The sequence below is a fragment of the Schistocerca piceifrons genome, chromosome 8 (assembly GCF_021461385.2).
Source record: "Schistocerca piceifrons isolate TAMUIC-IGC-003096 chromosome 8, iqSchPice1.1, whole genome shotgun sequence".
Classification (NCBI taxonomy): Eukaryota; Metazoa; Arthropoda; class Insecta; order Orthoptera; family Acrididae; genus Schistocerca; species Schistocerca piceifrons.
The window spans coordinates 57,946,051-58,090,229 of record NC_060145.1 but is presented as its reverse complement, the minus strand read 5'-3'; the positions used below and the strand labels follow the sequence as shown (position 1 = coordinate 58,090,229).

The 144,179-nt window shown below is 39.2% G+C and overlaps 3 protein-coding genes, 1 long non-coding RNA gene and 1 other non-coding gene across 5 annotated transcripts in view; 4 read left to right on the top strand and 1 right to left on the bottom strand.

The window, feature by feature from the left end:
• Positions 1–5,611: 5,611 nt before the first annotated feature.
• LOC124711392 (protein lethal(2)essential for life-like) lies at positions 5,612–7,958 on the top strand. Its single transcript, XM_047241442.1, has 4 exons — positions 5,612–5,757; positions 6,201–6,419; positions 6,579–6,800; positions 7,613–7,958. The coding sequence occupies exons 2-4, from the start codon at positions 6,201–6,203 to the stop codon at positions 7,718–7,720; spliced, it is 549 nt and encodes a 182-aa protein (XP_047097398.1). The 5' UTR covers positions 5,612–5,757; the 3' UTR covers positions 7,721–7,958.
• A 40,616-nt stretch (positions 7,959–48,574) lies between these two features.
• On the bottom strand, positions 48,575–54,963 carry LOC124711393. Its single transcript, XR_007005473.1, has 3 exons — positions 54,842–54,963; positions 53,785–54,021; positions 48,575–49,423 (listed from the first exon to the last, which is right to left on the bottom strand). It is a non-coding gene; the product is annotated as an uncharacterized LOC124711393 (long non-coding RNA).
• Positions 54,964–55,229: 266 nt separating this feature from the next.
• Positions 55,230–55,336, top strand: LOC124712797. Its single transcript, XR_007005614.1, has one exon. It is a non-coding gene; the product is annotated as a U6 spliceosomal RNA (small nuclear RNA).
• A 13,839-nt stretch (positions 55,337–69,175) lies between these two features.
• Positions 69,176–114,609, top strand: LOC124711391 (protein lethal(2)essential for life-like). The gene is made up of 4 exons (XM_047241441.1): positions 69,176–69,262; positions 113,074–113,292; positions 113,450–113,671; positions 114,487–114,609. Exons 1-4 carry the CDS (start codon positions 69,191–69,193, stop codon positions 114,589–114,591), a joined length of 618 nt encoding a protein of 205 aa, XP_047097397.1. The 5' UTR covers positions 69,176–69,190; the 3' UTR covers positions 114,592–114,609.
• Positions 114,610–142,017: 27,408 nt separating this feature from the next.
• LOC124711668 (protein lethal(2)essential for life-like) overlaps positions 142,018–144,179 on the top strand; it is a 2,181-nt gene continuing 19 nt past the window's right edge. Inside the window, exons 1-4 of the mRNA XM_047241861.1 lie at positions 142,018–142,114; positions 142,558–142,776; positions 142,917–143,138; positions 143,958–144,179. The exon at positions 143,958–144,179 is cut by the window's right edge and continues 19 nt beyond it. Coding sequence (XP_047097817.1) covers positions 142,558–142,776; positions 142,917–143,138; positions 143,958–144,065 — 549 coding nt within the window. The 5' untranslated portion in view covers positions 142,018–142,114 and the 3' untranslated portion in view covers positions 144,066–144,179. The remainder of the gene's footprint in view (positions 142,115–142,557; positions 142,777–142,916; positions 143,139–143,957) is intronic.

Genomic DNA, 144,179 nt, shown 5'->3' with positions numbered 1-144,179 from the left:
CTAGTGTTCTCTGTGGGACTTCATCCTACCGTCCTGGTAATGTAAAGACTCTGATCGCTACCTGGAATACAGGGTGTCCCACATAACACTGGTATGTCTCATGCCTGAGGTTCAAGTAACAATGAACTAACTAAAAAAGAATAGATAGGCAATGTTAAAAAACATGTAGTTACCTGTTTATAAGAGAAGTCGTAAGTGGAAGCCGTGGCCATCCAGGCATCGCTGACTTCATTTGATGACATTACCAGCAACATGCTGTAATTCCACAGGCAGGGTGATGTGATCGTGTTAATTTCTCTAGTATTGTTCTGTTTGGGGGCGGGGGGAAGCGTCTACTGCCAAGTCTGTCTTCAGGGAACACAGTGATGTGGGCCATTCTTTGGTTAGATGTTAGAGCAGTTGCTCCATCTTGTTGGACTACTGCATACAGCTTCCTTGCATTTGTTAACTGTGTATAGAGTGAGTCAGAGTCCTCTAGATATCTGGCACTGTTTAAGGCATAACTGAAAAATATGGATACAATAATGCACATGCCAAACAATGCACAACAAACACTTATCTTCTCTGAGTAAAGAAATTCTTCATGCAGAGTACACGTCCTGCAACCAGTATCTGCAATTCTCTGAGTTTACATAAACTGACAAAAGAAATCAGATGTCGTCTGACAACAAATAAAGCAAGGGCCCCAAATAACAGTTAGCAGTTGACATTAACAGCCAGTTACAATAATGAACTCTTTTTTTCTGAGCCTCAGATATCAACTCTTGCATGCGCGCGCACACGCGCCGCCCCCCCCCCCCCCCCCCCACACACACAAATACACTTTTAGCTTCATATCGTTTAGTTCAGGATGAAATGATGTATGAGATACACCAAACTGCTGTGATCAACTCCTTACCGACCTGCAGGGACTTCTCGTAATGTCCGTAAGAATTCTGTCAATAGTTTCAGGAGTCCTCACTACAAGTCTACGACTCTTCTACACATTCTGAATGGGTTGATACTTCACTTGATTCATTTCTTTACATTCCTTGCTGAAGCCTGTCTATGTAACACTCCACAATATCAATTCGCTATTCTAATGCCAATTTCCCCATTTTTGTAACAACTCAACAGTATAAGCTTCTCACAACAACTGATGACAAATAAACAGCTGCACTCAACTTTCTGAGAAAATGCAGTGGAACCAACTTTTGAGACAGTGTTGCTACTTCACAAGCAATTTGACTAGAGATGATTAACCGATATGTGAGGCATACCAGTTTTATGGGGGACATCCTGTACTAGTAAAAATTCAGTGAAAATCAAAATTGGACTAACAAAATGTTCATGTTTTTATCACAACATAACATTATACGACTTCACAGTGCAAAGTATGAATATAGTGCCCAAAATAAAGCATACTACTCTGCAATGGGGTGGTCAATAGTAAAATGCACTTGCTTTAGTTTATGACACGAAGCCCAATGCCCCAAGATCCCTGTGCAAGTGACTTCTCTCTGGCACTTGAAGTCTGAAAGCAATGTTTACATATGGGAAATAAATAAAAACGTGTTGCTCCAGGCTAAGAGCTGCAACTACTGATTCCGTCACATCGACCAAGTCCTAGAAAGTTAGTCAAATTACATATTGATTGCAAACTTTTTTATTATTCATATGACCGGTTTCGGTTCATTCAGAACCATCTTCAGATCTGTAAAAATAATTATACTAATTTATAAACCGAAACCGGTCATATGAATAATAAAAAAGTTTGCAATCAAGACGGATTTAAAGTAACATTATAAAATCACTGATTGCTGTTATCCCATAAGACATTATGTCTGTTTTTGCATTCAATTTTCTTGTGAAGCAGAAAAGCAACACAAATGACACACCAGAGGTGACCAAGGACTGTTAAATCTACTGTAGCAACAGTAGTAATAGTAGTAGTAGTAGTAGTAGTAGTAGTAGTAGTACAAACATCCAGTCCATGTAGGTGTCTGAGACCTAGGACAACTGCTATGTGAACTGAGAATTTCTTATGGCATTCTGGGAGTAGAGGATGACACTGGAATAATATGCAAGTGGAAATATTCATCTCATTTACCAATACAAAAATACTGTCAAGAATTCAATCACAATGCATAGAACTGGTTCAGTTTTAGTGCCACAACCATCAAAAAATTAGTGCAGTGTAACAGAAGTGTGGGGAGCTAGTAACATGCTTAGTGTATCACAGGAAGAGCAAACATTAAAGTTAAGAACAAAAGCTACAATATTTCACCACAATGTTCAGTACGTAAAGAATAAAGCAGATGAATTATAGGTGATCCTGCAGTAATAAAAGCTAGATGTTCTAGTAGCAACACAACATGAGCTAAAAGAAAATCAGATATAATTCAACCTTAGTACTTTTTATAACTTTAGCCATGTGACAATCAGTAGTTTTGTAGAAAATTACATGAAGATGGTGGGGAGGGGTGCTACTTTCTTTAGCTATGTGTCAGCTTAACCCGTCAAAACCACCACAAAATATGCAACAGAAGTGAGCTTTGAAGCTACAGCAGTAGAAATAAAAATTACAGGGAAGATGTGCTGTGTGTAAAGGCCTGCACCAATCGCCAAGCAGTGAAATAACAACATTTTTTGAACAGCTACAAGGAACAATCCAAGAGCTTTCATAAAAATATGTTTATTTAATAATTATTGGGGATTTGAACAATAATTATTGGGGATTTGAACACAGATGTGCAGAATAATACAGACAACACAATGACACTACTGGACTCCATACTTACAACCTAAAAACCAAAATAGATAAGCCGACCAGAGTAACTCAACGTAGTGAAACAACTATTGATCACATAACAGCAAATATTCATTCATGCTGCTGTGACACACAGGTAACAAATTACACACTAGCAGACAATTTTGCAATAATTATAGACATAAAGACTGATGGAGATGAGCAGAGGATATAGGAGCAAAAAAGGCAGATTAACTCAAAAAACATAATTCAACTAAAAACGATGTTATTGGTAGAAAATGGGGAAGTAGTATATGCAAACAATATGCAATTACCAAATGGTACCAGGTTTTTTACTTTCTTTTATGTAAGACTGTGGCATAAAATATTCTGTACAAAATAAAAAAAAGAGTATTACTGTTGCACTTGAGGAAACAAGGGCATTATACATTATGACAGCTGTAGATAATGGGGAGAATTACTCAAAACACAATATGATTTCAATTTATTTTTGAAGCTATTACTGCTGTCATGTCAGACATTTTATTTCATCAAGTAATTTGTCGAAAATTTTTATAGCAGCCTATTTTGCCCCTTTCTGCACCAAAGATAGGTTAACTAAAGGACAGTGTAAGTCTTTCTTATTTCTGGTATTATAATCATGAATGTTACTTTTGTTTTTAAACTGGTCCATGTTGTGGAGAACAAATTTCATTAGCGAGTAAATGCACTGTGGTGTAGGTCCTCTAAGAATAGCAAACACCTTTAACAGATATTTAACTGCAGCAGATAAAGTAAATACAATGCAAAAAATTCCACATATCAGTTATCTCATTGCATTCATCCCAGCAACTGATACAAAAGTTTCCAATTTAGTAAACCAACTAGAAGTCAACCATTGATCTGGCTTAGGTTGTGTAACATCACATCTCATAAAGGACTGTAGGGGAAGTATACTAAAACCCTTAACATTTCCAGATTTGCTAAAAGCAAGGAAAGTAAAACCAGTATTTAAGAAAAGAAGCAGAGGTGAATTGTGAAACTATAGGCCAATATCTTGGATCTCAATTTTTGCAAAAATCTATGAAATGATGATAAAGAATACAACTGTAAGTCATTAAACACAACACAGTTTCAGAGAAGATCTAACTGAATACATTCAAAGTTCAATTCACAGGCAACAAAAGACCCACAGTAGCTTCATGGACCTATCTAAGGCAACTGGCTATGTGAATCATTCTAAGCTAATGAAGAAAAGGTATCAGTATGGAGTCCAAGAGAAATACTGTGACAAAATTACATCTTGCATTATGAATAGGCAACAGCATACAGAAATCATATGCGCTATTGTGTGAAATATAAATCAATAAATTACAGAACCGAGTTACAAACAATAATGATTGAAGCAGAAGAACTGATAGACATGGCATGCCACAATGTCCTGTCCTTGAACAAATACTATTTATTCTCTGCATAAATGATTTCCTACACTATATAAATCAGAAGCTAACAATGCATGCCGATGACACAACCAGTATACATGCAACTGAGACACAGGAGGAGCTTGAAAAGGAAGCACTCCCGAATATTGAAAATGCATATAAGTATCTAAAACAATAGTCTTTTTATAGAGCAGTATAAAACAGTGTGTCTAGTGTTTCAAACAAGTATGAGTGAAACACACTGGAGAGACAAAGACATTATGAGCACAATTTTTTTTTGGGAACGTTTAGAGAAGTATTTGACATTGTGTGGAACACATCCATGTAATGAGAAAAAATATAAATACACAGATTTTTCTCATGTGCAAAACAGAAAAAGTCATGAGTGATAAAGTTGTCAGAACAAAGTGTTCCCATATCTGGCCTACTCAATTTGCATATGCCTACAGGAATTGCACAAACAGGTTACTCGAAGAGAATATTTGAAGTTCAGATAACAGCAGTGAGGTGCATAATAAAGATACCACCCAGACAGTCGTGTAGACAAGCATTTATACACAACATTATGACATTGTACTCACTGTACAGACTAAGTATCTGAATAATAGGTCAGTGAGAGCAAATTACAAACGTGTACGAAAAGACTGCATAACCACGAAACAAGAGGAAAGGAACAATGAGGACTTCAGGAGCAGCAGGGAAAAGTTTATTTTTAAATTTTCAAAACTCGCTTAAAAAGAGTACCTCACATAGAAACTTATATTCAGTACGACTGAGTATTAAAAATGAAACTAAATATTGATATATTGTAACAGAAAGTATGGAATAACCATTTATGTGCCTATAAAATGGAATACTGTATTCTTTATTGTACTTATGTATGATTTAATGTTAACATGATAAATGCAGTTAGAGCGCAAATGTTACATCTGACGTAGTCTGCCCTCATACAAATTGTATGACGCACCCATCACTCCCAGCTACAAATTATCGGGTAGGTCCGATGCCAAAGCTAAATAAATAAACTGCTGATATCGGCCATAAAACAAATGTACAAATCTCGATCGCTGTCTTTAAATTACGATAGTGTCGTTTATTTCTGCCACAAAATTCATATAGGCAGCGTTTATGCTCCCACAAACGATTTTTAAGAGGATAATTTTTCAAAATTATACCACAACTTCTTGTGCAACGTGCAGCAATACAACACGCACCACATTACTTTGATAGGAAACACACACGAAATTGAGACACCGTAATACGTGTGCAAGTAACGACACGAAACTGCAGCTATGCGTTTGTGCCGTAAAGTGAAAGGCATGGGATTTGGCCTTAACAGTGTCTGCTTGATACTCGAAATATCTAGAACGCACGCGACAGTTATAGAAGTCGCTACCGTCCACTCCAGCGATCTCTGGTCGATTCCAAACGTGATAGTCACGTTCATTCTTACGATGTTGGTAGCACTGGCACCAGCCTATATAATCGTTGGCGCGGGCTCGAAGCGCACGATTTCCCGCCGTGTACGGAAAGTGTGCAAACCGAGCGAATCTTTCGAAGTTACAGCAGCACTTTCTTTCGTAAACGGTAAGTGCGCACATAGGATGTTGTGTTTGCTGCTTCCATGTAGTGACCTGCAGTTAATTAATGAAGTGATGTTGAACTCTTGCTGAGATCAAGTAGATTTTATTTGAGGTTGCGTGGATTATTTGACTACCGGGAGTGCTGGTAATTGTTATGCGCTGCCGTGATACTGTATTGGTTCTTTTTGTCACGTTTTGAAGTATTTTTATTTCTCCTACATAAGATACAGTAATATACCACTGGATTGTTCAAGAGGTGAATCACTAATTTTTGAGGCTGCACGTAATGTGCGGTTGGAGGAGATAAACATAGTTTACTGACGCGACATTTCCTTCGTAATTTCTTAAGCACACACTGAATGGTTATAAGCCTTCCGTGAATAGTTAAAGTAAGCTGGTACAGTTTAACTGTAAAACATAGTGATAGTGAATCATGTATTGTTGCAGATGGCTTTGACACCGCTGATCAGCCACTTGCTTGACGATGTCGACAGGCAGATGTCATTATTCGACCAAAATTTTGGCTTGGGTCTGACACATGACGATTTGCTTCTCCCTCGTCTGTCTATCGTCCCTAGTCTTTCTGGATACTACAGACCATGGCGTCACTTGGCAGCTCGTAACTCCGGCGTATCTACCATTCAGAATAACAAAGATGGGTTTAAGGTAAGTGAAGGTCGCATACTAAATTTTAATCTAACACTGCTTATTAGCTGTTAATAACGTCAAAGAAAAAAGCAATTTTGCTAGTTCTGGAGTTTATGGGGAGATCACCACTGAAAATAGCTTATGTTAGCCGAACTTATGGTACCGTTTTCGTTGCAGGTCAATTTAGACGTCCAGCAGTTCAAACCGGAGGAGCTGACGGTAAAAGTGGTGGGAGACAGTGTGGTGGTAGAGGCAAAACATGAAGAGCGTAAAGATGAGCACGGATACATCTCGCGCCAGATGCAGCGTCGCTATTTGCTGCCGAAGGACGTCGAGACTGACCAGGTGCAGACGCAACTATCATCAGACGGCGTCCTCACCATCTCGGCACCAAAGAAGGTACGTGTCAGAAAATGTTACTGACCTTCCAGTAGTTCTAGAACCTATATTAAGTTACAAAACTTGGTAGGATGTCCTTCACACAATATAGGTGTGGGATGATAACCAGCAATGATTTGTGCATCATTATTGAAGGCCCAGTCAATAAGATTATGCCCAGAAGAAACAGCAAAATTTGGTTACTGTGCAGCAATTCTTTTTGAGAGTCGGCTGATCTTGATTACAAATCTGTAACGTGAAAAATTGTTTGTAAGCTGCATTGGGATTTGCAAGTAATTTGCAAACAATATTCTTCTCAAAGTAATAAGCTTTGTAAAAGGCTGCTCAAAAGAAGTTAGGCTAGGCACAGTGCACTTTCAGCACTTTCATCTACAGTGTTGTGGTCCTTATTGGGACCCATGCTAATCATACCGAATTTCAGACTTTAAATGAGCACAATGAGAAGTAAGATTTGTCAAAGGTAACTGTGTCTTACTGTCCCTGGCACAGTAACTATAGGAAGTGTCACGGATTCAGCAAACCTCTGTAGGACTGAAACTGCTACATATAGTTGGGCATTTGTATTGTAGGTAAAAGGAAGATGGAATGGAACTGTTTGCCCCTGAGCTAAGAAACATAAATTCTTCACAAGGAGGGTCATGACTGGGTGCAGCTAGTGATAAGTTAAAAACTTGTGTTGCAAAGCATTTCAGTAGGTGTAGAATCAGTGTATTGCATACAGCATTGCTGTGTAACTTTGCAAGCTAATCACAATAAAGAAAATATCCTATGGTAGTGATATCTGGGAACTTATTTGACTCTTTGTTTTTCAGGCTCTCCCTCCAGCAGAGGGCAGTGAGCGTGTAGTACAAATTGTGCAAACAGGTGTTCCAGCTGTTACCAACCAGCAACAGCAGGGAGGAGAGAAGATGGAGCAGTGAAATCTTCATCATTGATGTGCAAACTAAATTTTGTGTTGTTGTATTGATTGGTTATTTCTTTGTCATTATGTTTTTCCTCCAAGAAATTTAACATTTCCCTTTTCTGTCTGATAAGCTTTACATATGTCAAAGATAGCATTTAATGACTTAAAAATTAAAGTGTAAAACTGTTTCATACAAGTTACCATGAATGTCTTGTGATAATTATTCATCACTAGAAACAAAACACAATATAAGACTGATCATATTTGTGTTGTGAAATGGTAAATAAACATTGTATATAGTAACTGTTTTGTCATTATTGCCTTTCATCCTATGACAGTCAAACAATTCTTATGCGATACTCGGTGTGATTTGATGTGTCACTGATTGAGTGCATTGCTGTGGTGTTTACAAAAATCATTGGCTATGGCACAGGCTTTTTGGTAAACCTATTTACAATTTTACAGTTGAAATGGCACTGTTTTTTTTGTGGAGGTTGACTAGCAAAACTATTGAAAGAAGTAGCAACTCCTGTGAACTAAAGGGTTAACCTGAAATTGCAAAGGAGAATATAAATATTCAAAAATACTGAAATTTGGGTAGGTACTGCACATGGGCATACAATGGAACTATAAAGCTAGACTGATCAGAATAATTGAGCATTAATAAAGATGTGTTAAGACAAAATACATTCAATTTTGCAGTGAGATAAACATGATCTTGTTTGATCACATTTACCACTGGAATGACAGAAATGGAAGTTGTGGATATTTTACAGTAAATTATAACTGATTAAAAAAAGTCTCAAATATATTTTCACTAGGTCTACAAATAATTTGAAACAGTGAACACAACACTACTGTGTGAATCTTGCAACAAATGTAAGGTGTTTCTTTAAGCTTACAAAGGATATCAGTTTCAAAATTATGCTTCTTACTGGAGCCACAGGAATCGGTTAGCTTATATTTCAAGGCTTGAATTGCTTAGTATAATAATGGGATTACACAATTTTACACCATTTGTGAAACTTTGTTGGTAGTTGTCATAAGTTTCATTAGACTGTGGATAGTTGCAGGCCCATTTCACTTAAGTTGGCCAAATATAACATTACATATTGGTATTATTCAAATTGTGAACTAAGTTTGTCAGGATTCCCAGCTTAATGTTATTTTCACTTTTAATGACAGAAAGAGTGTATAGAAGGAAATGATACACCACAGACATGTCCATTCTTTTGCTCCAGTAATTGGAACCCCCTTGTTCTCTATGTAAAATACAGCATTTTCTTTTATTATTTTAACTTTTGGTAGTTACAAAATCTTTTGGTTGGTTTGATTTTGGGGGAGGGGACCAAACAGTGAGGTCATCGGTCCTAGGAAAGTCTTTAATTTCTGTTGTACAATGAGACCTTATGTTTTTTCTTTCTCTTTGTTTTCTACTTAGTAAAATTATTTATTTCTTCCTTGGGAGACTACAGACTCAGATTTTTGTGAAAAAGTTATGCAATATGCAAACACCCAAGGTGAAGTATTACCCGACCACAATATAATTGCACTTGGCCTCCCATGGTCATTATCAGAAATGCACAATGATGTTAAATGTAAACTAGAACTATGGTGACTAATGAAAACACATCACACTGTGAATGATTTCAAGACAGCTGTGCAAGTGCCTCATCGCATCCTCGCGAAACATCACGATACAAACTCACAATTAGCCAACCAAAATGCACCCATTTTGAGGTGCAATAATATTGTGGTCAACTAATATAGCCAATTAATTTTCGAGTACAACATCTGGACTTAGAATTTCATGCCTGGTTTTATTAGACAAGTCTATGCTACATACATACTCCACAGAAAAGAATACAGAGATGCAAAATAGTTTTAGGTAGTTTAAAAATGCAACACACATGGACATAAACAGATTGGGGAAAGGATTCCACAATACACACTGATTTTTTCCTACACAGACTAAGAGAAAAATGCTGTTATAACAGAAATTTTAGTACCAGTAAATAACATCTGAAGTATGTAGTATGATGCCACAGAGGTCATACCTTGCATGGAAAGGAATTTGCATTATATGGATAATTAACTGTGAAATCTGATGTCAGTGAAGCTATGAAACTCCAAGCCAGACATGAGATTTTGTCAGAGCAAGGAAAGACCTCAAATGTAACCAGTCCACAGAGAAGAATCCGTAGAACATGGATAATGTACCTGATACAACACACAATTTCCCAGCCTTCAGAAACATCTGACAGCAGCACCATGATAATCAACAACAGAAATGGAAACAGCAGCAAAAAAGTCACAGCAGTCCTGTGAATGGCCCGTAAGATCCAGAGAACCTATGCTTCTCATATATTTTTGGAACCTGACAAGGACACAAGACAGAACATGTCACCATATAACATACATATAGCTAATTGGTTCTCATCCTAGTTACCAGCATATTTTTAAGCTTAAACATTCAGTTGAGATAGCAATGGCTGGTGAAAATTTGTAATACATTTACATTATGGAGCACTAGTGGAGAAATTTTGAACTAAGTGGCATTAACATCCATCCCTGTGAGTTGGCAATTTAATATTGTAGAAAGAATGCCAAAAATAGAGGTATATGTATTTTTACCAGATCAGTTACAAAAGGTGTGAAGCCAAATCATTGAGTGTGGAGAAACATTTTGAAGCAGCTGCTGTGCAGTTGTATTAACTACAAGGAAAAGTCATTGCAATAGACAGACCCCCTACAGGAGATACAGAATATTTATTAAGTACTTAAAACATTGCTTAACATTTTATTTACAGAAGGAGCCAGTATAATCATACATGAGGACTCGAGTGTAAATCTTAGGAACAAAAGTGGTCTGAAAGATTAGTTCTTAAGTCTCTCTGGTTGAAAGCTTACTTGTTAACAGTCATTTTGTTGTGCCCCTATGCAAATCACCATCTCAGCTATATGGTGAGTAGCAATCTATCCTATTCATAATATTTTCATTATTCCATTCTGGATTTTCCACTGTGCGAAAAGTGCACTTTATGCATACAGAAGAGACATTTCTACAGAAAACTGTGTTGACTTTGTGTAAATATCCTACGGAGTGAGTCCTGGATGGGTGCTGTGCCTCAAAAAACTATCAATGATGTGTATAATTCCTTCTCTTCACTTTCCATGGGATATTTTGAAATGAACTTTCTAAAGAAGATGTCAAGAGTCGGATCCCATACTAGCACAAATGCAAATTCCTGGATTTTATTTGGCATTAAAAATTCTTGTATAACATTAAAAAGAATAATTTCTAAAATCAAAACATCCATAGATCCACAGCTTAGAGAGATGGTAAGAACTAAAAGGCAGTATATTGAAAAGTAATCACTAAGGCAAAATTTATGGCTGATGACAGCTTAATAAAGTAGTCTGATAAGTCAAAAGCTATTTGGGGGATTGTGAGGGCTGAAACTTAATATTAAAAAAGAAAATTTACCAAATTATACAAACAGTTATTTCAATGAAAGCTACAACTTCATTATGCTCGAAATCCACAAATCAAGAAAAACAAGAATGTTGAAAAGCTGCTTGCAGCATGAGTGTAAATCCAACAAATGAACACAATGTGTTAAAAGTGATAACAATCTTGAAACCTAAAATGTCAACAGAGTAGATGAGGTGCTGATGTCTGTCACGATCAAGATTGCACCACAAACTGCAAGACCCTTGGCATATATTGCCAACTTTTTGTTGGGGAAGGAAAGTTTCCTGAAAGGTTGAAAACATCAAGAGTGAAGCCAGTGTTTAAAAGCTGTGACAATAATAAAGTAGAAAACTATTGGTCAATATTGCTCCTTCTGGCATTCTTCAAAACATTAGAAAAAATTCCTGAAGCACCAAATCAACAAATATCTAAATGATGCTAAGTTACTTAACAGTAATCAATAAGATTTACAGACAGATAAAACACAGAAATGGCAGTAATGTGCTACATTAAACAAATAATTAAAAATTTAGAAAAAAACCAGTAGTCTAATAGAAGTTAATTTAGGCCTCTCCAAGTATTTAATTCTGACAGTCGTGGCAACCTCTTAGAAAAACTGGAAGCTTTAGGTGTTCAACTGTATGGTAAAAAGTGGTTTGAAGCATAGCATCAAAGCAAAATAGGCAAAAAACAAATTATAGGACTGATGTCAACTTAATGCAATCACAAAACCAGTTTTTTTCCTATTTTTGTGGGGGTGGAGTGAGGGGCAGCTTGGAAATAGGAATACCAAAGGTAGTATTCTAGATCCCATATTATTTCTCAACTATATAAATGTGACACAAAGCCCAAATAGTGCAGCCAATACCATTCTATTTGTGGTTGATCCTAGTGTGATGATGAATGCACCACAGTAATTATTACATACAACTATCAATGAAGTCCTCAAGTATGTCAACTCTTGATTTAATAAAAACAGGTTGCATTAAATGTAAACAAAACAGTTTGGGGGAATAAGTTGCAGTGTAAAGGTGGATACGGTGTTGGGTGACAAAGCCATAGACAGAACCATCTACAAGATTGCTGGAGATTCATGTTAATGAAAACTTAAATATTTATGACCACATGATAAAACTTGCATAGAAACTCAATTCATTCTCTTCTCCTCTTAGAATTATCACAAACGTTTGTGCTTCAGAAGGTAGAAAGATAATGTACTGTTTCTTTTTTTACAAAAGAGAGAATTATCCAAATAATAACTCACAACAAATGGTGTTCTGCAGAAATGTTACATCCCATATTCAGAGAGATAAAAGGGCTAACAATATCTTCTCTCTCTCTACACACACAAAAAACATTTTACATATGACAGCCCACCTTAAAGTGTGAACAAAAATAATTAACACAGAAAGGTATGTGTGCCATAGTCATGTTAAACTGTACAACAGCCAACCATTCTACAATAGAAAACTGCACGACAAAAATAAATTTAATTCAGAATTTTAAAAAATCTCCTGAAACAATGCTTTTAATTGTTAAGTGTTTATGCTGACCAATAACATTTTCCAGGCAATGTTTATAAAAGAAAGTAAACACCAATATTAGGTTTAGGCCATAGGACTCCTCTGACTGACTGCTGTATGCAGGCCAGTATAAGGAGCAGTCCATGACTGTGGGACGTGTGATCAGCATTTCACTAATCCCTCCAGCTTTTATTGCCAGTAAATGAATCCTGATGATGACGCTGATTCATTATTCAAGCAGTTCATGATTTGGCCTCAGAAGGGCTGAGTGGAACACCCCCCCCCTCCCCCCCTCTTCTATGCCTTTCAACCTCAGAAAAAATCTGAGTATGTACTATAAATCAACCCCAGGTCTTTCTGCACCGAAGGCGGCGATGGTAACCATTCGGCTGTGGAGGCAGTTGCAGAATGGTTACAGGCAATGTTTATATTAAGCAACAACAGAACACAATATTTCCATGGTCCAACCGGCCTCCATCTTCAGGTGAGAATACTGTTTGCCAATTTTGCCTGGACTGATATATACTGCAAACAGCAGTCCTTTTATACTTTTATATGCAGTGGAGGGCATATTCTCTTTCTTTGTAATTATGTCGCATAAAATTTACATGAACATTTGGAGATCATTCATACAATATTTGTTGTCGGTAGATGGATAAAGAAATTACAGGACATCAGTGAGCAGATCTAATTGAACAATTCAACAGTCAGGCAGATTACATTGAATGCATTGAATGGTTAGTTGTATAACTACCTGTACGATTTAATTACTGCTATCACACAGTGGTACTATAAACTCTGATGCCCTGTACATCCCAGGTGGTTTTCTCTCTTCTAAAATCTCTTGAACAAATTGTGTGAAGTAATAAATAAAATCATGGATTTACAAGAAATGGATTGAAAATATTCACAGCAAAATTATTTGGAGTAATGTTTTGGAAACATTCTGCCTGAGGTAGGCCTATACCATTTTCTCTGAGTGTGCTTATGACCTCGCAGTTTAGTGCCCTAAAAGACTAATAATAATAGTAATAATTTCTTTCTGAAACAGGTATCAAATATCTGGGATTTGTTGTCAACCCAGTATCAAATTGGAATGTGTGCACAAAACATAGTGCTCAGAAATATGTGGCAACTATTGACGTGATGCTGTGACACCTTTATGGTGATGGTTGAATGTACATACAACTATAAAACTTCACCAGGTAATGGTATCCTCATCATGAAAGAGAACATTAAGGGGTATGGAATGAGTTGACACATACATTAACAAAGAGAAACGGCTGCTAGAAACTGAATTATATTTGCTATCATTAAACTGTGATACTGGTCTGCTGTTTTTAATCTGATACTACTTCCTTATTTTTCTTGTAAGATTACGTTGTTATTTATCAAGAATGGCAATTACCTACAAGAATAACAGATAGCTATTTACTGTGAACATTGCTGCGTATTACACAGCTGACAGGAAAATTCATTCCTTGACTCTATATGAGCAGATGGCTTGAATAAAGAGTAGATAATAAGATATGTTGGTGATTTACTTTGAAATTTGTAAGGATTTACAATTTCTTCTTTATATCTGCTGCTAGCTCCAAATCCCCAAAAAGAAGCCAAAGTCTACATGGAAAGCATTATTCTGCCATGTCTTGTAGGTGCAGAAATCACAGTTAATTTAAAATTAATGTAGTTTTCATTAATAACAAATGACATTAATGAATCTATGAACTGAACTGCTAAATTTGAAGATATCTAAAGAGATTTGTACTAGATGCATAGTTATTTACTCAATGTAATATTTTTATGGCCCACATTTGCTAAATGAATATTCACCTCACCTGCAGTGCCATGGAAGTTAAGTCTATAAGGCCCACCTGCCGTGAGGATGAGAGTTGTGTGGGCTGCCTTAGCCTGGCGTGTGAGTGACCTACCCTTCATTTCTAAGCTTCCCTAATATCCTTCTCTCCTTCCCCATTAAAGAAACTATTAGTAATAAAAGCTAGGTAGTGTCTCTCTTTTACTTGACATGTTTCTATTGGCAGTGTTCCACATTTTGGCTCCTGAATCTAAATATATGCGAGAAAGTCTATCTCACAACTTATAATAATATCTGATAAAAAAACTTTAAACATCTAAAATATAAATGATAAAATTATTTTCAAAACTTATGCCTTTCACAATTCAGCCTATAAAAAAACCTTAGACTAAATAAAAATATTGAAGCTCCACCTGGACATCAGGAATGGGATTACCTTGGCAAGGAATCCTCAGAACCTTAGGCCCCCTGCAAAACCTTTCACCTGACTCCATCAGCCTCCTGACCCCACCGACACCCCGCACCCCTACCTTCTACCTTCTTCCTAAAATTCACAAACCTAGTCATCCCGGCCGCCCCATTGTAGCTGGTTACCAAACCCCCACAGAACGTATCTCTGCCTATGTAGATCAACATCTTCAACCCATTACATGCAGTCTCCCATCCTTCATCAAAGACACCAACAACTTTCTCAAATGCCTGGAATCCTTACCCAATCTGTTGCCCCCGGAAACCATCCTTGTAACAATTGATGCCACTTCCTTATACACAAATATTCCGCACGTCCAGGGCCTCACTGCGATGGAGCACTTCCTTTCACGCCGATCACCTGCCACCCTACCTAAAACCTCTTTCCTCATTACCTTAGCCAGCTTCATCCTGACCCACAACTTCTTCACTTTTGAAGGCCAGGCATACCAACAATTAAAGGGAACAGCCATGGGTACCAGGATAGCCCCTTCATATGCCAACCTATTCATGGGTCGCTAAGAGGAAGCCTTCTTGGTTACCCAGGCCTGCCAACCCAAAGTTTGGTACAGATTTATTGATGACATCTTCATGATCTGGACTCACAGTGAAGAAGAACTCCAGAATTTCCTCTCCAACCTCAACTCCTTTGGTTCCATCAGATTCACCTGGTCCCACTCCAAATCCCACGCCACTTTCCTTGACGTTGACCTCCATCTGTCCAATGGCCAGCTTCACACGTCCGTCCACATCAAACCCACCAACAAGCAACAGTACCTCCATTATGACAGCTGCCACCCATTCCACATCAAACGTTCCCTTCCCTACAGCCTAGGTCTTCGTGGCAAATGAATCTGCTCCAGTCCGGAATCCCTGAACCATTACACCAACAACCTGACATCAGCTTTCGCATCCCGCAGCTACCCTCCTGACCTGGTACAGAAGCAAATAACCAGAGCCACTTCCTCATCCCCTCAAACCCAGAACCTCCCACAGAAGAACCACAAAAGTGCCCCACTTGTGACAGGATACTTTCCGGGACTGGACCAGACTCTGAATGTGGCTCTCCAGCAGGGATACAACTTCCTCAAATCCTGCCCTGAAATGAGATCCATCCTTCATGAAATCCTCCCCACTCCACCAAGAGTGTCTTTCCGCCGTCCACCTAACTTTCGTAACCTGTTAGTTCATCCCTATGAAATCCCCAAACCACCTTCCCTACCCTCTGGCTCCTACCCTTGTAACCGCCCCCGGTGTAAAACCTGTCCCATGCACCCTCCCACCACCACCTACTCCAGTCCTGTAACCCGGAAGGTGTGAAAGCACCCACGTGTGAAAGCACCCACGTGATTCACCAACTGACCTGCCTACACTGTGACGCATTCTATGTGGGAATGACCAGCAACAAACTGTCCATTCACATGAATGGACACAGGCAGACAGTGTTTGTTGGTAATGAAGATCACCCTGTGGCTAAACATGCCTTGGTGCACGGCCAGCACATCTTGGCACAGTGTTACACTGTCCGGGTTATCTGGATACTTCCCACTAACACCAACCTATCCGAACTCGGGAGATGGGAACTTGCTCTTCAATATATCCTCTCTTCCCATTACCCACCAGGCCTCAATCTCCGATAATTTCAAGTTGCCGCCACTCATACCTCACCTGTCATTCAACAACATCTTTGCCTCTGCACTTCCGCCTCGACTGACATCTCTGCCCAAACTCTGTGTCTTTGAATATGTCTGCTTGTGTCTGTATATGTGTGGATGGATATGTGTGTGTGTGCGAGTGTATACCCGTCCTTTTTTCCCCCTAAGGTAAGTCTTTTCGCTCCTGGGATTGGGATGACTCCCTTAAAACCCACATCCTTTCGTCTTTCCCTCTCCTTCCCTCTTTCCTGACGAAGCAACTGTTGGTTGCGAAAGCTAGAATTTTGTGTGTATGTTTGTGTTTGTTTGTGTGTCTATCGACCTGCCAGTGCTTTCATTTGGTAACTCACATCATCTTTGTTTTTAGATATATTTTGTCCACATGGAATGTTTCCCTCTATTACGAGGGCGGTTCAGAAAGTAACCTCCGATAGTGCGGGTTGTGGGGGGAGTAGCGACGCCATCTGTGCGTTCACGCACTCAACAGGTCAGTCGGCATCAAGCCGTGGTCGAGTGAACGTCGTACCTGCGCTAGTTTAGTTTTTGTGGCAGTTTGAAATGTGTGCTGCAATAGAAAACCCCGCCAAATGTGAAGTGCGTGCTGTCATAAGGTTTTTTACAGCCAAAGGATATTCTGCAGCAGCTATTCATCGTGAGCTTTGTGCCGTGTACGGACCAAGAGTTATGAGTGAAGGATTTGTCCGTGAATGGGTACGTTTATTTAAAAGTGGAAGAGAAAACGTTCATGATGAAGAGAGGAGTGGTAGACCATCATTGGTGACTGACGAACTCGTTCAGACAGTTGATGCAAAAGTTCGTGAAAATCGACGTTTCTCAATGTCGGAGTTGTCTACTGGTTTTCCACAGATTTCTAAGACTCTCTTGTACGAGATAGTGACAGCAAGATTGGGTTACCGTAAGTTCTGTGCACGATGGGTGCCCAAAATTCTTACCGACCACCACAAAACTCAAAGAATGGCCTCTGCATTAGACTTTCTGTCACGTTATGAGGACGAAGGAGAACCATTGTTAAACAGAATCGTGACCGGTGACGAAACCTGGATTAAGTACGTGAACCCTGAGACAAAAGAACAATCAAAGATGTGGGCACATTCAAATTCGCCTACCAAACCAAGAAAAGCCTCGCAAGATTTTTCTGCCAGAAAACTGATGGCAACGGTGTTTTGGGATGCCAAAGGGGTGTTGTTGGTTGAATTCATGGAATGTGGTACGACCATTAATCAAGACGTGTACTGTGAAACAATAAAAAAGTTACGACGGGCTATACAGAACAAACGCCGTGGTATGCTGACTTCCGGTATCATTTTTTTGCACGATAACGCCCGTCCTCACTCTGCTCGCAGAACAACGGCCCTTCTTGAGTCCTTCAAGTGGGAAGTTATCAACCATCCACCTTACAGCCCAGACCTGGCGGCAAGTGATTATCACCTCTTCATGCATTTGAAGAAATGGCTCAGGTCACAGCGGTTTGATGACGACGAAGAGCTCAAAGATGCGGTCACAGGCTGGTTCCAGGCACAAGCGGGTGATTTTTATGCAGAAGGAATTTCAAAGCTTGTGAAGAGATATGATAAGTGCCTCAATCGCTATGGAGACTATGTAGAAAAATAGTGCAAAGATGTAGTTGTAAGATGTATATATTAAAATATTTTTATTTAACTTGGAGTATTTTTTTAAATCAACCGGAGGTTACTTTCTGAACGGCCCTCGTATATTCAAACGATTTTTTAATGTATTTAAAAGTAAGACATGTAAAACACCTAGACCAATGTCTCTGGTAAATATAGACCACCACATAAAATATTAAAAGAAACAAAAAGGGAGGACGAGGGAGAAAGGAAGGAGGTGGAAGAGAGGAGGGGGTGTGGGGTGGAGGAGAAAATGGGAAAGGCCAAGGGTGAAAAAGAAGAACCGAGCACTATGTTAACTAACTTTTATTGAAACAGTCAAAATTTGCCACGATGCTGTGGTGCCTTAATTCCATTTATCCATTTAGGATATGATGAGGAAGCTGCTTGATGGATCACATAATTCTGACTTCTTCAGTATATTTAATGAGTGGCCCTCATTTTTACAACATATAATTTATAAGTTAGTGGCAAGATCGCTGACGGAATGCCTCTGCACATGAAAATGGGTACTCAACGCAGATTTAGAGCAGGAAATCCTGAGGCACAAACTTCCAGCATGCTGGAAGTGCTGCAACTGTTCATTTCCACATTTTTGACATTGTTTTTGCATTTTCAGAAATATGATTCCGACTATCTGTTACAGTGATTTGAAAATGGGTCCTGGGCTGAAAGTAGTCATCAAGTGAATAAAAAATGTGAAATTTGCCACTTTAGTTGGTTTTTCTTTGAACATGGTACCAACACCACTGTCAGTTTGTCCAGTGTACCATATGGGGGCAATCGGTGCAGTGACACAATACACCCCATTGCATTGTATTCAGATCTAGAAGTGTGTTCCCTGTGCCTGTACACTGTACCGATGTTACCAGGATTGAAGAAAGCCAATTTTATCTATATATGTTCGGGAAATAGATATTAAACTTTCACTTTTATTATTTTTTATGCTAACATATGTATATACATCAAGATGTGCCATAATTCAAAGGGCTATAGCTAAAATAAATTGTGCAATTATGTACACTTCCATTAATAAACATATAACAAGCTTGCATAAGCCATCACCAAGGCAAAGGTTAACATAGATTGTTATGTAATGTAACTGATTCAGCTGTGGGTTTTTGGAGAAATAGTACTCAGCTGTTGTGTACTGGAAAAAGTGTTTACAATCTGAAACCTAGGTTGTACAAAAATAATAAAGGTTTGTGAAACAAGGCAAAGAAGGGTTTTGTTTAGTTAATACAACATATATTATACATGGAATAAGGCCAGATGAGGAACTGTGATTAATTAATAGCCAGAAAAATTAACCACGAAACGTTCTGACAAAAAAGAATACTTCACTGCAGAGTAAAAATCTCATTCTGGAAACATCTACCAGGCTGTGGCTAAGCCATGTCTCAGCAATATCCTTTCTTTCAGGAGTGCTAGTTCTGCAAGGTTCGCAGGATACCACCTGTAAAATTTGGAAAGTAGGAGACAAGGTACTGGCAGAAGTGAAGCTGTGAGTATGAGGCGTGAGTCGTGCTTGGGTAGCTCAGATGGTAGGGCACTTGCCTGCGAAAGGCAAACGTCCCGAGTTCGAGTCTCAGTCCGGCACACATTTTTAATCTGCTACGAAGTTTCAAAAAGAATAAGTTCATAATGAATACAGTGTAGCACCTAAAATGACTTTTAGTGTACATGCTAGGTCATCAAAGTAGCCTATGAAGAAAGAACTGTCACAATCACCACACTGACTTTTATACACCATTGGTTTACCAAGTTTATTACATTACCTACATCCAGTGGCATTTGGTTTCAAATCCTAAGACACTTTACAGGTTAGTAACTGTCATGTATTCTACACCTACATCCGTACTCTGCAAACCAGTGTTAAGTGCATGGCAGTGGGTAATTCCCATTGTATCACATATTAGGATTTCTTATCATTCCACTCACATATGAAGTGTGGGAAGAATACCTGTTGAAATGCATCTATGTTCACTGTAATGATTCTAATCTCCTCTTGCTACAAGACAATACATAGTGGACTATAATATATACCCAAATTCCTCCTGTAAACTGGTTCTTTAAACTTTCTAAGTAGGTGTAGACATGATAGATGACACCTATATTCAAGTGTGTGCGAGTTCAGGTTCTTCAGCTTTTCCATTACACTCCATCAAGTGTCAAACAAGCCAATGGCCATTTGTGCTTTGTTACAGACAAAAGCTGTTAAAAAATTCCAGAACATTTGTAATTTCATGACAATGGTATGTTGAAGAGAAATGCAGTTGACATCCCTGCACATGCTTATGTTTAGCATGTAACTGGTTGTTTACCTGTTAGTTATTGTTCAGTGCTGTACTAAGAAGAATGGTGTGTTGCACAGTTTGCAAATTTCAAGATGGCAGAGTTAGAGGAACAACACGTCTGCATTACATTTTGTGTGAAACTCAAGAAAACCTTTACAGAGACATGCCAAATGATGTAGGAACCCTATGGTGATGAGCCATACTCGGTGTTACAAATGGTTGACATGATATCAAAATGGCCAGATGGAAGTTAAGGATGACCTTCATTCAGGACGCCCTTCAACGTTTACTGAAGGAGTAGTTCATCATAAATTTGTGCCACAGGGTCAAACTGACCTCAGGCCAAGGCAGGCCCATCAATATAGTGTGTGTGTGTGTGTGTGTGTGTGACAGGAAACTGTTAATCGGTGGTACTATTGGGATGTGTTGTGATGCCTGCAATTAAAGTGAGAATGAAACAGCTAGAAATGTGGCGAGACAATTCATGGCTCTTGTATCATGATAATGCATCCGCACTTTCATCCCTGTTGGTGTGTGACTACTGCACAAATACGAGATCACTGTGCTGCCTCATCCTCCATACTCTCCAGACCTGGCCCCTGCAGAATTTTTTTTATTTCCACAGCTGAAAACCCCATTGAAAGGATGAAGATTTGCAACAATACATGGCACTCTGTGTGATCCAAGAAGAGGTGTACCAAGACTACTTCCAGAAGTAGAATGTCATTGGGAGTGGTGTGTCAGTTGTGGAGGAGAGTATTTCAATGGAGACCATGCACAATAAGTAAAAGGTAAGCATAGAAAAATTTTGTGGACAAAGTTCCGGAATTTTTTGATTAGACCTCTTATGTTCAATATCCCTGTTAGTTTTATTTGGTATAGATATAATATGTACATTTGTTAGTAATTTAGTCTTCATTATGATGGAAGGCTCTCCTTTATGGAGCGATTTATGGAAAACAATGTATTTATGAATGAATGACTGAATGTTGGGCTTCATTGAAAGGTTAGAAGTTGTCCAGTATCAACTTAATTTAGTTGCATATTCAGGATGAACCAGAATTATATCAACAAACTTTCAGAGGTGGCAGTATTGACCAAAACAAGAAAAAGTGCCTAGTGCATATGTGCTCTAAAATCCATACCTAAAGAACTATGAGCACCTGTTAATTCTCACTATTGTGAAACACATCACTTCTACTGGCCAAGTGATCATAGGTCTTAAGGTATGCATGTTTACTAGACATTTTTATCTTGTTTTGGTTCATACTACCTCTCTGATGGTTTGCCAGTAGAGTTTTGGTACATCCTGTATAATAATGTTAGGGTATTTATGTGCAATAAAGGGTTATATTTTATTACATGATCTCATTGTCACACCCAGCCAATGACCTTCATCATGCTTCAGACGAATGTAATGTACACACAGTTGTAATGCATCTGACACTGGAAACTTGCTGCTGAAATGTGTCATGTTAATAGACAAACAAAAAGTGACTAAAGATATAGAAATTATGCAAAAATTTGCAGTCATATTTTGCTAATATTTTCCCTTAAAATAGGTCATTGACTTAAAAAATATGTATATTGTATTCTTATGCCAGATACTGACCTGTCTGCTAGTCTTGTATTTTTTTCTTGCTACAATGTATTTGGTGGTCTTCATTTAAGTCATTAGACACCCTTAGTTCATGTTGTTCTTCTTACGCTAGTACCACTGGATGGGTGTTATTAGTGATATATTTTAATATACACTCCTGGAAATGGAAAAAAGAACACATTGACACCGGTGTGTCAGACCCACCATACTTGCTCCGGACACTGCGAGAGGGCTGTACAAGCAATGATCACACGCACGGCACAGCGGACACACCAGGAACCGCGGTGTTGGCCGTCGAATGGCGCTAGCTGCGCAGCATTTGTGCACCGCCGCCGTCAGTGTCAGCCAGTTTGCCGTGGCATACGGAGCTCCATCGCAGTCTTTAACACTGGTAGCATGCCGCGACAGCGTGGACGTGAACCGTATGTGCAGTTGACGGACTTTGAGCGAGGGCGTATAGTGGGCATGCGGGAGGCCGGGTGGACGTACCGCCGAATTGCTCAACACGTGGGGCGTGAGGTCTCCACAGTACATCGATGTTGTCGCCAGTGGTCGGCGGAAGGTACACGTGCCCGTCGACCTGGGACCGGACCGCAGCGACGCACGGATGCACGCCAAGACCGTAGGATCCTACGCAGTGCCGTAGGGGACCGCACCGCCACTTCCCAGCAAATTAGGGACACTGTTGCTCCTGGGGTATCGGCGAGGACCATTCACAACCGTCTCCATGAAGCTGGGCTACGGTCCCGCACACCGTTAGGCCGTCTTCCGCTCACGCCCCAACATCGTGCAGCCCGCCTCCAGTGGTGTCGCGATAGGCGTGAATGGAGGGACGAATGGAGACATGTCGTCTTCAGCGATGAGAGTCGCTTCTGCCTTGGTGCCAATGATGGTCGTATGCGTGTTCGGCGCCATGCAGGTGAGCACCACAATCAGGACTGCATATGACTGAGGCACACAGGGCCAACACCCGGCATCATGGTGTGGGGAGCGATCTCCTACACTGGCCGTACACCACTGGTGATTGTCGAGGGGACACTGAATAGTGCACGGTACATCCAAACCGTCATCGAACCCATCGTTCTACCATTCCTAGACCGGCAAGGGAACTTGCTGTTCCAACAGGACAATGCACGTCCGCATGTATCCCGTGCCACCCAACGTGCTCTAAAAGGTGTAAGTCAACTACCCTGGCCAGCAAGATCTCCGGATCTGTCCCCCATTGAGCATGTTTGGGACTGGATGAAGCGTCGTCTCACGCGGTCTGCACGTCCAGCACGAACGCTGGTCCAACTGAGGCGCCAGGTGGAAATGGCATGGCAAGCCGTTCCACAGGACTACATCCAGCATCTCTACGATCGTCTCCATGGGAGAATAGCAGCCTGCATTGCTGCGAAAGGTGGATATACACTGTACTAGTGCCGACATTGTGCATGCTCTGTTGCCTGTGTCTATGTGCCTGTGGTTCTGTCAGTGTGATCATGTGATGTATCTGACCCCAGGAATGTGTCAATAAAGTTTCCCCTTCCTGGGACAATGAATTCACGGTGTTCTTATTCAATTTCCAGGAGTGTATATTAACTATCACTGTTATATTTTCTATACTAGTTTAAAGATTTTGTATATGGACACCCCAACATTCTTTGTCCTTATTAATTATTATCTAACAGACAGGTGTTGTCTCATGTTAAATCTTCACTGAATCATTGTGGTCTACATAAGGTTTGACTGGTTGAGGAGGACATAGGTAAAGGCTTATAAAAGACAGACTATGATTTTACATTCATAGGACATAGGTAAAGGCTTATAAAAGACAGACTATTCATAGTCTATCTTTTATAAGCCTTTACCTACGTCCTCCCTAACCAATCAAACCTTATGTAGACTCCAAGCATATTTGTATACAAATATCTGTTACTATGTGTTGCATGACTTTGTATTATTTTGTTTGTGCTATTTTATGTATATATTTTTGTATGTCCTATTTCCCTGAAGTGATTTCAATTATGTACTTATTGATAACATACATATAATATTTATTGTCTGTGGGTGGATAAATTAAATAAAAATAAATAAAAAATAAGTAAAATGATGCTAAACATTCTCTCACTCCAACATCCCCCCGTAAGGAACATGTAAAATAATTCAGTATACAATGTGGTTGCAATTAAACTTTCACTACCTGAGCCAGTGCAGGTGGAACATTATTTACCAGATAGGTACCCACCTTTATAAGACTTTCACATGAAGCTATATGGTTCCAGAGACACTTTAAAGTCTCAAACATCTATGATGTATATATGCAGACTGAAGAGACAAATGAAAATTTGTACCATGGGTAGGATTTGAAACCAGCTCTCCTGCTTGCTAGGCAGATGTGCTAACCACTACATCACCTTGGCACAATTGGACAGACTACCCCAGCATGCCTCCTTCTTCAAATCAAATTCCCATTCATGCTTCAGACCACTGGTATTGCCAATAAACTCTGCAATACTCTTCGAATTTAGGGGGAATACCAGTAACCTGAGGCATGAATGGGAATTTTGATGGAACAGGGAAGCATGCTAGGGTAGTCTGTGAAGGTGGGAAAAGCCACTGTGCCATGGTGGCATAGTGGTTAGTGCATCTTCCTAGTGAGCAGGAGACGTATGCTCAAATCCCGGCCTAGGCACAAGTTTTCATTGATTTTGTGCACTCAAATTAGATGGGCCTCCGTCAGCTTTCAGGAGGAAAACCCGACAAGTTTTAAACTATTCTTGACATATTGATGCAGAGCGGCCCGTAAAGCCTGTTGGCTGGCATCCACCATTATTGCTAATGGTGCATTTTGGAGTGGGTGGAATAAGAAGATTGCTTTCTGCACACTAGCCCATAACTTTTCAAAGATGTGCTGCATTTTATGTGTCCATGGTGGGGGATGTCTGCCCATAGCATTGTTATCTGCCAGCGGGTCTGTCAGTGTCACAGGCATCTCTGCTGCTCTGGGTAGGTGATGTCGGTAAAAGATGACAATCCTAAGGAATCTTTTTAATTGCTGATAATCTGTTGGCTGAGGAATGTTCTTAATGGCCTCTATCTTCTGTCTGAGAGGACAGAGACTTTATGACTGAGAAATATCACCTGTTTTTGATGCAGAACACATTTTGGGTCATTTATCACCAGGCAAGAGTTATGTACCCTATCGAACACTGTCTTAAATTATTGCTCATGTAATTCAGCTGTGTATTAAAATATTGTCAATGCTGATGAAGTCTAAATCCAAGCCCCTTAGTACTTCATCTACAAACCTCTGCCATGACTGAGCTGCATATTTCAAACCAAACAGCATGTGTAGATGTTCAAAGAGATCAAAAGGCATTATCACAGCAGTCTTGGGAATATCTTCTTTGGCAACTAGAAGAGCACAGTAATCTATTCTCCTTGGCCGTTGAAAGACCAGGTGGGCAAGGGTTGTCTTAATCTAATGCACCATGGCATCTAGTACTTTCTGTAACTGATCGACAACCTGTTGTGTAGCTTCTGGAATAACCAGCTACTGGTGAGGTGATGGCCTTTTTTGCACTTCTGCCTATAGCATCCATTGGCACTTCACTCTCCACCTTTATTCGCACCATACTTTTCTTTATTTCCAGTTGTTAGTGGTATATGAAGTCTGCACCTAATATTGGTTTGTTAACACCTGTCAGTAGGAACCTCCAGTTGAACTTTTCACTGAAGCCCAGGTCCATTGTCATTTCACACTCACCAGTGCAGTCTTACTTTGTCCGAATGGCAGCACACTTATATCAGAGCTCAAATGGATAAGGTAGCACTGATCTGCCTTCCTGTCTTTCATATAAAAATGGCATGACAATGTGAGCAGGCACACTTGCTTAACTGTCTGTGTGGACATGCTCAATTTGTCATGAATAACTGGGCTGGGTCTTGGATTACTTCTGATTATCTCTCCACCAGTGTTTGTGGAAACAGTGGCAACTCTCTCATCTACACTTTGGAGCTTTTATGGAACTATGTGGCCTGCTGCACCTACTGCAGCCCACTGGGGCCATTTTAAAATGAACAGGGAGGTGTGCATCTCATAGCCTGATCATCAAAATGCGTTCCCCTACGTACAAGGTCGTCTGCAAAATCATTTTATTCTGGTAGTTCACCCAAAACAGTAGAATCGAACTTAGCCATTTTTTAAAGCATTATGTAGTTTTCGAAGTAACAATTTATTCCTATGCCAGTCTTTATAAGACCATCTCAGTCACAAAACTGCCAGTTTGCAGTTCAAAAGCCCACAAGTAAGACCTGTGTCAAGTGTACTATCAGTGTTGGCTCGCGCCAGTCTCGAGAACATTAATGTTTAAAAACTTTTGAGTGATTTATGTAACTTAAATTAATGAACATTTTAACTAAACTGTGTTGTGATTATCAAGTGATATGAAACATTATTGGCACTGAAATGAGTGACTGTTGAATATGGAGATTCGCATTATGGACTGAGTTAATGGAACTACTACATTGCATTCTTTGATAAATTGTTACAAAACAATACTGACTGTGAACTATAACTTCTTGTGTAAATGTGAACTGTATTTTTTGGCACATTTAAATAATTAATTTTGACACTTCACTGTGTTAGGTACTGTAGTTACTGATGTGGTTCAATGTGCTAAGTAAATTTTCGTAGTTCTCAAACTGGTCACTATTCTTAAAAATCAAACTTTACCAAGAATAAATGTGTGTGTGTTAATACAAATTAAATGGTGCTGTCATGTGAAATTTTGAGCAAATACAGCTGCAGTCTTGTTTAGACTTCTGGCTTCTTGGTGTTCGAAAGTGGTGCTGCTGAGGGAGAGGCTACAAAAACCAGGTCATTATTGCTCCAAAATCAAAACATTGTGAAGTACTGGGTGGTTTATGGTAACATATAAATGAAGAAAAATACACCCAGGAGTGCTAGTTCCATGAGATATGAAGGAGAACTATTGTGAAGTTTGGAAGATAGGAATGATGGTTTGGCAGAAGTATAGCTGTGGGTCTTGTCAAGAGTTGTGCATGTACAGCTCAGTTAATTGAGCATTTATCAGTAAAATACAAAGGTCCCGGGTTTGAGTCCCAGTTTGACATACAATTTTAAACTGCCAGGAAGTTTCAAATCAGTGCACACTCCAGTGAAGACAGAACATTTATTCTGGAGATTGTTGTTGTTGTTGTGGTCTTCAGTCCTGACACTGGTTTGATGCAGCTCTCCATGCTACTCTATCCTGTGCAAGCTTCTGCATCTCCCAGTATTTACTGCAACCTACATCCTTCTGAATCTGCTTAGTGTATTCATCTCTTGGTCTCCCTCTACAATTTTTACCCTCCAATACTAAATTAGTGATCCCTTGATGCCTCAGATCATGTCCTACCAACCAATCCCTTCTTCTAGTCAAGTTGTGCCACAAACTTCTCTTCTCCCCAATCCTATTCAATACCTCCTCATTAGTTATATGATCTACCCATCTAATCTTCAGCATTCTTCTGTAGCACCACATTTCGAAAGCTTCTATTCTCTTCTTGTCCAAACTAGTTATCGTCCTTGTTTCACTTCCATACATGGCTACACTCCATACAAATACTTTCAGAAATGACTTTCTGACACTTAAATCTATACTCGATGTTAACAAATTTCTCTTCTTCAGAAACGCTTTCCTTGCCATTGCCAGTCTACATTTTATATCCTCTCTACTTCGACCATCATCAGTTATTTTGCTCCCCAAATTGCAAAACTCCTTTACTACTTTAAGTGTCTCATTTCCTAATCTAATTCCCTCAGCATCACCTGACTTAATTCGACTACATTCTATTATCCTTGTTTTGCTTTTGTTGATGTTCATCTTATAGCCTCCTTTCAAGACACTGTCCATTCCATTCAACTGCTCTTACAAGCCCTTTGCTGTCTCTGACAGAATTACAATGTCATCGGCGAACCTCAAAGTTCTTCTCCATGGATTTTAACACCTACTCCAAATTTTTCTTTTGTTTCCTTTATTGCTTGCTCAATATACAGATTGAATAACATCGGGGAGAGGCTACAACCCTGTCTCACTCCCTTCCCAACCACTGCTTCCCTTTTGTGTCCCTCGACTCTTATAACTGCCATCTGCTTTCTGTACAAATTGTAAATAGCCTTTCACTCCTTGTATTTTACCCCTGCCACCTTCAAAACTTGAAAGAGAGTATTCTAGTCAACATTGTCAAAAGCTTTCTCTATGTCTACAAATGCTAGAAACGTAGGTTTGCCTTTCCTTAATCTAGCTTCTAAGATAAGTCGTAGGGTCAGTATTGCCTCACGTGTTCCAATATTTCTACAGAATCCAAACTAATCTTCCCCGAGGTTGGTTTCCACCAGTTTTTCCATTCATCTGTAAACAATTTGCGTTAGTATTTTGCATCCGTGACTTATTAAACTGATTGTTTGGTAATTTTCACATCTGTCAGCACCTGCTTTCTTTGGGATTGGAATTATTATATCCTTCTTGAAGTCTGAGGGTATTTTGCCTGTCTCATACATCTTGCTCACCAGATGGTAGAGTTTTGTCAGGAATGGCTCTCCCAAGGCTGTCTGTAGTTCTGATGGAATGTTGTCTACTCCCGGGGCCTTGTTTTGACTCAGGTCTTTCAGTGCCCTATCAAACTCTTCACGCAGTATCGTATCTCCCATTTCACCTTCATCTACATTCTCTTCCATTTCCATAATATTGTCCTCAAGAACATCGCCCCTGTATAGACCCTCTATATACTCCTTCCACTTTTCTGCTTTCCCTTCTTTGCTTAGAACTGGGTTTCCATCTGAGCTCTTGATATTCATACAAGTGGTTCTCTTTTCTCCAAAGGTCTCTTTAATTTTCCTGTAGGCAGTATCCATCTTACCCCTAGTGAGGTAAGCCTCTACATCCTTACATTTGTCCTCTAGCCATCCCTGCTTAGCCATTTTGCACTTCCTGTCGATCTCATTTTTGAGACGTTTTTATTCCTTTTTGCCTGCTTCATTTACTGCATTTTTATATTCCCTCCTTTTATCAATTAAATTCAATATCTCTTCTGTTACCCAAGGATTTCTACTAGCCCTTGTCTTTTTACCTACTTGATCCTCTGCTACCTTCACTATTTTGTCTCTCAAAGCTACCCATTCTTCTTCTACTGTATTTCTTTCCCCCATTCTTGTCAATCGTTCCCTAATGTTCTCCCTGAAACTCTCTACAACCTCTGGTTCTGTCAGTTTATCCTTGTCCCATCTCCTTAAATTCCCACCTTTTTGCAGTTTCTTCAGTTTTAACCTACAGTTCATAACCAACTGATTGTGGTCAGAGTCCACATCTGCCCCTGTAAATGTCTTACAATTTAAAACCTGGTTTCTAAATCTCTGTCTTACCATTATATAATCTATCTGAAACCTGTCAGTATCTCCAGGCTTCTTCCAAGTATACAACCTTCTTTTATGATTCTTGAACCAAGTGTTAGCTATGGTTAAGTTGTGCTCTGTGCAAAATTCTACCAGGCGGCTTCCTCTTTCATTTCTTAGCCCCAATCCATATTCACCTACTACATTTCCTTCTCTCCCTTTTCCTACTACTGAATTCCAGTCACCCATGACTATTAAATTTTTGTCTCACTTCACTATCTCAATAATTTCTTTTATTTCATCATACATTTCTTCAATTTCTTCGTCGTCTGCAGAGCTAGTTGGCATATAAACTTGTACTACTGTAGTAGGCGTGGGCTTCATGTCTATCTTGGCCACAATAAGGCGTTCACTATGCTGTTTGTAGTAGTTTACCCGCACTCCTATTTTTTTATTCATTATTAAACCAACTCCTGCATTACCCCTATTTGATTTTGTATTTATAACTCTTTATTCGCCTGACCAAAAGTCTTGTTCCTCCTGCCAACGAACTTCACTAATTCCTACTATATCTAACTTTAACCTATCCATTTCCCTTTTTAAATTTTCTAACCTACCTGCTCGATTAAGGGATCTGACATTCCACGCTCCGATCCGTAGAACGCCAGTTTTCTTTCTCCTGATAACGACATCCTCTTGAGTAGTCCCTGCCCGGAGATCCAAATGGGGGACTATTTTACCTCCAGAATATTTTACTCAAGAGGACGCCATCATCATATAACCATACAGTAAAGCTGCATGCCCTCGAGAAAAATGATGGCTATAGTTTCCCCTTGCTTTCAGCCGTTCACAGTACTAGCACAGCAAGGCTGTTTTGGTTAGTGTTACAAGGCCAGATCAGTTAATCATCCAGACTGTTGCCCCTGCAACTACTAAAAAGGCTGCTGTCCCTCTTCAGGAACCACATGTTTGTCTGGCCACTCAACAGATACCCCTCCGTTGTGGTTGCACCTACGGTACGGCTATCTGTATTATCTGTATCGCTGAGGCACGCAAGCCTCCCCACCAACTGTAAGGTCCATGGTTCTTGGGAGGGGGGGGGGGGGGGGCGGGGGGTTTCTGGAGATTATATGGAATTAATTGTCAGATGAAACCAATTTGCTTCTGCCTAACCACCAGAAGGCGAACACACAACCGTATATCACTATAGTGGCTTGACTGCTGAATTCAGTGTCTAAGTGCCCTAATTAAATTTTTAATACTGAAGCCCAGTCAAGGAACAGTTAATAAATAAATTCCAAAGCACGAACAAGTGTGAAATATTAAACAAGGTTACATAGGAATATTCTATTAGGACAAATGTGTACCCTGACAATAGTATTAGGATGCAATCTCATTTTTATTTAGTGCAAGAAAACATTTCATATAGAATGGTAATATTACAAAGGCTAATTTAATACACAGTGAAGCCAAATATATGTCCTAAAATAGCAGCACTATCAGGGGAAGCAAAGTTCAAACAAGCAACATTTAATTTGAGCCAGTGGCATCATACAGTACACCAGATCATTAATCTGAGCCAGTTCCCACATCTAAGACTTCACTCAAGAGCATCTGAATCACTAATTCACCAAAAGCATAGTTCAGTGTCAAAAGTCTATACTCGCACAAAGCGAGTACACAATCACAAGTTGAGAACTGTTGTGCTGAAATGATGAAATTCAAAACTATATGCAAATCATACTACCAGTGACAAAAGGGACCACAAACATATTCTGCTTGCTCCTCCTCAACTCTGTCATGTGACTAAGTACAGTGGTCCAATGAGTATCTGTGTGACTGACCATCATTCTCTTATACTTATATTTTTTTATAAATGTTAAGTATTCCAGATATATAGATTATATACATTTGAACAGTTGCATATGAATATCATTTCCTCACAGTCAAATATTGTCATATTATCAACATTTCATACGTAGCACAACCGGAATGGCAATCACAAGTAAAGTGTTCTACTTTATTCTTTCTTGCCAGTTTCACACCATTGTTCAAGTGAATTCCTTACAAACATTAATCACCAAATGTCTTATTAATAAACAATTACAACACTTAAACAAAAAATTCAGGTGCAGTCTAATCTTTCCATGTAACTGTGAAGAATTCATGTACTGGCTCTCAGTAATAAAAATATAATGTTTTATTTATAACAAGTTGTTGGTCTGTTTGTCAGAATGTCAAATATGCTCATTTTGCAGCTGATTTCAATAAGGATGCAACAGTGTATAACATGTATATTTAATATGTCTGTTTTATTTGCTACTTTTGTTTTAAACAATCTTAGAGATGAACATAAATAACTTTCATGCTATTTCTTAAACAAGTTTGGCACAAATTTTTATTATATTCACCTCTTTATTGTGGTTTCAATGCTGTCATCACATTTTCTGTAGCCTTACTGGTAGTGATCTCAGTGAATATATGAGCTTCAGTTTCTGACATAGTCAGAATCTCACCATACTGTACAGCATCCATGGTGGTGGAGCTTTACTACTCTCTTCATCCTCCTCCCTTCCCCCTGTGGGGAAACGCAGGCAGCTTCCACTTACTGGGGCACTAGATACTTATTCACCTACTCACTCAGCTCGCTCTGGCCCTTCGGACCTCTGGATGGCTCTTCCTTATCTGTCTGGCCCTGCCATTACACTACAATTTGCTAGCCACTTATCGCTCAACCTAACCTTCCATTCTTTGGCCAGTTACACTATGTGATCAAAAGTATCCGGACACGTGGCTGAAAATGTCTTACAAGTTTGTGGCACCCTCCATCTGTAATGCTGGAATTCAATATGGTGTTGGGCCAATCTTAGCCTTGATGACAGCTTCCACTCTCACAAGCATACGTTCAGTAAGGTGCTGGAAGGTTTTTTGGGGAATTGCAGCCCATTATTCACAGAGTTTTGCACTAAGGAGAGGTATTGATGTTGGTCGGTGAGACCTGGCACAAAGTTGGTGTTCCAAAACATCCAAAAGGTGTTCTATAGGATTCAAGTCAGGACTCTGTGCAGACCAGTCCATTACAGGAATGTTATTGTCACGTAACACCTCAATCACAGGCCATGCATTATGAACAGGTGCTCGATTGTGTAGAAAGATGCAATCAGCATCCCTGAATTGCTCTTCAACAGTGGGAAGCAAGAAGGTGCTTAAAACATCAATGTAGGCCTGTGCTGTGATAGTGCCATGCACAACAACAAGGTGTGCAAGTCCCCTCCATGAAAAACAAGACCACACCATAACACCACCACCTCTGAATTTTACTTTTAGCACTACACACGCTGACATATGACGTTCATTGGGCATCCGCCATATGCACACCCAGCCACCGGGTCGCCACATTGTGTACGGTGATTTGTCACTCCACACAACATTTTTCCATTGTTCAGTCATCCAGTGTTTATGCTCATTACACCAAGCAAGGCATCGTTTCGCATTGACAGGCATGATGTGTGGCTCATGAGCAGCCGCTCAGCCATGAAATCCAAGTTTCCTCACCTCCCGCCTAACTGTCATAGTATCTGCAGTCGATCCTGGTGCAGTTTGGAATTCCTGTGTGATTGTCTGAATAGATGTCTGTTTATTACACAGTACGACCCTCTTCAACTGTCAGCTGTCTCTGTCAATCAAGGAGGGTGGAAATCTTGCATACAGATGTATGACACAAGTGACACCCAATCATCTGAACACACGTTCGAAGTCCATGAGTTCAATGGAGCACTCCATTCTGCTCTCTCACGATTGCTAATGACTACTGAGGTTGCTGATATGGAGTACCTGGAAGTGGGTGGGAGCACAGTGTACCTAATATGAAAACCGTATGTTTTTGGGGATGTTTGGATACTTTTGATCACATAGTGTATGTGCAAGGTACGTACAGTTGTATTGTATTGTAGTGTATTGTAATGTTACAGCCAAAGGTATCCACCTGGTTTCTGTAATCCATGTCTTTCAGAATGTCATGTGAGAAAAGTGATGATTGTGTTTCACATGTTTGATGCTTTTCGAATCCAAGCTGGTTAACATTGAGAAAGTCATTCTGTTTGAAACACAGTTGCAAATATTCCAGCTGTTCCATCCTCATTAGTTATATGTGTAGGCCCTGCATATATTTCCATTTCTATACATGACTTAATTTGTAAAATGATCTACAGACAGATTAATTATGGATATGTCTTATTCAAGATTTCTCTTCCCAGTAAGTTTATAACACTCCCACAAACATACTGCCACGTATCTATACATTTTCCTGGTCCTATTGCTTGTATAGACCACTATACTATTCCTAATCATTTTCCACATATTGCAGGATTAGTGCAATGTACGAAGCAAAAGGATATTTCAGTATGGTAGAAGTAATGTCTTTATAGATCGACAGCATGTGACATTCACCCGCTTTATTTCTTCATTGATAGTTCTTGGTGTCAACATACTGCATTATTATACTGGCTGTAAATGATGTACCTGGTTGTAAATGATGTACCTGACAGTTGCAATTATATGGTCAGTTTGATAAGCCTCATTAATAGGTTGCAGGCAACATCAGCATACTGGTACAATAGTTTGCTATTTGACATCTATGAGCAGTAAAAACCTAACCACACATATCACAGTTCTTGCAAAACAATATGGCATGTGTGACACTATTTTTCAAATAAATTAAACAGACATTGTCATTAATTCTTCTAACAAGAGGTCTATTTGTGTTACACTTATTCCACTGTTAAGTTGATGCATCATTGCTAATCTAACCAATACATGTTTCACGTCTGAAAATTGAATGTTGACTGACTGTCTCAAGACCAAAAATCAGTCCTTTATGCTCACAATAACAGACACTGAAACTATACACATTGTTTGATGTTTAAGTTACAGAAACGACAATTAAAACATGACTCATTCAATTAACTGATGTGATGTGATGTGTATGGAAAATGAAAAATGAGTGAAAGCTGGGCAATCGTACACTGTTTTTAAAAATGGACATACCAGTGTTCATGATGGGGCTGCAGAAGTAGGCCTAGCCTTGTGGCTGATGAACTTATGATGAAAACCAACAGCAAAATTCGTGAAAATTGTCACTTCATGATTACAGAACTTTCGCAAGATTTACCCCAAATTTCGTGGTGACTGGTGCATGAAATTGTGGCAGAGAAGCTTCGCCACTACAAATTTTGTGCTAGGTGGGTTACCAAAATCCAATCGCAAGTGACTTATTTCTACAGTGACAGTACTGAAAACTTGTGCCATGGCATGATTAGTGCCTCAATTTGAATGGTGATTATGTAGAAAAATGGCTTAAGAGTGTACCTTTAAAATGTGTATGATAAAATTTGGTTTTCCATGTTGTTAACTTTTATTTAGCTGTTACTTTCTGGATAGCCATCATACCAACATATTGTGATAGTCCTGCAGCTATGAAATTGTTTAGATTATATTAAAAACAGATTTGATCCAGTCAATAGAAAATGGTGCAAGACACTGTGTTTTGTCTTCAAAACCTGGAATGTATATGAGCATGTGTGGAAAAAATATTGTCACTAGCAAGGTCTTTCCAGGTTTGCAGAAACATAAAAAAAAAAAAAAAAAAAAAAAAAAAAAAAAAAAAAAAAAAAATAAAATAAAAAAAATAAAAAAAATTCTCACATCATCAGGGATAGGGAGGTTGATAGAGTTGATTAGTGAGAATATAGCAGGTGGGCGAGGGGCCACAAATGGTCAAATTCCTGTTGTCATGAGCAGAACTACATCTTTCTTAGGATAAACCATGACAACAGGCTCCCCTCTCTTAAAAGTATCTCTTCCAGCTTGGAGGTTTCTTCACTGTGTATGCAGAAAATAAAATGTGCCACACTGGACTGCACAACAGACAGAAATCTGCTCAATATTATCTATTATTTACTAAAATGTTCAGTCCATTAAAAATAAAGTGCAACAGCCTGAAACTGAATTACAATCTTTAAAAATAGTATAGTAGTATGCATTACTGAATGCTGGTAAAGAGTTGATGAATTGCAGCATATAGTGCCATCATCACATGAATTTGCAAGTTCCTCCTGCAGAACCTAGCACACTCATGTATTTATTTCATAGGTGCCACACATTTTTAAAGCTAGAGAAGATCTGATCACAATTAGTGTACACAAACACTTTGAATTGGCAGCCACTGAACTAACAAATCTAGACATCTATAAGAAGTTAATCGTTCTCTGTGTGTACTGCTCACCTAGTGGTAATGCAGACAGATTAACAAATTAACTGAAGTCCTAGAATGAGTTTCAGCTGCCAAAACTAGCATAATAATGTGTGGAGAAGAGAAAATTAACACAGGAGTTGAGGGTGCAATTGGAAGTAACTCCCTAAACATTTTGAGCACTTTTGGCATGGCTCAAACGGTAAACATTGCTACAAGGGTATCAAAAAGTTTAGCACCAGTTTTAGACTGCATTCTCATAGATATTGACAAGCAAAACTGTGAAGTATTTTAAGAGATCGTGGCCTCTTGAGTCATTACTGTAAGATTACAGAGGTAAAGACAGATTCGGTAAAACCTGCAAAATTGGAGCCCTATAAAAGCATCTTCTTGGAAAGTATGAGACATACTTTTTCTAGAGTTTTGGCAAATCAAACCTGTGATGAAGTGTATATGGAAAACAATATAGATGCTAAGTACTCTAAATTCAGCACATTGTTTAAATTAATTTTTGACAATATTATGAAAAGGGTAGTTGCTACATGCGCCCCCCCCCCTTCCCCCCCCCCCCCCCACACACACACACAAACGCAACATATGTGTGTGAGCTGCATTTGTGTGAGTGTGTGTGCATTCCATAGTTTAAATTAATTTTTGAGTAGACATTTCCAAAAGCAGCCATATCTACTCCAGCAGCTACTGAAAATAGGATAACTATGGGTATTATAAAGTCATCCCAGAACACAAATTCCTCAGTACTTTATGAAAGTGCTAAACTAATCGACAGTTCCTAATCTACTCTCACAGGTATAGAAAATACAGAGGAAGGTATTGCTTGCTGCAAAAAAATCATCCAATGACAAAATAATACATAATGTAGAAAATATAAGCAAAGTAGTGAGATGAAACTTCCTGGCAGATTAAAACTGTGTGCCGGATCGAGACTTGAACTCGGGACCTCTGCCTTTCGCAGGCAAGTGCTCTACCAGGAGAGCTTCTGTAAAATTTGGAAGGTAGGAGACGAGGTACTGGCAGAAGTAAAGCTGTGAGGACGGAGCGTGAGTCGTGCTTGGGTAGCTCAGTTGATAGAGCACTTGCCCGCAAAAGGCAAAGGTTCCGAGTTTGAGTCTCGATCCGGCACACAGTTTTAATCTGCCAGGAAGTTTCATAACAGCGCACACTAGGCTGCAGAGTGAAAATCTCATTCTGAAAGTAGTGAGATAAAACCGGAAACTAGAAAAGCCAAACACAAGTATAATAAATAAAAGATGAGGGTAGAATAACAGAACGACCTCAGGAATTAGCAAATTTTGTGAATAGTTATTTCTTAAATGCTGCAGAGAAGCTGGAGTAAAATCTTCCTAACACATGTAGCACACACAGTGACTTACACAGTAAGCCCAATATAATGTTCCCCGCAACAGAGCCTTCAGTCATGAAAACAATACAATAATTATTAGAAGTCAGCTGGCATAGATAGCATACAAGCCCCATTAACAAACACGATAAATGAGTCCTTTAGAGTTAGGTATTTTCCCAGAGCACCTAAACCATACATGAGTTGTGCCCTTATTAAAGAAAGCAGCAACTATTGAAAGCTATAGACCAGTTGCAATACTGGCTTCATTCTGAATAATAACTGAATTAGTCATGAGTTTTGTATTTGTATTTTTGTTTTATTCATCTCATAACATACATTTACAGATCATCCAATCATGCTGTACAGAAGACACATCAATTTTAGCCTTATGATATACATAATTACATAATTCCCTATCACCACTTTTTACCAGTACAGGTTTATATTGGACATAGTAATATTACTAAATTGTTTTTCTTATATTCAAATGATGATTTCATCATTCATAAATTCCTGAATTGAATAGTAGCATTTTTCAACCAAGATATCATACAGCTTTCTCTTCAGTGAACCTATCTCCATGCTCGTAACATCTCTACCCTTGAGTTTATTGTAAATTTTCATTCTCATATACTGGGGTGTCTGTTGGTAGAGTTTTAAACGATGTTGTGGAAGCACAAAATTTTCTGTGTGTCTAGTGTTGCACATATGTTTGAAACGGTTTTCTTCCATTAGCTCAGGGTTACTACATAAAAATATGATAATTTTAAATATATATGATGCAGGGATAGGTAATATTTTCAGGTTCTTGAATACTGGATGGCAGAATGTTCTTGGAGGGGCAGCAAACATTTTTCTAACAATTCGTTTTTGAAGTAGCAGGATTTGCGACATGTAGCTTGAATTTCCCCAAAAAATTAAACCATATATAATTATGGGTTCAAAGTAACTGTTTTACAGCACTTTTCTGCAGTTTATATATGTTAAATCAGATAGTATATCCACTGCAAAGGCAAGGCTGTTTAATTTTGTAGTTAAATGATCTATATGTGCTTGCCAGCTTAGATTTTTGTCCAAGTTCAGTCCCAAGAATTTAATGGATTGAGAATCGTCCATAACTTGATTTTCATGTACGATACTGACATAACTAATTTTTGATTTTTTGGTTCTAACTTGTGTAAACAAGGTCTTTGGTTGGTTGGTTGTGTTGGGGAAGGAGACCAGACAGCGAGGTCATCGGTCTCATCGGATTAGGGAAGGACAGGGAAGGAAGTCGGCCGTGCCCTTTGAAAGGAACCATCCCGGCATTTGCCTGGAGCGATTTAGGGAAATCACGGAAAACCTAAATCAGGATGGCCGGACACGGGATTGAACCGTCGTCCTCCCGAATGCGAGTCCAGTGTCTAACCACTGCGCCACCTCGCTCGGTAAGGTCTTTGGAAAGTTAAGTTTAAGGCCCATGTATCTAGGTTGTTTAGAGTGTTTATAACACCATCTAGAATTTCTCCCACATTTTGTTTTTCAAGGAGTACTGAAGTATCATCAACAAAAACATGACTGGCTGGGCTTTGATATTAAGAGGTAAATCATTTATGTAAAAGAGAAACAATATTGGCCTTAAGTCTGAGACTTGAGTGACTCCTTGTGATATTGTATCCCACTTGAGACGCATAATTTATGGAGTTAGATGTTATGATTACCTTTTGCTTCCTGTTTGTCAGACAAGACCTGAGCCACTGCAGAGCATTTTGTCTGATGCCGTATCTGTCTAGTTTATGAAGCAGCATGGAGTGATTCACAGAATCAAATGCCTTTGTAAGGTTGCAGAAGATACCTACTGCTTTGTTGCATCTGTCTAGTGATAAGCAGATTTTTTTCAATGAATTCATTAATAGCACTCATGGTGCTTTTCCCTTTTTGGAACCCATACTTGTTTTAAGAATAACGCCATGTTTCACAATAAATTTTGTTATCTGGACTGCAGATATTTTTTCAAATACTTCGGATAGCTCTAGGAAGATAGATACGGACAGTAATTTCCATATCCTCTCTTGATCCTTTTCTGTGTAGTGGTTTATCTCTGCATACTTAAGCACATCAGGGAAGTTGGCTTGCTCAAATGACTGATTGATTATCAAGGACAGAGGGTGTGCTATTTATCATATACACATTTGATTACTTTGGTGGGTGTTTGATCCCACCCTACTGTGTGTGTGTGTGTTTTTTTTTAAGGACAAAATAGCATTTTTTACATTTTCAGCTGAGACTTCACCAAATGTCACTAGGGAGTCACTGTCCTTGTTCAGGCCAAAGAAATTCACACTGTTTTGATAATTAGTTTCATTTAAATCAGATCTTGTTCGTTGTTTTGTTTGATTTTTGAAATTTCCTGGTGGTTAACTGTTGTACCTAATTCTGATTTAATAACAGACCATACTGCTTTAGACTTTTCTTATGTCCTAAAATGAACTTATGTGACAGCCATTTTAAATACACTTTTATAATAACTCACATAGTTAACAAATTCAGGGTTTTTTATTGTGTTTCATTTCTTTATGTAGCTTTTGTTTTTGAGCACTAGATACTTTTGAGCCTGGAGTAATCCAGTTTGGTTTACTTTTAACTTTTTGGTGCCAGATCCTAGGTGGGAATGATTCACTGAATACCTCTAGAAAACTTCTTAGAAAATTACCAAAATTTTCAGTACTTGACACACTATTATTTATGGGCAATTTCACTGCATCTATCTTGTCACGGAATAGGTTCAAGTTAATTTTACTGAAGTCTCTTTTCATAAAGCCTTTCTTAATATTTGGTTTATTTTTTTCTGGTAGCTGAATAAACAATGCAGAATGGTCAGAAATTCCTAAGTCTAAACAGGACTTGTTTTCACTGTCAAACACATAATTTGTTAAGATGTTGTATATAGAAGTAGCTGAATTGGCATTTTATCTAGTGAATTCACAAAAATTTAGTTTAAAACCAAAGTTCTGAATTATGTCAACAGACTGTTTTGAACCATTGTCTTGACTTATCACATTTACACCAAAATCAGCTGCTATGATGATATTTTTCTTCCTTTCTTTCTTAAGTTTATATAGAAGACACTGGAGTTTGGACAATAAAGTTTTAGTTACTGCACTTCCCAGAATTCAATAAATTGATATGACTATTGTGTTCATGTCTTTTAGTTCAACACAACAACTTTCAAAGGAGCACTCCTCATTTAAATAATCAAAATCTGCCTTTATTTCATATGTTATACAGTATCGAGAAGTATGCACGAGCCCCCATGGGATCTTTCTTTTCTGCACAAGCTGCTTGCTATGTTGAGATGTTCCAATTTATTAAAAATTTTTATGGGGCCACTAGTTAACCAATGCTCATTTAAACAGACAACTTTGATATTTTTGCTTTGATTGGGGATAATTTGCAGTTCTTCAATTTTGATACCATCTGCCTTCACACCATTTGTATTCCAATGAATTAAATAATTTTTTCACTTTTCTTTATCTGTATAAGTACAGATCTTCACAGATTTCTTACTCAGTGTTTTCTTCAAACCAGTTACTTATAAAAAATCCTTCAGATGATTTTACTACTAATACTACCACCACCATCGCTTACACAATTTGTTCAACATAAGAATCAAAGATGTCGACAAGATGCTGCATCCACAAGATGATGTGAACAACTGCTTGCAGCAGTTCCGGTGGATCAGGTACAGACTGAACTTGTCCCTGGTAAACAAATCCTTTTAGATATCCCCAGAGCCAAAGGTCATGTGGATACAGATCAGGGATTTTGCAAGCCATGCATCTGGAAAACCTCTGGAGATAAAACATTCGTGAAGGTTGCATTAAGTAGTTATTTCACCAAGCAAGTGACATGGGGTGTTGCCCTGTCTTCATGAAAACAGTGGTTTCCACACAGTTGTGTTTTCCAAAGGAGGAATCACACACTTTACTAGGAGGTCTCAATAATGTCCAGACATCATGGTACACCTGACAAGCCCTCTGGGAGCATTCTCTTTAAAGAAGAATCGACTCAGAATAAAGTGCTTGTGAATCCAAACCACACAATCACATACAGTGAGTGTTATGGCTCTTCATGCACAACACGTGGTTTAACAGTATCCCAGATTTGGCAGTTCTGTGTATTTACAGCATCCTGTAGTGTAAAATGTGCCTCATCACTCCATAGAATATTGCCTGGCCAATCCATGCCAGAAACCAAAGAGCAAACTCAGAACATTGCTTGCAGATCATGAAGTTTCAATTACTGCACTGTCTGGATCTTATACGGGTACCTATGTAATATAGACTGCAAAACTTTCTGTACTGTTGACCCTGGGATGGACAATTCTCATGACACTGCACATCTTAAAAAAAAAATCTCTTCAAACACAACTATGATATACACACATATGAAACTAGACAGAAGATGAACCCACACAGGAAGACAGTAAATACAAACTTATGCAAAAGAGGAGGGCATCATTCTGGAACTATGTTATATAACCATATGCCTTCTTACCTAAAATGCATACCAACACTAAATGCATTTAAAATACAGTTAAAACAATTCTTGCTTGGCCACTGCTTCTATTCTTTGTCTGAGTTTATGGAACATCATAATAAGTAAAGCTCATTTACCAAATTTCACTAATTGTCAATTCGTAATAGAGTTTGTATTGTGCTTATCATGTCATCTCACTTAATAACTGCTATTATCACATGTAGAAGAAATGTAGTACACCAACCTACATTATTATGCATTTCTATTATGTCAACAATGTAGTCAAAATGACTACTGTATTTTAAACTAACTAGTTTACCACTGTCCTATATCACATGTACAAACAATGTACGAAACTGATTCTTGGACCAATAAATAAATAAATAAATAAAACAAGCACTAACACCACCCTGGACATGTGCTGCATGGTCATTACAGCAAAAGCAACTTTGTCAATAACTTCCACTGGGATAGGACACTTTCCTCTTACTGGTGCCACACCAGGCTCACCCGTGTTTTTGAGTTTCATCATAATCTTCTTCTTTAAACCATTTAATGACTCCAGGCCTCTACTCAGAACTCTCAGTCGGCGATATTCTCTCAGTGCTGCACTGTAATTGCTGCCATTCACATAAAATAGTTTCACTAACACCGCAGGGTCTCTCTTCTCGACAGCCTTACTGTTCACGCCTGTTACGGCTTGTCAAATGACAGCACTTATGTCATACCATCATATGAACAGTGTACAGCGCCAGATCTGCACTTCGCGGCCAAAATTGGAACTATTTTTTCCACCATAAATCAGTTCCACATTAACATATTATCACATCTACCAAGTTTTGCTGCCATACAACGAAGTCAGCACACACTGGACCTCCGTAAGTAGCTGCACTTTAATTATAACCATAAGTTACATATAACAACTCTTCCTTTTCTCACACTGGTTCTGACGTAAGATGTCAACAAGTGTAATCTTTTATGTGTAACTTATCTAATCCAGTGGTTATGTGGTGCACACATAAAAAAGATGTCTATCTTTTCAGAGCTCTCCAAGATTAATGTTTGTTCAAGTAATTTCTACTACCTGTTTCCTATTTTGGAACTATGACTGAAAACATTTCTTTGCTATTTTTGTGTGGCAATAGCTCCTCATTTATGTGTTTACCATTACTGGACAGTTTATGCCTTGGACAAGTCCAAGTTTATTCCTATTGTATTGTTGTTTTCATATAGACCTATTACAACATTTTGAATGAATTGAGTAATAGCTGATTTTGTACCCATGCCACTCCAAAAAACATGCTGAGATACAGCCAAAAGGTTGGATTTCTGAAAGTTATTTGTTATTCTATGTTTCAGATATCTCTATAACTTTTGAAAATACGGATAACGTAGCTATTGATCTATAGTTTCCCACTTAATATATAGTGCCCTTATTATATAATGTTTTCATTTCTGAAATTTTTAATCTATAGAGAGACACCCCTCAGAAAATTACGCATATGTGACCTGCGAGACTAATGTGATTATTATACCAAATTGCATTGTAATTTATTGGTGCTTTCAATCATACATTGTACAGGAAGTACATAATGAGACATGGGTAATATAATAATTTTTTCATTTACTTAAACGCAAATTACTTTGCATGGATGTCATATTTTTACACACACACACACACACACACACACACACACACACACAGACACACACACACACACACACACATATATATATATATATATATATATATATATATATATATATATATATATATATATATATATATATATATATATATATATATATATATATATATATAAAAAACAAAGATGATGTGACTTACCAAACGAAAGCGCTGGCAGGTCGATAGACACACAAACATACACACAAAATTCTAGCTTTCGCAACCAACGGTTGCTTTGCCAAGAAAGAGGGAAGGAGAGGGAAAGATGAAAGGATGTGGGTTTTAAGGGAGAGGGTAAGGAGTCATCCCAATCCCGGGAGCGGAAAGACTTACCTTAGGGGGAAAAAAGGACGGGTATACACTCGCACACACACACACACATATCCATCCACACATATACAGACACAAGCAGACATATTCAAAGACACAGAGTTCACTTTTTTTGTTCTCAATCAGTTTACCACTTCTATCAGAGACGGAGCGTTATACACATAGTTCCGTACTGAAAAAATAATTTGCCCGGTCACGTGTAACTAGTTCATGTGATTCTGTTGACCAAACTGTACCACAAGGTCACATGCAAACATATGCTTCAGCCTATTACACTTGTGAGATTGTTGAAATTCTGTGTCTTTGAATATGTCTGCTTGTGTCTGTATATGTGTGGATGGATATGTGTGTGTGTGTGTGTGCGAGTGTATACCCGTCCTTTTTTCCCCCTAAGGTAAGTCTTTCCACTCCCGGGATTGGGATGACTCCTTACCCTCTCCCTTAAAACCCACATCCTTTTGTCTTTCCCTCTCCTTCCCTCTTTCCTGACGAAGCAACTGTTGGTTGCGAAAGCTAGAATTTTGTGTGTATGTTTTTTGTTTGTTTGTGTGTCTATCGACCTGCCAGTGCTTTCGTTTGGTAAGTCACATCATCTTTGTTTTTAGATATATTTTTCCCACGTGGAATGTTTCCCTCTATTATATTCATATATATATGACATTGGTAGATAAGGAAAGAATAATTAAAAAACCCACATACAGGGTGGTCCATTGATAGTGACCGGGCCAAATATCTCACGAAATTAGCATCAAACAAAAAAACTACAAAGAGGGAAACTCATCTAGCTTGAAGGAGGAAACCAGATGGTTGGCCTGCTAGATGGCGCTGCCATAGGTAATATGGGTATCAACTGCGTTTTTTTTAAATAGGAACCCCCATTTTTATTACATTTTCGTGTAGTACATAAAGAAATATGAATGTTTTAGTTGGACCACTTTTTTCGCTTTGGAATAGATGGCGCTGTAATATTCACAAACATATAAGTATGTGGTATCAGGTAACATTCCCCCAGTGCGGATAGTATTTGCTTCGTGATACATTACCTGTGTTAAAATGGACCGTTTATCAACTGCGGAAAAGGTCGATATCGTGTTGATGTATGGCTATTGTGATCAAAATGCCCAACGGGTTTGTGCTATGTATGCTGCTCGGTATCCTGGACGACATCAACCAAGTGTCCGGACCGTTTGCTGGATAGTTATGTTATTTAAGGAAACAGGAAGTGTTCAGCCGCATGTGAAATGTCAACCATTACCTGCAACAAATGATGATGCCCAAGTAGGTGTTTTAGCTGCTGTCACGGCTAATGCACACATCAGTATCAGACAAATTGCGTGTGAATTGGGAATCTCAAAAACGTTGGTGTTGAGAATGCTAGGTCAACATCGATTGCACCCGTACCATATTTCTATGCACCAGGAATTGCATGGCGACGAATCTGAATGTCATGTACAGATCTGCCACTGGGCACAAGAGAAACTACGGAACGATGACAGATTTTTTGCATGCGTTCTATTTAGCGACGAAGCATCATTCACCAACAGCGGTAATGTAAACCGGCATAATATGCACTATTGGGCAACGGAAAATCCATGATGGCTGTGACAAGTGGAACATCAGCGACCTTCGCGGGTTAATGTATGGTGCGGCATTATGGGAGGAGGGATAATTGACCCCCATTTTATCGATGGCAATCTAAATGGTGCAATGTATGCTGATTTCCTACGTAATGTTCTATTGATGTTACTACAAGATGTTTCACTGCATGACAGAATGGTGATGTACTTCCAACATGATGGACGTCCGGCACATAGCTCGCGTGCAGTTGAAGCGGTATTGAATAGTATATTTCATGACAAGTGGATTGGTCGTTGAAGCACCATACCATGCCCCGCACGATCACCGGATCTGACATCCCCGGATTTCTTTATGTGGGGAAAGTTGAAGGATATTGGCTATCGTTATCCACAGACAACACCTGACAACATGCATCAGCGCATTGTCAATGCATGTGCAAACATTACGGAAGGCGAACTACTTGCTGTTGAGAGGAATGTCATTACACGTATTGCCAAATGCATTGAGGGTGACGGACATCATTTTGAGCATTTATTGCATTAATGTGGTATTTACAGGTAATCACGCTGTAACAGCATGCGTTCTCAGAAAGGATAAGCTCACAAAGGTACATGTATCACATTGGAACAACCTAAATAAAATGTTCAAACGTACCTATGTTGTGTATTTTAATTTAAAAAACCTACCTGTTACCAACTGTTCATCTAAAATTGTGAGCCATATGTTTGTGACTATTACAGCTGCATCTATCACAAAGTGAAAAAAGTGGTCCAACTAAAACATTCATATTTCTTTACGTATGACACGAATATGTAATAAAAAGCGGGGGTTCTTATTTTTAAAAAAATGCAGTTGATATCTGTTTGACCTATGGCAGTGCCATCTAGCAGGTCAACCATAGTGACATCTGGTTTCCCCCTTCAAGCTAGACAAGTTTCATTCTTTGTAGTTTTTTCGTTTGATGCTTATTGTGTGAGATATTTGGCCTGGTCACGATCAATGGACCACCCTGTATACTGGTACATAACAAATTCATGATATAGTGGAGATGCTGAATCGCAATAGGCACAACATCAAGACTCATGATATGTACATATGCATGCTATTTCTCACTGAATTACGTAAGGCAGATCAAAGAAACAGAAAGAACCAGATTCAAACAACAATAATGAATTACAAACATCCTTCAATAATACACTTTGGTTTTTAGATGGAATAATTGTGTTGCTTACAAATATACATCATCTTTGACTTATTTGTTATTAGTCAACCTGATTATTTATTTGTAATACAGAAATTTTTTTGCATGAAATCTTCAATGAAATGAAAGCTGTTTTTTACTAAATATACTTTAAGACGTGCTTTAAATTGATACATTTCCTCTATGTTTTTGACCTCTTTTGATAGTTCATTATGTAGCAGGACTCCATGGTAAAACATAGTGGGTTTGGTCTTCACTTAACTGTTTCTATCCAGGTACAAGCAACCACTGTATCTAGTTTGGTTATCATGTATGGAGCTGTTTTTTGCCATATAAAGACTGTAGTTTGTAGTGTATTCACATGGAACTGACAAAATATCCCATTTATTAAATACAGTATAACTCTGATTATCCGACCTTCAAATAACCGATTCCTTGGATTATCAGACCATCCATCTATGCTCCACACTGAATAACGTGCCAACTTTATTGATCAATTTTATCCTGTCACAACAATGTCTGTCTGAGTCATGCTCCTCAGGTATGTTCAGTTGACAGGCTATGTGCTATTTTATCCTCAAAGAATGAAACGGTAACAGGCATGAAATTGCAAAAGACAGGTTGGCTGTTGCAACATGCAGCAACACAAGTGTCCATAAATTGCCGTTGCTTGTAATCGGCAAATCTAAGAAACCAAGAGCTCTCAGAAATAAACATATTCTCACTTCTTGTTTATTATCAAGTTCAAAATATGCTTGGATGAATGGTAATTTATTGAAAGTGTGGTCTTTTGATGCATTTGTTCCAGCTGTTAAAAAATACTTGAAATAAAAAAAAAAAACATACCACCCCATGCAACTGCATTGCTAGACAACACCACAAGCCACCCTGCAGAGTCTGAATTTCAACAACGTGACATGAAAGTTATGTTTTTGCCCCACTCCGTGAGACTTCAATAATCCAACCAATGGCCCACAATGTTATTGAGTGGTTAAAACGACATTGCAAGAGGAAATATGTCACTGTTAGAGAAACCAAAAGAGGGTTGTGATCATTTTGAAGCAATAAGGAGCCTCAACATAAAAGATGCAATTTACACAGTTGCTTCAGCTTGGGAACAACTTAAGAGAGGGCGGTGTAGCCCCTGCTACCAATGAAGAACTTGACAATGATTAGATTGCTGAACTTGTTTTGCAACAGTATGGTGTTGAGCAAGAAGAGTCAAATAATAGAGATAGGGAAACAGATAAAAAGATTGGCGACTCTGCAGCAAAGGATGTGTTCGAGACTGCCCTCAAACATTTGGAACAACCATTACAGCTAAGGAGATACTGTGGGTGAAGAAGCGGCATGATGCAGCCACAAATGCAAAGTTGAAGAAATTGAAACAAAAAACATTTTGCACTTTCTTAAATATATTTTCAGTGTCTAATGTTTTGTTTTCCTTGTCTTTATTAGAAACACAACTTTTTACTTAATTTTGATTTATTACACCGTTTTGGGCCCTGTAAATGGCTAGTTTCAGCCTCCTCTAATTATCTGACCTTTTAGTGTTCTGACAGCCCCTTAGTCCCAAAAGTAACACTTAATTGAGATTTTATTGTAGCTCAATGCAGTATAACTTGCTCATTATTCAGATGGCCCATTTTTGCAGTTTGAACACATTCTCCATATTCTGAGCATTCCCACTCCCTCTCCCTTCCCCTGAATATTATACCACAAATGATGATAGAATGTACGTATGCAAAATATTGGTCTAAGGCATGAGCTACTATACACTGTGGTTAACATTTACGTTGCAAGTCATGCTGTGCTAATTCTAAATACTCTCACTTTTAATTGATGATCAACATACATAAGAAAATTTTGTGTTAGCTACACACTCTGTGGTCTCATTATATACTTTAAGTCTCATTGTATTAGATTTTTTACACATACAGAAGTTCACGTTATTTATCTGTTTTATATTTGGGGCTACCTTATCGTTTGTTGACCAGTTGTGTGTTGTCAGATTTTACTCCTAACATTTCTGGAGTCCAACCTGTAACTATTATACTGCTGCCATCAACAAATAAAATACAAAACAAGCAAAATACAAATGTTTTATTTCATCTTTGAGCAAATTTACATGCAACTGGCGTCATCAAAGTTAACACAATAATAAGAATAATTGTAATAATACAAACTTGGGCAAATGTCATTACGTATAAGAAAATAATGAACAATAAATACACTGCATATTTAAGTAAGTGACAATAACAACAAAAAGTTTCTTAATAGAGCGATTACAAAATAAATGAACTACATAGTAACTGGTGGCACACTTTTACGGTGCACCTCTGCGAACAGTGGAACTTGTGTGACTTTGTGCCAATCCTGAACGTTTACACTCATGGCCAACTTTTGCTATGTAATAATATTGTGCACCATAACAATAAGTAGCTGTTCTGGATAGTGCTGATCCACGTGCATTGTGATTGTTAATATTTTTTACAAAAATTAGTGGAGAGGCTGTACCTGGTCGTTCAAATGAGTCGCCATAAACTTTCATGTCAGTTCTGTGACACATTAATCCGTTACATGTTCATTTCTTTAATATGCTGTAAGTTGGTTGCCCTGGGAAAAGGAGGTGGGGCTTGTCTCAGCACCAAATGTGATTAAGAGTCAATTGCAAGTTTCTGCTCCCAGTTTCCTCTGTTCAGAGGCCAACTAAAATTGTGTGGTTAGTAAGTGACTGACAAAGTTAATAATTAAACAGATAAATCACAATAGTAAAATAGTTACTCAGTATGGCATATATAAATTTTGCATGTTATGTGATCCACAGTGGGAAGTCATTAATGCAAATGAGAAACAGTAATGGGCCTAACACACTCCCACGAGGGACTAACATGTTCAGCACTCTGTACATTGCTTCGCATGACAGGTATTGAGCTGTGAGAAAATACATACAAAAGATTTCAGAAAATATGTAACCAACTAATATCACAAAAAACATTGCTTCACATAATGCGTATTTATCTGAGAGGAGAAGCATACTGCACTACTGAGTTCAGAAAATAAATAACTAGTAGACATTCAGAAAAGAACATACACACGTAAACAACTCAGTAATATTTGAACTCTGCAGACTATATCATTATCACATTAAATGTTGTAGGAAAGTTTTGTAGAATGTAAATACTTTACAATTAAAGAAAACTACTCAACACAAAGCAGAGGCATTGAGTTGTTGATAGGCACACACAAAAGAAAGAAAACTTGCTAGCTTTTGGAGTTACCCTTTGATGAGCTACAGTAAAATACGCAAACTCGTAGACATGTCAATGCCCCTACATGATGCTAGCCAGACTAATAGTGCCTGTTAATCTTGTTATTTGGTTTCTGGCTTCCTGAACATTATTAGCTAGTAATGCTGTCATCTGCAAATCCCAAGCTATTTAAGTTTATTTGTTCTTTCTTCGTTCCAATTCTTATGTTTTTAGGATTTTCCTTGTAACATTCCCTTATCATGTATTCCAGAACACAGCTGAAAAGTCATGGTGACAAACCATCTCCCCAGCTTAATTGTAAATGGGTCCAATATTTGTCCTCTGCTTACAGGCTCTGATATACAACTGTAAAATTTATATTCAATTGTTCATTTACTCACACTCACATATATTAAGTGGACAAAATGACTTAGGCATATGCCTCATGCTGTTCAGACACTCAATTGCTTATTGTACCAGGTCAGATTCTAAGAATTCCTGTATGCTGTAAAGGCAGTATTCTATTGGGAGTGATCTTAGATTTGTTCTAAAATCTTTTAGCTCTGTGATGCTCTTTATTAGTGCTGGAATATGATTGTATAATCTTATTCCCATATATTTAACACTTTTGCTGTGAAATAGAATGGGGAACCAATCTAAGTGAGTTTTTGATCTTTTTCCGTGGTGGTGACAACCAGAGTTCCAGTCCAGTATACTGCTTTTTCTTTTAGCATTTTTAATCAGATTCCTAAAACATTTCTTATATGTCGTAACATATTCTATTAAGTACTGATCTTTATTATCTCCTTTTTTTAAAGCTGGTTTTGATGAACTAGAGTTTGACTTGATAACCTAATAGTAGGGGACGTCCACCGGCTTGCTTTTAATTTGTACAAACTGTGATGACATCAATAACAATAAATAAATTATTTGCCTGTGGTATTTTATTATGTATATTTTAGGTTAAAATAAAAGCATACTGCTGATATTCAATCGAAGAATTCCTTCACGATAACTCGAATAACAAACAGTGAATACATGGCTCCAGTTCTAGCAAATCTATTATTTACTGCTTACTTACTCGAATAATGTGTATTTATACAATGAAATCACTCAAATAATACATACATAAATATTCAGAAACTGGAAAGGCGTATGGTTAACACCTACTTGTTCATATATGTAGGCAGGCACATTACCTTTATTACCAATTCTATGTCATTCACCTGCCATGCCTGGACAGATAGCATCTTTCAGTAATATTAGCACAATAAAATGAATACTATATTGCAATGTAAAATATGACACTAAAACACACAGACGGGATACATATAACTTCAAAATTTATTTTAATGGTACAATAAATTCATTATATTTGACCTTGCTTTAGCAGCTGTAGTAGGTTTTGCATATTCTTGCTTCATGTCTATTGTACTTCCCATGGTTTAAGAATTCTGCCACTGAATAGAAGCAGTGATCAAATAAGAATGCCCTTAGGGAATTGTGAAACAGAGAAAATGAAGAAATAACTTTAATTTTATGTGGCAGACTATTGTACATTTGTATTGGCTATTTTTATTAAAGGTTTTAAAGGCTGTTGTCATTACTGACTGAACACAGAGTTTGTCTTTTTGCCTGGTATTATGTTCATGTACTTTACAGATTTTATTTATCTCTTTGATATTTTTCCTCGCATATTTACAATTTTCTAGAATAAAAAGACAGGAGAGAGGGAGTATGGAAGACTTCTGACAGACGGGCCCTACATGAGTCAGTCTGTTTTGCATGGTGCATTGCTCTTATAGCTCTTTTTTGGGTCAGGTAGATTACAGAGCTAGCAGCTGTGTTATCCCAGAATATAATTCCAGATCGTAGGATACTGTGGAACTGGGCAAAGTATGCAATTCTAACAGTGTGGAAGCTTGCTTTGTGTGCAAGTAAGCATGGACTGTAGTGTACTTTTTTCAGTGTTGTATTTGTTTTTGTTTTATGTGTGAGCCATTTAAAATCATTTTGAAGCCTAAAAATTTTGTTTCCAGTGAGGATGCAATTCTACTGCCATTTATTGTCACAGAAGTGTTGCAGGCTTCCCCTTTCAAACAGAAATTAAGCGCAGTTATTTTGGAAATGTTTATTATTAGTTTATTTCCTCCAAACCAGTCATTTAGCTGGTCTGTAGCTTCATTTATGTTTTCTTGTAGCTGTGTTTGTGTTTCCCCTGTAAGAAGGATGCCAGTGTCACGTGCAAACAAAATATTTAGTTGTAACTGTATGCTTACATCTAGGTCATTTATATGTAGAAGGGAAGAAATAGGCATGAGAATCGATCCTGCATCTGAAAAATATGTTCTAGTGCTATAATTTAGTTCATAAGCTATTACTACTTTTTGTTTCAGATTTGTCAGGTAGGAGAAGAACTATTTTAATGTGGTGCCTCTAATGCCATACTTTTGGAGTTCTATCAGCAGGATTCTGTGGTCCAAAATGTCAAAAGTTTTGCTTAGATCTAAGAAAATATCAGCAGCATTTTCTTTACTATCCAGTGCTTCTACAGCATTTTGCAAAAATTATATATGGCTTTGGTCGTAGATTTATTTTTCCAAAAACCATGTTGGGCATCAGCAAGGATTTTGTTCTTATCCAGAAATTCCATACAGCTGTTATACATGATTCTTTCAATGATTCTTTGGCAAAAATTGATAATAATGACATTGGTCTATAGTTTTCCAAATTTGCTTTGTCACTTTTTTTTATGAATAGGGATCACTTTGGCATAGATTTTTTGTATTGTCTTCACAGTACTGCCTGAAGAAATTTACAATCTGCTGCGGACCACTAATTCTCTTGTTGTCACAGTTCAGTGTCATATTTTCCCTTTTACTATTTCCTTCCTGCTATATTACTTTCCAGATTGCTTTGCTTTTATTTTCCATAAACTGATCATTGGCCATTATTTTTGCCTGACATACGACTTTTCTGTACACCTGAATATATTTTATGATGTAACTGTTAAGGAGAGGGGATCTGTTGTGTTTTTTTCTGTAACTGAGCAATTTTCTTTTTGTGTCGCGTGAGACTTTTATGGCTCTTGTTATATATGACTTTGCTTTTAGTTTTGTGTTCCTTAATGCCTATATTATGAGCGGACATACTGTTTCAAAATAATAGTTGGAGATGTCATAGAACTTTTCAAACTTTTTGTTGGTGTCATGTAACTGAGAAACTTCTTCTCAGCTTTCTCTTGATAACAAGTGATTGAATGTGTCTATGCTTTGCTGTAGAAACTTCATGCAGTCACAGTCCTTTTATGGTTTTGTATGGGTAGTAAACAGTCTGAGAAGGTTACCACTTGAGCTTCATGATCATTAAAATTTGTATTTACACATTTTTTGTATAGGGTGTGTTAACAAATATTTGGTCCACAGTAGTGGCAGAAGTTTTTGTAATTCTTGTTGGGGTTGTAATTGTTTGTTTTAAACTGAAAGTATCTGTTAGGTTGAGCAACAGTCCATTTCTCCTGCTTGTTTCAAGAAAGTCAGGTGTTGAAATCCCCACACAGAACTATTGATTTCTTGCCTACATGTATCCTAATTAGTAATGTTTCTCGTTTATTGCTAAATGCCTCAAAGTTCCCATTTGGAGAGTGACAGATACACACGACAGCTGTATTTGCACCACTGATTTCTACAACTGTTGCTTCAAAGTCTATTTCTGTACTGAGGTACTGAAAACTATCATTAGCTTTTAATTTCAACCCACTTTTAAATAAAATAGCAGTACCTCCACTTTTGTATTTTCTTCTACAGATGTTATTTGCAAGTGTGTAGCCTGGTATTATAAATGAAGCAACCTGATCTGGCTTTAACCAGTTTTCCGAGAAACACAGAACATCGACAAAATGCAGTTTAGTGTTTAGCAAAACCTCAATGTCTGAAACCTTGTTTGTGACTGACTGGAGAGATATTTGTCATTGAAATTTATTTGTCAACAGGATTTTAAATTGACGTCCAAATTTCCTAAGGGCATTATTATTACATGACTTACCTCAATTTTGTTTGGAGGGATTTTGTCCATAAAGAATCATCGATGCAGATTTTTGGAATCTTCTTTTATCTCCCTGACTTCCGAATGCTTTCTGCTTCTCGGATGTTCACCCATGTGACTGCCTCTTTAGTGGTGCCATTGCTGGCTACTTGCACCCAACATGCTGAACTACAGCTGAGGCAGACACTGTTCAATCAGCAGAGAAATATTCTTGAATAATGTACAACGGTTGCTCTTCTAGAACCCAAAATCCATCATGACACGAGATCAAAAATCTCAGTACTGTTGATTGGCCAGTCTACTCCACAACAAAGGTGTTAAATATATGGGGATAAAATTGTACAATCATCTTCCAACACTAATAAAGAACACCACAGAGTTAAAGGATTTTGGAACAAATCTAAGATCACTCGCAATAAAGCACTGGCATTACAGCATATAGAAATTCTTAGAATCTGACCTAGCATAATAAGCAATAGTGTGTCTTAACACATGAGGCGTAAGTACAAGTCAGTTTCTCTCCTCTCGGATAAATACCCATTATTTGAAGAAATGTACCTTTTAATTTTTTTAAAAAAAATATCTGTTAACTGTGTATTTTTTTAACAATTTCGTGTATATTTTCTCACAGATTTATACCCACCCTGTGAAGCAATGTACAGTCTTAAAGAGGGTAGTGATCTCTCAAATCTCGAGTGGCTCAAAATATATGAATATTTGAACATTGGAGTTTAATGAGAATCACTCGTGAATGCATGTATCTGTGTGTACATGTACCTGTATAAGTGTAAAACGTTAACTATCGTAACCGGTTGTGTGTTGGAAAACATGCAGAAATGCTAACAGATATTCTGTTCTAAAAACTTGTTTTTAGGCTGCTAATATTGACGCCGATTACATGTAGATTCTTTAAGAATGTTTAAGAAGTTTAAAAAATATGTTGTTTAACAGAAGAGAAATTACTGAGGGCACTAGCCTACAAATTAATTCTTTTAAAATAGCCGTAGCAGTTTCGGTGGTAACTTGATACTGTGAGATGAATGAAATGTTGAATTACCGTTTAGCTAACAACAGTTCTATTAACATCCAAATTTCGTTTCGAAGCACATGTTTATCGTCACGTAATCTTCCCAAGTTGCGGACAGTACGACACAAAGTAGTGTGAGTGACGCAGTAACTACGAGATGGCGTGGTAGGCGCAGTGTCTCCGAGTATAGGAGCACAAGGCGACAAAATTTTGTTAATTATTTCTCTACACATTCCAGTAATGTGACGAAAATTCCAGTAAATACATAGAACATAGTGTGTCTCTTCAAACGTTACACTTTTTAGACCACTATCTTACTTTTACGAGAAATGCCGATACATAATACTCCACTACTTTTAGAACATACTTTTACTGGAAGCTTGTAACTATATATACTGAAAGTTAACTTCACATTCACGTACTTGCTTCGGCAGTACATATACTAAAATTGGAACGATACAGAGAAGATTAGCATGGCCCCTGCGCAAGGATGACACGCAAAATCGTGAAGCGTTCCACATTTTTTTGACAATAACATACAGGGAAACTACATATCGCTTGCTAGATAGATTTTTCTTTTTCTTTTTTTTTTCCCCGAACTGAAGCGAATTGACATCACTTTTAGAGTAAATCTCCTGACAGCATTTTTCTTATGTACGAGGATGAACTTCCAAATCTTGAAGTGCTCTGCATATTTTCATATTTTTTCCTAATATTTAATTACAATCAAAATATGAGAAGCATAGTGATCTTGATTTCTCATACCGCGTGGTTTCACTTCTTTTTTAATTTCTATGTCATTCTTAATTCTTTCGCGAGCTGTGGTGGTAATAAGGGGCTTTTGTAATTTACATTTCTCCTGTTTCTGAAGGAATTTAAAAAAGTGTTAAAATCTGCATACCAAACGCTAGTAGTAGTAGTAGTAGTAGTAGTAGTAGTAGTTTATTCATCCAGAGACAATTTACATTGCATGGATTTCGTCAAAAAATACATAGTATATATATACACACATATAGGGTGAACAATACTATACAAAATACAGATGTGCATAGTGGACTACATAACATCAGACCACATTGAAATAGCATGTTCAACTTTGATTATTTACATTGATGTATGAGAAAGACTTTTTACATGGAATACACAGTTGACATTTAGATATAACACATACAATTCTAGCACTTTTGTACATATTATTTATTTAGATCATAGCAACAGTCAGATAAAAATTACTATTGGCACAGAGTACATCACTATAATTGTTTAGTATGAAGCTATTCCAGGTATTCTTTTACACTATAATAGCAGTTGGTCATTAAAAATATGAATACTGCTTCTTTAAATGAAGACAATTTTTTATTTCTTTTATCTTTACCGGTAGTTTGTTATACAATCTGCTTCCTTGTATGTTTGTTTGTTTCTGCGCCAAAGCCTTGTTAACTCTTTTATATGAATGTCATTGCACTTTCTTGTGTTGTAAGTATGTAGATCCGAGTTGGATTGGAAATTGTTAATGGTTCAAATGGCTCTGAGCGCTATGGGACTCAACTGCTGTGGTCATAAGTCCCCTAGAACTTAGAACTACTTAAACCTAACTAACCTAAGGACAGCACACAATACCCAGCCATCACGAGGCAGAGAAAATCCCTGACCCCGCCGGGAATCGAACCCGGGAACCCGGGCGTGGGAAGCGAGAACGCTACCGCACGACCACGAGATGCGGGCGGAAATTGTTAATATTTCGTTTTACATTAATTACGCTTTTCTGTATATAGAGGCATGGTAGGGGTAGAATATTCAGCTGTTTAAATAATTGCTTTGAAGGAGTTAGCCTTGAACTGTTGGTAATTATTCTAACAGCTCGTTTTTGTAGAGTGAAGATGGTTTTGAGATTTTTCTTACTATGACCCCGGAAGATGAGGCCATAGGTAATAGCAGAATGTATATAAGCAAAGTAAACAGCTCTGCTACATTCCCTACTACATACAAAGCTAATAACGCGTAAAGCAAAGCAAGCAGAGCTTAACTTATGCGAGAGATACAGGATATGGGATTTCCAGTCTAAATTTTCATCTATATGTACACCTAAGAATTTTGTGGTAGCAACTCTCACAATTTCCTTATTTTGTATTCTAAGATCTAGATCAGAGTGTGACTTTGCTTTCCTGTAATGGATATAATTAGCTTTAGAGATATTTATGGTTAATTTGTTCACTTCAAACCAATTTTGCAAATATTCTATAACTCTGGTTGCAGATGTTGGCAATACCCGGTTTATGTCAGTTACTACGATGTTTGTGTCATCCGCAAACAGGGTTATATGAGTACCATTTACTGAAATCTTGATATCATTTATGTAAAGAAGAAATAGGAGAGGTCCTAGAACACTCCCCTGTGGTACCCCTATTGGCACAGTCTGAATATCCGATCTGTAAACAATACTTTGGTTTTTACTGTTTGTTGTTGCAATTTCTACTACCTGTTTCCTATTATGGAGATATGACTGAAACCACTTTTTAGCTACTCCTCATATACCGACATATTCTAATTTGTCTAGCAGGATATGATGTTGGACAGTATCGAATGCCTTTGAGAGGTCCAAATTTATTCCTATTGTACTGTTGTTCTTATCTACCCCCGTTACAATATTTTCAATGAATTGGGTGATGGCTGACTCTGTATTCATTCCTCTGCGAAAGCCGTGTTGGTTTGCAGACAACAGAGTGAATTTCTCGAGGTAATTTGTAATTCTGTTTTTCATGACTGTCTCTATTACTTTTGAAAATACCGATAATAAAGCTATTGGTCTATAGTTTCCCACTTCATGTATATTGCCCTTTTTATACAATGGTTTTACTTTTGCAATTTTTAATCGTTGTGGAAAGACACCTTCTGAAAATGATATGTTTATGATGTGTGAGAGTGGGTCTGATATGACACTAGCACATCTCATCATGACTGAGCAAGGTATCTCGTCAATCCCTGAGGACATTTTATTCTTCATTGTTTTTATTATTCGATTAACTTCCAATTTGTTTGTGGGAGGTAACAATAATGAATTAACACTTTGTTCTTCTGGGATTGATGTTCTACTAATCTTAGAACAATTTTTATGCAGATTGATGGGACTATTTATGAAGTAGTCATTAATGTAATTTGCTAAAGTACGATTTCTGACTAGCACACCTTGATCATCTTTTAAAACAAAGTCCTCTGGATTTCTAATATTTTTGCTTGTGCCTATTTCTTTTTTTACTACATTCCATATAGCTTTTGATTTGTTTGCTGACCCAGCAATTACACTGTCATTGTGCATTGTCTTGGCTTTTTTGATCACCTTCCTGTAAATTTTCTTGTATGTCTTAACATAATCTGTGAAGTGTTCATCTTTGTTATTTTTTTTGAGTCGACTGATATGTTTTAGTGTTTGACTAGATACTCTAATAGCAGGTGTTATCCACTGGCTTGTGTTCCTAGGCATGACATTGATCTTTGTGAGCTTTTTTGGGAAACACATCTCAAATAGGGACATGAATGTACTAGAAAAAGCATTGAAAGATTCCTCGGTTGTTGTTTGTGCAAAGACATCTTCCCAGGTTTCATTAGCTAACAACTGGATGAAACTATTTACTTTTTCTGTATAGAAGTGCCTTTTGTATCCCCACTTATAATTTCTGCTACGAGAGAGCACAAGTATTGTCAACATCCAAGATGTCAGTTGGACCAAAGGTATGTTGTTATCACAGTAAAAACCACAGAAATGAACAAGTGGCAATATTCTAGCAAAACTTTTCGGGAGTGTAGAAGTATCCCACGTCGTTGATTGATCGTATATGAAGATACCGGCAAGAGTACTGTTTGCGACTCTCAAAAAAAGTACAAACTGGTAGAAAGAAGAATGGGATTAGGATTTAACGTCCCTTCGATAGCGGGGTCATTAGACACGGAACACAAGCTCCGATTAGGAAGCGGACGTACCATTTTCAAAGGAACCCTCTCGGCATTTGATTGGAGTGATGTAGGGAATTCAAGGGAAAACTTAACTGCGTGGTCTGACATGGATTTGAACCGCTGTCCTTTCGAATACGTGTCCAATGTGCTCCCACTGTGTCAATTCGCTCGGTTCAATGATTGGATGAGAATTCTAATGCATCAGATGCAGAGAGTCATTCACAGCCGTTTCTGACAACAGGAGCAACACCTTCCAGCAAAACAACCTTAATATTTTTATGACGTGGAACTTTTGAGATTGTCGACTTCTATGAACAGCTTCCTCCCCTATGGTATGGTGAGCGTTACAGTGTGATCAAGGAATGAATACTGGACATAGCCGACACAACAGGATGAGCAGTTTTGTATGTCACAAATCCTTTTCTAAAAGTGTAAAACATCAAGGTGCCCAAAATTTTTCATTCAAGCCATTTGTCAAAAGAAAAACCTGTATCATTAGACTCTGAACAGGCATAAACATTCCTAAACTTAAAACAATGTGTCGAAATTTTAGCCCATGGTTAAAAAAAAAAAAATCAGAGCAACAACGTCGCCGCTTGTAAACGAAACGTCTCTTTGATAATTAGAGATTGAGTATATTACTCTGTGGACAGTGTGGCGATGTGTCCAAATACTTAATTCACTTAAGATTATATTTAGAGCTGACTGTCCAATACAATTAAAAAAACTTGAACGTTGTTACAAAGTAACATAATGTTTTGAACCTTCATGCTACAATTCGAACAGTTTACTCCATTCCGAGTATGCTGATGCATCAGCTCCATACTTAACAACCACATACAACCGTTCGCTCGACGAAAGATCCGTACCCAAAGACAGGAAAGTTGCACAGGTCACACCAATATTCAAGAAAGGTAGTATGAGCAATTCACTAAATTACAGACCCATATCGTTAACGTATATATGCAGCAGGATTTTAGAACATATATTGTGTTCGAACATTATGAATTACCTCGAAGGAAACGGTCTATTGACACACAGTCAACATGGGTTTAGAAAACATCGTTCATGTGAAACACAACTAGCTCTTTTTATTCACCTGAAGTGCTGAGTGCTATTGACAAGGGATTCAGATCGATTCCGTATTCCTGGATTTCCGGAAGGCTTTTGACACTGTACCACACAAGCGGCTCGTAGTAAAACTGCGTGCTTATGGAATATCGTCTCAGTTATGTGTCTGGATTTGCGATTTTCTGTCAGATAGGTCACAGTTTGTAGTAATTGGCGAAAAGTCATCGAGTAAAATAGAAGTGATTTCAGGCGTTCGCCAGGGTAGTGTTATAGGCCGTTTGCTGTTCCTTATCCATATAACGATTTGGGAGACAATCTGAGCGGCCGTCTTCGGTTGTTTGCAGATGACACTGTCGTTTATCGACTAATAAAGTCATGAGAGGAGCAAAACAAACTGCGAAACGAGTTACAAAAAATATCTGAATGGTGCGAAAAGTGTCAGTTGACCCTAAAAAACGAAAAGTGTGAGGTCATCCACATGAGTGCTAAAAGGAACTCGTTAAACTTCGGTTACACGATAAATCAGTCTAATCCAAAAGCCGCAAATTCAACTAAATACCTAGGTATTACAAATACGAACAACTTCAACTGGAAAGAACATATAGAAATGTTGTGGGGAAGGCTACCCAAAGGCTGCGTATTATTGGTAGGATACTTAGAAAATGTAACAGACCTACTAAGGAGACTGCCTACACTACGCTTGTCCGTCCTCTTTTAGAATACTGATCCGCGGTGTGCGTGTGGGACCCTTAGCAGATAGGACTGACGGAGTGCATCGAAAAAATTCAAAGAAAGGCAGCACGTTGTGTATTATTGCGAAATATGGGAGAGTGTGTCACAGAAATGATACAGGATTTGGGCTGGAAATCATTAAAAGATAGGCGTTTTCCGCTGCGACGGAATCTTCTCACGAAATTCCAATCACCAACTTTCTCATCCGAATGTGAAAATATTTTGTTGACACCGACCTACATAGGGAGGAACGACCACCACGATAAAATAAGGGAAATGAGAGCTCGTACGGAAAGATATAGGTGTTCATTCTTTCCGCGCGCTATACGAGATTGGAATGATAGAGAATTGTGAAGGTGGTTCGATGAACCCACTGCCAGGCACTTAAATGTGATTTGCAGAGTATCCATGTAGATGTAGCCTGAAACGTAATCAAAGGTAAGTTATATGCGATCATACTTTTTCATTATAGGATTTGTGAAGCAAGTGTTTTAACGAATACTTCTTTTAAACTGAAAGAGAAAAAACGTAGCAGTATGAAAACTCGTGCGAACTCAACACTAAAAATTTTCCGTTTTTGAGCACGTAAATTAATGTATGAATTAAATAACTAATTTCAGTTACAGATGCTCGCATAAAAGAAACTGAGTAACAAAATCGGACAAGCCCATATTCAACTGTCGGATTCATATTCCAGTAAAATGATGCTCAAAAAGGCCAAATAGCGGAAAGTTTTGAAGAAGTATTTTTTTTTTTTTGACAAGCTTTCTATATGTTTTCGAGGGTGTTGAGACCGAATTTTCAAATTTCGGCACGGAAGTGGGTCAAAAATGGAAAAAAAACACGAAAAATTGATCGGCACGGAAGTCGGTCAAAAACGGAAAACTCGAAAAATTGTTAGTGTTTGTTCTTCGCTTATAACTCGGAAATGACACAATTTTCAGAATGCTGACTATTTATGAAAATAAAGAGAACAAAATTTCCCACAAAATAGGTCTGAGTGACGTTTTTCGTCGGACGAACAGCGTGCCGCGTAGCGCGTGTTGAAATTAACGCGATTTCAAAGCTGAGTAGATGGGCCAACTCGGACCTACTCCCCCCCTTGCGCGCAATACCTGTACTTTGTTGCACATCCGAATTCCATCCTCCATTAGTCCCACGATGTTACTGGAATGGTTAATAGTTGTTACTTGTCGAGCTGGAGGGGTAAGATGTTTGTGAGACGCCAATGACCTCCAATTCTTGATGGGGGAAGGCCGGTCCCTTGCACTGGTGTACTTCAGCGGTTGTTGTTTACGAACTCTCCCTTGGAAGGTTGCTTAGAGCGCGTATGCGGTCGGTAAATTCAGTTTAAATGTATGAAATAGTCGTACATAACGAGTTCAAGATCTTTAAGTGACTAGTGATGAAGCAGAAACGAGGGAACTTGGATAAATGGAAGACCAAAAGTATGGCCTCAGCACAGAGAATGGTGGCATATGTTAGAAGAACTCTTTCCCGCCCTTCTTATATTCATCTACAGGGTGGTCCATTGATCGTGACCGGACCAAATATCTCACGAAATAAGCGTCAAACGAAAAAAACTACAAAGAATGAAACTTGTCTAGCTTGAAGGGGGAAACCGGATGGCGCTGTGGTTGGCCCTCTATATGGCTCTGCCATAGGTCAAACGGGTATCAACTGCGTTTTTTTAAAAATAGGAACCCCCATTTTTTATTACATATTCGTGTAGTACGTAAAGAAAGACACTCCTGGAAATGGAAAAAATAACACATTGACACCGGTGTGTCAGACCCACCATACTTGCTCCGGACACTGCGAGAGGGCTGTACAAGCAATGATCACACGCACGGCACAGCGGACACACCAGGAACCGCGGTGTTGGCCGTCCAATGGCGCTAGCTGCGCAGCATTTGTGCACCGCCGCCGTCAGTGTCAGCCAGTTTGCCGTGGCATACGGAGCTCCATCGCAGTCTTTAACACTGGTAGCATGCCGCGACAGCGTCGACGTGAACCGTATGTGCAGTTGACGGACTTTGAGCGAGGGCGTATAGTGGGCATGCGGGAGGCCGGGTGGACGTACCGCCGAATTGCTCAACACGTGGGGCGTGAGGTCTCCACAGTACATCGATGTTGTCGCCAGTGGTCGGCGGAAGGTGCACGTGCCCGTCGACCTGGGACCGGACCGCAACGACGCACGGATGCACGCCAAGACCGTAGGATCCTATGCAGTGCCGTAGGGGACCGCACCGCCACTTCCCAGCAAATTAGGGACACTGTTGCTCCTGGGGTATCGGCGAGGACCATTCGCAACTGTCTCCATGAAGCTGGGCTACGGTCCCGCACACCGTTAGGCCGTCTTCCGCTCACGCCCCAACATCGTGCAGCCCGCCTCCAGTGGTGTCGCGACAGGCGTGAATGGAGGGACGAATGGAGACGTGTCGTCTTCAGCGATGAGAGTCGCTTCTGCCTTGGTGCCAATGATGATCGTATGCGTGTTTGGCGCCATGCAGGTGAGCGCCACAATCAGGACTGCATACGACCGAGGCACACAGGGCCAACACCCGGCATCATGGTGTGGGGAGCGATCTTCTGCACTGGCCGTACACCACTGGTGATTGTCGAGGGGACACTGAATAGTGCACGGTACATCCAAACCGTCATCGAACCCATCGTTCTACCATTCCTAGACCGGCAAGGGAACTTGCTGTTCCAACAGGACAATGCACGTCCGCATGTATCCCGTGCCACCCAACGTGCTCTAGAAGGTGTAAGTCAACTACCCTGGCCAGCAAGATCTCCGGATCTGTCCCCCATTGAGCATGTTTGGGACTGGATGAAGCGTCGTCACACGCGGTCTGTACGTCCAGCACGAATGCTGGTCCAACTGAGGCGCCAGGTGGAAATGGCATGGCAAGCCGTTCCACAGGACTACATCCAGCATCTCTACGATCGTCTCCATGGGAGAATAGCAGCCTGCATTGCTGCGAAAGGTGGATATACACTGTACTAGTGCCGACATTGTGCATGCTCTGTTGCCTGTGTCTATGTGCCTGTGGTTCTGTCAGTGTGGTCATGTGATGTATCTGACCCCAGGAATGTGTCAATAAAGTTTCCCCTTCCTGGGACAATGAATTCACGGTGTTCTTATTTCAATTTCCAGGAGTGTATGAATATTTTAGTTGAACCACTTTTTTCGGTTTGTGATAGATGCAGCTGTAATAGTCACAAACATATGGCTCACAATTTTAGATGTACAGTTGGTAACAGGTAGGTTTTTTAAATTAAAATACAGAACGTAGATACATTTGAACATTTTATTTCGATTGTTACAATGTGATAAATGTACCTTTGTAAACTTATCATTTCTGAGAACGCATGCTGTTACAGCGTGATTACCTGTAAATACCACATTAATGCAATACATGCTCAAAATGACGTCAGTCAACCTCAATGCATTTGGCAATACGTGTAACGACATTCCTCTCAACAGCGAGAAGTTCGCCTTCCGTAATGTTCGTACATGCATTGACAATGCACTGACGCATGTTGTCAGGCGTTGTCGATGGATCACGATAGCAAATATCCTTCAGCTTTCCCCACAGAAAGAAATCCGAGGACGTCAAATCCGGAGAGCGTGCGGGCCATGGTTTGGTGCTTCGATGACCAATCCACCTGTCATGAAATATGCTGTTCAATACCACTTCAACAGCACGCAAGCTATGCGCCGGACATCCATCATGGTGGAAGTAGATCGCCATTCTGTCATGCAGTGAAACATCTTGTAGTAACATCGATAGAACATTACGTAGGAAATCAGCATACACTGCACCATTTAGATTGCCATCGATAAAATGGGGGCCAATTATCCTTGCTCCCATAACACCGCACGATACATAAACCAACCAAGGTCGCTGATGTTCTACTTGTCGCAGCCATCATGGATTTTCCGTTGCCCAATAGTGCATATTATTCCGGTTTACGTCACCGCTGCTGGTGAATGACGCTTCGTCGCTAAATAGAACGCATGCAAAAAATCTGTCATCGTCCCGTAATTTCTCTTGTGTCCAGTGGCAGAACTGTACACGACGTTCCAAGTCGTCGCCATGCAATTCCTGGGGCATAGAAATACGGTACGGGTGCAATCGATGTTGATGTAGCATTCTCAGCACCGACATTTTTGAGATTCCCGATTGTCGTGCAATTTGTCTGCTACTGATGTGAGGATTAGCCGCGACGGCTGCTAAAACACCTACTTGGGCATCATTATTTATTGCAGGTCGTGGTTGACGTTTCACATGTGGCTGAAGATTTCCTGTTTCCTTAAATAACGTAACTATCCGGCGAACGGTCCGGACACTTGGATGATGTCGTCCAGGATACCGAGCAGCATACATAGCACACGCCCGTTGGGCATTTTGATTACAATAGCCATACATCAACACGATATCGACCTTTTCCGCAATTGGTAAACGGTCCATTTTAACACGAGTAATGTATCACGAAGCAAATACCGTCCGCACTGGCGGAATGTTACATGATACCACGTACTTATTTGATTGTGACTATTACAGCGCCATCTATCACAAAGCGAAAAAAGTGGTCCAACTAAAACATTCATATTTCTTTACGTACTACACGAATATGTAATAAAAAAAATGGGGGTTCCTATTTTAAAAAACGCAGTTGATATCCGTTTGACCTATGGCAGCGCCATCTAGTGGGACAACCATAGCGCCATCTGATTTCCCCTTCAAGCTAGACGAGTTTCGTTCTTTGTAGTTTTTTTCGTTTGATGCTTATTTCGTGAGATATTTGGCCCGGTCACTATCAATGGACCACCCTGTATAACCGCGGCTCTCAGAAACTAGTTGACATAAAGGGTGTTCGTTATTAAAGTTCCAGTTTCGAAACACTGTAGAAAGAGAGCCACTGCTCAGCGTGATAGAAAATTTGAACAATTAATTATTGACGTAGTGGAAGGCGTGGCGAAAAAAAAAAAAAAAACCGACGAAAATCTGACCAAGAGATGGCGCTCTAAGCGCCAGAAATATGCACACCAACAGAAAGGCGGCACACGTCTGTTCCTCAGTTTGGAGGCACGCAACACGACGGTCTCCATGGAGAATCGTGCACTCTTTTACAAGAAAGGAGATAGTGCGCCAGCAGCCCTTCAGAAGTTCCAAACACTCAAGGGTATGAAAAAAGGCATTAGTCCGATGTCTGCTAAGGATCTGGAGTAAATGATTACTAAATTCGAAAAGACGGGTTCTTTTGAAGTGCAGCGCGACAGAGGGAGGAAAGCAGTTTACCCAACGTCTGTCGAAGTATGGCCACATTATTGCAGGAGAGGTCGAGAATTTGTGTGTAAACATTCAGTGGGCGGGGAACTGCCCGAGCGTTGGACATGCCCGCAAGCACGGTACATAAAATGATACGAAACATCCTACTTCGCTATCCATACAAAATCACCCATGTTTAGGAGTAGCTTCCTGCTGACCTGCTTAACAAGACAAACTTCGCTCTTGCATTTCTTGTTCGCATGGAAGAGGACAATGAATGCCCATGGGACATTCTGTGGAAAGACGAAGTCCATTTCCATCTCAAAGGACATGTCAAAAATGCAAAACTGCAGAATATGGCAATGGAAAATCCGCTGAAAAGGTGCCTGTGAGGTGCGGGTTGATGGCATCGTTAATTGTACGACCGAATTGTTTCGAGAAGTTGAGTTCTGTGACCTGTACCCTCACTGGTAAACGCTATGAGAGTCTTTTGCGCACAAGCTTCATTCCAATCCTTCAACAGCGTGGATGTGTGGGTAGGATCAATTTTATACAAGATGGCGCCCCTATGCACATTGCACAGATAGTGAAGCAGCTGCTATGAACCCCGACGAGAGAGAGAGAGAGGGGGGGGGGGGGGGGGGCAGGGGCAAAATCCCCGGAGCCTAAGCCTCATGGGGGGGGTCCAAGTCTCTCAAAGTTCACATCCCCCAGGATGCTAAGTTGTCAAATATCAGATTGCTACTGCAAAACTAATTTTGTATCACACAGTAAATAAAAGAACAGTACCCCAGCACCAGCATAACTAAACTAGCTTTTCCTTTTCACTTCCGTTCTTCAGTTTCATGAATCATACAGGACAATTGTATGCAGTTCTATTTCGTGTTTAACCTTCAATGCACAATATTTTCTTCAGATGTAGTACACTGAAACAACCTTGTGATGGAGCCAAAGATGCGCTTTCTTTAAATGGTGTTGAAAATCCTACCAAAACATTTCCACAACAAATGTACACGCCATCACCTGTGAAATGTCGTTATAATCTGGTAGATTTGTCATATACAGTACACAGAAAATATTTTGCGTTCAAGAGTAAACTCAAAATAAAATATTTCTATTTGTATATAGCTGTCCTGGAAGAAATGGAACAACATGCAAGACGTGAATTGGCCACGCTGATGGTGGGAAATAGAGAGGTAGGTTCTTATTAGTTCGTCTGCAGAATAGCCAGCTTACACGGGAACTCTCGTGTTACTTGATGTGCCATTATTTCATGGTCAAAGAGGTTCATCACAAAAAACTGGAGATCCAATACTGGAAATTTCCTTGGAATATTAGAGCTCTTGATTCACTATGATCCACTTCTTGCAAAACACATTAGCAAGGTCAAAGACCGACAAGAAGCTGGAAAACATTTACAAGTGCATTATTTGTCAAGTGATTCACAGAATGAATTTATTTTTAGTTGTACCAATCATGTCAGGGTGCCAGCCTGAAACCAAGAGAAAATGAGACGTATTCTTCAATTCTCGTTGGTGCAACACCTGATTCCAGTCATGCTGAAGAAACAACATTTCTCCTGTCTTATACTTACCCCAAGAAGAAGAAAATTGATAAATATGAAAGAAATGAACGGTTTTTGGAATCCGTAAATTGTAATCAGAAAACGAGAGTTGCTATTGCACATTTAATTCGATCAACATTTGTGAAACATTACACATTTAATTCAATGAACACTTGTCGAACACTTAGTTTCCATCAATAGATGCCACAGACAGGGTTATGGTAGTAGAAGTAATACTAGAGGATCTTGTAAAGAAGGTCAGCCGGCCGGAGTGGCCGTGCAGTTCTAGGCGCTACAGTCTGGAGCCGAGCGACCACTACAGTCGCAAGTTCGAATCCTGCCTCGGGCATGGATGTGTGTGATGTCTTTAGGTTAGTTAGGTTTAATTAGTTCTAAGTTCTAGGCGACTGATGACCTCAGAAGTTAAGTCGCATAGTGCTCAGAGCAATTTTTTGAACCAAAGAAGGTCATGCACATTTACCTAGTAAAATCCTCTTGTAAAATTTTCTCTGTGTAGCTGTCGTAGCCATTTGTGGATTACATGCAAGTAGTGGAACAACCTTCATACAGGTGCATATTGTTAGTGGGGGTTGCCTATATCAGGTGCAGGTATGCACACAAGGGCAAACCTATTGTGCTCCATTGATTGATAAGTACTTAACCTATTGTTCTCCTTAGATTGACAGGCACTTAACCTATTGTTCCCCTGCCTCTGCCCCTCCCCCTCCCCCCACACCCCTCAGGAAACCCCCCCCTTCACTGCAACAGGTACACTTTCATGTCTGAGTTACTGAAATAGCCCCTCTCACTCTTATCAGTTTGACTACTTAATTAAATTGATCAGTTAATTAATCTCTCCCCCTCTGATAAACCCCATCCCTCTGACCTTCCTTCCCGAAAATTGGCTGGAAAAAGACTCAGTTGATCGGTCGTTTGGAGGGAATTCGGTTGCAGTGTATGGAATATTGTTTAAACACTTTGACAATGTATAGAATATTATTTAATTATTTATGGCATTGTATGGAATACTGTTTAAGCAATTTAGACAACATTTGGAATATTGTTTATTTACAATTTGGGGGATTCAAGGCAGTGTATGGAATATATGGAAATTGGTGACTCCTTGATGAAGAGGAAGGATCTCATAACAGATAATTCAAGGGTATATTGCTTATTTACAAAAGAAAAATTAAGTTTGTGAGGGTTGGATTTCTCTTGGCCATCATACTCTGCTGTTTGGAAACATGTAGGTCTTGTAAGGAGTAATTACATGGGGGCAAACATGTTGCATAACCTAATGTTAGGCACTGTACTCTGGGTGTCTTAACTTAATGTTCGGCCCTTTGTAAGCACTTAACCTATTGTTTGGTTAAGTGTTCTCCATGTCATCCCCATTTCCTTGAACTATTGTACCGCCTTTGATACCAAATTAAGTAATTAGTTATGTCGTCCCACCATTTTCTGGTACACTTTTCGAATTTCACATACTTTTGAACCGCATTTCTGGCGTATTCTTCTTTGTCACCCACCCCCTTAAACTACTGTACTGCATTTTACATAAAAATTATGCAAATTAACCTAGTGTTATGCACTTAACCTGCTGTTCTGCTCCATGTCACCCACTCAAGCACACCCTCCCGCTAACACCACATTGATATAAAAAAATTGCGCAAATTAATTACATCGATATTCTTCACATGTATAGGGTGGTTCTTTTTAATTCCAGGAACCTATTGGTTGGTGAAATCGGTGGAATATAGTTTAAATGAGGGATCGTTAATGAGGGGCACATCCTGCCATCCAGCACCGCCATCTCTGCGCGTCCCCCCCCAGGAATCAGGGTGCACTTACGTACGTAACTAAGATAATTCTAAGTTAGCAATAGGTGTTTGTGAGACACTGCAATCAATGTGTGTACATCTGCTTGGCAGGTTTGCTGTTTACGGAGTTAGTGGTGGCATGACTTGTAATTTCACATGTAAGACGCTGCTGCTATGCATTTATCTGTTTCCTTGTAAGAGGCATTCTCCATTACTATCGACCATTTTATATGGGACTCATGTTTGCATAGTATAATTTCTGAACCGTGATTGGATGTGAACAGTGGACGCTATACATCTCTGGAAAGATATATTGTGCATGTAACACACAGAGCCACTGTTTTAAGAAAGTTTTTTTGTTTTACAGTTTGTTACCATAGTTTATAATAGAAACCTGCAAGAAGGATGTATGTCATGTGCTGGAAATATACTTCTTACACTGGAATATTAACAGTACTGCATTCCACATCTCTGATAGATCGGAAACTCAGGCAATCTAACGTTATAGCATGTTTTATGTGCAGAACTGTGTAACCTTAGGAGTGCATGTGTTTATGTTCTCTCTACCAATACCCTCCTGGTGCTGATTCCAGACGCTAGAACAATACTTTAAAATTGATGGCGTAGTTAATTTACACAAAATGCTTTGAACCCTATCCATCTGGAGTTCCACCATGCATAAAAATCACCTGTTTCTTGTTCTTCTCAACTGTCTGCTATTACATCACAACACTTTCAAATCTGCTACTATACGACAATAAGGGGTGCTAACCTCCTCAACATGGGCGCATCTGGAGAAATCTTGTGCACTTGTATGGGTGAGGTCTCTGCTAGCTCCATTCGTTCACCAGATGCAGAATGTAACAGTCTACTTCTGGTCAGGTGCAGATTAAATCAGAAATTGTGCTATAGGGTGGGCTCGCCAAAGACAGTGCAAGGCAGTCTTTCAGTCTCTAATTTTATCCTAAGACTGTGAGAATGCTCTGTAACTCCCATCCGCATAGAGAGAGATCGTAAATTATGCACTATGCTCGAGGTGCTAGAAATACTGTATGTAGCGCACTGTCTGATATACTTTAATGATGTATGTGTTTGAGAATTAACAATGAATGTACATACTGCACAGTCATCTATCTAAATCTGGAATGATACTCGCAAAGTAGAGAAGGGGTGGTTTAGCTGTGACACTGAAATTAGGAAACATGCTGTCTCATCATTGGTCAGTGTTGAAATTACTGTAAAATTGTTCATATTAACAACGTGATGTTTATTATTAGAGTACATCAATGATGTCTTTTCCATCCCATCTGTCCACTGGTACGTTGTTGGTTACCACATATTGATTGACTGATATCATTTGTTTGAGTTGGAGAAAGAGTTTTGGTGGAGGGGCAACACCTTCTGGGCATGGCTAGCACCAAAACAGTGATCACGTACATGACTCCAATATGAGGAATCAGTCGAAATGGAATGCAGAGCCATGACCTGTTCCGTCACTGTGACAGATGAGTTGAAATGCAGAGGTCTTCAATCAGCTTCGGACAGCAGTTTGGAAACTCTTCACAACGCTGCCAAACTCTTCCACTTTCCTCAAGTTGCAACTGTCTTTTATTTAAAATCATCCAGTGTGTGTGATGTGTTACGGTAGCAGCAGTAACAACATGACTTATACCATGAGACATCTAGTTTTCTGTGAGAAGCAATGGCTCAGAATGTGTTAATGTCAGTTCAGAAACAGACACAGACCTTGAAGTTGTGGCAGAAAAAACAAAATGTATAGCAGTGTACAAAGTGTGTTACAGCAGGAAAAAAACAATGTTTCAAACAACAATATAGGGTCACACGGAGGGCCTCTTCGACTTATAGTATAGTTTGCGGGATACGGTCATCCTCCTACAGTACATGTGATGGAACTTTAAACTGGTCTGTGCACTGAATTAATACCTGTATATTTAATAGGATTGTCACATGTGCTCGATGCCAGCTCGCAGACGGTATTTGTTTTCGTTATATGGGAGGAGAAGCACTCCTTCTTCAGGCCACAAGTGGCCCATCTGGACCATCCGACCGCCATGTCATCCTCAGCTGAGGAGGCGGATAGGAGGGGCGTGTGGTCAGCACACTGCTCTCCTGGTCATTATGATGGTTTTCTGTGACTGGAGCCTCTACTATTCGGTCGAGTAGCTCCTCAATTGGCATCACGAGGCTGAGTGCACCCCGAAAAATGGCAACAGCGCATGGCGGCCCAGATGCTCACCCATCCAAGTGCCGGCCACGCCCGACAGCGCTTAACTTCGGTGATCTGACAGGAATTGGTGTATCAACTGCGGCAAGGCCGTTGCTATATGGGAGGAGAGAGATGCGGTAAAAATCTTATCGAGTTCTCTATCGGATGAAGTTAGTGGAGCTTTTATAGTTCATAATTTTTCTCTGTTGGATGGTTCAGAATAATGAAGACAGCATGTTGGGCTGATAGACGGGAATGGGCCCTGAGGGACTCGGATCTGCTCCGGATTGTAGTATCTGTATGTAGTTTGGGGACGCACCACAATGCAGTAGCAAAATCCTCGTTCTCCCCGCAGTTCCCATACTATCTAGTGCTGCAGGGGCAGGTTTCGTTAGGCGCTGACCTTACACGTCGTACACTGTTGGCAGAGTTATGACAACTCCTTCCCATTTCCACTGAACGGTCAAAACACGGACCTGTCACACTAACTCAGGTCACTCTGTTTCTACACGGGTTGCAGAAGGTGGTGGATATGGCTCTCTCTGACTTCTGCTCAGTTCCGACTTAAATTGGAATGATCACTCACCACCATTTCGGATAAGCGCTGTCAGTCAGTCATTATGTGGTAGCCAACAGCACACCAATGCACAGATTGGATGGAAAAGACACCGCCAATGTACTGTAATAATAAGCAACACAGTTGATACCACGGACAATTTTAGCAATTTTACAGTAACTTCGACACCGGCCAAGGATGTGACAGCCTGTTTTCCTAATTTCAGTGTCATAGCTAAACCACCCCTTCTCTACTTTGCGGGTATCATTGTGAATGTAGATAGATGACTGCTCAGAACATCCATTCAGTGCTAACTCTCAAACACATAAATCAACAAAGTATACCATACAGCGCTCTACATATTTCTAACACCTCAAGCACAGTGCTTAATTTACAATCTATCTCTCTGCGTATGAGAGTCACAGAGCATTCTCGTTGTCTTAGGGTAAAATTAGAAAGTGAAAGACTGTCTTCATATAGGTACGAAAAAGGGGTCGCTATACTTTCAAGTACCTAGTTTCAACTACTTTTCCAGGCCACCCAACACCAACTGCTTAGGAAGAACACCTTATCCTGCCAAAAATCGATAAACAGTCTCTATTTACGATAATCCATTTGTGTCTTTTGCATATTTGTAGCAAAAACAGGTACTTGGGTGACCTGGAAAAGTAGTTGAAACTAGGTAGTAGAAAGTATAGCAACTGCCTTTTGGTACCTATATGAACATGTATTTCGAGAGGAATTTCTCAGGTGTCAAGTACGAAAGGGATGCCGCTGCCTCATGCATGAGGGACACTAACGAGCGTCTGTGTGTGACTTGACAGCTGACAGCCGCGTCACTTCACGGCGGCTGCCGCTAACCTCCTGAGCGGTCCAGTGGGTAGGGTGTGGGGGGAAGTGCTTGCGTGCTTTGATTGTGTGTCTGTTGCATTATTTTGTGAGCAGGTCTGTAGCTGTGTGCTTTGTGTTATTTGGACAGTTTACGATTTCATGCCTGCACATCAGTGTACTGCATTATTTACTAGCAGTTTGCAGGTCTGTACTGAAGTTATTTCAGGAAATTAGAAGTTGTTTGCTTGTCTGCAGAGCGTTATTTAGAAGTAGTTCACAGGTCAGCAGACTGTGTATTGCGACCCCAAGCACATCAGGACGAGTGTTTTGCTTCAGTGTCATAAATATATTCCATCCACAAATAAACTGTTCCAAAGTAAATAGAGTACACTCCTTCCTCACTCACCCCAGCAGCCCAGCCCAGGCTGCGTCATTTTCGCGCCATTTTCCTCCTCCAGATCACCATCTGGGATTATGTCACAGGAGGAATGACAGCAACCTCTGGTGGCCGTACTGTGTACTAGGTCAGTTGAGAGTCTAGGTTTCATGATGGAGACATTGCCTGCAAAATAAAATCTTATGTCCAGCACAGGCAGAGTCGTTTTCCTGCCATTTCCCCCCACCATCTTGCATTAAGTCACGAAACGGACGACAGGGCCCTCTGGTGGTGGTACTGTGTACTAGGTCCAGACCTCATGGTGAACACACTGTTTGTCGCCATCTTGGATAATGGTACTAGCGTCATGAGCTGACACCATGGCTGCCATCTAGGATTACATCACGGAATGGGCGACAGCGCCCTCTGGTGGTGGTACTGTGTTCTAGGTCAGCTGGAGTGTGGACCACATGGCGAACACAATGGATTGCTGTAGTGGCTCAAATTGTTTAAATAAAGACTGGTGCATGATTTCGACAGTTGACGATTAGAAAGCATGTTTGCAGAGTCTTTTAGTGGTTTGCATGTCTGTAGGCTGTGTGACGTGACCCCAAGCATGTCAGAGCATGTGTTTTGTATCAGTGTAATAAATATACTCAGTCCCTAAATAAACTGTTTCAAAATAAATAAAGTACACTCCTTCCTCTCTCCACCAGCCCAGTGTAGGCTGAGTCCTTTTCCCACCAATCCCTAGGAAGAGGTGGTGGTCAGGTGACTTAGGTTAGTGGAGATAGTCCAAGTGTCCCTTCTTTTGCGCCATTTTCTTAGGTTGGCACAGATACCTCAACTGACCTGTTTCACAGCCAAAAGTCAAACTTGGCGCCAGTTCCTAGGACAGGGTGGTCAGATGACATAGTTTAGTGGGGGTAGCATAAGTGATATATCTTCCTGCGATTTTGTTAGGTTAGTAGAGATAACTTTGGTGTGATGCATTAACCTGTTGGAATTCCCACCATTTTCTGGGGGAGGGGAGGGGTTAGGTTAGTAAACATAGTCCAATAGACCTATCTTACCGCCAAAATCCGCCATCTTGAATGACGTCATGGCCGCCATCTTCGACGACGTCATGCACTATTTCCAAGTCTACACACCACCATTTTGGATGACGTCATCACCGCCACCCTGGATACATCTGGCAACAATGGACAGTTGGGCCGCACCCCTGCAGCTCTACCACTTATATCCTGTTGTACATTGGTTGGTTGGTTGGTTGGTTTATGGGATTGAAGGGACCAGACTACTAGGGCCATCAGGCCCTCCTGTTGTACATTATCCAATGCAGGTATGTAACGTGATCTTTCCATTCACCAAGGATTGCTGCTCTGTCTTATAAAGTATAAGATTCAGAGAGCCAAGATTCAAAGCGAGTGCATTATTTTTCGCCACTGGGAAGAATTTCCAGTTCGGGAACAGAACTATTTCGACTGTTATATACCACCATGTAGACCTGTTGATAGGGGCCAATTTTTTCTCCGACCAATCTCCAATGTGGTATTGTTCACCAAAAACGAATAAATGCTATCTCGATGCAATGAGACCACACTTCTTGCACATCAGAGAATCTGCCAGTTTATTTTAAAACACTTTCCCTCCGTGCTTATCGTGTCCATCACCAACTCATAGCAGTTGCTTCGCAAATTCGTGGGTGGGCATGCACGTAAGAGAAAATTTTTTGTGCAGATCACCTCGCTACCCCTCCATCTGACAGAACAAGTAATGTGAGCTCCAGCGGTATTTCGTACACGTCTTGATTCTCTCTGTTCTAACCCAGCTGCTTAAGACTTTCGTTGTTATCCTACGAGTTTCTTTTTTCTGTAATGTGCATGTCTCTGTCTCCACCAGGTAATAAACAACAGAAGAACACGAACATGCAAGATGCACCTGTTTTCGCCCATGCCACAGCGTTACTTATCTGTGATAATTATCGAGATTACCTACTCGAGTTTCGCTCCGTTCTAGCCTTTTCCAGCTACATTCTCAAGAGATGGTTGTTTGTGTTGATAACTCGGCCCGAAAAGCTTATTTGTCCACGGATGCTATTACGACACACACGCCCTTGTTGTCTAATCTGCGACTCATGGGAGGCAAGCAATTTCGAGTATTGCCCAGTGCAAAAAATTCCCGAATTTGCTTTAATAAGGCCCTGCGTTCCGCGCGCTTCTGGAATATTAATGAACAGTGGGAAACAAACAATCAAAATACTTATGAATCGCGCGCCACTCGTGTGTTGGTTGGATTTTCCCGGCAACTATCGAGGCTGCTGTTAAAAGTGGAAAGAAGGGAATTTATTGTAGACGAGCGTATGTACACTGTGCAGCAGTTGTTAATTTTGATGAAAGTCTTGTTGGTGTCCCACCGCATAGTGTTGTAAAGCTTTTCGATGTTTCAGATACGATTGAAAGTAATAAAGTTGGGAACAAAATCGGAGTTAAACGTACGGTCGACGACTAGGTCATTAGAGACAGAACACAAGCGAGGATCGATGAAGGAAATCGGCTGTGTCATTTCAAAGTAACCATCGGCATTCGCTTTAAGCGATATAGGGAAGTCACAACAACCTAAATCTGGGTAGCTTTAAATTTTGATTCCACGGCCTTACCACTGCGTCACCTCAGTTGGTACAGAGGGGGCCTTCCTCAAGTTGACATTTACACACGCAAGATTGCCGATATTTATTTTACCGCAGATAAGACGATCTCTGTACATTTACTTGGTGGAAATGCACTGCTAATCAGAGCCAAAATTCCAACTACACGAGTCGGCAGATGCATCGCGCTGCTGATTACACGCAAGTAACAAGGGTGCTGCGTATTATACCACATGATTAGGGAGCCGAATTCCATTATTTTATTTACAGTGATCATGTCCGAATGCTCAATTCTATTTTCAGTTGAGGTATTACTTCTTTGTTCCTTTGCAGATTGGTGTTGAGTCACCATTTTTTAAATATATGAATGTCTTTGGCTATCACCCGTATAGCCAGCCTCGGAATGATTTCTTTTTTTTTTTCACATTGAAACGTGTAACAGCCTAAAACTGTTAAAAGGTAACATGCAGTACAATTCGCATACAGCAAGTGACAATTACATGCGTTTTACTTGAAATTAATTCCATGACCTAAGAAAATGGAAATACATTCATTAGTGTAAGAGGAGGGTTAATAACACGAAACATACTTATCCAGTCACTATATTATAAAGTAAAAAAATAGTTTTCCTTCTTGTCCTTCCGTTACATAAGCGTATAGGAATTCGTACACTTCTAGCTCTTCTGTCTAAAAGAATCTGAATGTTAATAGGTAATGTGCTGCCGAAGAACATCACACGCTGTGACATACGGTGGTTTTTTGACATATTCCGTCGTCATCGAAGAAAATGTGATTAACATCCTCCTCACCGCCGCATTCACACGAAGAGATTGAAGCTGTAGAGATGTTACCGAAATCTCCCGTAATTATATCGAAGAGATGTCATTGTCACTATATAGTTTCCAATGTACTTGCATTTTTGGTATCAACAACGTGATGGGAGATCAGGTACCGCTGTGGTATAATGGCTCCCTTTATTTTCTTAAGGCCGATGGAAGTTTCTTTCCATCTGGCCCTGATTCTATTCCTTGTGATATGCAGGAGATCGACAGAGGATATTTTATTGTATTTCACTAAACCAATGTACACAGCTTCCTTGACCGAAGTGTCAGCTTCTTCATTTTCCTTTCTTCCGCTTTGTAAGCCTTTACCTCGGACATAATGGTAGTGTTATTTATGTGGGAAAGCTCTTGAACTGCTTCTGTAATGTGATATACGAGATAATTTTTGGTGTCGTTGGCAACGTCGAATTTTAACATCATCAAAGCTGAGCGTGAATCTGATAAAATAATGACTATTTCTCACTTTAGTGGTGTAGACTAATTCTCCGCCCCCCTTCCTACAAACACATATAGACGTACACATTTCCTCCCCTTAACCAAACGGACAATTCCTTACTACCTTAGGGTGTGTCGTATCAACTGATCCCTTCTTTTAGCCAGGTTATGTTTTAAATTCCTTTTCTCCCAGATTACATTCAGTATTTCATTATTCATCTGATCCAAGTATCTCATGTTCAGCTGTCTTCTGCAAAAACGCATTTTAAAAGTTGCTACTACTTTCTTGCCTGAACAGTTTGTTGCAGACTAGCTTTTTAGCTGCTGTTCTGGTGGTGCAGCTACTGGGAGGTAACGAGTACAAGAAAATGGGCTGGAATGAAGTAGTAGCAGGATATTAGTGTGATCTGGCACGATATGCCACACAAATCTGTGTTCGCTGGTGCTTGTGACGTTGCCTAATGCAGATGGTAAAAAAAGAAAGGTCTGATTATTTCGCTGTGCTTTTCGAAGTTCTGCACAGATTCAAGACGACCTGGTTATTTAAATGCAAAAAGATTGCGGTCACGTCATAGTATTTTCCGACGCCAGATTCACCAAAATTCCGGCAACAGAAAATCACATCTCCACTGTCCATAACAGAGTGTAAAACAGATAATGTAGTACACGGAATACTAAGTTTGATGCAGCTCTCCGTTGCTGGTCTATCCAGTCCATGCTACTTCGCCTCTGCATAACTACCGCAACCAACATCCATTTGAATCCGATTACTGTATTCAAGCCTAGTTCTCCCTCTACAATTCCTTCCCCCGCCCCCCCCCCCCCCCTCACTATTTCTCCCATTCCCAAACTGACAGTCCCTTGATGCCTCGAGATGTGTCCTACCAACCTACCCCTTCTTTAAGTCAACTCGTGCGATAAATTTCATTTTTCTCCAATTCGATGATGGTGATGTTTCGTTTGTGGGGACGCTCAACTGTGCGGTCATCAGCGCCCGTACAAAGTCGCAATTTTTACGCAGTCCAATTTTTTACACAATCCAATCTAGCCACTGTCACGAATGGTGATAAGATCTTTATTTTTTCTGGGTCAAATAGCAGAACTCTTCAACTACTTTTAGTGTCTCACTTCCTAATGTAATTCTTTCTGCCTCGCCTGATGTACTTCGAATACATTCCATTACCTTGTATTACTTTCATTGATGTACATCGTACAATCTCTGTTCAAGACTCTATTCTTTCCGCTCCACTGCTCTTCCAAGTCCTCTGCCGTCTTTGGCAGAATTACATCGTTGGCAAACTACAAATGTTTTATTTCTTCTCCCTCGACTTTACTTCTCTTTCCACGTTTCTCAGTAGTTTCCTTCACAGTTTCCTCTTATGTTAAATATAATACATAATAGTGGTTGACAGTTGACTTCACTTCAGTCAAAAGTTAATGGTATTTGCACACAGCTGGGATGTTGAATTCAGGTTTCGACAAAATAAATAATTTGTGTGCCGATATGCTGCAACATTTTCGGAAGTTACTGCGATATTGTAGTGAAACGCAACACGTTTGTGCCAATTCGATGGATACCCGCATTTTTCCTTTCTCCAGGTGTCCTTGCTCTGCACAGTGTAGAGAACGGGCCTGGCAAGGAGAACTTGAAGGGGTTCTCACAAGCTCAATATTTAATGCGCAATGCTGAGCATTGAGTTCTACACATGTATCGCCACGTGTACAATGCCTTCCAAGTCACCTTTTCGCCCGTCGCCTCTTCTTTACGCAGCACACAGCTACTGCAGCCTCTATACGCGCGAGTTCGGCGCCGACATGTTCGCTACGAAGGCAGAGTTGCAACTGACGCATCACGGACTAACATATTCCGCAGTAGTACAGTGATGTTCCTGGCCTCACACTTCCGCGCCGTATTTCGCAATAAATATAAAGCGCGTGAAGGCCTCTTAATATGTAACCGAAAGATAGTCACCTAGAACAAGATGCTACGCTTCCGAAAATCGCAGGGTATTCACCAGACGTCCTTCCGTCCGTTCTTGCTGGATTGCAAACAATCGGCGCATTTAAGGAAGGAAAATGTGCAACAATATAACGCAGACCACAAAATAAAACGGCATAAGAGCTATATCAGCTGCTATATATTCATGCGTATGCGTAAAGTAACGCCACTCAAAACAATAGAAAAATAAAATTAAATAAAAATAAACATATGAAAACGACGTGGTGTAGAAAACTGGGAATGTCTGAAAACTGAAAATTTCAGTCAGTGTATTGACGACATAAATAATTCTACATCACAGTATGGAAACAACGACTGGAACTATCACTTTTGTTTTGATTATCCGTACACAAAATGTGATTAAAATTATCGAGATACTATCTGTCTCGTACATCAGTTTGTTCATTCATGAACGTACATCGTAGATATTTTAATGCCTAGAAATTTCGACCTTTTATAAAATGTATGCTTGATGAAAGATTTGGAGCTTACTGTTTATGTTTTAGGACAGATTTGTTTTTTTATAAGGTGTACTGCAAAAGCACTTGAATTATTTTCACATACTTAAACACTCGATAACGGTTTGAATTAACGAAACTAGATGTGGAACGAAGGAGAGCTCTAAACAGATACAGCCTACATGGGTAAATGCCGCTTTCATTTAATAAAGTTGCTAAAGTATACGGAAAAATTATTAACTTTTTTTACCTTAAGATATAAAGATTGCGACACTATAGCTATTGCGATACTCGAGTTGTGACACGTAAGCACGTACTGTGTGTCGTAACTCTGTGACACAGCATCACTATTGAACCATTTAATTTTAATCCTCATCACGAAAGCGATTCTTTTATTTTTTGTTATGTTTATCAATTTCAAACGTTATAAGATAAACATGAGTAATTAATTTCTTAAAAATGGAATATTATCTGGAACCGTTAAAAACAATTGTACAATAGGACACACAGGCAATGTCAAGGAATTAAGCGGCCCCTAGACGGTCAAAAATATTAACAATATTCCCGGTTGCGCAGTAATACCGACATTCTACAAACAAGATTGAGAATTGCGCAATAATATTGAGAACACCAAAAACTTTGGTAATATTTCGTGCTGCCTAGAAATGTGGTGCCGTCTGGGACATTACTGACACTATCGTTGACAGTCTCTCGGGTGCTACACAGGTTAGTTTAAGCTAGATTTGTTGTTGTTGTGTGGGAAAAAAAGGTCAAAACAAGGCGAAAGATCATTGTTATTAGATTGCATCGAAATGTATAAATCATTGCTGGCGTTGAGGGATGTTAGCGCAATGAGTACAAAAACAGAAATGTCAAGAATGATGAATCGTATGATTTGTTGCTCAAAAAAGATAGAGAATGGCCATGAAGGAATATGTCTTCAAAAAATTTAAGTAACGCAAAATTATGAATAAAAGTATTTATAGACATTTATCTCTGTGTATACATTACTTACCTGAAGTGCACTGTTATAGCATAACAGGTTTCTGTAACTGTGTCTCAAATAGTGTAAGGTCAAACTGTCCTTGTAAATTTCAAGCCTTCAAAAGAATTGCACAGCAGCACGGAATCGTAGCGTAATAGGTATGGTCTGACTTGGTAGAACTGCGTCTCTCTGTGTATTACTTTGTATTTTGTTTTTCTATGATGGGGATATGGGTTTCCACAGAAATTTAAAATTATCCGCGGGAGAGCGGCGGCAGTACTTACAACCTCAGTTCTCTCAAAAAGTTTTCGTGAGCGATCTTTGACGCTCTTTAAACCAATTCTTCATCCACCTCTGTTTCTACTTGCAACGAAGTGCAGTAATTATCATACAAGCGGCGACTTTATTGTCCAACATTCCGAATGACAGTATTATTGAACAACATAATTGACAGTATTATTGAGTAGTTTTGGGAGAACGTCAGTAATATTGTACAACATTACTGAGCAATGTTATTGACCGTCTAGAGACAGCTTGAGTATTAAGTCCAGTATGTCTGAGTGGTTGAAGCTGCCGGTGCCGACGGTCATGTGTGTGTGTGTGTGTGTGTGTGTGTGTGTGTGGGGGGGGGGGGGGGGGGTCTTTTGTTTGCTTGTGTGAGTGGGTGTGTGATTCCCTTGCTGAAGAATACTGGCCAAAAGTTATAATTTGTAACAGTCTCTTCGTTCTACCTATCTGCAACTCAACAGGTCATCGATGCGATGAGAAGCAACCTTTCGTTTCCCTAATATTGTTGAGTGGTTGAAAGAATCTTTTTGGAGTATGAAACGTCTCTGACAACAGCGACGAAGACATTGTATGGCTGCGAGCGAGTAAGAGCGCATGTGTGTGTGACTGGTGCAGTGAATGCGTTTGCAGCAGTTTCTTGTGGCTGTGAGAGCCACTACAAGCCGCAAGGGCTACAGTACAATGGAGACTTACTGTGATAATTCAATAGGTTTGAAGAAGAGGACTGGCTGGCCACAGCAAGTTTAAGGACATTGAGCCTTTAGCCTCAAACATGTAAGACTTTTAACTTTGTAAATGGCTTACTACTGTTTCGAATGATTTGGACAATATAAACTTAGTGTGTATTTTATTTATATTTTCTTGGATGTCATTATCCCAAATAATTATTACCTGGAACAGTGTCTATGTCCTGATATCCTATGTTCTGTGTGTCACATCATGAATGAAAAATTTTATTGTCAATAACAGTAATTTTTCCAGGAAGTATAACATTTTTTCCTTGAATTAACTTCAGAACTACAACAATAACGACTATCTCCTGAAAGCAATATTTAAAAGAACTGTTGATACAACAGAACTTGGCAAATCATAGTATATTTTACTTCTTACTTCACTATGTTGGTTGATTTTATGTACCTTCGATAATTTAATATATCGATGTCTTCTTAGGATGTTACTTTGAAATAATCAGCATTTGGATGAAGAAAGATTAAGAGTGAAACCTAAATCTTTTCGACAGTTTGTCTACCAAAATTCATAACAGTAGAGATTGTGGTGAAGTCAGTACTACTATAATCCCTTCAGCTATAATTTGGTTTATCATTATAATTTAAAGAATTATAAAGTTTTCAATGTAAACTTTGACTTAACTAAATATTTTATGATCTCTTAAACACATAAATTTATTCCTCCATGATTAATAACCGACATAATCAATATATGTATTACTGATTGTTACCTGAACTTAAGTGTAATTATAACCGATTGGTTTCAGAAAAAAAATTGTCTACTTTGCGACTGGCGACCGGATTATTTCATTCCATGATTGGAATTTCATTGAAATGCAAAAGTTAATTAACAATAAATTCGATTAACCATTCTAAGTTGACCTTCGTAGTTAAGTATATTCCACTGCGGTAAGCATAATCACTACAGTAGCTGATCCGGGAATGTCAGGTACTGTCATGAAACGAGCAATAGGTGGTAGGTGCAGGAATCTCGCATTGCCGTCGTGGGCGAGGTCGTCCTGGAAGTTACTGTATGTTCCTCCGAACTGTTACGAAGTGTCATGCATGCGTATTTGTCTTGTAGATGTCTCTGATGACCCGAACGTGGAACCGAGTGAGTTCCACACGCATAAATACACACAAACTTGCCACTGCTCGTTGTTTTACCGTTTCAGGTTGGACAGACGTTCGGCCACCTATGGTGTAAACACGTTTATCTTTGTACGTACTGAAAGCTTCTTGGACAGACTAGGCAATAACGCCTGACAACACGAAGTGTTTGAATTTCTTTGTTCTCGTGCTTGGGTCTGACTTTGAAATAGTATACAGTGCATTTTAACAGTGCTCAAGAAAAGCTCACATAAACGATAACATCTGCGTAAAGTCATGCAGTGGGCTATTGACCTGCTACTCACGCCCAAAGATGATGATATGTGGTAGTGACATTTCCTATTGCTTCATTATCCATTATCTTACTTCGAACTCTGGCGGACTGCTGACATGTGACACACTCGCGTGTAAGGCAATTGTTAGGTGTTTTGCCACCCTAGCCGAGAAACGGAAAATGAGGCACCCTCTTTTTAATTACCATCTGTCTCCCTCATATCCATCCTCCCGTCCACCACAACCAATATCCAACGGCATAACAATGAACGTCTCCTTTTACACTTTTAATCTTTAAACTAATGACACAAGACGTCCTCATTTTCTGGATACAGTCCTCAATTTTCATACTTTGTCCTCAGTTCCATTAAAACTGAATTTTGCAGTTTTTGTCCTCAATTTTTGAATCCAAATGAACATACTAGTGCAACCAAATTTGATATCAATTGTTTATTTTATTTAATTGCAAGAAAATGTACTAATAAAGGTATGGAACTCTTTTCTGGTGCGAATGAACCTCCCCTTGAGTTCAGAAATTACGCTGTACTGATGGGAGACATGCCGAAGCATCAAACTTGGAGACCTGGATAAGCGTGGTATTATTTCATTTCTGTTTTAATTCAATCATTTTTAGAATGAGCAATAAATCTCGTCCTTTTTAGCACCCACTTTCTTGCGATTAAATAACCCCTTGATTGCATTTTCTGTTGAGGGTTTTACAACTTTTATTAGCCCCACCGGTGGCGTAATGGGCCAAGAGATTGGCTTCTGATCATTCGTCCGAAATGGGTCTGGGTCCGAATCCCGGTGAGGCATGGATGTTGTGTTTGTCTAAAGACGATCTGCAGAGACAAAACAAAAAGAGGACCGTAGGAGATACGGTATCAAGTCGCAAAATGATCGTAAGCCAGCTCACGTGACCCGCTCTAGCGCTCGACAGTCATGAATCAATATCATGTCTGATTCCTTTTCGTTCTCAGTAACGGCGACTTTCGTTCTGAGGTAGGTGGAGGCAATGTGTTTACTTTCGTAAAAGTAAGTTACGACTTATTAAGTGTTGTTCTATATGCTTTTGAAAATAGTTCGGTGTGTAAATTTTTACTCTTATATTTTTAGCCTCATTTGCATTATTTTTTCGCTGTCTGATTTGGAATTAATATTTTCCGCCCTTCGCCACCTCTAAAATTTTGCCGTCATTAGATGTCTTAGTCTTGCCTAATGGTGGAAACAGCCCTGCTCGGATGTCGCTATCGTTCCTGCTGTGTTCAAGCAGCGCCTGTGGCAATGCTGCGGAAATGAAGAACAGTTTTACCCAGATATCCTTAGTTACGTAATGGAGTCTGGTGACCCAGGATGTGGTTAACTGCTGGGAGTCATTGTTTCCGCTCAGGCAAGGAAGCGTTGCAAGGACACACGACCCTGTGGACTGACGTGCCCCACAGCACGTAGGCCTACATCAGCCGACCCCATTCAATCTTTTGAGCAGGGGGAGCAGCCAGGCGATGTAGGGGTGGTTGCAGGACGGTTATAAGATCTTGTTACGTAAAGCTCGATACACACTGACCTTCAAAGCAACGGAATATCAACGTCACATCCTGGTGTACTGACACTAGACGGAATGCCAACAATTATCCCAGTATCGCACAGTGAAGATAAGGATTACGAGACACCATCCATGATAGAAACAGGAGGAATATATAGGGTGTCCATAATTAAACTTCCAGTTACAAAACGCTACAGAAGAGAACTACTGCTCAGAATGACGTCAGATTTGAACAGCATATTATCGACGCTGGGAGAAACGTCATGGAACAAAATTAAAAAAAAACGAAAATTTTATCACCAGATGGCACTGTAACACAGTAAGCATCAGAATACACACACCCAACATACTGGCGTCAGACAGCTGTTCCTCAGTTTTCGTCCGACAGTCCCACATTTACAAGAACGGTGACTGTGCGCCCGTAGCCCTGCAGACGTTTCGGATACCCAAGGGTATGATGCCTGGTAAGGGTCTGGAGAAAATAATTAGAGATTTCTGAGAGACAAGATCTTTTGAATTGCAATGTGACAGAGGGAGGAAAGCAGTAGATTTGATGTCTGTAACAATGTACGAGGCGTGTTTTTTAAGTAAGTACCATTTAGAAATTTAAAAAAAAGGCGTGCTGAGATATCTCAATAATTTTATTTTTACATGAAAGCCTGTACCTTAATATACGCACTGACGCCATTACTGTCAGATTCTTCCTTGTTTACTTTGTGTACTGAGTGTTTCAGATGCCCACCGACTGTGAAGTACGGGCTGTTGTAAGATTTCTTAGTGCCAAAGGCCTAAAAGCGATCGATATTCATCGTGAGTTCTGTGCAGTGTACGGAGAAAGCATTATGAGTGATGGAATGGTAAGTAAGTGGGTGAGAGCATTTAAAGATGGCCGCACAAATGTGCATGATGAACAACGGAGTGAGCGTCCTTCAGGCGTTAATGAAAGTTTGGTGCAGGAAGTGGACAATAAGGTGAGAGAAAACAGACGCTTTACGATTTCCTCCTTGCGGGATGACTTTCCTAATGTTTCTCGTAATGTTTTACTTCAAATGGCTCTGAGCACTATGGGACGTAACTTCTGAGGTCATCAGTCCCCTAGAACTTAGAACTACTTAAACCTAACTAACCTAAGGACAGCACAAACATCCATGCCCATCGGTAGTGTTTTGAATGGCATTGTGATCGAGCACTTGAATTACCGAAAATTGTAAGCACGATGGGTACCGAAGATACTGACGGACAATAAAAACGTTTAGACAGTGATGATTTCTTAAGCCAAATTTTTGCGGGCAATGAAACATAGGTGGCCTACATCACACTTGAATCAAAGCAACAGTCCATGGAAGTTGAGCAAGGGCATCGTTTTGCTGCAAGACAATGCCCGTCCGCATGTGGCGAATCAGACCAAAGATCTCATCACATCTTTTCGATGGGAAACTCTAGATCATACTCTGTACAGCCCTGATCTTGCGCCCAGTGACTACTATCTGTTCCTGCACTTGAAGAAACACCTGGGCAGTCAGACGATGACGAAGTCAAAACAGTGGTGATGCAGTGGTTAACAAGATAGGCGGCAGACTTCTATGAGGGGGGGTATTCAAAAACTGGTACAAAGTTATGACAAGTGCCTCAATTTTGACGGAAATTATGTAGAAAAGTTGATTAAGGTGCAGGGTTTCATGCAAAAATGAAATTATTGAGATACCTTAGCATGTCTTTTTTTAATTTCAAAACGGTACTTACTTAAAAAACACGTCTCGTAAAATTTTACCTGCTTTAATGTTCTAGTGTTAAACGTCAGATGCCCTTTAATTTAAATCATAGCATAACGACCTCACAGTTGACGGGAGGTTAAATTATTCGATTCCCTCATTCCACCTCTACACGTTATGTTTACATGGGGCTCCCAAACCGTTTTTTGCAAACCAATTTCCCAGTACCGCTTCTGTCTGGTCATGTTAAAACTCCAATACCGATTCTGGAAATTCGGCTCTCACTGCTGGATTTCCTCTTCCACAATCAACTTTCGCTTCCATGTAAACTCACAACGGGTTTTTGAAAAGTGCTCGGGTTGTTACATTATGTCACATTTTTAAAAAATTTTCGCCTAAAGAGGACGGAGTGACTTTTAGTACAGTGAAGGACAAAGTAAAATATTAGACTGAGCATGAGGTTTTCCACCACTAATATTTAACAAAATAGTCATTGGGTCATATGAATAAAACGAAGAATGTACTATATTCTCAGAATTTTGGAGAACATTCTCAGGTTGGCATGAATAAGGCGAGTTGGGGAGTATACTTCACGTGAGAATGTTCTCAGCTTGAGTAAAAGGGTGGGGTGGTGGGTGGGGGGGAACTTGCTCAATGCAAAGAACATACTCCTATTTCCTATCAATCAGAAGCGGAGAACATTCTCTGTTTTTTTGAAGCAACCTCCGTAGCATACTTTGAGCTGAGTAAGTTCTGTTAAGTTCTACCGAGCTCTCTGGGTAAAAATGGGAAAAGTTATGTTGGTTGGAAATAAAAAAAAGAGGTATGTATCCCGGACAAATACTGAAGAGAGAAACTATAGAAGTTTACTCAGGATTAACAATAAACATATTATTTGGCTGGAGAAATTCCGTCTCAAAAATCGTGAAAGAAAGTGGGCAACCTTTCAAACGGAGCGAAAGTGAAAACGTTTTTATGCTATTTACTAGACCCAGATTTTCATACTGGTCTACGAGAAGACTTACGGTGTAAACCAGACAACTGTGTCACTGAAATTTTCAGATGTTTACCATCACATTTTCTCACAACTAGAATCTTATATTTTGTAGCGTTAGAAATAAGTAGGCGGACCAGGAAAATTATATACTGGTTTATTACAAACATAGCGATCTGTTTCCCGTAGTAAAACCACCCGAGTGACCGCTTAAGTAGTTGAAGCGCATGCGTACCATGAAGCATCATGTTTAAACAAATTTATCTCGTATTAGAAAACTCTGACAGACTACCGGTTTGTAGTAAATGTAAACGTGTTGCATTCTTAAGATTTCGTTCTAATGAAATGTTCATTTAATTTCAATAACAAAAAAATTTCCCACATGTCGAAAATTCAGTAACAACGCCAGAAAATGCATTTTCGTAAACTGTCTGTAATCGTCTCGCTAATTTGCTGCCGCACGTAAAACTGAAATCTAAACGTAGTATTTAACTCTTGCAGGACACATTGATTCCAGTTCCATATTTTGTACATTGAACAGTTTGCCTGTTTATGCGAGTTGAATTAAGTGTAGGATTGAGGATGTCTTAAGTGCCAGACGACACACACGAAAACCTTCTCAAGAAGGAGGGGAGGTAGTGAGAAAGAACTTCCTCGTCAGAGAATATGCTTCGAATTTTTTATTGATACTAAATTGAGAACATCCTCATATAATGTTCTTTTGCTCTGAGAATCTTCTCCGGAGAAGGTTCTCTTTTTTAGTCATACAGCTCATTGTGGTGATTTCCAGACGGCATATTTGACCGGTCTAACAAAAGCGCTTCAGGTCTAAACATGTAACCATGACAGCGAAATACGGTTTCCGTAGTTCGGTTTTCGTCTTCCAGAAGTTGTGTTGCATGTAAGCGTAGCGACAGGTAGCCGCGGGCAAGAAGCAGAAGCGCTGTAGCCCTACCTAGCACGACGGTTGACGTCAGTCGCTTGGCGCGTTGCGTCTGTTTTGAAACCGGGACGTGTGGGGGCTCGCCCGCTCAGCTGTCCCTCTATTCTTAGCGCGCTGTGTGTGTGTGTGTGTGTGTGTGTGTGTGTGTGGGTAGGTCAGGGAACCAACCTGTTGTGCGTGCCGCGCTGTGTAAATAAGAGCTGCGCTTGCGTCAGGGCGGGTGGAGCGGCCTAGAACTTGACAGAAACGAGGAGGGGGCAGAGCTGCTTGGCTGTTAGCCTTCCGGGAAGGTGAAGACGCTGTTCAAAATACTCTGATGTCCGTGGTATTCCTCATTACGTAACTGCGAAGGCCGGTCCATGTACTCATAGCGTAAAGCTTTGCGATGGCTGGCAGATTGTAGGCGTCTCAATTAAGCGATAGCTGTTACGTTCAGTAAAATATTTTTTACTGTGGCAACTACAGCCGACTCTCGATTTTTCGAAATTCAAGGAACTTAAAAAAGTTCGAATTGTTGCGAGTTCGATTTAATGTTTTAACTTATGAAGATGGAATCAGGAAAACGTCGAAATAAGAGTAGAAGTTAAAAAACTGGCCAATGTGAGGATTCCATACAAACTTGATGCTGGTTGATACTGGTAAGATACCGGATCCACAAGATTTTCGAGGATATAATTTAAATGATATAAATGTGATAGAAAGTCATGCAGGAGGCAAGCGACCATTATTGTAACAGTCAGCAGTTCTCCGTTCAGGCTCACTGGGTCGCCATGGTAAAAGTCAAGCATCAAGCAAGGAGTGACTTGACTGCTCATATGACGCGTTTCGGAATTTATCCATCATCAGATATCCAGGAGCGATTTCTGCACGTAGATACAGCGTTTCAAGTTGTATGTGAAACAAACTTTCCCAGACTCGTGATCGACAAACGATGTTGGATAATTTCCGAAATGCGTCATATGCACAATAAACGCCGGCCAGAGTGGACGAGCGGTTCTAGGCGCTACAGTCTGGAGCCGCGCGACCACTACGGTCGCAGGTTCGAATCCTGTGTCGGGCATGGATGTGTGTGATGTCCTTAGGTTAGTTAGGTTTAAGTAGTTCTAAGTTCTAGGGGACTGATGACCTCAGCAGTTAAGTCCCATAGTGCTCAGAGCCATTTGAACCATTTTTTGCACAATAAACTCATTCCTTGCCTGATGTTTGACTTTTACCTCTGAAACCTAGTCAGCCTGAATGCAGAACTATTGACTGTTTTAATATCAAGTTTGACTGCGGATAAAAAATGACGAAAGAATATTTTTTTCGCAAGATACAATTACAAATTAACAACTTTCGGAACTTTTCCTTTACTTGTAGCGTGAATCCTTACTTCTTGCCACATTTCATGATTCTAGGTCAACGGAAAGTACCCTGCAGGTTTTCGTGAGTTTGCAAATTTTAAAAATATGTGACATAAATGGCTGTATCTTTTGACTGCATGGACTTAGAAGCCTCAATTATATATACTGCCAAGGGGCTATAGACCCTGGTGTACGACATAAATTTCAACTTCATATGTCGACTCGTTCCTAAGAAAATGGGGTCTTAACGGATGGACGAACAGAGTCAGATACGAAATGACAAAAAAAAAAAAAAAAAAAAAAAAAAAAAAAAAAAAAAAAAAAAATTCGTGTGATATAATTACAAACTTACGATTTCGGATATTTACCTTTGGTTGTACTGTGAAACCTTCCTGTTTTGCTAAATTCCATGATTCTACGCCAACAGAGAGTACCCCACAGGTTTTGATGAGTGAATTTGCAAGCATTTAAATACGTATGTGACATAAATGACCGTATCTCTTGATTGCATTGACTTAGAAGCTTTAATGTTTTACACCGCTAAGGGACCATGGATCTCAGTACACGACATATACTTCAACTTGAAACGTCTACCCATTCCTGAGAAAAAGGGTTTTGAACGGACAGACAAACGGACGGACCGATAACAAAGCGGTGCTACAAGGGTTACGTTTCTACCGACTGATGCACGGAATCCTAAAAATCGTACTGTCTTTTCAATAACATTCTTACAGCTTTACACAGGGAAGTAGAAAGTAGCAATTACAACTCCAATTAAATGGAAGTTGATTCTGTTACTTATTATTTTTACATTTCAAGAGAAAAATATGTATAAATTACCGAGAATATATATGAAAACTTACCTCCACAAATCTTAAAAACGGGGTTGTGTTGTTTTTCCAAAGCTAGTAATTTATCCCTATAAGCGACAAAACCTACAAGGCCCGGCAAATTGCGAATGATTTAACATTATTCTTTTAAAGCATAAAACCTCCCACAAGTATGTTTTGTCCTCCACACAGAATAAGCCAATTCGGTAAGCATCGTTTAAGGCGCAAGAACTCAATTCCGCGGTTTCGCTTCCTCACTCCTTCGTTGCATTTTCAGCAACCTAGTCTTTCTACTTAGAACTGTCGACAGTGTGGCTGACGAAATTGCGTTACGTATTCGATAGAGCCTGTATTTCTCCATATTCCCTCACCTCAATAACCTGCTTCTTTTTTGGGAAAGTCTTAAGCCTTGAAATCCTTTGAAGTAATTTTTACTTTCGATTTATGGATGGTAGTAAGTCGTACATTGTTGATAAAACAAAGATGCATCGCAAAGAGCTGAATCAAACAGTTCTCGAAAAGTTTGGCGAAAACGTTTGAATTACTGAGAATAGGAGATTCGCTGAACTTGTAGGCAATGGCTGCGATTTATGGAGTATATGAAAACACATAGGATTTCTTCGACACAACTTGAAAAGTTATTTATCGAGAAATTCTATTAATCGAGGTTCAAATTAGCAAGAGTAAAATGTATTTGGTACTGATACACAAATGGAGAATATATGAAACTTCGCAGCACATTTTTCGTTTCGTTTTTACAGTATGAACTGATTTTTTAAAGTGGCTATCACACGCTTTAAGGTTCTTATATTTCCGAAGCACTTTCAGTGGCCTTTAATACATACGGTTATCATATTTTAATGTTCGTAAATTGGGGAAATTCAGATAATGTGGTTTATTTCACATAATTTTCATTTTCTTCAACCTTGTTTAGGAAATATTTTTTACAGATAATTCTGCCATAGTATCGAACACGTTAAGTTTTCTCCTTTGGATAGTATAATGAACAACAGCTTTGCATTTTCAGTAGTGTTGTTATTAACGAGGTACAGTATATAATGGAGTACAAGCATCGTAAGACCAAAAGTAAATTACTCACTAGCATAGTGTTCATTCTGCTTCCAGCCTGTTTTACTCTGGTGCAGAAAAGGAAAGTGTTTTGTAAGAAAGCTGTAACCTTCACTTATAACTGTCTTTTGGCATCGTGATTCCTATAACGATAAAATGTATATCTTATAATACACTAGTCGTTCCACACTCAAGAATATGTGGCTCCAGTGGAAAGGTTACTGTGATGCCTCTCTTGTCTACCGCGTCTACACACAAGCAAAGAGAAAACGGTCGTAAGAGACGCAGTGTTCTAAACTTTAAGCAAAGACACGCTAGAGAGTAAACAAATCATAGCAAAATACATTTACAAAACAACTACTGAAAGTGCGATAAATTTCCTGGATAACTGTTACCAGAGCCATGATTCTAAATAAACTGAAGTGACAAATAAATAATATGTTTTTACTATATACTAAAAAAGTGTGGTTTTGCATAAAATTTCAAAACTGAGTTGAGGGTCGGGGGAGGCCCTCAAAAACGGGTGGCGCCCGGTAAAAGCGGGTAATATGAAGAACCTACTAATACTCGATTTGGTAGCATTTGAAAACAACGAACGGATGGACAGTAAAATATATAAAGAGAAGTCTGCTTTTCAAAAACTGAAGCAGAATTTTCCAAATTGAGCTTCCAGTAACTCTGAAAGTTTAGTAAGCATGTGTGTGTGTGTGTGTGTGTGTGTGTGTGTGTGTGTGTGTGTGTCCTCGTCTTCTTTCTCTCTCTCTCTCTCTCAACTGCACACGACTCAGTGCCCTATTGCATTTAGAGGAAAAAATTGTATACTGCCAGATAACTTCCTGCCAAACAGTAAAGCAAATGATCCCATTTTCTGACACTTGCACGTCTTTGTCTTTCCATTTCTCAACCAGTTACCTACTTTCTTTTCCTATAATTACGTTACTTGCGTTTTATCACTTTCGTCTTTCTGTCCTTCAATCCTTCGCTCGTGTCCAATGCTGCTAGCGAACTATTCATAGTCATAGTTTACCTACATGTAATTTGTCTTTATTGCTGTGCTTTTCACGAAGGAATATAAATTGTGTTTTCTCTATATTGTTTATTCAAATGTAAGTTCAAAATGTTGGATTTTGTATTACATGTAAATTATAATACGCTTCTCATAATAAACCTAATGTAAAATATGTTGAATACTTGGTTAGATGTAAGGGAGAGCCCGGAGGCTTATTCATGCCAGTAAAAATATATAAAGTGTTAAAGGGCAAGGCGTGCTGTTTGAGATATCGGACCTTCCAGAACTCAAATTTTCTTCGCCACATTCCAGCATGGGGTGGAGGGTCCCAGTTGGCACGGAAATCTGAGGTTACTGTTAGTGTAGCCAGCACAATCATTAATGTACAACACGAACAGCAAGGGTCCCAACGAAATCCCCTGGAGCACACATGAAGTTACTTCTACATCCATCTATGACTGTCCATAAGTTGCTGCGTCCTCCCTACCAAAAACACCTCAATCCAGTCAAGTTTCGCTTGTTACCCCATACTACCACAGTTTCGTTAATAAGCAATTAAGTGCTCATTCCAATTTAGGTTTACGTCTGTATCTTACTGCTAGACTCTTTGCTGAAGGAGAGAATTTGATATTTGTCCCATTTAGGGTTAAAGATCGCAGGGATTCCCGATAATTCGGGCTAATGAGCAGAGAATGACCAACCAGTATCGCTTGGGTTTAAGACGGGTTATCCTGCGCCCATTTTGACAGTGCACACAGATCAGTATTGAGGTTCTAGATAGCTGCCTTCCGGTTTATTGGTTTTGCACTTCGACACAAATGAAGGTCACCAGCGTACACATATTTTGCAGCTGTGATACTTTTCTCATTATAAAGATGCACTATATTCATAAACTACTTTTAGTTAGGTATGTTATCACTAGGTCTCAAGATGGCAACTGCTCCTGATCCCAAGAGAGCTCTACTGGACACAGGGAGACGTAGATTTTTCCGTAACAGATTTTTCAGTTCTTCTTATTGAATTCTTAGTGGAGGGCAAGCAAATACGAGGTGGTCCACATAAGCAACCGCTTTATTTCCGCACTCACAATATGATGTCTCACGAACACTGAGATGGTACAAATGGCTTGGAAAATTCCCATGGTTCAACCTTATCCTTATTTAACTGGAGCTGCTTGTCCTTCTGTAGTTTTGTGGAATCAAGTTTTCAATGGGATCTTGTCTTGAACTGCTGCGTACTGACTGCCCTTTGTCTTCGTGAGTTCCAGTCTTCTTACCAAAGGAAGCTTTGTGTAACACTTTGAAATCTTATCAGGATCTCACTTGTTATTTGCACATACTCTTTCGGACTGTTCTTCATTATAGCTAAGTGCATAGTCTGCAAAAAGTCTGAGGTTACTGCTACCCTTCTTGTAGGAGGATGTGACCTATACTTTCTTCCAACTACTGGGCACGGTTTCTTGTTCGAGGGATCTATATCAGTTAAAAAGAGGGGCTGGCTTAGCTGAAAATCTAGTGTAGAATCTAACAATTGCAGCTGTTTGTGAACTGCGGCATATGTGACTACTTCGGAGACATCCATCATGATTATGCGGAATAAAGATAGCTAAATCAGTTGAATGCAATTGTGTGTTCCTATTGCTGAATGCCGTGGCGTTGCAGATATACAACTGTCCGTTCTTCTGTAAGAGTATTCTAGACATTTCTACCCTTGCCCATTCTTTTCAGTACACCTCCGTTTTGGACTTTACATGCTCACAAAATTTTAATATTCTTTGACACCATCACACTTGAAACAGTTCCAATTTTTTCTTCACCAGTAAACGCCCGATTTTTTAAAGAATCGGGCTCCTGTGTGTAAAACAGTTTCAAACACGCAAGCGTGAAAAGGTTTACGAAAGGTTTGAAGTTATGCTTAGAGTTTGTTAGAAGTCGGTAAGTGATCCTATTATGATACAATGAATGGATGCAGTTTCGGTCATCTGCACTCAGTTGTAATCACAAGTTAGTTTTCCAGAAACCTCAATGTTTATGACGTGATATCTCCTGAACTATGCGTCGTACACTGTTTTTTACTAGTACATTCAGTGGAATATGCGGGCACTATCTACAAACTGCGTTGCGAATAGAGTCAGTAGTAAAAAAGTAATAATTTAAAACGTCGTGCTTACATAAACACCGAAAACATAGCGAGCGATCAACTTTTTTCCTTTGTAGGGATTCTCAGCGAGAAAACGTTACGTAAAGGTTTGAAATTATTTGTAAAGTTCGTTGGAAGATGCTAAGTGCCCTCATTCTCAAATAATACACGAACAGTTCTGGCATTTGCACGGCGTCTACTGCGCCGCCTCTACATCTACATCTGTCTCTATACCCTGCAAACCACCGTCATAAACATGGCAATGAGTACGTCCTATTGTACCAGTTGTTAGGATTTCTTCCTGTTCCATTCACGCATGAAGCGCGGGAAGAATGATTGTTCGAATGCCTCTGCGCGTGCAGTAATTATTCTAACCTTATGCTGACGATCGCTGTGTGATAAACACAGAGTTACAAAATTAGCGCACAGTTTCTACAGTAAGACTTGTCTTATTGTATTACAACTTTTAATATGAGATTATACCTCATAATGAGCAGACTATTACAGCACTTTAAATTTTTAAATTCGGTCAATAGTTACGCAAAATATGGGTGATCATATGTTTCTCGTCTCTAGAAACCATTAGACAGGCAACGAGGAACTGGTATCAGATTCCAGGATAGTGGTTTAATAATACACGTGAGACCCTATTAATTTTGGTTGGTAAGCACATGGAGAGAACGAATTCACACGATTAAAGAAACAAATCTAGAAGCAAATAATTGAACTATCGCGAACGAGGACGAAAACGCGAGTAATGAAACGGGTACTTTGAGCCTCGTCGAATGCCCGCTAACAAACACCCTTGGCCGTTGCTAGACGTTTTGCCGCCCTAGGCTCTAGGCGAGAGTTGAAAAATAACGCCCCCTCTTTTTTACTCCCCGATATGCTCCCCCCTCCCGGCACCAACACCAACATCCAAAGGCATTACAATGCAAATCTCCTATTATACTTTCAAACAATTGAAACGCCAGGTAGGAATATGAACAATGTAGGAAAAGATAGATTGCTACTTATCGTAAAGAAGACACGACACGTTGCAGACGGTCACAATTAATTGACACTCTCATATATCCTTCGGCCACAGCCTTCGTCAGCGTCTGCAACGTGTCGTGTCTCCTAATACTTTAAATCATTAAACTGTGGTGAGTAGACGTTCTCATTTTCTGGAGACAGTCCTCATTTTTCATGCTTCGTCCTCAATTCCTTTAAACCGATCGAGGAACAACAAATGTCCTCAGTTCATTATTTTCTGTCCTCAATTTTTGAATTTCCCAAAATAATTGAAATAGGAAGAATGTGCTGAACATTTTAAACTAGAACTCAATCGAATGTACCGGTGCAATTACATTTGGCATCAATTACTTATTTTACTTAATTGCAAGAAAATGACCTAATAAAGGTTTGAGACTATTATCACGAAACACAACATTAGTGTTACTACGAGTATTCGTTTCAGTGTTCAAAACAGAAATGCTTCTGAGAGACTAGTCCTAACGGTGCTTTAAAACAGTAAATGTCCTTTCACACGTTACTTGTGTAAATTCAACGGTCAGCAAAGTGTAAAATGCAACATAAAGATTGCAGTATGCAGTAATATGTAAATTATACTGAGACAACAGCTTGCAAGCACAAGGCGTACAATTTCTGCAGTTATATCCCATCGATAAATTAGCCATGACACTCTCTTCCTGGTTATTAATTGCGTAGACCAGTACGTCAAATTTTAAGAAAACGACAGCTAATTTGTTTCAGAAGAGACAATGTAGTTCTTTCCTCGTGCTGTAAGTCTCAGACACTCAGCGGCAGACTTACAGACACCAACTCATTTTTATTTAGCCTATGTGTATGATGAACTGCACTTACCTTTTACTCCTTTTAGATATATGTTGAAAGAGAAGTACAAAACATAGCTTGTGAAAACGTGTTGTATTACCCACAGAAAATAATAATAGACCTAAAAACATCAACAGAACCACTCAGTACAACTGACGCTTGACAAATGATCGGCAGTGACAAAAACAAAAAGGGAAACTGAGGGAGGTGTTGTATCAAGTCGCAGTATGATCACAGACCACCGCAAATACCTCGCCCCAGTGCTCGACAAAGACGAATCAAGGTCGTGTTCGTTTCCGTTTTGTACTCAGTAGCGGCTGCTTTAGTTCTGAGGTAGGCAGACGCAGTGTGTTCTCTTTCTTCAAAGTAAGTAAAGTCTAATAAAGTAACTATTCCGTACCGGTATGCTTTTGAAGACAATTAGGTGTTTAAATTTTACCACTTCTTCATCTTTTCACCGCTCTTGCTCAATTTTTGCGCTGTTTTATTTGAAATTAATTTTTTTCCTCCGTTTGCTGCCCCTAAAATTCTGTGCCCTACGCAGCTGCCTGATGTGTCCTGTCAATACTCTAATCAATACTGCTATGTTTATATGGAGCACAACTACCAAAAGATGGCAAGCTGAAGTAGGAGGCAGATTTTCGCTAATGAGTTAACGTATTAAGGACCACATCGAATTTCCTAGCCCTGTCAGAGATCAATTCTCTGACCAGCAATTGTTTTACACGATTGGGCTGTCCGTATTTGTCTGTAATTAAATATACCAAGCTAACTTCTTTCTCCATTTATTCTTCTCCTTCGCAGCACACACTATCCTTGGCTGCACAAAAAGTCACTCCAAGTTGATTAGCCGCCATTTTTAAAAGAAAGTAGGAACATTACAACGGTAGCGCGTTTTAATAACGGTAGTGCCTTTACAAGGGACCGAGTATCTTTTGTGGAACAGGAAATCCAGCAGCTACATCACAGCATTCCGTCCATGTGTTTACTGTTTACGTGACATGCAAGATGCTATATTGAGGAAATCGGTTTATGAAAACCGTGCCGGCCGGAGTGGCCATGCGGTTCTAGGCGCTACAGTCTGGAGCCGAGCGACCGCTACGGTCGCAGATACGAATCCCGCCTCGGGCATGGATGTGTGTGATGTCCTTAGGTTAGTTAGGTTTAATTAGTTCTAAGTTCTAGGCGACTGATGACCTACGAAGTTAAGTCGCATAGTGCTCAGAGCCATGAAAACCGTATTTGGGAGCTTCGTGTAAATGTAGTGCTTGCGATAGTGTTCAGAGATACGAACAGAACGCTAAGTGACACGAGATGGCCTGTAGGATAGGGATGATAATTACAGCTGAAACAACCGGTTTTCGGTTACATCGTTTTTTTTTTTTTTTTCACGCCAGTTTAACCTACCTGTTAAAACCGCTCAAAATAACCAGTTTCCGAAACAATAGATTTACGTTTGTTTTATTGTTATGAAAATTTTTGAGACTGTCAGTTTCAAGATCCATAGAATAAAAATATTAACTTAAATAGGCAATAAGAGAAAACTTAATCCGTCCACCGATGCCGGTTTTCTTGAAAAGTGATAAATGTTTGAATACTACAAAAAAAGCAGTATTATCCTACTGATTATAATTTTCTGAAACTATATTCAAAAGTCATGTTACAATTGGGGATCATACTACTATCTGGGCGTTAGGAATTGTCAGAGCTAAAGGGTGAAAACTGAGGTTGAAGAACTCTGTTTTTCGCATTCGTCCGTTTTCGAGGACTACAAGCAGATAAAGGCGTATTACGTAGACACAGGCAGCAGATCAGCAACCTTCTAATAACGCAATATTTCAAACCAAATTTTAAAAATAAAAATTACTCGTTTTTTGTTTTTAAAAAAAAGGTTTGTTTAAGAACGAAAAATTTTAGCACTGCTCCTATGAGTAACTGATATTTCGGTAAAATATACTTTTCATAACCAAGACCAAACAAATGTCAAAAACCAGTTATTCAGAACTAAAATAACGGTATCGGTTTTAACCGGTCGGTTATTCCAATCCCTACTCTAAAATTGTCGGTCACGTACCAGGAAGGACGAATGGGAAGTACAAAACCGGCAACGTTGGCTTGGCTGCTCTGGCGGAAGTCGATAGCCTGCAACAGGCTGGCACAGGTCGTCTTGCGCTCTGTTACCTAACCTGCTGCCCTTTCAAGGTTAGCTGACGCTGAGTCAGCAGCTACTCTGACAGCTCCCAAACACAACCAGCTGGTGCAACCCTATAACAAGGGAGCGCAACTCAAGTTCCTAAATAACTTCTGGCGAATGCAGCAATAGTTCCCTCAGCAAAGTTGAGTGCTTGCTCCTTCACAACTCCTCCGATGCTTTGTTCTATTGTTATAACGGTATAAATCTACGACTGAATAAAATACTGAAACTTCCCTGCAAGTTAAAACTGTATGGCGAACTGGGAATCGAACGTACGACATTTGTCTTTCACGAACAAGTGTTCTACCAAAACAAACTACATTGCCAAAAACCTATGACGTTGCAGTTCATGAAGATCTACGGTTCTTGTTTCACACACCTACCTACAGGGAGCGTGCGAATGCATTTGTAATTGCGAGCGCCTCTAGCAGCACGAAAGGAAAACTAATAAGATAAGAGACGGAGAGGTAAACCGCATTCGTGTGCATGTCTTTGGTATGGCGTCGTTTACCACAAGCCTAATTTATGTTGCTTCCAGAATGTTCGGTGGAACTCGTCCTATTAAATTAGCCTCACTTTCTTTCGTAATAGTTATAGAGAATACATGTGAAACTAGACGACATTGTTTACTGTGGCAGAAAAAAAACCGCAGGAGCCGCGAAACTAATTCTTGTCTTCATTTTAATTGGAAAGAGAAGAAGCATATTCTCTTTGCTTTAATACGCAGCTTGGGTGAACACAAGATGACAATGAAAGTAAAATATGAAACGCTTTCAATTTTACGCCAGCTGCACAGTGAGGTTTTTTGCATAATTTTATGAATATGTGACCTTCAAATGAGTCACGATTTATTAACTCAGCTTGAACACCGCAACCAGTCTTTCTTTACACAACTCTGTCATATACTATTTGTCTGCTCGTTGCAAATGCAAATTTGTTTAAACTTCCTTCTCACAGTTACCTTGTAAACTACAAAAAGAGTATGTTTATGCTTTAAATTACTGTACCGGTACTCTGTCTGGATACTTACTTGGAATGTTTCAGACACATGAAGAATTCCGTTGCTGTAGTTCCCCGCAGATTCTTCTTTCCCGCTATGTCTCCCTTACCTTCTCTTATATCTCGCTACAATATCACCTGTTGCAACTTCTAGCCAAGATAACTTTGGTGCCATGCGCAGTTTTCCCGGCGGGGTCAGGGATTTTCTCTGCCTCGTGATGAATGGGTGTTGTGTGATGTCCTTAGGTTAGTTAGGTTTAAGTAGTTCGAAGTTCTAGGGGACTGACGACCATAGATGTTAAGTCCCATAGTGCTCAGAGCCTTGTGCAGTTGTGGTACATATCCTGGGTTGTCAGATTGTCTTGGGGGCACACAATTGATGAAATGACGACTACAAATGCGAGAATGTTTCGCTGGAACCCGTTGCTAACCATCAGCTGTGTTCGTCTTCAGTGCCGTGATCCAAGCTTTCCGTCTACTTGCCCGTTGCTTTTCATTTGGAAAGGAGAAGAACTTCGTTTCAGGAGGAGAATTGCTACATGTGAAGTTACCACCATGCAATTACCCTTCCGAGTCGGAAGTTCTAAATTCAGTCATCTTCTTACAAGCATGCTGCTTTATGCGTAAGCATTTACACCTTCAAGACAGTTACAAGGCCATTTGTTAGAGTGTAGCACATGCTGTTCGTATGCTCCCTACACAGTATGCACCATGTCAATAAATATCACATCCGTACGTTACATTATACTCTGAACAGACAAAAGTCGTGAGATTCCTCCCAATATCGTGTCGGACCTCCTTTTGCCCGGTGTAATGCAGCAACGCTATGTGGCATGGACTCAAGTCGTTGCACGTCCTCTGCAGAAATATTGAGCGATGTTGCCTCTATAGCCGTCCATAACAGCGAAAAGTGTTGCCACTGCAGGATTCATGGCAGGAACTGACGTTTCAATCATGTGCCATAAATGTACTATGGGGTTGATGTCGAGCAATCTGGATGGCCAAACCCTTTGCTCTAAATGTCCAAAATGTTCTTTAAACCAATCGCAAACAATACTGGTCTGTTGACATGGTGCATTGCCAATCATAAAAATTCCATTGTCGTTTGGAAACTTTAAGTTTATGAATGTCAGCAAATGGTCTCCAAGTAGCCAAACATAAGCAAGACTCAGTCTATTCCATGTAAACACCTCCCACACCATTGTGGAGTCACCACCAGCTTGCACAGTGCCTTGTTGAGCACTTCGATCCGTGGTTTTGTGGGGTCTGCGCCACACTCGAACCCTGCCATCAGCTCCTACCAATTGAAAGTGGGTCTCATCCCAAACTACATGGTCACGATAACAGGAGAGGCGCTGGAACTGATGTCTTACTGTTAACCAAGGCACACGCGCGTCGGTGTCTGCCGCCATGGCCCATTAACGTCAAATATCACCGCACTGTCCTAACGGATACGTTGGCCGTACGTCCCACATTGATTACTGCGGTTATTTCAAGCAGTGTTGCTTGTCTGTTAGCACTGACAACTACGAAAACGCCGCTGCTCTCGGTCGTTAAGTGAAAACCGTCGGCCACTGCATTGTCCGGGATGGGAGGAAAAGCCTGCCATTTGGTATCCTTGGCACAGGCTACAATCACGTCGGAAGCCTTTTCACACGAATCACCTCGGCCCCTCCCGTCGGAGGTTCGAGTCCTCCCTCGGGCATGGGTGTATGTGTTGTTCTTAGAATAAATTAGTTTAAGTTAGTTTAAGCAGTGTGTGAAATTCACACACATTTGAACATTTGAATGAATCACCTGAGTAAAAATAACAGCTCCGCCAATGCACTGCCACTTTATATCTTGTTTACGCGATACTACAGCCATCTGTATATGTGCGATAGTCGCTAACCATCAGGCAGAGGGTGTCGCTTTTCTGCTTCCTGTTTTGAGAGTAACGGAGGAAAATCTGCAGTGAGTAATTTTGGCTCCTATTGTAATACCAAGCTATATAGAGCTTGACCTTTCGGTTAATAGTTCAGCTAACCTTAGTTTCCTGGGTGCTCTACCGAATTTCTTATAACTAAAACTCGTCTTGGGGAATTCGTCCTTTGATGGCCCCTTTCATTGCAGATAAAAAATGTTCCTACCCGCCCACTGCAAGTAACATGTACCTTGTATCTACAAACAATGAGATGACGGAGAATGTTCGGCCTGACATGCATTTCAGTCTATCGGATACCGCTAAAACTGAGGCTTTTTTGCGGATGATGCTGTAGTATATCGAGAGGTTGTAACAATGGAAAATTGTACTGAAATGCAGGAGGATCTGCAACGGATTGACGCATGGTGCAGGGAATGGCAATTGAATCTCAATGTAGACAAGTGAAATGTGCTGCGAATACATAGAAAGAAAGATCCTTTATCATTTATCTACAATACAGCAGGTCAGCAACTGGAAGCAGTTAATTCCATAAATTATCTGGGAGTAGGCATTTGGAATGATTTAAAATGGAATGACCATCTAAAATTAATCGTCGGTAAAGCAGATTCCAGACAGATTCATTGGAAGAATCCTAAGGAAATGCAGTCCGAAAACAAAGGAAGTAGGTTACACTATACTTGTTCGCCTACTGCTTGAATACTGCTCACCGGTGTGGGATCCGAACCAGATAGGCTTGATAGAAGAGATAGAGAAGATCCAACGGAGAGCAGCGCGCTTCGTTACAGGACCATTTAGTAATCGCGAAAGCGTCACAGAGATGATAGATAAACTCCAGTGGAAGACCTTGCAAGAGAGACGCTCAGTAGCAAGGTACGGGCTGTTGTTGAAGTTTCGCTGCATACCGACAATCTTTCTTTCCACGAACAATACGAGACTGGAAAAGAAGGGAGAACCGATAGAGGTACTCAAGGTACCCCCAGCCACACACCGTCAGGTGGCTTGCGGAGTATGGATGTAGATGTAGATATAGATGTAGAAAACACTATGATTTACGTTAGCTAGACGAACGTTCATTACGGATTTGTTTCACTCCTCCATACTTTTTTTTCTTTATTTGGTTAAAACCTCTCTTAGCTCTAGAGCACTTAAAGGGGAGGGGGGATATTACATTCCTATTACATTCCTACTAAACCATTGTAAATTTTACTACTCCAAATTTTATTCAGAGGAATTCATAATTTGTAGGTTATACACCAGTTAATTACAATTATTAGATCTCTAAAGGTGTGTTACAAGCGAAATGTCTCGTTTTATGACCTATAACGACAATTTTTCTTCTCTAAATATTTTTGGGAAAGAAGTCATGTGTTACGTATGCACAGGTTACAAATTACTATAATTATTTCAACTCCAAGGGTTAATTCCACACAAAATGACTAAAGAGTCTTCTGCTTTAGACATTATTCCAGTTGAAGCAAGACCTAGCTCGGTGTTCTGCATAATTTGCTCTCGAGTAGTGGTTACGAAATGTCGTCATTCTTCGTTTGGTCGAAGAACAAACTGAGCACACTTTTCTCCCTTGAGGTTGTTATAGGTTCTGCTGTCGCTCGGGTGTTCTTCAAGCAAATCAACCAGTATGTCAAAGATAAAACAAATATTCCGACTATTAGAAAACAGGCAGTCTATTACTAAACATTCGTAACATTCACGACAAGAGATCGGGTGTCGGCCAAACGGGGGAGTTTGGCAATGAATAATTCAGCCACTGTTAACACCAACGTTTCCCACGAAGATACTCAGGAGCACGTGTCGCTCTTGTGCCTATATTGGTGGGAACCGCAAAGTTATACCAGGTGCAATCGTAAATGAGTATTTAGTAATCTGGGGTTAAATAACAGCTCTCAACCTCAGAGGCATTTAAATACGCGCACAGTATTGTACTCTGTGTTAACATTTGAAGTTAGACAGTAGTCACCGAGGCGTCACGGTGACAAAATTCAGTTTTCCTTCCATGTTTGAGCAGAATCTTTTCCAGCGACACGGGGGTTAAGAGCTTCACGAGAAAGCAGCTGATTTCGCTGTCGCTGTAAGCAGTGTGAACTTGATCTGATACGATTTCGTTTACTTGCACGATCCGATACTGCACTTCTAATGAGCTTGACTGTACATTTCTTATTGCCTTGCCGAATCCGAAATTGAGTGTACATTTCCTGGGCAACAATCTTGAAATCATCGTGACTAATAAACGGCCGAAACCGTTGACACAGAAAAGTCAAAACACTATAACTGAGATATCAAAGAACGGCTCACAATCCGTACTCTACTTCCGCCGGTACCTCATCTCATAATTCTGTATTACACGATTTTAATTTAAAAAAAATGACTTTTTATTGTTTATACGACCACTACAGACACCCAGTTAAACGTATACCTCTGAAACGAACCTCTTCTATCGCGGATTGTAATTCGAAAAACTTTCGTTATCAATTGGTAGACGTTCCACTGGTACCACCGTACATTGGTAAGCGTGCATATGCTTGTAACACTAACGCACGTAGCAGAGCTCGATCTGTTGCTATTTTGAATTTGCCAGTAAATAGCCCACTCACGTGTAATGAGGTAGGCATAATAATAGTACCTCTTCCTCCGCTTAAAAGCGATTTCCTAGACTTCATGGTACCATTCCCTCCGGCACAAACTTTCCCGCTCGTGTGTTGGCACAGGAACGCGATGGGTCTTTACCGACACTGAATTAACATCGCAATTAGCCTAGGTGATTTCGGCCTTTCATTGATTCTCTGAAGCCAGAAAACGTCGCAATTTTTGAGCACGCAGTGTTGCATATGGTTACGTCTGAAAGCGCAATGCGAAATTTTCGGAGGATTCATTTGGATTCCAGAGCACTTTTCTCATAGCGATTAATGTACTTGATTAATAAGCATTTCTCACACACTATTTCTCGCTAGGCGTCGATCATTTCATTCCAGTATTCTTTGCTGGTAAGCAAACTGATAATGCCGGAAACATGAGCAACTGTGCATGTGGAACATAACAGCACCCTATTATGATAGGTAAAGAACAGTACAAATGTAGGTTTTTTCGATAATGGTTCACTGACGAAACCGTCCTGCTTTATCAAACAAGCAAAAGCTTCTGCTAATACGGAATTCCAACAAGTTTCCGTCTTGTCGTCTTCTGGCGAATTTTCGCATCAGTACGAAGATGCTACCCGATTATAAATCGAGAAGCTTCCATTCGCTAGATATACAGTCATATTCTGCAAACCACTAAGAAGTGCGTGGCATGGCAGATGGTACTTCCCAATGAGTCACCCACATGTTAAGTTTCCTTCGACTTTCATTCACGTACGGGGTACGGGATCTGTGACTGTTTATAAATTACTCTCTGAGCGTGCTGTTGGTAGCCCAATCTTTTCTTCGTGGTGCTCGAATCATTGTAAGTAGGCTTTTGCGAAATAGTCGACGATCTTCAAACGTCTGCCTGTTTGTATCCCACATAAGGAATGTTCCACTAAAGTCGCACATATGGTTTGCTACCAAAGTCTTTTGTGTATTGACCTCATTTTCCCGGCATCCTACCAATGTACCGAATTCTGCCCCTTGCCTTACCAAAGACGGATTTTGTGCAATTGTTTTCTTTCATGTCCCCACAAATCGTTGCACACTAGTCTTCGTGTAAGTTGACTGATTTCAGTTGTGACCATATGACTTTGTAGTCAAAGTGTACTAAGTTTTTGTGTTTTGTTAAGTCCTCAGTTTTTCTCAACATTTAAAACAAGCTGACAATATTTGCACTACTTATTGTTAGAAATCTTATCAAGATCTGACAGGATATCTGTGCAGCTTTTTCAGACAGTATTTTATTACAAGTAGCTGCTTCATGTGCAAGAAGTGTGAGGAGTGATACACAACATGAGCAGTAGATGACACCTCGTCCAATATGACATGCTGCGTCCTCAATTCAATCTATATAGTCAAAAAACATCGGTTCCTATGCCATTAGCGCGGAGAGCTGCACCAAACCCAGTCTTCAAAAATGGCTCTGAGCACTATGCGACTTAACTTCTGAGGTCATCAGTCGCCTAGTACTTAGAACTAATTGAACCTAACTAACCTAAGGACATCACGCACATCCATGCCCGAGGCAGGATTCGACCTTGGGACCGTAGCGGTCGCTCGGTTCCAGTCTGTAGCGCGTAGAACCGCTTGGCCACTCCGGCCGGCAAACCGTCTTCCGACGACCATAACAAAATGGTTCAAATGGCTCTGAGCACTATGGGACTTAACATATGTGGTCATCAGTCCCCTAGCACTTAGAGCTACTTAAACCTAACTAACCTAAGGACATCACACACATCCACGCCCGAGGCAGGATTCGAAGCTGCGACCGTAGCGTCACGCGGTTCCAGACCGACCATAACAGCAATACATGATAACACGCTGTATGATGATAAACGTTGGACTGATACTAAGTTGGAAGCTTTCCAGAATTAAATAAAACATTCACATGTTCGCCTTGTTCCAAGGTTTCCATGATGTCATCTGAGATAATCGACAATTGGTTAAGTAGGTCGCCCGTGCGTAATAAGATACATTTGATAATAGGTGCATTTTCCTTTAGATGAAAATGATTTCCAAGAGTTTACTGAACAAGAAGAACGTGAATGCGAACATTTTAGGTTAGAGTTTACCGTGACTGTTATTGAAACAACAAGTTTACTGTTCCCAGTCACTGTTTATTTATGTCCACGACGCATTTCAAAGGTTTAAACCTCATCATCAATTGGATTTACATTTGTTAGTAGGACGTGTGTGTGTGTGTGTGTGTGTGTGTGTGTGTGTGTGTGTGTGTGTGTGTGCGCTGTGTTATGATTTTTTGGAGGAACTTGTGACACTGTCTAGTGGGAATTCTCCCTCGTCATACTAACAAATGTAAATCCACCTGATTATGAAGTCCCATCATACTAATAAATGCAAATCCACCTGATGATGGAGGTTTAAACCTTTGAAACGCGTCGTGGAGATCAGTGTCTGGAAACAGTAAATTTGTTGTTTCTTTTAAAGAATTTAGTTTAGCATACGATGCACTACGGTTCTTGAGAGTGGACATTTCTCTGACATAAACTTTCTGACACCCATATTAACTGGCGTGAATCGGCATAACGTAGAGCAGAGCTAACTTCAGTGGTAGGTTATGTTTCCGAAGCCAGAAAACGACGCGTTTTTGAAGGCGCAATGTTGCGTTTGGTTACATCTGAACTGAAAACGCGAAATTTTAGGATGATCAAATCTGGATTTCAGGGCACACAACTATATTTATTTGGACTCGTCTTCTTGAGTACCAAGCATTTTTCATATTCAGGCTCTTTGTGTCGTACACGCCTCTCCAGTGCTTTTCATTGGCGAGGCGTACAGTGATAACAGAGCAGGATGAGGAACACTGCTTGTGGGACACACTGTATGCGAGCCCTTTCCCTTTCTGCCTGCCTCCTCCCCCGGCAGTCTTGCAGTGAATGTTCGCAGAGGGACGCTCTGGAAGTCTTGGCGGGAATCCCTCACAGAAATTTCTGGCAATGTCTCGACCGACGGCGACGTTCTCGCTCAAATAGCCCCTTCAATTTGAAGCAGCAGATTCCGTAACAAAACAGAACTGTGGCTACTTTACGACGGTTTGAGACTGCTTTGCATACAGCGATAGGAAAGGAAATATCTGAATTATGACTTTGGGTGTGAAAAATAGCATTATTAATATTGTTACTAATAGTAGCTATTTTTCCTGAGTTGCTATTTCAATTACAGTATGTTTACCCTGTAGATAACAACGAATGTTATCCGTCTTTTGCAGGTGAATGCTTGCGTTGGTTTTAACCAAACAGTTTCACCTACTTATATCAGGCGTCATCAGTGGTCCATGAAATTAAAGAAAATCATTTTATTTTAGATATTAAGTTATGAGAAATGTAGTGGCTCCTATGAGCGCATTTAAATTGTGTAACTAATTTCAGTTATGGGGTTGTAGTTCAGAATAGGAAACACAGAAGTACAGTAAGTGGTAAATCACAACCTATGCAGGATGTTTCAGGATGACGGTTTAAAAATTTGGGGACATGTCCCTTACACCAAAACAAGAAAGAAACGTCCATTAAACGTGCGCTCTAAAATGCATTTGCTCATCCTCGATGTTGTGAACCTCAGCTCTTCTATTGCAAATTCTTTGCTTTCCATATTTTGAGAGGAGGTTGTATGGGTCAAATCAAGAAAAAAACGTGGCTCTAAAATGAGTACTTCAACAACTATGAGCACTTGTTCATCTTCGCTACAGTGAAACTCATTTCTCAACGCAGTAGACCGAACTAGTGCTCATAACTCTTATGGTATGCATTTTACAAACCATATTTATCGGCATTTTTTCTTGTTTTGCTGCACACTACCTCCTCCCAATATATGGAAAGCAAAGAGCTTGTATTAGAAGAGATGTGGTCCACAGAATCCAGGATGAAAAAGTCCCCATAGTTCATAGGTATCCGTTTCAGAGCCCATCTTTACTGGACTTTTTTCTTGTTTTGGTGTAAGGAACCTGTCCCCAAATTTTGAAAACGTCATTCTGAAACATCCTATACATAGGAGAGAGCGACGTTGTATCATCCAACCCAACACCAAGATTTGCATTTTCCTTAGTTTCCCCAAATCAGCTGATGCAATGCGTGAGGCTGTTGTTGAAGGAGACCACGTTGCCTCTTTGTACTACCATCCTTTCCCAACTCAGCCAGTGTAGCATCTCTAGTAACCTAGATGGCGACGTTATCTTGAAACTCTCTAGGATCCTCCTTTTATAAGCAATGAGAACATATAAATAAGAACCTCATTTTTTCTACGAAAGCTTTATTTTTTGTGCTCAGTAAGTTGCAACTTAGCGCGTAGTAATCAGTGGGAGGCTAAGGTAACTGCTGAAGAGACATACAGAAACCCGCCTCCGACCAGTAAGAAGTGACAGTAGTTAATTGTTATGCACAGTACGATGTAAGACCACGCTAGACTTCGAATGGATTGCAAGTTAACGATTAGTGGTGAGAAATACGAGGAACAAGCAATCATTATCACTATGATTGAAAAGATAATTGTGTTGCTTACTGAAATAGCGTAACCATGTTGCTTGTTGTTATGACAGCATGTTGAAAACTGCTTCTAGCAGATGTATTAACAGTTAAGTTTTTGTAATTATGTGGTTGTCATGATCATTTTTGTGTTGTCATGAGATGTAGAGATGGGTTCTTCATGTATTTACATATACCTTTTGAAGATTCCGTATTTTTTATATATTTGCTGTGTTACTTCTATGCGGAAGGCAAGACATGACCTTATTTTCTCTTTTTTTCTCATGTCATTCGAATAACGGATACATTTTTCGATCAAAGATTGGTTCGATTATTTAAAGAAGATCACGCTCGTTAACTGCAAACTTGACAAGCATGAATAATCATGCACTCTGTGCAAGCACTGTAGTGTAATTTTGCGCAAGCATTCGAACTCCCGAAGCCGCTTGAGGCTTGATCGATTTTCGAAGCGCGCAGATGCTTGAAATTTTTACTGACAATATGCAGGCTTGTACAAACAAACGTGCGTTGTGACGCAGTCTTTGTAGTTGCACTATATCGTGTGATGTGAGCACAAGTCAGCTGCTACTGGAAAAGTTTACGCGAGTATTTGAAACTCAGCCTTGTTTCCAAATGAATAAAGCAAAGAGAGATGTTGCATGTGTTATACCTTCAACAAAATGCATAGCATTGGATCATGTCTTAAACATAAAGCGGACACATTATTAGTAAAAAAAATTGATTCTCCCAGTACCAACTACATGAGAGGATAAATGAGGTACAGAAGTCAACTCTCATGTTTTACATGTGTGTATAGTTTCAAGAGAATTAAATGGAAAACCAACTACAATAAGGCAAAGATCTATGTTGCATACGTTATATACTCAACAAAATGCATAGCGATGGATCATGTCTCAGCCAGACATGTCGTTATTAAAGACATTGCTGCTCCCGCAGTCAACTACACGAGGGAAAAAACGAAGGAATTAATCGAGTAGGAAGAGACGAGGTACAGCACATTAGTCAACACTCTCGTTTTACTGATGTGTGTAGATGAGGTGATGTTTAATAGCCCCTTCACCTCGTGAGATATCGGAATGCCACTGCCCGTCTTTCGTGTATTGTTTTAGCTTATCTTTTGATTCTATCCTGTTTTTCAATTAATGCTGTTGTGAGCGATATTTTTCTGTATTGATGCTGAAATAATTGTACTAGTGGATATATCTTCCACTCATAGAGTAACTTAATGTGAAAATAAGTTTTTCGTTTCACGAACCACATCACGTTGCTTCTTTTCCCGTATCACAAGGTGAAACCTATCAGGATGTGCAATTCTACGAATTAGAATAGCAAATTAATGATTGTTCGAGTGCGCTTGTTGAGCTTTACATGTGTGGCAGCCATAATATTGTATTCTCTATCAAACAGTTATTCTTATTTTCCGGAACGCTGTTCTACTAACTACTAGAAATAATCCACCTCAAAGTGTTAGGTGTAAATGCTAGACGCTCTCGTATTTAAGCCTACACACGTAGTGTGGGGTGCATGTAAACAAACCGGCGTCTGGCAACCGCTTGGCACGCCCCTCTTCGAACGACGTCACTCCCGCCGTTGCTATCCCCTCCCCTTGCTCCACACCGGCGTGCTTGCCGGAACGCACGCCGCGTCACCCGAAGGCTCTAGATGGGTGCACTGCTGCCAACGTCACCAGCGCCGAGTCACTAAACGCGCTATTTTCAAAGCCGGGATTTCGCCCAGCAGCTTCTAATACTGGATCTGTTGAATGGTGTCCAGCTGCCTGAAACATGTACACCCTTGCAAACGGACTGTGCCAATATCCAGCGCAAGAAAAGTAATAATTGTATAGTTAAATCGGCTCTGTTCTCATAGGCAGATGGTTCAAAATAAATACTACGTCCTGAAAGCTGAACTGATGCTTAAGGAAACAAAACAAAATCAGCTTCTTTTCTTATCTTAGAGCCTCATATATCGTCTTTGTGCATAGACGTATTCTGTGCGTAACGTGTTGTATACCTATCCCACCCACCCATTGCAGTTTTGAGCGCTGAAATTAGTTAGCGTGCTGCTTGAAAATAATTTCAAATGCCCTTTTGCTTTGCTGAAGATTGTCCGTTTTCTTTATAGCAGTTTGTTGTCTACAGTGTTAAAGAAGTGAGGAAGATTTAAAGTTTAAAGACATTAGAGAGAGGACATAGGCTTGAAAGGCGAAAGGAAATCAACTGTGTGTTTATCAAGCAGCTAAACTGGAATTTGCGTTACCGGTTCAGAGAAATCACGGAAAATCTAATCTAGATGGCTGGAAGCGGATTTGAATCGCTGTCTTTCGAATTCGAGTCCAGTGTATTAACAATACGCCACTACAATCACTTCTGTAGCATTATTCTAATTTAAGAAATTCACCAAACTTTCTCTATTATACTGTTTTCACATGCGGGTGTCTACAATTCATTTGATGAACAAACATCCTGTATAACCACGTTTGTATACCAACCAAAATAAAGACCTGTTGCTTAAACATAAATGTTAGTTCGTTAGCTCTGACTTCTGTCGGTTGGCAAGGTGGAAGTCTTTGGCTCCTGAAAAATTCACGAAAGTCAAAATCGGCAAACAAAATGGTTTGGCATTGCCAGCAGTACGTTTACACCATTTTCACCTGAAATATGAATGAGATTTTAGTCGGTTCCGACATTTAATCGCATGCATAGTGTAATTCCTACATTTTCGAAGATAAAAAATGGCATGTATTTGCTCAAAAAAATTCTATGTTTACTGCCAAGATATATACAAGGCTAGAAATGCCACGTTAGTAGAGAACCGCAAGATAGTTCTGTAATGTAAACTTTCTCGCTGTACACGTTGTTATAAGGGCATTCAGTAGATAATTATCGCATGGCAGTAATACGAACTTTGCGTGGCAGTTGTATAGTATTTAGCATCTAGTTTGCTCCACAAAATAACTCTACCTTAATCATATGCGCAATCGAAATTTCAGCAAACCCACGTACTAAAGGATAATTTACTGACTCTTTTTATTAACTTGCTCTATATTTGACCTACAAATTAAGCGTGAACAAGCAATATGACGTGCATGAAATATATTACCATGACTTTCATAATCTGAGTCTAAACTATTGATACCGTAACATTATTTAAGTAGGAAAAAGTACTGAAGTCAATTTACGTATTAAAACTGTCTCCGTCATCTAAAGTACTTAACGAACAAATTACGCCTAGGCACACTCATCTCATAGTAAATGCAGTCTAACATGGGTAATTTTATTTCCTTTTTGTGATTATATGCTACATGAGAGGAAACGCAGATGCCAGCCAAAAACTCGAATAACTGTGTCACTTATTTACGTAAAAACTGTTTTATAATCTACAAACAACGTATATCAAAACAAAATTGCATCATTCTAGAGTCCACTGAAGATACCTTAAAGTAAAAGGCGAAACGTGTCTGGAACATACAAAATATATTGCAGCAAGAAAAAGGCCTTTTTTATTTACGAAACCAATATTTATGAAGTTCTTTAGTATCGGAACAGCAAACAACTGATAACTGCCAGAAAACAAATGTACAAAACTCGATCGCTGTGGTTTTAAATTACGAAAGCGACCCATTTTTCAGCCACACAAATTCATACATAAATGGTACATGCAGCGTTTTTTCATTAAAAAATCGTAGTTTCATAAGAAACTTAACCGAAATTCAGGCGTCGTAATAGACCTGTGTGATTCAAACTCGTATGTAGATCGGCGTGTTCAGACGATGTTATCACTTAAAGAGCGTCTGCTTGTGACTCGAAATATCCGGAAGGCGCGCGCCAGTTTCAGACACCGCTACCGCTCGTTCCAAACGTGTAAGTTACTTTCATTCGCAGGATGTTGGTAGCACTGGCATGAGCATGTATATAAACCGTAGCGCGGGCTCGCGAAGCTCAGTTTACCGCAGACACAGAGTGTGTTTGAAGAGTGTGAATATTATCGAAGATACCGCAGCGTTTTCTCGCGTGAAAGGTAAGTGCACAAGTGAAATGTGGTTGTTGCGAAGGTGTTCTGTCTTGTTTATTCGCTGAGTTTTAATGAAATAATGTTGGTGATCTGATTTAGAGATCAGGCATATTTATCGTGAGGGTGTGTGCACTATATGGCAACAGAAAGTTCCGCCACCAGAAATTTTGTGAGGTGCGGTTACGTAACATAGTTTTTTCTTTTGCGACTATTTTTGTTTACCAATGGTCCTGTAGTATAAGTAAACTGTTCAGTTGTGATTCGTTAGTCTGCATGTAGTACGTAGCTACAGAAGTGAGTTTAGTTTACTCATTTGGGTGTTTCGTTGTATCTCTTGTTAGTACAGTGGGAATTATTGTGTTAGTATATTACAAGTGACTTATATCCCTCCGTTATCGTTGCAGATGGCTTTGACACCGATGATCCGTCACTTGTTGGACGATGTTGACCGTCAGATGTCATTATTTGACCAAAATTTCGGCTTGGGGCTGACACACGACGACTTGCTTTTCCCTCGTCTGTCTGTCGTTCCTGCTCTGTCTGGTTACTACAGACCATGGCGTCATCTGGCAGCTCGTAACTCCGGCGTGTCTACCATCCAGAACAACAAAGATGGGTTCAAGGTAAGTTAATGTCACGTTTTAACATAACACTGTTTTGAGCTGCTATATTCGCAGTGTCCAAGAAAGAAAAATAAATATTGCTAGTTCTGCGCTTAATGGGTAGAGCAATACAGAAAAGTTACCGCTGGCGGACCTTACGAGACTGTTCTCGTTGCAGGTTAATCTAGACGTCCAGCAGTTCAAACCGGAGGAACTGACGGTAAAGGTAGTGGGCGACAGCGTGGTGGTAGAAGCAAAACACGAAGAGCGTCAAGATGAGCATGGTTACATATCGCGCCACATGCAGCGTCGTTACTTGCTGCCGAAGGACGTAGTCGCCGATCAGGTGCAGACGCAACTGTCTTCAGACGGTGTCCTCACAATCACGGCACCAAAGAAGGTATGTATCAGAAGATGACGTTGATCAACTAACAGTAAATTATAGTTCATATTTGCTTGCAGAACTGTATGTAGAAGTTTCTGTAGCACGTAAGTGGAGTGATAACGATAATTTGGCGTGTGAACCAGTGAGTAGTCTTCTGCTCCAGAAGTCTCATACAGAGAATTTGATGACCTTGTAGTGGAAGTGCTTGTAGAGGAAACATTTGTAAGAGCCTCTAGGTAGCAATTGGTAGTAATCTGCAAGTGAGAGGTATGATACTGTTTACAAGGCAAACAAGATCATCAGGCAAACAGATGAACATTGATGCAATGTTGTAGATCTGGGACGGATCCATATTGATTGCAACAGATTTCAGGGTAGTTCGAAGAGTAGCAGCAAAATATCTGTTAATTTTGAGTGGTGTGGTGGTGTCACTGGCACAAAAACACTGAGATGGGGCATCTGCAAACTGTAGGAAAAAATGTAGGTCAAATATGCTTAGGGCTTACAATAAATTACTGAGCATATATTTTGTTTATGGGTTAGTGGTGACTTGAACTGGAGTAAGAGAGTGGGAAGTGATAAGTAAACTTAATGTTAAGTCCAAAGTATTCATGGTGCAAATTCTTTAATTATAAAGTGGTAAATGAATAGGATTATATGTGAATATTATGGAAACAGTGCATTGTGCCAAATATTCACACAGCCATGAAAGCTTCATATTAACAAAGAGAAATTATATGGCAGAGAAAAAAAAAACTCATTTTTACTCCAGAGACCCATAAACTAGTGTTAAATCTGGACACTAATTTGATTTTTATTCTTGTTTTCAGGCTCTCCCTCCAGCAGAAGGCGGTGAGCGTGTGGTACAAGTTGTGCAGACCGGTGCTCCAGCAGTTACCAACCAGCAGCAGGGAGGAGAGAAGATGGAGCAGTGAATAATCCATTGCTGGTGTTAAAACTTATGGATTATTTGTTTTGTATTGTAATTGTTCTTTCAAGAAATTTAACACTTCATTTTTCTGCTTCTCGTGATGAATGTGTTATGTATGTGAAAGACTGCATTATGATTTTTGAATAGCTTTAATTTTCTGTAAGTGTAAAGCAAATTTTCATGCACAACTGTTAGAAGAATGCATTTTGTGTACTGTTTGTAGTTATGCATAATTGTCACAATTGTAAGACTGATAGTATTTGTATTGATGTTCAATAAACATTTTCTATGTTAAGTTTAAAATCTTTTATTTTAAACCACCTCTCATTCTAGTAATTGTGACTTTGCTGTGATTACAAGGATCTTGGCTATTGCACAGGATTAGATGGAAACCTATTTAAAACTGAACAATTTAACTGAAATGGAAATGTTTATTAAAATGAAAGATTAATCTCCCATTAAAAGGGGTGTAATATATTAGTAATTATGATGGGTGCTGAGAGAATGATCACTTTAGCCACTGGTATGACATTTCACATTAAATTTGAATTTCTACAAAAACTGTCTGTGGTGTTCACACATTTACAGATTAGTGAAAACAAGTTAATGGTAACATTTCTCTACTCATCTAGGAAAGAAAATTACCCAGTAACTGAATAATTATTGTAACAGTGTCCTACACACCTAACAACTATGTTTTGTTTGGGCTTAAAGGAGTATCAATTTCAAAATTACACTTTCTACTGGAGGCACAGCAGTCACTTGGCCTGTATTTTGAGGCTTGAATTGTTTAGTATAATAATGGTTTTATACCCTGTAAACTGTCAACATTTGTATTTTTCATTGTGTGGTAATAATTAGTCCTTATCAGACTCTGTAGATAGTTGCAGTTGCAAGCCCACACAAATGCAAAAGTTCACTTAACAGTTGGCTTGGCCAAGTATAATATACCATCTTGACATTAAAGTTGGCAATAATATTAGTCAGTTTTCCCTGCTTTTTTGTGGTTTTCACTTGTAGTGATGGCTAAAGTATATGAAAGACAGCGACAAATCACTGTTATTTGAATTCTCTTGCTCCAGTAATTGGACAACCCCCCCAATCCCAATCCCTGTGTGCAAAATACAGCATTTAGGTTGTTTTTTTATGCTTTCATTTTCACTAATGGTGTTCACAGGTATTAAATCTTTATTTCTGTTTTAGTAAGTGGATATATTTTCCTTTCTCATTGTTCCTAAATTCATAGATTTACACTCATTTTCCTTTCAAGACTAAAGAATGGAATTTTTTTTTTCATAGTTATTGCATATGCAGTTCAGCTGCCAGGAATGTTGCACTCAAGATGAAAACAATATGTGAATGTTTGGCTAAAGAACTGTACGAATTCTACTGTTATAACAGTGGTGCTGATTCCCTGTATTCTACAGGTAGTTTCTCTCTCTAATGAGATCTATTGTGCAACATGTGTAAATTAAAAAATATCAGTATAGATTTATGAGAAATGTGTGTCAAATATTCACTGTAAAATTATTTGCAGTAACGTTTTATATGCTCTCTGCCTGAGGTAACTGTGCTAGTCCCATACAATTTTTCTCTGCGGGTGCTGATGGCCTCATGGTGTAGTGCCCTAAAACATAATAATAATAATAATAATAATAATAATTATTATTATTATTATTATTGTTGTTGTTGTTATTGTTATTATTTCCCCAAGTCAATATTAACTTGGAGGGTTCACAGAAATATGAGGCACCTGTCAACATAATGCTGACTGAAACTTTGTACAACCACAAAGCTTTACCAGGTGATGGCACTCTGTCTCATGAAGGAGAACCTTATGGATATGGAATCAATCAAGGAATACATTAACAAAGAGAAGCAGATGTTAGTAATGGAGTCAGTAATTAACTATTGTTAAACTGTGATGTAGATTTTCTATTCGCACTGTGCAGGCTCAATGTACTAAGCAGCTGCTATTAATCTGCTACTAGTTACCTATTTTTTTGTAAGATTATGTGGGTATTTATCAAGGGAAGCAGTTACATGACTATTCAGTCCTTGATTCTATATGAGTAAATAATTTGAAGAAAGAAGAGAGAATCAGAAATGGTAGTGATTTATTTTCGAATTTGTAAGGATTGACAATTTTGCCCTTGACAGCTGCTTAGCTATGAATCGTAGACAAGGAGTCAGTCTAATTGGAAATTAGTATTCTGATGTGCATTGTGTCTGTGGAAATCACAGTTCATTTAAAATTAATATACTTTTTGTTAATAACAGATGACAAGAAGGAATCAATGTACTAGCCTTCTTCTGGGTCTGCTGATGTGCTTTAGCTGTGTGGAGTTGCTTATATTTTGTCATTGCTGCTCAATGAGTATGACATTTTGTCATAATTTTAAAACATTGTCATTAGGACTGGTCACTTGATGTGGACGGAGTGGGAACTTCATTATAATAGGTTACTATACGCCTTACTGAACATAATAGTTTTATGGCTCACATTTGCTGAATAAATATTTACTTCACCTGTGGTGCCACGAGAGTTAATTCAATAAGGCTTGCCTGTAGTGAGGATGAGTGTAGGGTGGGCTGCATCCTGGGCTGTGGGTGACCTGCCTTTCTTTTTTAATCTTCCCTAACATATCTTTCTCTCCTCCCTAATGAAGGACTATTTGTTCAGAAAGCTAGACAGTGTGTCACTTTTACTGTTATATGTACGTATCAGCAGTACTACGCATTTTGGCTACTGAAGGTGAGTAATGACCAGCAATTTCTTCTCATAATTTTTAGTTTTGTCAATTGAATTTTCCTTTGATACAAAGAATACACATTTGCAAAACCTATATACAATCTGTTTATGATATAAATAATACAAGACTATCAGAGGCACTATCAGGTATAGGAATACAATGTAGCGGATGGTTTAGAAATAGCCTGAAAAGCTTGTAAAGGTGTTGCAGGGTAGGCTGCACTGAGAAATACTACTACTAAAATGTTACTAAAAAAATTTGATATATTAACCTGTTTCTAAGTGAATTAGCAATGAAGTTAGCCAGTCAGGCTATTGTGCACACAAATTCAAGCAGTTGCCAGAGATGGTGACGTTTTCTTTGTTTGGTTTCCTAAAACCGAAAAAGAGAGAAATACAATAACTGGATGTAGTAAGGATTGAGCCCAAGCCAAGGCCGAGCTGTCTCTTGCATTATCATCATTGTTTTTTTCTGAACAATTATTTCTCAGAACAACCAATCCTGCAACACCGTTACAAGTCTTTCAGACTGTTCATGACCACCCTATATGAAGGGCAACAAAAAGTTTCTGTATGAGGGCACTGCTGTGGTGTATATGGAACATAGAGTGTCTCCAATATGGGTATATAAGCACTGACATATGGGCAAGGATTCGTATGGCATTCACGTCTTTCCAGCATGTGTGCAATAAATGCAAACTATGGTGACTTTATTACCAAATGATCTGTTGCGAACCAACTGCAACAATGGTGCCGCTCTTGGCAGTGCACATCCCCATGACTCAAATGTCATAACACAGGAGTTATAGCAACTTAAGTGGGAGACACTCAAGCACCCACCCTATGGTAGTAATCTCTCCTCGTGGGGTTATCAGACCTTCGGTCCTTTGAAAAAGGCCTTAAAGTGTTGATAATTCCTGTTGAACGAGGAGGTGCAGCAGACAGTTACGGTCTTCTTCATGCAGTGATGCATATTTTCAACCTGGTGCATCAGTGGGATAGCTGCCTCAATGCTCATGGTGATTTTTTCTGATTGGCATACTGATTCAGGACTGTACGGTGTTCAAACACAAACTTTTTGAAACAGCTAAATCAGGTTAATGACTTTCATCTACTCACTCACCTTGTTCTGAAAAATCCCACCATAGAGGCGAGCCTTTCATCATAATGAAGACATAATTAGCAACAAACATACATGTGTGACCAACACCAAATACAATTAATAGGGTTAATAGGGGACACACAACGTATGCAAAAAGGGCTGCACAGATGGTCACAGTTTTGTTAGACACCTAGAGAGTCTAGTGGAAAAACTGAAAGACCTAAAATGGCAGATGATTGAACCAGATGTAAACTGTCTTATGAAAATCTACTTACAAAGTTTCACGATGCAAAATTTTCGGAGGATTAATGTGGGTTTCAGAGTACTTTACTCATAGCAGAATTTACCTTCATGTATCTGATTAATACGTGTTTCTCATATTCATACTATTCTTTATGAGGCATCAAACGTTCAGCACCAGTATTATTCGTTGATAAGTATATTGTGATAATGTTGCAATGCAAACATGAGAAATAGTGTTTGTGTAACAAACTAAATGCAAATATACTGAGTGGATCAGTGATGTCAATGAAGATTTTCCCAGTATCCTACCAATGAAACCAAGTCTGCCACCTGTTTTATCTATGACTGAAGCTGTACAATCACTTCATTTCATATTCTCACAAACTGTTGCACACTAGTATCTGCATGATTTGACATATTTCAGTTGTGACTGTATGACATTGAAGTCTTAGGGTGCCAAGTGTTTGCATTTTGTTAAGTGCACAATTTTACATTTCTCAACATTTAAAGCAAGTTGCCAGGTTTTGCATCACTTTGAAATCTTATTACGATCTGGCTGGTGTGCATATTTTTGAGGTAGGTAATTATTATAAGTAGCTGCATCATCTGGAAGAAGTATGCGGTTGCTATTAATATTGTCTGCCAGGTCATTCATATATAGCATAAGGAGCAACAGTCAGTGGGGCACAAGTGATGCTACTCCTACCTCATTCGATGATTCTCCAACCAAGATAACATGCTGCCTCCTGCTTACCAAGAAGTACACAACCTATACCCTATACGATTATACTTTCATTAACAAACATTTGTGTGATACTTTTCAAAAGTCAAGAAAGAGGACATCCACCTGTTCGTCTTGTTGCACAGCTTGCAGGATGTAAAGTGACAAAATCACGGGATGGATAAATTGTCCACACATATACTATACAACAAATTTGCTAAATGTTACATATTCCTCCACTTGAAATGATTTTCAAAACCTCAGCTGCACTCTATAGCTCTTGAGAGTGGAAGTTGTTATGGCGTAAACTTTGCAGCTCAGGTATTAGAAGAACTTTAGAGGCATGTTTTTGAGCATGCAAATATCTATAAGAACAACACGTAACTTCTGGAGGATTAATTTGGATTAGGACACTTGTCGCAGTTACATTTAGTTGGACCTGTTTTCTTGAGTAATAAGCATTTCTCACATTCATGCTGTCTGTACCACACACGCCTCTCTATTATTCTTCGTTGACAAACATACTGTGATAATGCAGCAAGGTGAAGAACACTGCTTGAACAACACACTGTATACGAGGGCACAGGTTCTCTTCTGTATCCTCCTCCCTCACAGCCTTCAGGGAATGTATGCAAGGAGAATACTCAGGAAGTCTTAGCACTTGTATGACTCCCCTCTACTTCCCGGAAACTAGAGTACAGAGTTTTTATTCATGTAGTGAGAGGATAAACATTAATTCTCTGGAATACAATAAGTTTTTTATGTCACCTATAAAATTTAGTTCAAATATCATGAAATATCTCAAAACTGACCAACTCATTTATATAAAAAAATGGAAATATTAGTCTCCCCCCTCACCCGGAAAAATTTCTATGAACACTTATGAGTACAGGATGCACATAAAGTCTATTCCCGATTACCAAAATTTATGTCTAAGGAACTATGCTAGATACAACTATGCACTTTGTTGCCAACAGTAGCTGAACTCAAAGTTCTTATGGATATATGTTTAAATGTGCTCTGACAGCATCTGATTTCAGCTTTTCAGTCATGGTGTTGAACTTCAACACCTGTGCTCCACCATACAGGGGGTTATTTGTTCACCAGTTCTTGGATAAAAGCTTTCTGGGTAGATGGATTGATCACAGAGATTGTCCAACATTATGGTCACCTGACAGAACCACTCTTGAGTGTTTTATTATTATTATTATTATTATTATTAGGGGATACATTAAGGTTAAACTGTCCAGTTCATCAGTACCTTGTGTGCAAACTTACAACATTACAACATGAATACAAGACGCTGTAGAGGCAAAGACACAGAAAGAAACTGAGTGTCACCTACAGATATTCTTTGGGCAACAAATGGAGCACATGTGGAAGAGTATCCATAAAAACACTATAAGTTAAGCTACCATTTGAAACAAACCATATAGCTGTATTTATCATAGCTCCTTAGAAATAATTTTTCTTGTAATCAGGGAAAGAGTTTATACTCATCATGTATAAATAGTGATGATTATTTTTCATAATCATTTTTTTTGTGTGCAATACAATAGAATATTGATCACATGGACTGTCAGTGTGAACGTACAGCCAAGGATCAAATGTAGTAATCAACGGAACAGAAAAGTAATAGCTGAGTAAATATGACAGAATCCCATAATCAGCCAATAAGTAGTGATAACTGTTACTTATTTTGTGCAATGGGATGCAAGGCCATGAAAGACTTTCCAAATGGCTTGCAAGCTAATGATGAGTGGCCACAAACATGGGGAACAAGCAGTCACTGTGCACATAAATCTGGATAGGTAACTGAGTTGCTTGGTGATATTGTGTAACCCTTGGTGATATTGTGTAACCTTACTGCTTCTTTATTACAAAGGTAAATTTAATACACTTCCAGCAGATGTATTGGCAGTCAAGTTTATTATGTGGATGCTACAAGATGGAGAGATGGCTCCTTCATATACTTACATTTTGAAGACTTCACACTTTTTATATTTGTTGTGCTATTTATAAGGAGTAGGCAAAGCCATTTAGTTTGGAAGTACAATAATAATTTTTTATACTTCCTGATATCATTGTGATAACAGATAAAGTTTGAGAACTAAGTTTACTCTATTATTTAAAGATGATCATGTACGCAACAGCAAACTTGGCAAGCTTTCTTGATCAAGCACTCTGTGCCAGCATTGTAATGTATTTTTTCACCAGTATTCAGACTGCTGAAGCTGCCTTAGGCTTGACTGACTTTAAACTGTGCATCAGCCTGTGTAAAAGCAAATAGCAGTTGTGAGGCAATCTTTGTAGCAACATTATATCAAGGAATGTGAAGCAAATCATTAGCAAATTACTATAAAAGCTTGTTCAAGTTTTTTAATGGCAGCCTTGTTTCCATAAAATTAAATCAAAAGCCTATTATGACAAGGTAAAGAGAGACATTGCATATATTAAACCTGTAACAAAATTCATAGCAGTGGATCATGTCTCAAGCATCGAGCAGACATGTTGTTATTAAAAAGATCAACTCTCCCACGAGGTAAAAAATGAGATGCATAAGTCAACACTCATGTTTTACAGATGTGGGAATATGCGTACAAGATGATTAATAGCTCCTTCAGCTCACGATAAAAGGCGATATTTCTGGCAGTCTTTCATGTTTTGTTTTTGTGATTTTACCCTGATTTTTAATCATTGGTGTAGTGAGTGATACGAGGTTCAAATGTGTTCTTGGACATATCTTCAATCACAGAGTAACTTGATCTGAAGAAAAAAAATTTCTTTTCACTGACCACCTCATGTTTATTTCATTTTTGCCCATCACAAATGCAAAGTCTGCTAGAACATGCAAAGCATCACCCTCTGATTGCTATAATTCAAAGTACAGATTAATTATTCTTCAAGTACACTTTTCAAGCTTCACATGTGTGGCTTCCATAACTGTACTCTCTACCAAACATTTATTCCTATTATCTGGTAAAGTGTTCTACTGATTATTAGAAATAATACTCCTGACAATATTAGATGTAGAATAGTCTTAATTAAGCTAACCATGTGACATTCAAGCACAGTTTTTTCTTGACAGCTGTGTGGCACACCACTCTCTCCGCCACATCACTTCCACTGTTGCTATCCTCTCTACACTGGCCAGTCTACCTGCTGGACTGCACTTCATGCCACACGGATACTTTAGATCGCAGCTGTACTATCAATGTCACCAGCACTGAGTCACTAAGCATGTGCTATTTTCAAATGCAGATTCCTCAAGCAGTTGTTAATTTTGCATCTGCTGAGTAGTATCCAGGTGGCTGCAATACGTATAATCTTGCAAATGAACTATGGTCATATCGAGCCTGTCCTATCATTAAATTGTCGATTCTGTTCTCAAAGGTAGCCGATTCAAAATAAATACTACATCCTGAAAGGTGAACTATTACTTACAGAAACAAAACATGATCAGATCTCATTCCTATCAATAAATATTTGAAAACTCTTTGAGAGGAGAAAAATACTGGCAACTTTCATATATAATAAACATGCTAGAATGTTTTCTTTTCCTTTATTTATTTTAATTTTATTAGTATGGAACTAGCACATTGATGGCTATTGCAAACATAAAAAGTGATAATATGACAATAATTACCAGCTACGAAATATGTTCCATGTCACAACTATCACACCTTATACCTATATTTTACTCTACAGCTGATATGCTACTGGCTCAAATCACTATCAGTGTCCTAGAATTACTCGAACAAATATAAACACTTTTTCATCAACAAATATTTTAATTTTGTGTTAAAACCAGTGGCATAGCAATAAAAATGCTGAAACAAGATGGAGAAGCACATAAGAAAGCACTATATAGAATTATTCTGCTGTTCTGGAAAAATGAAAAAGTACCCAAGGAATGGCAACAACCAGTAATATGCCCAATATACAAGAAAGGAAAAAAGAAAAAAGGACCATGTGTGAGAATTACAGGGGTATATCACAACTGTGTAGCACATACAAGATCTACACATACATTTTCTTACTAAGGCTCTTAACACACAGCGGAAAACCTTGAAGAGTGCCAGGCTGCTGTATTTTGGAAACGCATGCCAATGAGGGACCAAATACTCATCCATAGATAGGAAATTGAAAACATGTCGGGACTTGAGGTATACAGCCCTTCAACAAAGGCAACGATAGTGTCCACACCAACAACATATGAAGGATAATGGAAAAATAAGGGGTACCTTCGAAACTATCCAGAATGTGCACTGATAAAACTAGGGTTGAAGACAGGGACTTTTGATGTTTTATGGTGGAGACAGATGCCAAACAGGGGGGACTGCATCTTCCCCAGCCTATTTAACTAGATATTGGTGAAGGGTCTAGAACGAGCATCATGAAATGAAGGGGGTGACAATGTATGTGGCCAAGTGAAACTGTTCACATTTGCTGATGATAATATCATTATAGTGCAGGAGGAAGATGAACTAATAAGCACAACTAGAGCACTGATTTTGACTGATTTTGTCCATTATAAATGGTGTTGCGAAAGCCTGTGACTGTGAAAAGAATAGGTTTGTTTATAAATAACTTTTCTGATAGCAATCATGTGTTACTTTTATTCACCTTTTACAAAACTCATTTCAAGAAATTGCTCCAATTTTCAAGTGCATTTTCTCTGTGTACTATAATATTTTTACCTAATGTATTTGATGTGTGAGGTTCTGCTTCGTTTTGTTGAGTTTAAGTTTTCTTATGGTCCATTGAGGCCAACAGCAGCTGAAGTACTCCATGTTCCAGAAATAAACTGCTTTCAGCTGTGTAGCATCCATTTGTGCAGAATCTCACACATATTAAACATCACACAATTTTCTGTGCACTGTATACATCCACATTTTCTGCTGTTCACAGAAAATTGTGTGTGACGTTTAATGTGTGTGAGACTCTGAACAAATGGATCATACACAGTTGAAAACAGTTTATTTCTGAACAACGGATTACTTCAGATGCGATTGCCTTCCTTCAATGGACCATAAGAAACAAGGTCAACAAAACGAAGCAGAATCTCACACATCAAATTCATTACGTAAAATGTTATAGTACAGAGAGAAAACACACTTGAAAATGGGACCCATTTCTTTAAATGCGTCACGTAAAATATGATTTTTTTAATCATGACTGGTAGCAGAAAAGTTGTAAAATCTGAAATTTTCCCGACGAATCAACTGTTCAAAAAGATTTCGGGCTTGCAGCCGGTCGTCGTAAACTTCATTGCACAATATTTCAGCTGGACAACTGCCAGCCATCTTCAGGTGAACCGAACGAGGGCTGACGAAGATGTTCTCTGCTCCAGCTTATACAGGGTGTTACAAAAAGTTACGGCCAAACTTTCAGGAAACATTCCTCACACACAAAGAAAGAAAATATGTTATGTGTCCAGAAACGCTTACTTTCCATGTTAGAGCTCATTTTATTACTTTTCATCAAATCACATTAATCATGGAATGGAGACACACAGCAAGAGAACGTGCCAGCGTGACTTCAAACACTTAGTTACAGGAAATGTTCAAAATGTCATCCGTTAGCGAGGATACATGCATCCACCCTCCATCGCATGGAATCCCTGATGCGCTGATGCAGCCCTGGAGAATGGTGTATTGTATCACAGCCGTCCACAATACGAGCATGAAGAATCTCTACATTTGGTACCGGGGTTGCGTAGACAAGAGCATTCAAATGGCCCCATAAATGAAAGTCAAGAGGGTTGAGGTCAGGAGAGTATGGAGGCCATGAAATTGGTCCGCCTCTACCAATCCATCGGTCACTGAATCTGTTGTTGAGAAGCGTATGAACACTTCGACTGAAATGTGCAGGAGCTCCATAGTGCATGAATCACATGTTGTGTCGTACTTGTAAAGGCACATGTTCTAGCAGCACAGGTAGAGTATCCCGTATGAAATCATGGCGGTGAATCGAGGAAGTACAGTACATACTGACGAAACTAAAATGAACTCTAACATGGAAATTAAGCGTTTCCGGAGGCATCTCCACATAACATCTTTTCTTTATTTGTGTGTGAGGAATGTTTCCTGAAAGTTTGGCCGTACCTTTATGTAACACCCTGTATAGTGCGCTGATAGTACTGCCGCACATGTGTTGCAATTGCGGAGGCAGAAGGGCCACACCGCCCAGCGGCAGTGCCCTCGCTGGTGGAACTGCAGCACTCAGCTGCCGTCGGTATTGTCGCTGGCCGCAGCTATCGAAGTCTTCTGGCGTCTCCGTCTCAAGCATATTTCGGAGATGACAGGATTCCATGCGTTATTCAATTGGTAACCACTATCACGGTTCATTAGATTTCCCGCAATGCGTATTTCAACGGTTCTTTGATAATGGAGTCTCAAAAAGTTGTTGAAGTGCCCAAAATCGAAGTTTTGTCGTACTCCATTGAATGTCCGTTAGAAATAAAATGTTCCGCAACTGTTCAATGGAGTGGCAATGAACTGACTTCGGTTCATGTGGCCAATCTATTAAGTTGAAACCAATTCCCTTCACGTTTTCAGATAGTTTGTTGAATGAAATCACACCACTGATATACAGCATTTGATCTGTCATTTTTACTTTTGTTCTTTTCTGAAAATAGTTTTATTTTGTTCTGGTGTTGTGATAATGTACATCACTGCATCTGATAACTTCAGCTGGTCAACTCATAAAAGATGTAAATAATTTAAATATTTATGAAGAATATATTGTTAAGTATTTGTGCTGTACACACACTTCATGAGATGAGTCTCTCTGACCTATCTCAAGTATAAATCTTATTGCTTTATTCTGTAACAGCAACATTCTTTTTAAGTGGACATTAGCTACACAGCCCTGTGATTTAGTCTCATACTTAAGAAAGGGGTAAAACATTCCATAACGAACTAGTCTCTGTGTCTGGCTAGGAACTATCTTTGCAACTTGCTAATGAGACTTTAGCCACTTCTTTTTCACATACAAAAGAAATGTGAAATTTCTTCCATACCATAAGGTCGTATGGTACATGAATCATATGTAGAATATTTGAATTTGAAACTGCTTGGTTGAAACTTATTCTTTAATTAACTACATGTTTTGTCTTTGGGGAATCTTCAGATTATATATAGGGGTAACAAAACAAGCAAAAATTAGGGTACGGTCCAAGCTTGCACAATCCTAAATGTGGATAAGGAATTGCTTCTGACCTCAAAATTTTCTTTCTACAACATTTGAAAAAAACCGTAAAATGGCTCCACGCTAGATTGAAGCATGTGTTGAATCAGATGAACCCACAGAGACGTAGTAAAAATCAACTAATATATCATCTAACCATGAGATACAATGCTAAATAAGCAAGCAATGCTCCAAAAAGGTGAAATGCGCCATCAGTGGAAGAATAAATTACAACCAAGACTGACTTCAATTTTGTTTACAGTTGTATTTCTGTTGCCAAGATGTTACACATGTTATTTACATTGGTGTGATGAGAACTGCCTCTTTTAAATACTAATAACTAAGATTTGGTGACATTAACATTAAGGCCATGATCAGTGAAATATTGCATTAACTCTCTTACCTCACTAGTAGCACAGTATTTCAAATCATTCCATTCTCTACTACACAATAAGACTGAGGTGTCATCTGTGCAGTGTATAGTCTGGGAGGTAATGGGTTATGCAATGTCGTTAATATATATGAGCAACAGAAAGGGACCGATCATTGATCCCTGAGCCCTGTGTTACTGGTCCATTAGTGGATTAGAAGTTCATAAATTTTTCGCCAAATTTTTATGTCAGTTTAGTGCACTGCTTACAAATCAACAAGTATGTTGCTATAAGATTGTCATAGCCAGATGTGGGTCATAAAACACTAACTTTGCATCTCACAATCATATTGGAGACGAAGTGGGATTTGAGGTATCCATCTCAGGCATGCTGGTGGCTACAGGCATGGGATGGGATGAGATGGTGATGGGGTCAAACTGTGATTTTTTTTTAGTTTGGGTCTTTTTGGTCGAAGACAGTATAAAATGACTTGGATGTTGGGCTGGTTTTTGGTCTGCTTTTAGATTAGATTAGATTCAGTTTTCATTCCATAGACCCAAAAAATGAAATGATTCTCGTGGGTGTGGGACATGTCAGTAAGTATAACATTAAAAACATAAAACATTTGAATATAATACTTACTACCCTGACCATTTGTCAGGAGATAGTCAAAATAGGTTAATACAGTGCAGTAAACTGGAACAGCTAATATTTACAGAATTAACACGCTGTCAGAATGAAACACTGTTACCCACTATTAATAAATTTATCATACACAAAATACCTAATCTTGACTGCTGTGACCAAGTGTTGTCAAAACTGAAATCTAACCAATATTTATAATTAAGCTGGCTTAACAGTCTCTGTTAAGATATTCATCCATCGAGTAGAAGGAGTGGCCTATCAAAAAGTCTTTCAAACTCTGTTTGAACTGTGCTTTATCGGAATGGGTGCTGGCAATTTATTGAAAATATGTGTTCCTGAATATTGGTCCTCTTTTTGGGCCACGGTAAGTGATTTTAGGTCTTTATGTAGACTGTTCTTATTCCTAGTATTGATACTATGTATTTACCTACTGGTTGGAAATAGAGATGTATTACTTGCAACAAATTTCATTAAGGAATAAATATACTGAGAAGCAGTGATTAGAATACAAAGTTCCTTGAACAGGTTTCTACAAGATATTCTTGAATTTACACCACAAATGATTCTTATCACACACTTTTGCACCCTAAAAACTTTTGCTCGGTTTGATGAGTTGCCCCAGAATATGATCTCATATGATACAATAGAATGAAAGTAATGACATAATAGAATGAAAGTAATGCTTCTTTATGTGTTTACATGAATATGCTAAAAACCAGAGACACTGGGTTATCACTGGAGTCTTAAGACCCACTTAGAGAATGTAAAAAATATTGATGAGGCTTGTAACCAGTTAGTAAAACAAACAGCCACACTAGCCAAACACACTATTATGAATACGACCCACAAAGTAATGTCTAACAATGGTACTCCAGGTCATGAATTATGAAAAAGGAGACACTTTCTGTCACAATGGAAGTGATAAACAGATATAGGTGGATACAGGCGAATTCGCAATCAGCAAGCTTGAAATCGACAGTTTCTTAATGCGTGTGACCCCATACTGAACTGTCGGGAATGACTAGCCCTGTATGTCTCCATCTGTTACTAGTTGATTTTTAATTTTTCTGGCAACTATTCATGATTTGGTCATTACAAATCGAGAAGCAGTTTGTGTTTCGTGAAAAAGACACTAAGCTGGTACAGGATAATACTTTCAAATATCTTACTAAAGGTGGGAATTAGTGCTATCGTCTATAGTTAGAGATATCTTCCTTACTTCCCTCTTTATATGCTGGTTTCACCAAACTAATTTTTAGAACATCTAGATAGATGTTTCCTCTAATGCTGCAATTAATCAGGTAGTTAGAGGTTCCGAGTTTCTTTCAAGCGCACTTTAGTAATTACACTGGATATGCCACTGCATTCAGACGAATTTTTTTTCTGTACATACTTCCAGCTCCTTCACCTCCACAAATTCAAATTCACTACAGTGACTGAGGTGACATGGGGTCTGAACACGTGCATTTATAATATGGATTGGTTGGTCTGTAAGAGTAATGAAATATTATTTTGAATATTACATATGAAGGGCAGTCAAATGAAAATGACACACTTGGAAAAAGTAAGTAAACTATTATTTCAACAGTGATCATGATAACTGTTAATAGATTTACTCCATTGTGAGGCAAAATAGTCAATGCAGTCATGGGACAACGTCTACGGTTGCCTACAGAAACATGATTGTACCCAGATGTGCACCTCTCTGTCTGAAGCAAATCAATGGTCACAAATGTTCATCATTTTGGTGCCCTTACAGTATTTGTCATTTACCTCCAAGGACACTTTACTCTGCTGAGCCTAATCAGACTTGGTGGGAGTTTCAGTCTAGGGTTACTTGCATCTCGGCAATGTCTAACATTTTGACTGCCATGAGATCAATGGCAGCCATAGCAGAGCCTTATGCCTGATGCTGTGTGCCCATTGGTGGCCACAGCACAGCTTCACTCACAATGCCCTGGTCTGGCAGTGAAACATCCAACACTATGCATGTGGTAATCAATGTGTTAAATACTTTGAGTTTTTCTGACAGGGCACAGAAAAGTCTCTAAAGAGTTGAAAAGAACTCATTCAATTTGTTGTTAGACCATTTCACCTGGTACACAGAACCCTGTTAGTTTGCATTTAAAGGCATTAATATCTGACCTGTTCAAGAGTTCCTTTCTGGAGAACAACCTTTGTTATTTTTGGCAGAGCTAAATTTATGTAGCCTGTCACCTGACAGAATAATGAAAATCTAGGCTACAGTAACTTACTTTATCTATAACATTTCTGCTGAGTATAGCATAATCTATTGTAGTGGAGTTCCATGCTCTTAGTGCCTAAGCTTACTATATTTCCAAGATTATACAAACTTAATGTATCAGCTGTTACCTTATCAGCAGTTGCCTTGCATGTAAGAAATATTGTGTCTAGCCTAGAGGTGAGAAATATGTACATTAAATCACTTTACAAGCACAATTAGAGTATCTCATGTATATCTGAGTGCATAGACCTTTTATGTGATTAACACGCTTTAACTTATCTCTTTTGCAACAGCGCCGTGCAGCTCTGTCCACTGAAATTAGTGTGCTGCAAGAAATTATTTGCATGCCCTTTTGTATTGCTGCAGGTTTTACATTTCCTTAACCTTATAGGAATTAACTGTTGACAGCATTAAAGAAGGAAGAAAGATTAGAGTTTAACTCCATTAGAGAGGGAACACAAGCTTTAAAGAGTGAAGGACTCAACTGTGTCCTTTTCAAAAAACTAAAAAAGAATTTGCCTCAGAGCAAATCAAGGAAATCACAGAAAATTCACATCTAAATGGCTGGACACAGATTTGAACTTCTGTCCTTTCAAATGAAAATCCATGTATTACTACTGTACCACATCAATCAGTTTAATAGCACACATTAGTTTAATTAACGAATTTCACCAAACAGTCTCTACTAGAATGTTGTTTCTGTCTTTTTTTTCATGTACTTGTAATTTATATGATGAACAAAGCCCTTATATAACCATCTTTGTATACATAATCGGCTGACAAAGTGCAGTCTTTGATTACTGAAAACCTTATGGAAGCCACAACCTGCAAAGGAATCTTTATGGCATTACAAACAGTCAAGTTTATGGAAGTTTCAACTGAAAAATAAAATACTGATACAGAGGACCACAACCAAAAAATTAAACCGCTTATGTCGTCACTCAGCAAATGGTTCAACGAGAACAAACTGATTATAAATATACATAAAATAATGTACATCAACTTCAGACTCTCATCCCGAAAACAAGAAATGCCCAATGTGATTCTAAAAAACCAAGAGCTTATGTGTGTGGACTCTGTCAAGTTTCTTGGCATATGACTTGAAGAAAATCTTAAGTGGGAGACTCACACAAATCATATATAAAAAAAGCTATAAACTGTGAGTTACATTTTAAGGATACTCAAAAAATCAGTCACAAAATCTGTTCTCATACATGTATATTAGGCTTACTTCCACTCTACATTACAGTATGGAATCATATTTTGGGGGAACTCATCTGGGGGTAGATATATTTTCAAAGTGCAAAAAAAGGCAATACCCATAATATGAAACCTAAGATATTACAAATCATGCAGACAACATTTCAAAACAAATGGCATTATGGCACTGCCCTCTGCTTACATTTATAATATTGTCTCATTTGTCAAGTCATACCTGTTAAACAATGACTGCACATTAAAATTCAATGGAGATATTCGTAACTATGCAACAAGGCAGCAATCTGACCTACATATGATTCAGTCCAGAACTACCTGCTACTAAAAAACTGTTTTAAATGTTGGGATACACATGTATAATAATTTACCAATTGAAATCAAAGCAACAAAGAACCCAATAGCCTTCACACATAAGTTAAAAAAATATCTCTTGGACCAATGCTTTTATGCAGTTGATCATTTTTTTGAAAGGAGTTAAAATTGTAAACAATGTTATGATAAATGTTCTATTAGGTCTGAAAATTATATATTGTGCATGTCTGTGAAATATACTGGATTATTATATACTGTGCATGTCTATGAAATATACTGGATTATTTTACTATTACATTTGTATTGGCTGTTTGTATTTTACTATACAACATTTGTATTTACTGTTTTGTTTAAGATAGCTAACTTCCTCATTACAAAATAATGTAAAATCAATTTATTAAAAATTACTTGCAAATATGTTCTCTTGACCTATCCAATATCATATGTACAACCGTGCAATTCTATGATTTGTATTAACTGTTTTGTTTAAGATAGATAATTTCATCACCACAAAATAATGTAAAAATCAATTTGTAAAAATTACTTGTAAATTTGCTCTCTTGATCTGTCCAATATCATATGTACAACTGTACAATACTATGATTGCCTGGATCAATAAAATACAATACAATACAAATGAGAGTTTAGTTAGTTCAGTGCATTAATCACACGCATAGTTCCTATGTGTTTCAAAGAATAATGTAAATGTACTTTCTGAGAGAAATTTTGGTGATTACCACAAGGATACACAAATCACTTGCTTTGTGGGACATTAGTTGAGTACAGCAAAATACTCCTGTGATGTAAATCTCTGAAACACTGCTGCTACACACACTGCTATAAAGACACTCAGTTGATCAGTACTGTGTAGTAATAATGTGAATTTGGCATGCCAGATGTACAGCATTTAGCAACATGATTATTGTATGAAAGAACTCGGTCTTTCGATTGAGCGCAACAAAAATTTCTGTACATTTAGTTGGGAGAGCTTTATTCATTCAGGCACAGAACATCTTACAATGATGCAGCATTTGTCATCATAATACAATGAAAATAAATAGCTCACAAAATATACATACACACAGAATATGTAAGTATGCTTTAAGAGGATAGGGCAGGTGGTTGGCCATGGCCTTGATGAAGGAGCCATCCCAGCATTTACTTAAGTGACCAAGGAAAACCTAAATCAGGATGGTGGACAGTGCAAGCTCCATCCCAAAATGAGGTTAGTGTCGTGACAACTGCACTGCTTCATTTGTACAATAGTCTTCGGTATAAACAAAGTTTTCTTTTCTGCAGAGACCACGGCGCATCCCAGCTGATGACTCCGGAACCACGATTTCGTTGCTGTACCCTTTGCAAATCCAGTCTGCTCGGAAAACTGACTACTGTCAATTTTGAAAACTGATTCCAGGCAGGTGAACATGTAACTATTCCCCATGCCCATCTTCATGTCCTCCCCTCAGTCCACCTGAAAAACTGAGTCAACATACCCCTGAGTCAGCATACCCCCATGAAGAGTCAGATGTTGAACTCAGGAGAATGACAAGACATTACTATCAGGCACCACAGATCTTGGCATGATTTTCTTTCAGAAGCTTGACAACATTGTAATATGACAAGGCGACATATATATCTGCTTTCATTATTAACCACGATTCTGAGTAACCTTTGATTGTGCTGTATGCATTACTTATAAAGAACATTTTAGCTGCCATTTTACACATGTTTTTTAGTAATCTTTTTCATCTTCTTTGGCATTTTATTATACAATTTTATTCCTTGACAGAATCTCTTGGTAAATGTGAGTCCAAACTGGCTCTTGTTCCATGATTATTCATACAACTATTAGTGAAATACTGAGAAACCTTTTCCACCATATGCACAACAGACTGGTAATGTACTCACTTGGTGCAGTACAGATATCCTGTTTTAACAGTCCTTTACAATGAAGCTGGCTAATATTTGAAGGTGAAATTTCAGCTAGGCGATGCATCAAAGAATAATTTTCTGAACTTTTTGAACAACTACCTCTATGTTTGAATTATATTTACTTATTTACTATAAGGCAACCATTAAGAGTTTTTAAGGCACAAGAACAGCTATACATATACAAAGACTACTAAATTACTACATATCACTACCTTAAACACAGCTCTCCAGCTTAACACCAAACAAATGACAATAGCTATAGGCGAAAATCAAAGTCTTTATATAGATTCACACACCACTCATTACTGTCAGGAAATTTTTGAAAGAATGCCTGAAAAAAAAAAAAAAAAAAAAGGCGGGAGGGGGGGAGGGAGGGAGGAGAGAGAGAGAGAGAGAGAGAGAGAGAGAGAGAGAGAGAGAGAGAGAGAGAGCTACCGGGGGCGGACTGCATGTTAATACAAATGGGTAACAGCCTGTCATTCAGCACCAGAGTCAGAAGAAGATGATGATTTGCCCCACTCGTGGGGAGTATCTGTAAATCTTCCATGGCCCATTTGGATGTAATTTAGGGAAGTCCAAATTGCACAATGCTGGTCAAATCCAGGGGACTTCTCCTGGATGCATGGCAGTTTCAGGCACTGTAAAGGATAGTTTTGTAGCCAACAGAATTCCATTATTGATGGTATAGAATTCGTTTTCAGTAATAATAGTGGTTGTGATAAGAGTGTAATGTCTAGATCTTAACCATTTTTCACTACACAGGGAATATATCGTTCAATATTGGAACGTTGGGCTTATCAACCATCTTCTGGTATTCTAATAGTAGGACGGTCTTCCATTTGATGTCAAGAACTGAAACATGAATTGACATAGTGATGTGGAAGCAGATCATCTTGACCCACTGACAATCCGCATGGATTAATTATATTACACAACAGAAATGTATTACCAGCAAATGTAAAATTTTCTTGAAGTTCTTTGCAACCAGCACCAAGTCACCCAACTATCCCATCTCAGAATCAGAATGACAAACAGGCAGAAACCTGACAGCGCAGAGCAAACCCGAATGATATTGCTTAACCTCACACGAATGAGAGACCTTAATCGTAAACTCGGCAACATGACCTCAGTGAGGAGATGACATAATGTTGTTCTTACACCACAGCTTAATTTCATGAAAGAGAGTAAAAGTTTCACAAGAATATGTATCAGCCAGCTTTTTATATGGTGGAAAGACAACAAGCTAAAGCTCTGAAAGCCATTCTTGAGAAACAGAGGGCTGGTGAAGACAGCTGATGGACTCAGTAAAGTGGACCACATTTGGTCATTGCTCGCCAAGTATAATGTCATTGCCTCAGATGAACAGCTTCTGAGACTTCAAATGTATTACATTGCAATACACCAGCCATGAGGCTGTACCTGTGATGAGCTGCTACTATTCAGCAAGATGACTTCCGCCTTTGAAACTCCTATCTGTCTGGTCTGCTGTACTTTGTTGCTCTGATCTGCCAACCTCTAAACCACTGATGAGAAGGCTTGGAGACTTCTATGAGTTGGAGACTTCTACCTCTGGCTTGTTGAGCTGAACTACTGGTGTTTGGCACAATGTCACCTTGCTGCATTATTTTGGGACATGCTAACTGCTGCACTGTCCATGACTAGTGACTGGAAACAATCATTGACATCCCCAGCCTTCCTTGGCGGAAAGATTATGCTGCTGTTGATCTCCACACCATGTAGAGCTCCTGAGAGATTACCCAAGCACATGCCTTCGATGTACACTAGAGTGCTCTAGTGATACACACTCGCTGTCCTGGACAGCAACACCTATTGTATGGGCTACAACGGCTTCCAATGAGATGTGCCTTGTGCCTGACACCATGATCACATGAACCAGACACGGCAGGGCGACGTCCCCTGCAGGTTGCCGAGACAAGAGTCGGCATGTTCCGAGTCTGTGCACTGCACTGCCTCTGGCTTGGGTGGCGACAGAAGAATGTACAATTGTTCTGCTAAGTTGTATCATTAGCACCCAACAAGCCAACCAACCTGCCCAACTACACGCCACGATGCCATCCTGACAACAAAAGGGTTTCTAACGAGGGCTCCTAGAGTTAAGTAGCACATATATATGTTTCACAGGTAGACTCTTGAGCTGAACAGATGCACAGTACTCTGTTGCTGAGTATAACAATCGGAGTGTTGATACACAAAGAGTGTCTCCTGATGATCCCCAATGAGTGCCACAAAGCTTTAAAGGATGTTATTTCGGCTTTGCAGCTTAGAAGATGCTCATGCCAAGTGCTCTTTTAAGGAAAGTGTCGAATCTTTGTGTCTGTGACATTCCTTAAGTCACACATGTCATCTGCATGATGCTAAATAGCTATTACTTTGAGGCAAATATCTAAAGACAAGAAGCAGAGGCAGCAGCTCTCAGTTCTTTTCAGGAGCATCCAGCTATAAACTTTGAGCTATAAAATAGGTGCAAATGAGATTTACGGCATGCAAGATAAACATTACTATGGCTCCAAAAACCAATTTTTGTGGCCTGCCTTGTTCAGTTTGCTATCACTTGTTTAAAAGATGGTATAGCCCACTCCCTTTTCACCTCAAGGGACATTGTGGTACATCTGTAAAGATGAATATGCTAGTGTTCTCTGTGGGACTTCATCCTACCGTCCTGGTAATGTAAAGACTCTGATCGCTACCTGGAATACAGGGTGTCCCACATAACACTGGTATGTCTCATGCCTGAGGTTCAAGTAACAATGAACTAACTAAAAAAGAATAGATAGGCAATGTTAAAAAACATGTAGTTACCTGTTTATAAGAGAAGTCGTAAGTGGAAGCCGTGGCCATCCAGGCATCACTGACTTCATTTGATGACATTACCAGCAACATGCTGTAATTCCACAGGCAGGGTGATGTGATCGTGTTAATTTCTCTAGTATTGTTCTGTTTGGGGGCGGGGGGAAGCGTCTACTGCCAAGTCTGTCTTCAGGGAACACAGTGATGTGGGCCATTCTTTGGTTAGATGTTAGAGCAGTTGCTCCATCTTGTTGGACTACTGCATACAGCTTCCTTGCATTTGTTAACTGTGTATAGAGTGAGTCAGAGTCCTCTAGATATCTGGCACTGTTTAAGGCATAACTGAAAAATATGGATACAATAATGCACATGCCAAACAATGCACAACAAACACTTATCTTCTCTGAGTAAAGAAATTCCTCATGCAGAGTACACGTCCTGCAACCAGTATCTGCAATTCTCTGAGTTTACATAAACTGACAAAAGAAATCAGATGTCGTCTGACAACAAATAAAGCAAGGGCCCCAAATAACAGTTAGCAGTTGACATTAACAGCCAGTTACAATAATGAACTCTTTTTTTCTGAGCCTCAGATATCAACTCTTGCATGCGCGCGCACACGCGCCCCCCCCCCCCCCCCCCCCCACACACACACAAATACACTTTTAGCTTCATATCGTTTAGTTCAGGATGAAATGATGTATGAGATACACCAAACTGCTGTGATCAACTCCTTACCGACTTGCAGGGACTTCTCGTAATGTCCGTAAGAATTCTGTCAATAGTTTCAGGAGTCCTCACTACAAGTCTACGACTCTTCTACACATTCTGAATGGGTTGATACTTCACTTGATTCATTTCTTTACATTCCTTGCTGAAGCCTGTCTATGTAACACTCCACAATATCAATTCGCTATTCTAATGCCAATTTCCCCATTTTTGTAACAACTCAACAGTATAAGCTTCTCACAACAACTGATGACAAATAAACAGCTGCACTCAACTTTCTGAGAAAATGCAGTGGAACCAACTTTTGAGACAGTGTTGCTACTTCACAAGCAATTTGACTAGAGATGATTAACCGATATGTGAGGCATACCAGTTTTATGGGGGACATCCTGTACTAGTAAAAATTCAGTGAAAATCAAAATTGGACTAACAAAATGTTCATGTTTTTATCACAACATAACATTATACGACTTCACAGTGCAAAGTATGAATATAGTGCCCAAAATAAAGCATACTACTCTGCAATGGGGTGGTCAATAGTAAAATGCACTTGCTTTAGTTTATGACACGAAGCCCAATGCCCCAAGATCCCTGTGCAAGTGACTTCTCTCTGGCACTTGAAGTCTGAAAGCAATGTTTACATATGGGAAATAAATAAAAACGTGTTGCTCCAGGCTAAGAGCTGCAACTACTGATTCCGTCACATCGACCAAGTCCTAGAAAGTTAGTCAAATTACATATTAAACCAAATTCTGACAACCAAAATACTTAACAAGTAAACTGAGCCTACGAATGCTTGTGGTCCTATAGTGAATACAATAAATGTGCAATTTTAGTTGCTGTTTGTGGTTATATGCTATGCAAAGTTGCCTACAGTGGCGCATTCAATTTTATAATGTTACTTTAAATCCGTCTTGATTGCAAACTTTTTTATTATTCATATGACCGGTTTCGGTTCATTCAGAACCATCTTCAGATCTGTAAAAATAATTATACTAATTTACACCTAATACGTAAGAACTTCGTAATGTATCCCGAAGCCTGACGTGCCACAAACTTTGCAAAAACAGACATAATGTCTTATGGGATAACAGCAATCAGTGATTTTATAATGTTACTTTAAATCCGTCTTGATTGCAAACTTTTTTATTATTCATATGACCGGTTTCGGTTCATTCAGAACCATCTTCAGATCTGTAAAAATAATTATACTAATTTATAAACCGAAACCGGTCATATGAATAATAAAAAAGTTTGCAATCAAGACGGATTTAAAGTAACATTATAAAATCACTGATTGCTGTTATCCCATAAGACATTATGTCTGTTTTTGCATTCAATTTTCTTGTGAAGCAGAAAAGCAACACAAATGACACACCAGAGGTGACCAAGGACTGTTAAATCTACTGTAGCAACAGTAGTAATAGTAGTAGTAGTAGTAGTAGTAGTAGTAGTAGTACAAACATCCAGTCCATGTAGGTGTCTGAGACCTAGGACAACTGCTATGTGAACTGAGAATTTCTTATGGCATTCTGGGAGTAGAGGATGACACTGGAATAATATGCAAGTGGAAATATTCATCTCATTTACCAGTACAAAAATACTGTCAAGAATTCAATCACAATGCATAGAACTGGTTCAGTTTTAGTGCCACAACCATCAAAAAATTAGTGCAGTGTAACAGAAGTGTGGGGAGCTAGTAACATGCTTAGTGTATCACAGGAAGAGCAAACATTAAAGTTAAGAACAAAAGCTACAATATTTCACCACAATGTTCAGTGCGTAAAGAATAAAGCAGATGAATTATAGGTGATCCTGCAGTAATAAAAGCTAGATGTTCTAGTAGCAACACAACATGAGCTAAAAGAAAATCAGATATAATTCAACCTTAGTACTTTTTATAACTTTAACCATGTGACAATCAGTAGTTTTGTAGAAAATTACATGAAGATGGTGGGGAGGGGTGCTACTTTCTTTAGCTATGTGTCAGCTTAACCCGTCAAAACCACCACAAAATATGCAACAGAAGTGAGCTTTGAAGCTACAGCAGTAGAAATAAAAATTACAGGGAAGATGTGCTGTGTGTAAAGGCCTGCACCAATCGCCAAGCAGTGAAATAACAACATTTTTTGAACAGCTACAAGGAACAATCCAAGAGCTTTCATAAAAATATGTTTATTTAATAATTATTGGGGATTTGAACAATAATTATTGGGGATTTGAACACAGATGTGCAGAATAATACAGACAACACAATGACACTACTGGACTCCATACTTACAACCTAAAAACCAAAATAGATAAGCCGACCAGAGTAACTCAACGTAGTGAAACAACTATTGATCACATAACAGCAAATATTCATTCATGCTGCTGTGACACACAGGTAACAAATTACACACTAGCAGACAATTTTGCAATAATTATAGACATAAAGACTGATGGAGATGAGCAGAGGATATAGGAGCAAAAAAGGCAGATTAACTCAAAAAACATAATTCAACTAAAAACGATGTTATTGGTAGAAAATGGGGAAGTAGTATATGCAAACAATATGCAATTACCAAATGGTACCAGGTTTTTTACTTTCTTTTATGTAAGACTGTGGCATAAAATATTCTGTACAAAATAAAAAAAAGAGTATTACTGTTGCACTTGAGGAAACAAGGGCATTATACATTATGACAGCTGTAGATAATGGGGAGAATTACTCAAAACACAATATGATTTCAATTTATTTTTGAAGCTATTACTGCTGTCATGTCAGACATTTTATTTCATCAAGTAATTTGTCGAAAATTTTTATAGCAGCCTATTTTGCCCCTTTCTGCACCAAAGATAGGTTAACTAAAGGACAGTGTAAGTCTTTCTTATTTCTGGTATTATAATCATGAATGTTACTTTTGTTTTTAAACTGGTCCATGTTGTGGAGAACAAATTTCATTAGCGAGTAAATGTACTGTGGTGTAGGTCCTCTAAGAATAGCAAACACCTTTAACAGATATTTAACTGCAGCAGATAAAGTAAATACAATGCAAAAAATTCCACATATCAGTTATCTCATTGCATTCATCCCAGCAACTGATACAAAAGTTTCCAATTTAGTAAACCAACTAGAAGTCAACCATTGATCTGGCTTAGGTTGTGTAACATCACATCTCATAAAGGACTGTAGGGGAAGTATACTAAAACCCTTAACATTTCCAGATTTGCTAAAAGCAAGGAAAGTAAAACCAGTATTTAAGAAAAGAAGCAGAGGTGAATTGTGAAACTATAGGCCAATATCTTGGATCTCAATTTTTGCAAAAATCTATGAAATGATGATAAAGAATACAACTGTAAGTCATTAAACACAACACAGTTTCAGAGAAGATCTAACTGAATACATTCAAAGTTCAATTCACAGGCAACAAAAGACCCACAGTAGCTTCATGGACCTATCTAAGGCAACTGGCTATGTGAATCATTCTAAGCTAATGAAGAAAAGGTATCAGTATGGAGTCCAAGAGAAATACTGTGACAAAATTACATCTTGCATTATGAATAGGCAACAGCATACAGAAATCATATGCGCTATTGTGTGAAATATAAATCAATAAATTACAGAACCGAGTTACAAACAATAATGATTGAAGCAGAAGAACTGATAGACATGGCATGCCACAATGTCCTGTCCTTGAACAAATACTATTTATTCTCTGCATAAATGATTTCCTACACTATATAAATCAGAAGCTAACAATGCATGCCGATGACACAACCAGTATATATGCAACTGAGACACAGGAGGAGCTTGAAAAGGAAGCACTCCCGAATATTGAAAATGCATATAAGTATCTAAAACAATAGTCTTTTTATAGAGCAGTATAAAACAGTGTGTCTAGTGTTTCAAACAAGTATGAGTGAAACACACTGGAGAGACAAAGACATTATGAGCACAATTTTTTTTTGGGAACGTTTAGAGAAGTATTTGACATTGTGTGGAACACATCCATGTAATGAGAAAAAATATAAATACACAGATTTTTCTCATGTGCAAAACAGAAAAAGTCATGAGTGATAAAGTTGTCAGAACAAAGTGTTCCCATATCTGGCCTACTCAATTTGCATATGCCTACAGGAATTGCACAAACAGGTTACTCGAAGAGAATATTTGAAGTTCAGATAACAGCAGTGAGGTGCATAATAAAGATACCACCCAGACAGTCGTGTAGACAAGCATTTATACACAACATTATGACATTGTACTCACTGTACAGACTAAGTATCTGAATAATAGGTCAGTGAGAGCAAATTACAAACGTGTACAAAAAGACTGCATAACCACGAAACAAGAGGAAAGGAACAATGAGGACTTCAGGAGCAGCAGGGAAAAGTTTATTTTTAAATTTTCAAAACTCGCTTAAAAAGAGTACCTCACATAGAAACTTATATTCAGTACGACTGAGTATTAAAAATGAAACTAAATATTGATATATTGTAACAGAAAGTATGGAATAACCATTTATGTGCCTATAAAATGGAATACTGTATTCTTTATTGTACTTATGTATGATTTAATGTTAACATGATAAATGCAGTTAGAGCGCAAATGTTACATCTGACGTAGTCTGCCCTCATACAAATTGTATGACGCACCCATCACTCCCAGCTACAAATTATCGGGTAGGTCCGATGCCAAAGCTAAATAAATAAACTGCTGATATCGGCCATAAAACAAATGTACAAATCTCGATCGCTGTCTTTAAATTACGATAGTGTCGTTTATTTCTGCCACAAAATTCATATAGGCAGCGTTTATGCTCCCACAAACGATTTTTAAGAGGATAATTTTTCAAAATTATACCACAACTTCTTGTGCAACGTGCAGCAATACAACACGCACCACATTACTTCGATAGGAAACACACACGAAATTGAGACACCGTAATACGTGTGCAAGTAACGACACGAAACTGCAGCTATGCGTTTGTGCCGTAAAGTGAAAGGCATGGGATTTGGCCTTAACAGTGTCTGCTTGATACTCGAAATATCTAGAACGCACGCGACAGTTATAGAAGTCGCTACCGTCCACTCCAGCGATCTCTGGTCGATTCCAAACGTGATAGTCACGTTCATTCTTACGATGTTGGTAGCACTGGCACCAGCCTATATAATCGTTGGCGCGGGCTCGAAGCGCACGATTTCCCGCCGTGTACGGAAAGTGTGCAAACCGAGCGAATCTTTCGAAGTTACAGCAGCACTTTCTTTCGTAAACGGTACGTGCGCACATAGGATGTTGTGTTTGCTGCTTCCATGTAGTGACCTGCAGTTAATTAATGAAGTGATGTTGAACTCTTGCTGAGATCAAGTAGATTTTATTTGAGGTTGCGTGGATTATTTGACTACCGGGAGTGCTGGTAATTGTTACGCGCTGCCGTGATACTGTATTGGTTCTTTTTGTCACGTTTTGAAGTATTTTTATTTCTCCTACATAAGATACAGTAATATACCACTGGATTGTTCAAGAGGTGAATCACTAATTTTTGAGGCTGCACGTAATGTGCGGTTGGAGGAGATATACATGGTTTACTGACGCGACATTTCCTTCGTAATTTCTTAAGCACACACTGAATGGTTATAAGCCTTCCGTGAATAGTTAAAGTAAGCTGGTACAGTTTAACTGTAAAACATAGTGATAGTGAATCATGTATTGTTGCAGATGGCTTTGACACCGCTGATCAGCCACTTGCTTGACGATGTCGACAGGCAGATGTCATTATTCGACCAAAATTTTGGCTTGGGTCTGACACATGACGATTTGCTTCTCCCTCGTCTGTCTATCGTCCCTAGTCTTTCTGGATACTACAGACCATGGCGTCATTTGGCAGCTCGTAACTCCGGCGTATCTACCATTCAGAATAACAAAGATGGATTTAAGGTAAGTGAAGATCACATACTGCTTTTAGCTGTTAATAACGTCAAAGAAAAAAGCAATTTTTCTAGTTCTGGAGTTTATGGGGAGATCACCACAGAAACTAGCTTATGTTAGTCGAACTTCTGGTACCGTTTTCGTTGCAGGTCAATTTAGACGTCCAGCAGTTTAAACCGGAGGAGCTGACGGTAAAAGTGGTGGGTGACAGTGTGGTGGTAGAGGCAAAACATGAAGAGCGTAAAGATGAGCACGGATACATCTCGCGCCAGATGCAGCGTCGCTATTTGCTGCCGAAGGACGTCGTGACTGACCAGGTGCAGACGCAACTATCATCAGACGGCGTCCTCACCATCTCGGCACCAAAGAAGGTACGTGTCAGAAAATGTTACTGACCTTCCAGTAGTTGTAGAACCTATATTAAGTTACAAAACTTGGTAGGATGTCCTTCACACAATATAGGTGTGGGATGATAACCAGCAATGATTTGTGCATCATTATTGAAGGCCCAGTCAATAAGATTATGCCCAGAAGAAACAGCAAAATTTGGTTACTGTGCAGCAATTCTTTTTGAGAGTCGGCTGATCTTGATTACAAATCTGTAACGTGAAAAATTGTTTGTAAGCTGCATTGGGATTTGCAAGTAATTTGCAAACAATATTCTTCTCAAAGTAATAAGCTTTGTAAAAGGCTGCTCAAAAGAAGTTAGGCTAGGCACAGTGCACTTTCAGCACTTTCATCTACAGTGTTGTGGTCCTTATTGGGACCCATGCTAATCATACCGAATTTCAGACTTTAAATGAGCACAATGAGAAGTAAGATTTGTCAAAGGTAAGTGTGTCTTACTGTCCCTGGCACAGTAACTATAGGAAGTGTCACGGATTCAGCAAACCTCTGTAGGACTGAAACTGCTACATATAGTTGGGCATTTGTATTGTACGTAAAAGGAAGATGGAATGGAACTGTTTGCCCCTGAGCTAAGAAACATAAATTCTTCACAAGGAGGATCATGACTGGGTGCAGCTAGTGATAAGTTAAAAACTTGTGTTGCAAAGCATTTCAGTATGTGTAGAATCAGTGTATTGCATACAGCATTGCTGTGTAACTTTGGAAGCTACAATAAAGAAAATATCATATGGTAGTGATAACTTTCTTATATCTGGGAACTCATTTCACTCTTTGTTTTTCAGGCTCTCCCTCCAGCAGAGGGCAGTGAGCGTGTAGTACAAATTGTGCAAACAGGTGTTCCAGCTGTTACCAACCAGCAACAGCAGGGAGGAGAGAAGATGGAGCAGTGAAATCTTCATCATTGATGTGCAAACTAAATTTTGTGTTGTTGTATTGATTGGTTATTTCTTTGTCATTATGTTTTTCCTCCAAGAAATTTAACATTTCCCTTTTCTGTCTCTCGT

Excerpts from the sequence above, each read along its gene's own strand:
- LOC124711392 (XM_047241442.1), top strand. The coding sequence starts at position 6,201 with ATGGCTTTGACACCGCTGATCAGCCACTTGCTTGACGATGTCGACAGG. Across the intron at positions 6,420-6,578 it reads ATAACAAAGATGGGTTTAAG|GTCAATTTAGACGTCCAGCA; the intron begins GTAAGTGAAGGT and ends TTTTCGTTGCAG. Across the intron at positions 6,801-7,612 it reads CCATCTCGGCACCAAAGAAG|GCTCTCCCTCCAGCAGAGGG; the intron begins GTACGTGTCAGA and ends TTTGTTTTTCAG.
- LOC124711391 (XM_047241441.1), top strand. The coding sequence starts at position 69,191 with ATGAGGGGCACATCCTGCCATCCAGCACCGCCATCTCTGCGCGTCCCC. Across the intron at positions 69,263-113,073 it reads AGGAATCAGGGTGCACTTAC|ATGGCTTTGACACCGATGAT; the intron begins GTACGTAACTAA and ends TTATCGTTGCAG. Across the intron at positions 113,672-114,486 it reads CAATCACGGCACCAAAGAAG|GCTCTCCCTCCAGCAGAAGG; the intron begins GTATGTATCAGA and ends TCTTGTTTTCAG.